General features: G+C 40.0%; 8 protein-coding genes, 2 long non-coding RNA genes and 1 pseudogene across 11 annotated transcripts; 10 read left to right on the forward strand and 1 right to left on the reverse strand.

Annotated features, from left to right (window-relative positions):
- Positions 1-18080: 18080 nt before the first annotated feature.
- On the forward strand, positions 18081-19937 carry LOC309719006 (E3 ubiquitin-protein ligase TRIM35-like). The gene has a single exon (XM_082554725.1). The coding sequence runs from the start codon at positions 18241-18243 to the stop codon at positions 19660-19662; it is 1422 nt and encodes a 473-aa protein (XP_082410851.1). The 5' UTR covers positions 18081-18240; the 3' UTR covers positions 19663-19937.
- A 3917-nt stretch (positions 19938-23854) lies between these two features.
- Positions 23855-25595, forward strand: LOC309719481 (uncharacterized protein). The gene is made up of 4 exons (XM_082555633.1): positions 23855-24517; positions 24818-24871; positions 24969-25316; positions 25427-25595. Exons 1-4 carry the CDS (start codon positions 24502-24504, stop codon positions 25567-25569), a joined length of 561 nt encoding a protein of 186 aa, XP_082411759.1. The 5' UTR covers positions 23855-24501; the 3' UTR covers positions 25570-25595.
- Positions 25596-41221: 15626 nt separating this feature from the next.
- On the reverse strand, positions 41222-45143 carry LOC309718208. The gene is made up of 2 exons (XR_014279920.1): positions 45074-45143; positions 41222-43315 (listed from the first exon to the last, which is right to left on the reverse strand). It is a non-coding gene; the product is annotated as an uncharacterized lncRNA (long non-coding RNA).
- A 10649-nt stretch (positions 45144-55792) lies between these two features.
- On the forward strand, positions 55793-57579 carry LOC309719005 (nuclear factor 7, brain-like). Its single transcript, XM_082554724.1, has one exon. The coding sequence runs from the start codon at positions 55946-55948 to the stop codon at positions 57365-57367; it is 1422 nt and encodes a 473-aa protein (XP_082410850.1). The 5' UTR covers positions 55793-55945; the 3' UTR covers positions 57368-57579.
- A 4139-nt stretch (positions 57580-61718) lies between these two features.
- LOC309719407 lies at positions 61719-114314 on the forward strand. The gene is made up of 3 exons (XR_014280236.1): positions 61719-64198; positions 114073-114163; positions 114240-114314. It is a non-coding gene; the product is annotated as an uncharacterized lncRNA (long non-coding RNA).
- On the forward strand, positions 68211-70415 carry LOC309719406 (nuclear factor 7, ovary-like). Its single transcript, XM_082555520.1, has one exon. The coding sequence runs from the start codon at positions 68228-68230 to the stop codon at positions 69644-69646; it is 1419 nt and encodes a 472-aa protein (XP_082411646.1). The 5' UTR covers positions 68211-68227; the 3' UTR covers positions 69647-70415.
- LOC309719404 (nuclear factor 7, brain-like) lies at positions 76735-78525 on the forward strand. The gene has a single exon (XM_082555518.1). It carries the CDS (start codon positions 76874-76876, stop codon positions 78287-78289), a length of 1416 nt encoding a protein of 471 aa, XP_082411644.1. The 5' UTR covers positions 76735-76873; the 3' UTR covers positions 78290-78525.
- Positions 84601-86446, forward strand: LOC309718564 (nuclear factor 7, brain-like). Its single transcript, XM_082553935.1, has one exon. The coding sequence runs from the start codon at positions 84822-84824 to the stop codon at positions 86241-86243; it is 1422 nt and encodes a 473-aa protein (XP_082410061.1). The 5' UTR covers positions 84601-84821; the 3' UTR covers positions 86244-86446.
- LOC309719405 (nuclear factor 7, brain-like) lies at positions 95978-98084 on the forward strand. The gene has a single exon (XM_082555519.1). It carries the CDS (start codon positions 96153-96155, stop codon positions 97566-97568), a length of 1416 nt encoding a protein of 471 aa, XP_082411645.1. The 5' UTR covers positions 95978-96152; the 3' UTR covers positions 97569-98084.
- On the forward strand, positions 102181-105051 carry LOC309719400 (nuclear factor 7, brain-like). The gene has a single exon (XM_082555514.1). The coding sequence runs from the start codon at positions 102358-102360 to the stop codon at positions 103783-103785; it is 1428 nt and encodes a 475-aa protein (XP_082411640.1). The 5' UTR covers positions 102181-102357; the 3' UTR covers positions 103786-105051.
- A 6259-nt stretch (positions 114315-120573) lies between the features above and the next one.
- Positions 120574-121849, forward strand: LOC309719517 (E3 ubiquitin-protein ligase TRIM35-like; annotated as a pseudogene). Its single transcript has one exon. The product of its transcript is annotated as an E3 ubiquitin-protein ligase TRIM35-like (transcript).
- Positions 121850-144179: the final 22330 nt, after the last annotated feature.

The raw sequence follows: 144179 nt of genomic DNA on the forward strand, positions 1-144179 counted from the left end.
AACAAAGTAGAGCTATTTTTCGGCTACGAGCCGACAGGGACCCCGCCGTATTAGTCAGAGGTCCCTTTACTACAGTTCGGAGCCGCGGACCTTCAGTAATAGTAATAAATCACACAGCAATAGTACATTCACGTTGTTGTAAAAAGCATGATAATATATTAAGTAATCCAAAGTATTCAGAATACGTTACTCTCATTGAGTAACATAACGGAATACGTTACAGAATACATTTTGGGGCATGTATTCTGTATTCTGTAACGGAATACATTTTAAAAGTAACCTTCCCAACACTGCTAATTATTTGCCATTATTGCAGCAAACCAGCCTATGAAATGGATGAAACATCATGACTGGGTTCCAGTGCTACACAAGGGACCTGCTTCAAACATACCACCATGCCAATCAGATTACTTCTTCCAAGTGAGGGTGAAGAGGTGACCCTTCTGGATAAGATGGTGAAGGTTTGCTGCGTTTGGTGAACAGTGTGATAATAAAAGCAGGGAAGAATGAAACCTGCTCCTGTTAAATATTCTTAAGTCTTTTGCTGTATAAATAGCGGTATTTTTTCAAAAGATACAGTGAATAAAGTAATGTTAGTAGTGGGCAATATCATGTAAACACATGATTTTATGTAAACATTTTGTCATTTGTAAACTATACAGGACATGGATTCTACACTGTAACTGATGTGATGTTCTATAAAGTGGTTTTAATAAAAAAAGAGGCAAAAATTAGTTTGTTTCTTTATTCAACTTTTGAACAGTGGGACTCAGTCAGTACATATTCAGTAAATGCAAATTATTTACATGGCAGTGCACTACAGGCATAAATCTAGACCCCTAGATAAAACATTATGGCATTATAGCAGTGACAACTCCTCCACAGTAGCAGGTGGTATTTTTCTTTTTTTAAGGACGGCTCCTTTTACCTTTCAATACGGATGGTCTGTTTATGTTTTGATCAAGAGCCTTTTTTTAGGCAGCTGAAGAGGAGAAGTCTATCTTATGACCAACCTCTGGCTGTATCTTGGTCACATTACCCAGCAAAACCCAGTAAGCAGGTTCATCTGTAACAGTACTCGTGCCACAGATCAACACTGTTCCTTCTACATTAAACAGAAGAGCAGTGACGTGGGTGCAGGTCTCCGCGACTCCGGACATGCAGGTGCAGCGGGCGGCTTCAACCTTCCCTGTGATGCTCACAGTGACCCATGGCTGCAATGCTGGTTCATTCAGTCTTTGAGAGTGCAGGACCTGAAACACACACTGAAGGAAATTGCCGTCCCGGGTTTCCTCCGTGGCGTGAGCGATAAGCAGAGTTCTGTCCTTTCCTTCTAAGATTCCTAATTATTTAAAGTAACACTCAGGTATGCCATTCAGCTGGGTTAGTTACGACGTCGGGAGCAGCTTGGGAGAACAAGGAAACACAGACTGCTTCAGGTTGTCTTCCCAAATCGACTCAAAGGTTTATTAAGTATACAACAGCTTATATAGAGGAAAAAAAGGTTCGTGTGTCAGCTTTCCCAGTTCAAACCAGTACAGACCAAATAAGGAAACGTCTTCCTGCCTTGTGAGCAAAGAAGTATCCTGTGTGTAGTTTATCAGTTCAGCTACAATTTATGATCATCCCAGCAAAATACACTCCTAGACATAAAATACAGAGTTCTTTCATCAGTGAATTCTGAAACAAACCACCTAGCCTTTAACGAGCCTTTTCCAGGAGATAAAGAAAAAGGGAGGATGGGAGTAAGGAAGTGGTCTCATCTCTGTGGTGTTTTCGACCTTGGGGTACCAGCCTGTGAGTCTTACACATTAATTCTTGGGTCACAGAGAAAGAGAAAAACAACTATTAAATGGGCCTTATTGAGTAACTCTTTTCTGTATAATATCACAATAAAACAATATCCTGTAAATGCTACCATGGTATCAAAATATCACAACACACACAAAGTTCATTTAAAGACAAGAACTATGAGCCAAGGCCGACGTAAATGTGTTTTATCTACTTTATCATAAATGTAACAAAGTGTCTAGAAAGTCAGCACACACATGTAATTATGCATTTCTTTATGTATCCATCTATAGAACGCTGCATGTTATAGTGTAAATCTGCCTGTTCTGTCAGAAACCTGCCTGCAGAAAATGAACCTAAAGTATGTAATGCAAGGATGCAATCATTTTCAAAATGGAGAAAGCATAAAGTGACAATTATGAATCACTTAATATGATAAGGAAATTCTGCAGGTCATTGATCAAAGTATAAAATTAAAATAAAATGTATTTTTAGTCACACAAGATACAAATATGGAAGCAAGATGTATAATTAGAATTATTTATAATAAACATTAATAAATCATTGCAATTTCTTTAACCATAGAGAATAACTAAATCCTTCAGGACAATGTCACATCAATGCACTGAACTCACGATGTTATCCACCTAACAGCCTCGACATGTTCTCACTGTCATATCCCCTCATGAATGAATTTATGCTGCACTAATCTGAATGTTTGCAGGGAAATCAAACGCATTTTACTCGCAGTACTCAAGCTGACTTACCTTTGTTTGAATGACGACTTGTAGGCGCTGACTCCACAGATAAGGTACGAAATATATCAGGCTACGTCAATAGCGCTTGGTCTTCAGGGTTTCTACTCCAAGTTCGTATTTCATACAGGTCCACATTTCCAATGCACACTATTTTCTGCTTTTATTTTCATCACCTTTTTTGTGATGAATAGTGAGGGTATAATTCTGAATAATCAGTGACCAGCGCATAAGCCGCTGGTTGTGATTATACATTTTTGAGAGGAAAACTAAAGGGTTGTGATCTGTGAATACTTGAACTGAACTCTGACCTGACTCTGTATAGACTCCAAAATGTTGCAAGGCCCACAACAAGGCAAGGGTCTCCTTTTCAATGGTAGAATACCTGAGCTGATGTTTATCAAACTTCCGAGAGAAGTAACTCACAGGATGGTCAATGCCCTGGGTATCCTCCTGGAGAAGCACCGCTCCAGCCCCAACTGCGCTGGCATCTATTTCCAGTTTGAATGGTAAAGAGAAGTTAGGAGCAGACAAAACAGGGGTGCAACAAAGTAAGCCCTTAAGGCTTTCGAAAGCCTGCTGGCAACTCTCAGACCAAATAAATGGCTTTGAGGGACTGGTTAAGTCAGTGAGGGGGGCAGCAACAGAGAAGAAATTTTTACAAAATCGCCGGTAATATCCTGTCATCCCAAGGAAACGCCGCAGTTCTCTCCTGGTGGTTGGTTGGGGGAACTCCCTAATCGCAGTGACTTTAGCATCTGCAGGGCTCACTTTTCCTAGACCAACTTGCTGGCCAAGGTAGAGGACACTGCCTCTAGCAAAATCACATTTGGCAAGGTTCAAAGTGAGAGATGCATTTTCTAGGCTAATGAAGACTTCTTTCAACGTAGCCATGTGGGTTGACCAGTCATAGATGACATCGTTGTGTATAGCAAAGTATGCTCTGCAGTTAGGGATGTTTCCCAACACTTTATTAACCAGTCTCTGAAAGGTTGCAGGGGCATTGCACATGCCAAAAGGCATAACCGTATACTGCAAGAAGTGGTCAGGAGTGACAAAAGCTGAAATGTCGGATGCTTGCTGTGTCAAAGGCACTTGCCAATACCCTTTTAACATATCGAGTTTAGTGATGTATTTAGCAGGCCCAATTTCATCAATACAGTCATCGATAAGAGGTAAGGGATGTGCATCTGGTACAGTGACAGAGTTCACCTTTCGGAAGTCAGTACAGAATCTTGGGCTTCCATCTGACTTTGTGTCTACGAGACATGGTGAACTCCAAGAGCTGGAGCTCGGCACTGCAAATCCATTCTGGAGAAGATACTCAACTTCCTGTTTTATGATCTCTCTCTTTGCTGGACTAACCCGATAAGCGCGCTGTTTGATTGGTGTAGGGTTAGTCAGTACCACATCATGTTTTATGACAGTGGTTTGAGACGGGATGTCATTGAACAGAGATGGGAATCCCGATATGAGTGTTATGATATCATTGCTCTGCTCAGCAGGAAGGTGGGACAGGTATTGTGGTAATGTTGACAATATCACAGAGTTACCTAGTCGTGCACTTTGAGGCTTAGCACTTCGTAACACCAACCCATCTTCATCTGGAGTAATCCCCACCTTGGTCACAGAAGCCATCGGAGATGCAACCACTTGCTCTTGGACCACAGGTGGCACAGTTGAAGGTTCACAAGAGTTGTACAGCTTCATCATGTTGACATGACACATCCGAGTGGGACGTCTGCGATCCGGGGTCTGAATAATGTAGTTGGTCTTGCTGAGTTTTCTCTCTACAACATAAGGACCAGAGAATTTAACGGAAAGAGAGGAGCCGGGCACCGGAAGGAGAAGGAGCACTCTGTCACCTGGCTGAAACGAACGGTCAACAGCTCGCTGATCAAAGTGTCTCTTCATTTTCGCTTGTGAAGCGGCTAGTACATTCCTGGTTAAGGAATAAGCCTTCTTTAATCTGTCATTTAGTGTTTTGACATACTCTGGAAGGCTTTTGGTGTTGTCAACTGGTTTAGCCAGCCTCTCTTTAAGAACCTTTAAAGGACCCCTCATCTCACGCCCAAATACAAGTTCACTAGGACTAAATCCCAGAGATTCTTGGGTTGCTTCACGACAGGCAAATAAAACAAGCGGAACACTTTCATCCCAGTCCCGTTGAGAACTATAACAGTGTTTCCTCAACATGGACTTCAAGATCTGATGAAACCTCTCTAGCGCCCCCTGGCTTTCAGGATGGTAAGAACTCGAGGTTATGTGTTTAATGCCTAATGTTTTCAGGGCTTGGGCAAATACTCTAGACTTAAAGTTAGTGCCTTGGTCTGTTTGCACAACCTTAGGCAGACCAAAGGTTGAAAAGAATCTCACCAGCGCTTTGACAACAACCTGAGCTGTTATCCTCCGTAGTGGGATTGCCTCCGGAAACCTAGTGGAAACGCACATGACCGTTAACAGAAACTGGTTTCCAGTTTTAGATTTAGGTAGAGGCCCCACACAGTCGACAATCACTTTTTGAAATGGCTCCTCTACTACTGGGACAGGACAGAGAGGAGCTGGTGGGATTACTTGGTTTGGCTTGCCAGTCATTTGGCATACATGGCAAGTACGGCAGTATTGAACAACATCAGATTTCAGTCCTGGCCAGAAGAAATGTTTCAGAATTCTGCTGTATGTCTTGTTAACCCCCAAATGTCCTGACCATGGATGGTCATGTGCTAAGGACAGTACCTGGGTACGATAAGCAGTAGGTACAACCACCTGATAAACTGCAGACCATTCTGCGTCTTCCGAGATCTCACTTGTCCATCTACGCATCAGAAGACCTTCGTCTGAGAAGTAAGCCAGCTTTTTCTTCTTGGCATCCTGTTGACTGAGGGTAGAAGAATGACACTTGGACAGGGTTACATCATTTGTCTGTGCAGTAATGAACTCCTCTCGGGAGACCGGCAAATCCAGGATTGGTTGTATTTTATCAGCAGGTGGAACTGAAGCCCGACCCGTAGATCCAGAGGTGGGTTTGATCAAATCACCAAAGGGATCTGTCCTCATAAAGGAATCGGCCAAGTCAGGACCATACTTTTTTGTCTGGGCCCTCGTAACTACACAAGCCGGAAAAATGGCAGGCCGGTTTTGGGCTGAATCATCCAGGCTCAGCTCGGGTCTGTCTAACACTTAGGTAATGACCTTGCCTCCAGCAAGGTCATTACCTAGGATGAAGTCAATACCTGGTATGGGCAACGCAGAACGAATAGCCACTTTAACAATCCCACTGACCAATGAAGACTGAATGTGAATAGTGTGCAAAGGGGCAGATACAAATCCGAGTTCTACTCCCTGGACAATAACACTGGACTGGCAAAATGACTCCTCAGAAAACGGTAAGACGTTTTCTCTAATGATGGACTGAGAGGCTCCCGTATCTCTCAGTATTTTTACTGGTTGTTGATCTTTTGGATTCCCGACCAGCGAAACCACTCCCTCTAGAATGAATGGTTTGAAACAGGGATCAGGGTGGTTATTGTTCAGTTGAAATGCCCTCTCATTCTCTGTAGCTTTAATCAGTCCCAGCCCTTTTGGTTGCGAGGATAATTGCTGTTTACGCTTTAATGCCAGACAATCTGCAATGAGATGACCCTTCTTGTGGCAATAAAAGCATTCACGCTCACCGAGGGGAGGTGAAGGCAACCTCACTGGTAGGGATGGGTATCGAAAACAGGTTCTTGTTGAGAACCGGTTCCCACTGTTTCAATTCCTTGGAATTGTTTGCCATTTTTGTAAACGATTCCCTTATCGATTCCAGTCGCCCCAAATGACGTCACCACGTTGCGGAGCGTCATTTACCTGGCAGGAAACGCGGCGCGTAAGCGGCTCAAATGCTCAAAAGTTTGGTTATACTTTACGAGAACGGATGACAAAAGGGCAACTTGCAATACTTGCAAAGTAGATACTTCATTTAAGGGAGGAAACACTACGAATATGCAAAAGCATTTGCTCACAAAACACGTGATAACCTTAAATGAATGTCGTGTTTTTAATTCCGCTCCGGACTCGTGAATCTCAACCCAGCAGCAGCGGTAACGTTTGTACGTCCTCTCCCGTTAATGCGGCAGGTAAATAATCAACTAACAGTGCATATTATGTTAGCGCGATCTGACTTGTTACAAAACCTGCCATTACTGTGCATTTAGGTGACCATGAGAGACAGACAGAGTCTGGCTGGCTCAGATGCTGGCAGTTGTCGCTGCAGTCTAGCGGTAGCGTCTCCTTTCAGGCCAGGATAGACAAACGTCACCGAGCAGTGACTAAGTTTGTGGTAAAAGGCTTGAACCCATTTACCACAGCAGATGCCCCAATTTTCGGTAAGTGAATGTGTTTAATTGTAGGCAGGGACATTACTGGATATTCTTGTGTAATTGCTACAATACACAAGAATAATTTATGTTTATGTTATACTTTGTTATTGCTACAGAAGAATATTTATTTTATTATTTTACATTTACAATTTTTTTTCCTGGGGACCCTGTGACACCCCATTGAAGAGCCGTAGGCTGGATCTCTTAAGATGTCACTGTTAGAAATTTAGGAGTAAGATGGCCTTACAAACCTATCTTGTTCAAAGAGAAGATATAAAACAAAGTTCTAAGCTAATCGAACTTAGTGTTCTCCTTTTTTAAAAAGAATCGATAAGAGAATCGATAAAGAATCGAATCGTTAAACAGAATCGAAAATGGGATCGGAATCGTGAAAATCTTATCAATACCCATCCCTACTCACTGGCCTTGCAGCAGAGCAACTGGGCTCAAGCCGTGCTAAGCGCAAGGCTGTGGGCCTATCTGGATGGGAAATAGGGGTAAAGACACTCTTATGTGTTAGCACAAACTCATCGGCCAACACGGCTGCTTTGGACATTGACGTCACCTTCTGTTCATTCAAGAACATTATGAGTCTCTCAGGTAATGAGTTTTTAAAATCCTCCAGTAGCATTAACTCACGCAGAGACTCATAATCATCCCCGACTCCGTTAGCAGCACACCACTTATCAAAAAGAGCCCCTTTTTCATGTGCAAACTCCACGTATGTTTGACTGCTGGACCTCTTGTGGTTCCTGAATTTCTGCCTGTAGGCCTCAGGTACCAGTTCATAGGCACGTACGATTGTTTCCTTCAACACTTCGTATTTCATGCTTTGCTCTAGCGAAAGTGAAGCTACTACCTCCTGAGCTTTGCCCACCAATTTACACTGAAGTAAAATGGGCCACATGTCTCTTGGCCATTTCAGAGCAGTAGCCACCTTTTCAAAAGCGTTGAAGTACGAGTCTACCTCAGTTTCACGAAAGGTAGGTACTAGAGCAATATGTTTGCTAACATTAAAACTTTCCGGGGGGACTTTTGGGCTTTCTTTAGTGGCATCTGTTTTCTGCCCGGATGACACCCTCAGTGCTTCTACTTCAAGCTGCTTTAACCTGATTTCCTTTTCAGCTTCTATTTCAAGCCTACGGACCTCCAGCCGGAGATCATAATCCGCTTTACGCACCCTATCCTTCTCTTGTGCCTCCAACTGTAAACGTAGTAAGCGAACCTTAAGCTTTGCATCACCGCTAGATGTTTGGGATTCTGGTGTGAAAGGCTTAAAGCGAGGCAGAGTTTGGGGAGCCACATCTGAGGTAACTTGGGCACCCGGAGGTGTAGCAAGCAGAGCTTGCTCTTCAGTTCTCTCTGGAGAAACTGGATTAGCAGAGGCTCCAGGGGAAGCTAAAGGGTCATGTGAAGGTGCCTCAGTTGTAGCGGGGCTAATTAAAATACCCAACTCGATTAACCCCTCCAACAAAGCCTGCTTAATATCCTTCTTCACTCCATATTTTGGTACGGAAAGTTTATACTGGGCAGCAATACTTAACAAGTCGTCTTTGCGTCATAAGTCAATTTTGTCGACGCTAGGTTGATTAACAAATTCAAGCAGGTCAAAACTCATCCCCGACTGCAACTGTGAAACGTAGACACCCTAAAAATCACGGCACCTCTTCATTAACATAGGTTGTCCACAGCATAAAGCTATCCCGGACGAGCCCCCACTTGAGTTACGCCCCCCGTGGAGGATGCAAAGGGAGGAAGGAGACAGCAACACCGGACAACCACAATTAACGAAGGAGGAAGACTGCAGAACACTTTAGTATCAGGCAGGATTTATTGGTTGCTTGCCTGCATAGTCAATCTCAACAACAGAAAAGAGGCGGGGGGAGGAAGACTGAGCGGTTGATCCAAATCAAAGAAATTAATAGAACAAAAAGAGGTCGATAGCTTCCGGGGCCTAATCTAACTGAAAGAAAAGGATGCAAAACAAAAGGCCTACCTAGCTACTCGACAAAAGGTCAGTGAAAACATACAAGAGTGGCATCAACCGCATAACCTAGTGTGACTAACAGTGTACATAGTGATGTGTCCTGTGTGTCGAAGCTTCGAATCGTGCGTCGGGTAATCGCAGGGGCGTTTTTCTGAAGCGCGTATCGAGGCTTGCTTTGATTACGTATGCAGTGACGTTCGAGGCCTCGCGGGCAGTCCGTACCACGTGACTGATTCAGGGACTGGTTCATCGGTTCGCGCCAGATTCGAAATAACATGGGCAGGAAAACAGCTGATTCCCCATCACACCGTGTTGTGGAATTGGATTACGTACGTGCTACATAGTTACTTGTGCATTTCTTCTTCGATGGAACCAGCAAGGAAGAGATGTTTTTTTTATTATTTTGTCTCTCCTAATAAAGTATGCACACAGTAATAAATATCACAAATGATAAACACCAAAATATAAATAAACAACACTACACATCCTATAATCTGATTTCTGTCTTTTAGTTTATTAAAAAGTGAAGCACCAAACACTAGTTTGTGTCATTATCCAGATGTACATAAGGTTTACACATCATTATAATCAAAGAGCCCGCTTCACTTGAATTGTCCACTTGATGGCGCAGTAGAGCAAATGAATCATCACAATGCTTCGAACCATGAGTCGACCAATTGGATGGAAAGCTTCAGTTCATCATGAGGCTTCATCTCACCATCACTAAGTGTACAATCTACAACCAGTGTATAGGGTACCCCCAGCTTACCTGTCCAACCTCCCTCCACACCCAATATACAGAAGACTGTTCGCAACTGTTTGTCAAGGCGGAAGCCAGCAGCCACCAGCTGGCCAGGGAGCTGCTCCTTAGTAGTGTTCCTTGGAGTGTGATTGGCCAACTGTGCCCAGGCCAGCCAATAGGCCCCTGCCAATCAACTTCGAACTGGCCAATAGGTGGAGGCCTGACACCTGAAAGATAAATAAAACACAAAAAGCAAAGCCACACCTCTTGGCACGTAACACCTTGTAAACCAAAATATCTGAAAATTTTATGTTTGTGCATCTATAGATGAGAACTCTTGTGTGTTTAAAAAATATTTACACAAGTTACAAATTTTTGGTTCCCAATATTTGTAGTTTTAACAAATAAATTTGATTATAATCACACATTGATTGACAAGGTATAGAGTACATTGAGATCTTCCAGCAGACCGCCTGCAGAGCTGATGGTGCTGGTGGCGACCTTATACTCTACGATGTGCTGCAGGCCTTGCCACATCCCCCCGGGGTCACCAGAAGAGTAGAAGCCACCCAGCTTCTCTCTGTACTGCCTCTTAGCCACTATGATGGCTTTCCTCAGTCCATACTTTGCAGCTTTGTACTCCGTCTCATTGCCTGATCTAAATGCGAAAGAGCGAGTACACAGCATGTGTCTTACCTGACTGTTGATCCAGATCCAACACTGCATATCAAACATATAGTTAAAAGGAGAATCTTAGTTTCTCCATTTGTTCACACAGCCAGGTTAAACCACGTTAGCCAGCATGCCACGGCCACGAATTACAGCCCAGTGCCAGAAAAGTAGCTGTGATTACCTACCTGGCACTGTGCACATCGTCAGCAGCTTTAGAAGGCAGATACTTGATGTGGTGGCAGGCCAAACAGTACATGCAGAGGGAAGCGAGGGCTCGCATTAGGCTGGTGAGTCAGGTCCCCAGGAGAGTCGATCACAGGAAAAATGATAAAATCCAGGTTTTCCAGGGTCAAATAAAAAGATGCGCTCAAAGGCTGAAACAGTAAAATTAAATACTTTAGTGAAAAATTAAAACTGAGCTACACACGGAGAACACACACACGAAGAGCAGCAGCAAAAAGACATACCAGCGTACGCTCACCCAGAAGCAGGATGAGTGAAAACACTAATCTCACTTTGGTCTGATCCTCAATGTGAAACATTACCAGACAGAAATCAAATGTAATCATGGATAAAGTTTACATTCTCACACCTGATCTGCATCTTTATAAACTCTAGCTTTCCAGTTTCTCACATTTTTAAATGTAAATCATTAAATGTTAGAAATGCCTTCACTTAACAGGTAAAACAGAACATTAAGACTGAACCAAGTTCATCTGTAATTATTTTAAATAGCCAAATAAAACATATTTTTCTTGTATTTCCATAAACTCTGGATCTAAATAAATAATTTGTCAGGAGTTATTAAGAAATGTTGAGTTACTATAATTATCAGAGAAAAATGATGAGTGATTAATTAAAACCAATAAAACTTAATTGATTTTTTTTCCAACTGAATCTTTTTTTAAACCCTGCTGCCAAAACATGATATTAGTCAGACTGAGATTTCATTATAAGGTGAACATTTTCTTATGAGGGAAAGTTGCAGTTGCAAAGCTTTATTGTAAAACTTTTTTTTTTAAACTTTCTTAATATTTGGCAAACATATTGTCTATGGCTGATTAATATTTTACTCATCAGCACTAGCAGTGAAGTTTTGTTTATTGTTATAGTTATTTTCCTGAAAATCAGCTCTCAGGCATTTAACCCAGCATTTAGTGTTATTTAATTCAAACACATTGATCACAGAAATTATAATATTGGTGCTTTATTCATACATTATATTTACTCATAAGATGGAGACAAAGGTCATATTTTTGTTTACGGAAAATGTTTTTTAAACATTTTATTTCCAGTTTCTCACATTTTTAAATGTAAATCACAAATGTTAGAAATGACTTCACTTAACAGGTAAAACAGAACATTAAGACTGAACTGAGTTCATCTGTAGTTCAATGCAAGTTTAAACACATTCATCACAGAAATCTCTACCTTTATTGTTGTTGTTAAATTAAATTCATTTCTTAGAATAAAAGAACATTTGATTCTTGGGTTTTTCTTCAATACTCTCGTTGTTCTGAAACTGTTTTCTTGAATCAGTTGTAGCACTGATGTCACTGTAAAACAGATTTATAAGATAATGGACCTGTTCTGGGGTCACAGGAGTGATGGAGCAAAGCACAGTGAAGAAACCTTGAAATAAACGTAGCCATCTTTAATAAAACAGGAACACATAAACACAATCAGTCGATATTAAGTAGGTCACACTTATCCTTACATTTGTTTCCAAATCTCACAGCTAGGTTGTTTCTTTAAACTGTAGTTTTTGATATAAGAATCAGAAACCTTCAGTCTCAGAATTTAGTTCTTTAAAAGACTTTAAGAGAATTAAAGAGCAGTCTGTTCTGTGCCGGACTAATGAAGCCAATTTAGTGTTATGTGCTCATTATTAATCACTCTGACTCATTTCTGTCTTGCATGAGCAATCAAATGTGATCAAAACACTTTTTGGTGTGTTGACCCTTTAATGCAGAGTTCCTGTAGAGAAATCCAGTTTGGCTCAAAACAAGAAAATAACATCACTCAATATTATTAAAGTCTGAATAATCACACTTACATTCAGGTCAGTCTGATCAGCTCAAATCCAGAGTCCTGCTTTGGACAAGCAAATTGTCTCTTTATGATCAAATTAAACCGATGCTTGAAGTGAACTGAGACAGAGTCAGATCTTTGCTGAAAAACACACATTTGGAGGATTTTAATCAGAAAATTGAAGAGACACTAATTTTGTGAGTTAAAATTACTTAAAGATCTGCACGGTCGTTTGATGAATATTTATTAGTTTCATTTGTCTTCTGGTTTTTTGTTGGTGTGATCTGCTCCCGTTCCCTCGCTTCCCTGTGTACAAGTTGGAGGGAGCGTGTGTGTGCTGTGGTATGTTGGTTTTTGTTGCCACACCAGGCCTGGAGAGTCTCCCACCTTTGAGCCAGCCACACCTGGGATTAAAAACTCACCTGTTGCCGATCTGCCTGTCAATGAGCCCTACTTAAGAGAGCAGTGGAGCGGCAGTTGGCGTGGGATTGTTATACTAGGAACACAGTTACTGTAGTTGGCCAGCTCATATGATCGTTGTTTCTGTTATTTCCCATGAACTGGTTTAAGTGTTTTTGTCAGCTGGTGGATAAGACTGCACTCACTGTGATATCTAAGAACAGCCGGCTGGTGTGGCAGGGTGTCCAGCAGCTGACAAACTACAAGTCCAAATCAGGTATGGCTGAAGGTGACCCAGCGTTGGCGGAGGAGCTGAACAACATCTTCACACGCTTTGAGGCCACTGCACCCTATGCCTCAGAGGAACAGCTGCATCATACAGCCCACAGCAGCAGTACCATCATCACTCTGGAGGAGCATGAAGTGAGGCACACCCTGCGGGCTGTTAACCCGAGGAAGGCAGCTGGCCCAGATGGTGTACCAGGACGTGTGCTGAGAGACTGCGCAGACCAGCTTGCCTATATTTTCACCAGGATTTTTAACCAATCCCTTGAACAGTCAAACATCCCACCTTGCCTCAAGACCTCCACCATAATACCCTTGCCCAAGAAATCTCATATCTCTAGCCTAAATGACTATAGACCAGTGGCATTAACCCCGGTTGTGATGAAGTGCTTTGAGAAACTGGTGCGTTACCACATCACAGCAGCCCTACCCAGCAGCCTTGACCCACACCAGTTTGCCTACAGAGCAAATCGATCGACAGAGGACGCCATAGCAACAGCACTCAATGTAGCATTAACACATCTGGAGAGACAAGGAAGCTATGTGCGCATGCTCTTTGTGGATTATAGCTCGGCATTTAACACCATTCTTCCATACAAACTGGACGCCAAGCTAAAAGACCTAGGGCTTCCTCACAGCACCTGTAAGTGGATTAATAGCTTCCTCACCGACCGCAGACAGAGAGTGAGAGTGGGACGTTATACATCTCCAGCCCTAAATCTAAGCACTGGGTCGCCACAGGGCTGTGTGCTTAGTCCACTGCTCTACTCGCTTTATACACACGACTGCACCCCCGCCCACCAGAGCAACGCCATTGTAAAGTTCGCAGATGACACTACTGTGGTGGGGCTCATATCTGGGGGTGATGAGTCTGCCTACAGAGATGAGGTGGAGAGGCTGTCTTCATGGTGCAAGGATAACAACCTTCTCCTAAACACGAAAAAGACTAAAGAACTCATAATTGACTACAGAAGACATAAGACAGAAATCCAACCACTAATCATCAGCGACGACTATGTGGAGAGGGTGGTGGACTTCCGCTTCTTGGGAGTCAGCATAGAGGGAAACCTATCCTGGAGTGTGAATACCTCTGAGCTACTGAAAAAGACACAACAGAGACTGTACTTTTTGAGAGTGCTTAGGAAGAACAACATCACACAGAGACTGATGGTGTCTTTCTATAGAGCCTCCATCGAAAGTATACTAACGTACTGCATAGGCATATGGTACGCTAGCTGCACAGTGGCTCAGAGGAAAGCACTACAGGGGGTAATTAACGCTGCCCAAAGGACAATCGGTTGCCCTCTCCTCAAACTGAAAGACCTACACAGTTCCCGCTGCCTCAAAAGAGCCCATAACATCATAAAGGACACCACACACCCTGGACACTCCATGTTCGAACTGCTGCCTTCAGGTAAACGGTATAGAACAACATACACAAGGACTAACAGACTCAAACACAGTTTCTACCCAATTGCAATATCATGTCTCAATGCTACTAAAAGTAGATGACTTTCATTGCCCCTGCTGTCATTTGTGCCCTTGATGTTGGAATGCTTTCAAACATGTTTTGTTGGATGCCCTAACAGATTGACTGAGTGATTGATTGTCTGAGTGATACATCAACTAGGTCGTATGTTGAGTGTATGTATGGGGCCTGAGGCCTGGATTGCTTGGGTGTATTCATGAGAATACTGTATTTTTTTTTTTTTATATCCTATCTATTATAGTTTTTAAGTATCTATCTTTCGTTGCATTGACCAGAGACATCTTTCAATTTCATTGTACTTGTGACAATGACAATAAAGAATATTCATTCATTCATTCATTCATTCATTCATTCAGTCATATTCATTCATTCATTCATTCATCTCTCATTTCTAGGTCAAATGCGGAAACATGTGGAGGGAGCAGCACACTGTGTACAAAGGCACCAAGGAGGACAAAACATTACCACATATCAAGGAAAGGAATCACAGCCTGGGAAATGGGAACACACTGTGGATTGTTGGCACTGTTTCATAGTGTGGAGATCAGGGAAATATTTTACTGCTACTATTCATAACCACCATCATTACCATTACATTAATTATCATTTAATCAAAGCATTTATTCAATAGATTACACGGAGATCGATGCTGTCTGTGGGCAGTGTTCATCTCCCCACGAGTGTGTTCATTAAAATCATTGTTTGACCGAAGCTCTTCTGGACCATTATTGTTTTGTGCTCACCCTCAATATTTGAACTCGTAACAATAGCTTTTTGTAAATAAACAAACTTTTTCCATTCAGAAAGTTCTACATCTGAGTCCTACTTCAATCAACCCTGACTGTGACAGTGAAGAAGAGTCTCCAGAGGATCAGAGTCCAGCTGGACTATGACAGGGGGGAGGTGTCCTTCTATGACCCTGAAGACATGACTCACATCTACACTCACAGACACACTTTCACTGAGAAGCTCTTCCCATTTTTTGAGGTTGGAAAGGCAGGAGATGCAAAACATCTGATATCAAAATCAGTCAGACTGAGATTTGATTGTAAAGTGATTGCTGTTTGACTTTTAACTCTGTGTATGTCTTCTTTTAGATACATTCTTGTTTCTTTAAACAAGAGTATTCTGAATATTTTCAGAATATTTTTCATGTTGTTAACGTGAATTCTGAGTGTGAACAGTGAGCTGTGATAGGATTAATCGGTAAACTTATATCCCTTCACCAAGAGACTGCACAACTAAGTTATCTTCATTATCCTGATTATCAGCATTTTGATTCAGTCAAATAACAATTTTTAGTATTTTACTTTAAAGATCTCCAAATTCACACCTAATCTGTATGTTTATACAAGATTAGTTGTGAGAATGTGTGAAATATTGAGACAAAAAGCAGCAGCTTCAGAGAGAAATCCAGAAAGGGTGTCCAAAAAGAAACAGATAAACTAATCTGGAGAGAAACAGTAAATATTCTTTTGTTTTTGGCTCTGAGGGCTTCAGCCCAGAGAAACACAGCTGGGAGGTGGAGGTGGGAGACCATCCTGACTGGAATGTGGGTTTAGTTAAAGAGTCAGTTGACAGGAAGGGAGAGCTTTTCCTTTACCAAAATATAGAATTTCATGTTTGCTGCATCGCAGTGGAAAATACTATAATGGTGATAGTAAGACTGTGACAGTGAAGAAGAGTCTCCAGAGGATCAGAGTCCAGCTGGACTATGACAGGGGGGAGGTGTCCTTCTATGACCCTGAAGACATGACTCACATCTACACTCACAGACACACTTTCACTGAGAAACTCTTCCCGTATTTTGAGGTTGGAAAGGCAGGAGATGCAAAACCTCTGATATCAAAATCTGCTAAACTTTAACGTGATTCTTTATCTTAACTGTGTATGTGATGGGCGGCTTTTTATATTCTTGTTTCTTTTAAATACATAGTTTCTGAATATTTCTCATGTTTCTCATGTAAATATTTGATCAGGTCAAAATCTGAATGATTTCTTTGCTTTTCAAAGTTTCTGAGTGTGAACAGCAAACTGTGACACTTATTAACCGACTAAAAGCAAGAGGGGGCAAAGTCCAGGTCTCCAGGGCCGGTGTCCTGCAGGTTTTAGATATCACCATTGATCAACACCTGAATCAAATGATTAGTTCATTACCAGGCCTCGGTATAACTTCAAGACATGCTGAGGAGGTAACTCCAAAATCAGCTGTGTTGGATCAAGGACACATCTAAAACCTGCAAGACAGGAACAGGAACAACATCCAGTTACTGAGCTGCTAGTTTTAGCTCCTGCTGTAGGTTGGATTTATGGACTTGTGATTTTTTTTTCACCAGAATATGACTCATGACATGTGACAGTAAATTCTTCTTTGTTGTCAGTTTCAAGTATTTGTATTGCATTTTCATTCAGTAGACCCTCTACTTGATAACCTACAGAAGATGAACGTTTCATAAACATAACTACAAAGGCACAGTCACACACAAACACTGACACAAGTAATAATTTAGTAATAATATCTTTGTTGTTTAACTGTCTTCATCATCCATCACTGAACATTCAAATACAGCAGAAACACACAACGGTCATTAATGTCATGACATATTAAGTTATATCAACAAGTTTATATCAATTTGTTTTTTCATCAGTATTACTAGTTTCTCATTGTCCACTGTCATATTTTTAATTTTTATTTATTGGTATTTCTCACACTGGCCAGCTCATCACATTTCAGTTCATGACAGACTTGAAAGTTGGAGTCTAAAGGTCTAAAGTTTTAGTCAGGTTTGAGGCCACAGCCCAGGTAGTAAAAGCAGATATTGTGTTTGGTGGTTATTAATTATTATCTAGAACACCATGACAACAGCTGAGCTCTCTAAAAGAAATTTGATTTCTTGAAGGACTGTAAGGTACAAGCTGTAAAGATGTGACATTTGTTGAGTGTAGAAACTTTCCTCAACTGTAACGTGTTCAGAGACATTCAGAGATCCTGTGTCCCTGAACTTGAACTACTTACAGGATGTAGTCAGTTTACAGTAATACAGTCATCTTTGATTGAATCTGGTCAAAGAAAATTAACTTCACTGGTATACATTTAGTTTATAACAAGCATATTTTAATGATGTATTATTTGAAAAAATAAACTTTTGATTTCATGTATTTCAGCTGCATTTTACTCAGAATTATTGCTTCATGTTCATGAGCGTCAAGAATTTTTCTTTGTTTTGAGTGTGAGAGCAGAGGTCTGGCAGGTTGACAATCTAAACCCTGTGATGAATCCAAATTTATGTCTTTAGCTGCAACGACAACTTTAATTAAAACTGCAGATAAAAACTCTGAGAACATGCTGACTTTTCCTACTTGAACTTCTGAAACACCACAGCTTCACCTCCTTTGTGTCATTTTTCTGTTCTTTTTAGGTTTCGTTTTTTTCAATGGAGAAGTCAAGATTTTCTACATTTTTCACTTTGGTGTCGTTTTAAGGAGCACAAACTGAAAACTATCTGAATGACACACACAGCGCCCTCTGATGGACACAAGTGTTATGTGCATATTTCAGTTTAACACGTGATCCATGAAAATGAAAGTAAATTCTGACACTTTTGAACTGAGCTGAGACGCCATTACAGGGAGTCAGATCTCTGCTGAAAAACACACGTTTGGAGGATTTTAATCAGAAAGTTCAAGAGACACTAATTTGGTGAGTTAAAAAAATACTTAAAGATCAAATGGCTGAGAAACTCGGACTTGTTGAAAATTTCCTGAGCTGCCATGTGTGTTCAGAGACTTTCAGAGATCCTGTGTCTCTGAGCTGCAGCCACAGCTTCTGTTCAAGCTGCCTGCAGAAATTCTGGGAACAAACTAAAAACAAAAATTGTCCCATTTGTAAAAGGAAATCTTCGAAGAAATTTCTAATTGTGAACTTTACACTGAAAGAACTTGCTGACTCCTTTTCTGGAAGAAAGAAATCTGGATCATCTGAGACAGAAAAAGGAGAGAAGAAATTAACAGTGGTGTGCAGTAAACATGAGGAAGAGCCTAAACTGTTCTGTGTGGACGAGCAGAGAGCTGTGTGCACCGTGTGTGACTTTTCTCTCCACCACAGTCACAAAGTGGTTCCTGTAGAAGAAGCAGTCAGTGACCTGAAGGAGCAGCTGAAATCTGACTTAAAGTCTCTGCAGGACAAGAGGAACAAATACAAACAAGTGGAGGAAACATACAATGAAGTGATTCAACACTCCAAGAAGCAGCTGTTGTCCACAGAGAGGCAGATCAGAGCAGAGTTCAACAAGCTCCGGCAGTTCCTGAAAGAGGAAGAGGAGTCCAGACTGGCAGCTCTGAGGGAGGAAGAGGAGCAGAAGGGGAGGACTATCAGCAGAGAGATGAAGATGATTGAGGAGCAGATCTCCTCTCTGTCAGACAGCATCTCTGCTGTTGAAGAAGAGCTGCAGAAACACAGCGTGCCATTCCTCAGCAGTTATAAAGACACTCAGAGCAGAGCCAGAGCCCAGAGCTCAGTGTCAGATCCACAGCTGGTCTCAGGAGCACTGATAGATGTGGCCAAACACCTGGGCAACCTGTCCTTCAGAGTGTGGGAGAAGATGAAGGAGAAGGTCCACTTCAGTCCTGTCATTCTGGACCCAAACACTGCAAACTGCTGGCTCTATCTGTCTGATGATCTGACCAGTGTGAGATTTGGAGACACAGAGCAGCAGCTTCCTGATAATCCAGAAAGAAACACTAAGTATCCCACTGTTTTTGGCTCTGAGGGCTTCAGCTCAGGGAAACACAGCTGGGAGGTGGAGGTGGGAGACCATCCTGACTGGAATGTGGGTTTAGTTAAAGAGTCAGTTGACAGGAAGGGAGAGCGTTGTGCTTCAACAGAATATGGAGTCTGGTGTTTAACACATAAAGCTGGAAAATACACTGATGTTGTTGGTCAGACTGTGACAGTGAAGAAGAGTCTCCAGAGGATCAGAGTCCAGCTGGACTATGACAGGGGGGAGGTGTCCTTCTATGACCCTGAAGACATGACTCACATCTACACTCACAGAGACACTTTCACTGAGAAACTCTTCCCATATTTCAGTATTGGAAAGGCAGGAGACGCCAAAACCTCTGATGTCAAAATCTGTCAAACTGAGATTTGATTGTAAAGTGATTCTTTATTTTAACTGTTTTTTCAGTACAGCAGCAGGGTTAATTTTAGGGAAATTATTAATCACACTGTCTAACTTCATTATCAGGTTTTGTTTTATTTTGTTGATCTAGTGGAACTATTAGCAATTCAATGAAACCAAAGCAACTTTTTCATGTGAAAATCTTGTGACCCACTCGAGTTTCTGTAAGAAACTTTTACATTTTTTCTTGTTTCTTTTAAATTAATATTTTCAGAATATTTCTCATGTTGTTCATGTGAATATTTTTGATAGTTTTAAAATCTGAATGATGATGATTTCTTTGCTTTTCAAAGTTGTTGAGTGTGAACAGCAAACTGTGACACTTCTTAAAAGAAGGATTAATGATTAAACATCAGCAAGAGTCAACTTTACAACTACAAGATTTAAATGTCCTGATTATCAGCGTCTTGTTTTCAGTTAAATAACATTTGAAAGTAACACGTCTTCTTTAAAGTTTTCCAAATTCAAAGAAATGACTTCTAAGTTCTGACGCTGTCTCATCAGTGTAACTACACTTGATTGATTTCATTAAAAATGTTCTTTCTTGTGTTGTTTTTAACTTTAATCAGAAGCTGACATCTCTCACAGTTTGAAAGATTTCTGGATCTTCTCATGTTTCATAATTAAGTTTTAATTTGATTTTCAAACTTCACTCTCAGTCTCAGTGTTTCAATGAATCACCTACCTTTGATTTGTACTTCAATGTTATTCTTTAACTGCTCTCTTTGATTATTGAGATCACAAAATGTTTCTGTGAAGTGAAATAAATAAATTCAGTGATTCTGTTGTTGTTGTGTTTGACAGTAAATCAGCTTTTCAGACACAGTCATTAGTTCAGATTCATTTAACATGGAAACTCACTTTGATTGTTGTGTTTACATTTAACTGACTCCTAAGAATAAAAGATTATTTGCTTCTATTAGTTTGTAAATATTCTTGTTGTACTGAAGCTGTTTTATTGAAACAATCAGCAGATTTTATCAAATCAAGAATTGATTTTAAGCAGCTACATTTTAAATCTTTTTTTCACACCAACATTCACATTTAACCCCAGACAGAAATCAAATGTAATCATTGATAAACTTTACATTCTCACAGCTAATCTGTATGTTTACAAACTCAGAAAATAGTTTGAATGAACAAAGCTGCAGAGATTTCAGATGAAGGTGCAGCTTTATAATAGTGATGTTTTATTTGTATATTATATTTACTCACAAGATGGAGACAAAGTTCAGATTTTCTTCTCTAGTAAAAATGTTTACACTGTAAACATTTACACTTATCCCATTTTTAAATGTAAATCATTAAATGTTAGAAATGACTTCACTTAACAGATAAACACTAAGACTGAGCCAAGTTCATCTGTAAATATTTTAAACAAACAAATAAAATGTCTAATCACACTTTCACCTCAGGTCAGTGTCAGTCTGATCAGCTCAAATCCAGAATCCTGCTGCGATAAAGAAAATTGTCTCTTTAGGATCAAATCAAACTGCTGCTGCTGATGTGGTCGCTGTAGTGTCTGTAAGTTTGAGTCTTGTGTGTCATCTGCAACCACCACACATTCAGAGGGGGAGAGAGGGCAGCACAGGCCTCGACCAACACCCACAAAGCTCTCCTGCATTGAAAGAATCTGCGATTGTCCAGTTTCGATGCGAGGCTGTCCCTGGTGGAGATTTTACACCGGGAATTTAAATCTCTGAGAGAATCCCTGGAATTCAGCCAGCAGCAGGTGGAAACGCTTGCCGCTGAAAATGCCACGCTACGGGAGTCGGTTAAATCTCTCACCGATAACGTGACCCAGCTAAACATTGAAAATAAAAAAATAAAAGAGTCCGTTATCGATCTACAAGCCCGTAGCATGAGAGATAATCTTGTGTTTTCTGGTATTCCAGAAACTGCCGGAGAGGACGCAGAGGCAACGGTGAAAAACTTCATTAAAATCCACCTGAAGCTGCCGGAGGACACCGTAAAGAACATCGACTTCGATAGAGTACATCGCTTGGGGGGCGCGCGGTCGTGGACCGGGAGACCACGGCTTATTGTGGCCAAATTCAAACAGAAGGAACAGGTGAAGAGTCGCGGCAGAGAGCTGAAAGGAACGGACTTCAGCGTGAACGACCAGTTCCCCAAAGAGATCCTGGAACGACGCAAGGTCCTGTTCCCAGTTCGACGTAGCTTTATCCAGAAAGGCTCCCGTGCTGTCATCGCTGTGGACCGGCTCTACGTGGACGGACAGCTGTACCGCGACCCCGGCACCACACCGTGGTTATACTGACTGCACTCCAGATAAGAACCCGCTACACTCTTTTCTTATTCATTCACACTTTCTCCTTTAAAATGTGTTTAACCTAGTAATATCAGTAGGATGTCATAGCAGATATAACACCGTCACCCTCCGTCATTGCTTTAATTGGAATGTTTCCGTTTCGTTTCTTTTTTTTTTTGTTGTCGCTCACAGTTCATGTGGTTTCTTTCTTTCTCTTGTCTTTCACTGCTGTGGTCACCTACTTCCCCACTCACCTACAAACAACACCCTCTATTTCTCCATATTTTCACAACACGATCACGCAAACACATCAGCTCAACGGCAGCACATTCACAACAGCCTCACAGCACGCACAGACTTGCAGGACACATAAGCAAGCCACGCTTGTTCATATTAGTGAATATTCACACACATAGTCAGACTTATGGAGTCTCTCACCACACTTCTTTTTCTCTTTCTATTTACAAACAAGGGATGTTTCCATATTCTCTCCACCTGTCTAAACGAAACACCCAGCATACATCATTAAACATACACGCACAATTAAGGGCATGCTGAGGTTTGTCACATGGAATGTAAATGGAGCTGGCACCAGAGGAAAGAGGTTAAAAATATTTAACCAGCTTAAAAAACTACAGGCAGATGTTGTTTTATTACAAGAAACTCACAAACCTGTCACAGGTTTAAATGAACTTAAAACACCTGAGTTTCCTAACGTGTTTGCAGCCGGTTATAATTCTAGACAACGGGGAGTAGCAATTTTAATACATAAAAATGTTAATTTTACAGTACTCGATACAGTTATAGATCCAGAGGGTAGATTTCTAATTATTAAACTATCAATATTGAACAAAAAACTATGTATTGTTAGTATATATGGTCCAAATGTTGATGAACCCTCATTCTTCCACGGTTTTTTTAGTGCACTCTCTGAACACCTTGATTGCACACTCATTAGAGAGTGATATTATACCCCTTTCGTCAAAAAAAGTGACAGGTTACTTCCGGAGCTCATTAATTATTCATGAGCTCCGGAAGTCCGGAAGTAGGAAGTAATTAAATTATCCCCTAATTAAATTATCCTCTAATTAAATTAGCTCCGGAAGTCCGGAAGTAGGAAGTAATTAAATAATAAAAATATGATATTCATAAAAATATGATATTCATAAAAATATGATATTCATAAAAATATGATATTCATAAAAATATAATTGATTATTTAGAAAGTTTCTTATATATCAAAATAGCATTCTTTTATTTCTTTAAGCAATTAAAAAATTTATTTATTTTTTTATGCTCAAAAAACGCCATCTGGTGGTGGGTCAGTGTGTGCGCGCGCCCGCGCGCGCCCGAGGCTGTGTGTCTGGGCGCGCGGGGGCGCGCCCGTGTCTCCGGACCGTGCTCTCTCGGGCTCCGTGCTCATGTGTTTAAAAATGTATTAAACCATATTAAAATTGTTTAGTTAAACTTGTGCTTTTGTAACGTTCAGTATGGCCACAAACACATGCTGCATGCCTTGGGGGAAAACTTTATTTCGATTTATATGCATTTGTAGATTTAGAATAAAACTCATACTCAGAAAAAACAACTCGCGATCCCCGCAGCCCCCTTAACCTAATCCTTAGATACATAAGCAGGGAAATCTCCTTAAAAAACCCTCCGCGATTTCTCCAAAACCCTACAATAACTTGTTAGGGTACCCCCTCTATTCCCAAAACCTTATATTCGATAACAGGGAAAATCCTGAAAAAATCCTTAGTCTTTTTTTCTCAAATTCAGCGCCCCGCGGCTCCCTTCATGCTCAGCCAAACAAAGCCAAAACTCCTTAAAAAACCCTCCGCGATTTCTCCAAAACCCTACAATAACTTGTTAGGGTACCCCTCTATTCCCAAAACCTTATATTCGATAACAGGGAAAATCCTGAAAAAATCCTTAGTCTTTTTTTCTCAAATTCAGCGCCCCGCGGCTCCCTTCATGCTCAGCCAAACAAAGCCAAAACTCCTTTTAAAAATTTCTCCGCGATTTCTCCAAAACCCCTAGAATAACTTGTTAGCTACCCCTCTATTCCCCCAAAAAAAAGCGCTATAATCCAAAAACATTGGGAAAGCTCCTTACTCTTTTTTCTTCAAAAACTTGCCTCTTGCTAGCTACCTCTAAAATTCTACGCAGAGTCTAAGTTCTACCTCGCTCTTAATCGCACCGATCCCGCAACAGCTTCCAGAGCACAATTTTTTCCTGCTTGTTCGCTCCCCGCTCTGGTCCCGAATGCGCTGCTTACCTCATTTGAAAATTCCCCCCTTAGACCAACTCCGCCTCACTGCGCCCCGCTGCCAATCACATAACCCTTGCACCGCTCCCTTCGCACCCCGGTTAGCCAATCCGCTCCAGGCTCGATTACTCGCTCTCCCGCTGATGTTAAGACTATCTTCGAACCCCAGAAGAGATCTGACTTCAGACGTATCAACAACTGGCGCCGCTCAGACTGCTTGCGAGCTCAACAGCCATGAAACCAGGGATCAACAACTACCTTCGCGTGCCCTATGTGCATATCACTCGGTAAGTGTTAATCTTCCTCTCTAACTACATTTTTCGCATTTTCCTTTTTACCATTTCTGTCAATCCTTTCATCTTCAAAAAAGCCATGCAAATAGGCTCTGTAACACTTGGAATACACTTTTTAAAACATATATAAGCTCCCCTCTAACACTCAGAGCTAAAAAGTGCGTTTGTAAGTTAAACTATAGCAGCGATCATGGCCTCATCAGGTACCTCATTTTTTCTCACTCTTGTTCATATAATGTTTATATTTTTACTGTTTTTTCCCGTTTGTAAATACTCGATGTTATTTCTTTTCAGACTCTGAGATAAACCTGCTCAACTCCTCTTTTTTTGAGTATCTCGATCGAATTGGTAGGTTTGGTTCATTCTTGTTCCCCTTCTTAACAGCTAATTGTACAAGAAAAACAAAGCATTAACCCTCTTTTTTCATTTTTATCAAACTTTCTAGATATCTCTGACTTGGACACCTTTATTGGTACGAGTTCCCCGAATTCTTCACCACCAGTGCTTGTGCGATCCACAGGAAAGAATATTCGTCTCTCCACACGGGACAGAGAGTATTTGCTCTCTACGCTAGATCGCCCTGCTTCATCTGGCCCCAGTTCCATTCCCGTCGGAGCTTGTTCTCTCCCGCAACCCTCTGGGAAAAACTTGCGCCTGTCCGCCGGGGACAGGCAAGATTTGCTCTCCGAGCTCACTCCCGATGCTCCGGCCGATCGGAGCCCCAGAAACGCTTCTTATTCTCCGCCATCAGACACAGGAAATGCACCGCGCCTGCCTTTGAGACCCAATCACGGTCAGTCTCTCTAGGTTCTCGCTTTTTTTCTCATTTCTTTTTTAAAATAAAAACTAACCCTTTTCTATTTAACTTTACTAACTGTTTGTATCTTACCCTCAAATTCTCAGGGCGTTTCACAAGGAGGAGTAGCAGGACCCGCAGGATCGCAAGGACAAGGAGGACAACGCGAACACGCACCCGAAGGCAGCTGGCTTCAATCGCTCTTCGCGCGGTATCTCTGTTCGCTGAATTAGTTCAGCTCATCTTATAAAAACTTTGTTTTTGATTTTTTTTTCATTTTGCTTTTCAAACATACTCTCTTTTGTGGTTTTTTTTTTCTTTTAATATATTCCTGTTAAACAATAATAATAAAATAAATGGATAACCAGGAACAAGATATTACAGACCCGTTTCTTGCTTTAGAAACAGCGTTAGCTAGGTTAAATGAAAATATACACCATTCTCAGATTACATATTCACAAAACAGTGAGCAACCTGAGGTGATCAATAATAATGATCCTTTAGAATTGCTTAATTTAGCTCTTGCCCGATTAGCACCCAATGAAAGTGCCTTTCAAAATATTTCTTTGAGTTTGGGATTGGATCATGATGAGATCCAAACAGAGTCAGACGCGGTTCATTCACAAATGAGTCTGACACAAAACATCTCCTCTTCTGATCCGTTTTTAGCAATTAATAGAGCTTTAGAAGCTTTGGCCCAAATACAAAATGAGGTTCAAATACCGCCAGAGTTATTGAGTCAAATAAACAGGCTAAATCAAAATCGTTTCATTGATTCTCAAAGCCAGCATTCGCTAGTCTTTTCCCCAGAAAATGCGTGTCCCAACGAACCGCTCAGCCGCAGCCCCCCGGTACAGCTGTCAACCACTTTCAATGACTCTAATCCTCATCAATCACTCAACTCTCCCGCAGACATTGTCTCTGCGAACGAGCCACTTAACCCAGTAAACCATGATCACTCCTTTCAACAAGGGGGTAATCCAGACCAGAGTTGCGCCAGTAATTCAGCACAACCCTCTATAGTTGTTAGAAATAAATTTAATAACGTTGAAATTAGAGAAATTTTGAATTTTCCTCCTCCAAACGATATACCCGACTATGCGCATTATTATCAAAGCGTAATGTCTAGTGCACGTGAAATATCAAACAGGGTTTTCTCTCACGCACGTCCAGGTGATTATATCCAGTTAGAATTGATAGGCCAGCAGTTACAAAATAATGTTTCAGTGATTTTACGTGATAATCATGATTTATCTGAATTTGAAAATTTATTCTTGAGAGCGGTACAGTCAAACTGGTCAGTAATGTGTGATGGCTCGTTGGAGGTTGTAGCTCAGATTGTTACACCCCCAAATGGCAGTGGGAAAAGATTGCTTAAACACATACTCGACAGCGAAATTGTGAAAAAGAAAACACGGTTTTTATACGTGGTCCATAACCCCTCGAATAAGTTGTGTTTTGCTACAAGTGTTGCCCACCTTCTGCAACCCGATTTTAATGACTATCAAGCACAAACATTAGCTAGAGAAATTCAACAAAAAGCTGGTCTAAATGATCAAACGCCTGTTGGGTTTAATCAAATAATTACATTTGAAAGGTTACTAGGATGTAAAATTATAGTATTTTACCGTAACGAGCATGATCGCACCCTTTGTAAATTTCAGACTAGTACAGTGAATAGCGCAAAAGCCTTGTGTTTATTTTTATTTGACAATCATTACTACGCTATCAAAAATCTTAAAGGATTTTTGGGCACAGCGTATTTGTGTACTCATTGTTACATAGGCTTTAACCATGTGTTATCCCATTTCTGCCCTGCTCGTTGCTCAGTCTGTATGCAGCCTGACTGCAACGATCATTTCCTCTCCCCTATTGTATGTACCGATTGTAATCGCACCTGTAGATCTCGTTATTGTTTTGAGAGCCATAAAAAACTCGTTGAGAGGCGTGAAAGGTCTGCCAGCAACTGTGAGCTCTACAGGAAATGTATCAAGTGCTCAAGGCTATATTACTTAGCAGCATATGAAAAACCTCACAAATGCCAAAAGAGAAAATGCCAAATCTGTCGTCAGGAAATCTCTAGTGATCATCAAACACATCAGTGCTATATGCAGGTTTTACAACGCGAAACAAAACATAATAACAAGTTGATTTTTTATGATTTTGAAACTTTTGTTAACGAACACGGTGAGCACAGCCCTTTTCTGGTGTGTACAAAAAACATCAGATGGTAAATCTTGGAGCTCTCAGGGTGAGCATTGCGTTGAAAACTTTCTTACTCATTTTAGACGCCCCCTCTTCAAGGGCTCAATCTTTATCGCTCATAATGCAAAGGGTTTCGATGCGTACATTATCCTTCGCGGGTTAGTTAGGCGAGGATTAAAACCAAACTTGATAATGCAAGGTTCCAAAGTGATCAGCTTTACAGACCCAGACTTTAATCAACGTTATATAGACTCGTCATGCTTCCTACCTATGCCATTGTCAGCTATCCCGAAAGCGCTGGGATTTTCAGATAGTGTTAAAGGTTTTTTTCCTCATTCTTTCAGCTCCAAACAAAACCTAACTTATGTTGGACCGTACCCTCCCCCTTCCGCATTTAGTCTCGAGCGCATGACATCAAAAGGCAGAGAGGAATTTTACAAATGGTATGATTCAGTCAGCTCTGGCCCCTTCAATTTCATGAAACAGGCGCTGTTATACTGTAAAAATGATGTTGAAATTCTAGCTCGGGGTTGCGCATTGTTTAGAAACGGGTTTATTGAAGAGACAGGAGTAGATCCTTTCAGTCGCAACACGCTTGCAAGCGCTTGTCTTAAAACGTATTTGACAAACTTCATGCCTGCCAATTCTCTGGCCCTGCCCTGTCCTTTAAATTACCATAATCAGGTAAAATCATTTTCCTCATCCTCAATTCAATGGCTCGAATATCTCTCGTTTACGCAAGGTGTTTTTATCAGACATGCGCTCAATCAAGGAGAAAAACAGCTCGGTAGTTATTATGTAGATGGATATTCCGAAAATAATGGTAAAACATACGTGTGGGAATTTTTGGGCTGCTACTTCCATGGGTGTATTAAGTGTTTTTCCAATCAATCCGATGTTAACCCCCTAATAGGTTCCTCTTTTGCAGAGTTAAACAGCGCCACTCAAGACAGGCTCGCTAGATTGAGAGCTGAGCATAATGTCTCTCTTGTTATAATCTGGGAGCATGAGTGGACCGAGTTAAAACGTAGTGATGAGAGTGTAATCAGCTTTCTCAAACGTTATGATCCACCAGAGCCTTTGAACCCCCGCCATGCCCTCTTTGGAGGCCGTACAAGCCCAGCACAACTTCGCTGTAGTGCCGGCCCCCGTGAGAAAATCAACTATGTCGACGTGACCTCCCTGTATCCATATGTAAATAGTACATGTAGTTACCCCTTAGGTCATCCTCAAATAATCTTTCGAAATTTTCAGCACCCTAAAAACTACTTTGGGTTTATCAAAGCTGCCGTTTACCCACCACGACTGCTCTATTTTCCGGTCTTACCATTTAAAACAAAATCAGGAAAACTTCTCTTTACTCTCTGTCGCACTTGTGCTGAAATGAACAACCAACAAGGAGCCTGTAACCATAGTAACGAGGATAGAGCACTGAGAGGGGTGTGGACCACTCCCGAGTTTAACCTCGCATTAGAAAAGGGTTATGAAATAGGTCGAATCACAGAGGTATGGCACTTTGAGAGACAGAGTAACACAATATTCACAGACTATGTACATCATTTCCTGCGCAAAAAACAAGAAGCTTCAGGCTACCCATCAGATGCTGTAACTGAGGAGGCTAAACAGCTTTACATTAAAGACTACCAGGCTAAGCAAGGAATAACTTTAGACCCTGAAAACATAAAACTAAACCCTGCTAAAAGACAAATGGCCAAACTTTGTTTAAACTCTTTTTGGGGAAAATTTGGTCAGAGAAATAATCTCACACAGAGCAAACTGGTGAGTGACCCCGAGGAATTCTTTAACCTCATGTTCTCTCCAAAATACAAAGTGAGCTATTTCTCTTTTGTCAGTGATGATGTGGCTCTTATTCAATGGTGTTATGGTGACCTCTGCACTCCGCTCCCAAATTCCACAGATAACATCTTCATTGCGGCCTTCACTACTTCATATGGGCGTATGAAACTCTACAGTTACTTGGATCAGCTGCAGGAAAGAGCTATTTACTATGACACTGATAGCGTAGTGTATCTCACTAAAGAAAATCAATCTGAACTAGAAACAGGCAGGTATTTAGGCGAGCTAACAAATGAGTTAGACCAGGATGATTTCATTACAGAGTTTGTTGCAGCAGGACCTAAGAGTTATGGTTACATGACCAGAAAAGGTAAAGTTGTTTTGAAAGCAAAAGGAATCACACAAACACATGATGTCTGCGAGAAGGTCAACTTTGAATCTGTAAAGACTCTTGTTGACAATTACATTGATAACTGTGAAGGAGGGTCTACACTTGAGGCCCCTCAGCACAGTATCGTTCGTAATAAATCAGCCTTTTCACTACAAAATTCATCATTTCCCAAAAAATTCCGTGTTGTTTATGACAAGCGTAGATTGCTGCCAGGAGGTCTGACTTTACCCTTTGGTTATTGATTTTTTGTTATTTGTTTTTGTTTGTTTTTTAAAAAAATGTTTCAGCCTGCTTTAATCGAGTTTGACCCCAGACTTCATGTGCCATTTTCCTGTATGGTTGTCGGGCCAAGTGGCTCTGGAAAGACCTTTTTTGTGAAATCTGTATTGGAAAACTGTGTACATGTTTTGAACAAGCTTATTGACAATGTTGTGTGGGTTTATACATCCTTTCAACCTCTGTATTCTGAGCTTCAAGAGAAAAATAAAAACATTAAATTCATCGAGGGCATTCCTGAATCATTTCAAGATGAGACCTTGTTTCCCTCACACCAAAGTCATCTCATTGTACTGGACGATGTTATTTTTCAAGCAGCTAATCATCCGGAAGTGGTCCGGATTTTCACTCAATACAGACACCATAAAAATATGAGTGTGATGATTTTGAGCCAGAACGTGTTTTTGCAAGGTAAACACAGCAGGACGATCAGTCTGAACAGTACTTATATGGTGTTGTTTAAAAACCCTCGTGATAAATTACAAGTTAATACACTAGCTAGACAAATATACCCAGGACGTGTGCAATACTTTTTGGAAAGTTTTGAAGAAGCTACAAGAGAGCCACATGGATATTTATTGATAGATTTAACCCCCACCTGTGCAGAGCAACTAAGACTGAGAACAGGGATACTACCCTCTGAAAAGCTGTGTGTTTTCTTGCCCAGGAAAAAATAATAGAAACAATGTCTGTAAGATTGAGAAGAAACTTAGCTTTACTGAAAACACTATCGAGAAGTTCCCCTAAAATCCGTAAGGTTATTTTACAACAGTGCTCGCCCGATTTTATTCAGTCTGTTTGTGAGATTTGTATGAATCTTTTAAAAGGAAATATTCCAGTCACAGATTGTCAGCATAAGAAGTTGAGACGGTATAGAGAGAAAATCAGACAGATGGCCAGCAGACGAGAGGGTGTTAGGAAGAAAAGAAAATTAATCACTCAAAAGGGGGGTTTTCTGTTACCTTTGCTCACAACGGTTCTACCCATTGTTGCTGACCTGGCAATCGGGGCAATTCGCAAATAAAGATGCAGAAAATGTATCTGATCTCACCTGAGCAGATCAAACGCTTAAATGAAACACATGCAAATGCTTCTCGAGTGAATATCAGAGAGAAGGCGGAGGATGATCTGGATAGTGAAATGAGACAAGTACTGGAGACTCAAGGTCTAGCACCAGATGAGAAAATTAAAAAGTATAATATGCTTTTACAAAGGTATCTGGTGCTTGAGAGACAGAAATCAGATGAAAGCAGACATATAACACTGAGACTGCCCAGAGAGCATAAAGGGGGTGATAGTGAGAGATCCGATGAATATCATCTGGAAGAAAGCGTAGAGGGGGGAAAGACGGGAAGTGTGAATAAGGTTTTACACGATGTTTTAACCCACATAAATCCACGTTCAAAGAGAAACACTGAATATCTAATGCGTAGAATATTAGCATCAAAAGGTCACATCGGCTGGAGTGAGGAGGGTGAATTGATGCATAGAGAAAAGCCCATAGTAGGTAGTCAAATGCTGGACCTGATGAAATTTTTAGCAAGTCCCCGTGCAAGTGTGAAACCCATAGGCTGGAGCTCTCTCGCGAGAATGTTGGCGGATGTAAAAATACCCCTATCAACTATTGGAAACTTATCAGCTAGAAGAGAAATAGCAGCGTTAAAAGGAGAAACAGGAGAATACCACACATCATCTGAGGATGATGTTATTGTTAAGAAAAAGAAGAAGAAGAAGAAAAGCAAGAGCATCACGCCGTCTTGGGTGTATTTCTGATGTAATCAAAAACCAAAAAATAAAACCTTATTGTTTTTAAAAGTTAATTGTTTCTCATGTTTTTATATAACAAAAAAGCACAAATACACCACTTTTTTCCGAAAGAAAACGTTTGATAGTTTTATTGAAATATTTTTAACACAAATGACAATCATTAAAAGCTTTCAGAGAACACGAAGTTTGATTAAAATTGCTAGCCTTACATATTAATACACATCTGATAAATCGTTTTACAAAACACGAGACCATGCTATCATTTTTGATTTGGTCAGAGCTATATAAAGCAAGTACATCCTCATAACTCTTTCCACGCGATTTGTTAGCCAGAAAAAATATGCAGTGTTGACCACATACAGTGGAGATTGTGGCTTGTAGCTGTCTTTGATGAAAAGATACTCGTTTAGCATGCTTTTTCAAAAATGTTACAATACTTTTCGGGTAAAAAGGATAATCTGGTGGGAATCCAAATGAATCGTAAAAACTTGCACCTCCGTCTTGATCTAAAGAAATAGCCAGCCAGTGAGTTCCAGGTTTGTTCCTAGGATCTGTATTTATGATCATATATGTAGGCCTTTTAAACGAGCGTTTGAGTAATGTTAATAATTCATCTTCTGCATATACTCCAAAAAAACTATCGCCCACTAACAGTCTCATAATACTTTCCAATTCGTGATTGTTCATGATTCAATAAAAAAAGTGAAACCTTAGTAATAATCAACCAAAACTTGTCTTTTGGAATTGATCTCGAGAATGGAATCATAACAAGCATAAACGATCAGTGTCGTTGTGTGAGGCAGTGGCACTCTGAAGCGCATTTCAAGTCTCAAGTTCCCATTTATCACAGGTGACAAGGCCTGATTGTCATCTGAAGGATTCATATTGAAAACAAACAATGTATATCCTTGTTCAAACTCCTGTCTGTCAATGCACAAGGACAAATCTTTCAGGTTTCTCCCGGTAGCAGTGTACAGGCTGTAAAACTCTCTTACGGACTGATTTTCAGCAAAATTGGGTTGAAACGCTTTGGCTGGTATTTGCTTACTCTCATGACACAGAGCCAAAAACTCTAGATTGTTGTGTTGGAAATTGAAAGGGCATAAATCATATCGACCTGTAAAAGCCTCATGGTTAACCATGCCTATGACTAGGTAACGGGGAAGTGAGCCCAGAAACAGATTCTCATGATGTGATATCCGCGAGTTCTCGGGTATTGAAAATGTTTTTACATTAATCCGGGAGATGGGATACAATGCATTCGCTTGCATGAGAGCGGACGCATGGCCAACACGGACAGCGGGGGAGACCGTGACTTTCCTTACGAACAATGATGCCCCAACAATATTGAGATGGTAATTGGCATTTTGAGGCGCCATGAGGGTGAAAGCATCGTTGGCTCTTGTGAGTTTAATCCGTAGATCCACATTATTTAATAAGAGTTTTTCGCAGAAAAATATGTCTGAATGTAGCGGACCGATCACATGGAACTCTCGCGAGCGTTCACTGTAAACTGCCCTCCGGACTAAGCCCCTATTCGGCCCGTTATTGACAACATGGGAGTCGTGTGAGCCAGCAGTATCTTTGTAAAACAGACCTGCACTAAATTGAGTTTTCAGAGTTTCTTCTGAGTAATTTAAATATGTTTCAATTATGGCTCTATATGCATGTGTCGAACTCGCTTGTGAAATCAGTCTGTCGCCCAATGTGACGTCACACTGACTGAAGATGGTGTTTAAAGGGTAATTTATAATTCCAACATTAGCGTCTGCTGCAATATCGCTACCATCATGGTTTGTTATTTTCATTCTTAAACTGAGCAGTGTATCATTCAGATCTAAGTAATGCAAGCCATTTCCGGGGACATAAAATTCCAGAGGTCCCCGATCTGTGAGCGCTGTTACTGGTAGAATTTCTGAATAACATTTGTCCTCGATAGACATCTGAGTGAGTGGGGCTGTAAAAATATCTAACTCACTCAAGGTGCATTCGTTTGATCTCTCGTGAAGTAAAGACATTGCTGATTGCTTCTTAGTTGATGTTGTGTTTAGAATATATCAGTCTTGCGTCCTCTCCGTCTCACGGTTTTCCCACTCTGTCTCTTTTTCACCGTTTTCCTGCGCTTTTTAAACCCTCTCAACCTCTGACCAGGGGGTCGCTTCAAGGGTCTGCGCGAAATTAGTGTCAGCCCCGAACCCTCTTGCTGTTCTGGTGTGTTCGACCGAGTTAAATTTGAGAGTGATGAGGTGACAATATCAGAAGCAAAACCTTTGACAGCAGATTTGAGGTGAGGCTTTGCGATGCTCACACCCCTCTTTATGAACGGGGTTACAAATCTAAACAATTTAGAGAAAATAGACGCTATTCCGCGCCCGTAAATTACAGGCGCACCTGAAAATCCGGGCAGACCGTTACCAGCCTGTGTTTGATAATACCCTATAAATCTATTATTATCCATTTTTTTTGTTGTTGTTGTTGTTGTTGTTTTGAGTTATGCAAGATCCTTGACAGGACGGAAATGTAGCTTTACTATCGTTTTACCGTAGGTAAAGTTTACAGGCTCGTTCTGATCGGTTTTGATTTCAATATGGATATTTTCAATTTGTCTTCGTGCAACTGGAATATAGTCTGGTTTGTTAAAAGATAGGGTCACGATATCTCCGTAATTGCCCTCTATTTTCACAGTACGCAGTAGCGGGGAGTAGCTATCACCCACGAGCTGTAAGGATGCTATATCAGAATAACAGAATAGATGATAACAGCCAGCCTTTATATCTGCAGGATATGGTGCAAATTTGCGCTCAAATCGTTGCCATACACCTGCTGGTACACCAAGCATATATGCGAGAGGCGGAAAAAACCTTAGTTGATATATTCCCCCAGCTGTGAATTCAAACTTTTTAACAATGGGATGATATTTTAGATAAATATCACAGCCGATACGCCTCAGGCAGGCCTCAATCTCAGCTCTCAAAGTTTCAGCATGATCATAAAACCCGGCGCGTATTTTGGTTTTAACTACGTTGTCAGGGTCAGCATCACCCTTTCTCCTATATTCAAAATAAGCCTTATCATTCGGGAGATTAAGCCATGTATAGGGATATGAAATTTCAGTGAGAGCAACCTCCCATGACCCATCGAGATTGAGATGCTGGGCGAGATCCACACGGAAACAGCTACTGGTGTTAGTTTTAAATACATTCAAACTTGCATTTGATGGAAGCGTGACGTAAAAACCCTGCGACCTGACAGTCATTGCTAACCCGTTACCAAGGTTACCAAGGTGCGTGTGTGGTCCGAAGTTTGTTATGCGATGGTTTTAAGCTCACTGGCTTTAACCCAGCTATTAAATTTCTCAGGCCAGCTCCTCCATTTGACCAGGAAATAAACCTGTCCCCTCTGTTTACGTTTTGAGAGAATTTTCTCTATGTGATAGAGCTTATCCTTGACAAGAGTGATTTTCTGCAGCTCATGCTCATAAAAACTACCGATAATTTCTTCCCCGTCATAATCTTTGATTTTATAAACGGGAGGATCTCTAGGTATGCATTGGTCAATAGTAAACACTTCGCTTGTGAATGTTTGCTCATACCGCTTATCAAACACACCTCTGAGTTTAGAGAGCCTAACATGATCACCTTTTTTAAATTTCATGGGGTTTTTTCTACAGCGAGAAGAGGTGCCATACAGGTTTTGAAATACTAAGGCTGTGTTGTCTGAATTTACTTGATTCGGGGTCATTTTTATGGAACGATGGTAACTACTGTTATAGCTGTCTAATAAATCTTGTAACACATCGATATATCTACGTGTATTTGCAGCAGTGAAATATCTATACATTTTACTTTTAAGAGTTCTATTAAACCTTTCACAAACTGATGCTTTTAGATCGCTCCCTGTAGCAAAATGATTTATACCATACTTTTTCATTAAAGATTGAAAACTGGAATTAAAAAATTCCTTACCGCTATCTGTTTGGAGTTTTTGTGGGATTTGGCCATGTTTCAGGACAGATTCAAATGCTTTAGTGACTTGAACGCCTGTTTTGTTTTTCAAGATTCTTGCATAAGCTTTTTTAGAGAAAACATCTATAACTGTAAGTAAATATTGATAGCCATCATTATGCTCGGCTAACGCTCTCATATCACAAAGGTCTGCTTGGTATTGATTAAGAGGTCTGGGGACAAACACACGGTTTCTCGGAAAGCGCAGGCGTGCAGCTCGGTGTAAGGTGTAAGCGTCTTGTCCAGAGAGGAATTTCTGTGCTGTTTGCGCGTTAATCTTTGTACCAGTTTCATCCTGTATGCTTTTAATCAATTTTTCCACACCGCAAAAGCTACCAGGGTGAGCTGGGTCATAATATGCACGTTTCAATAGATTCTGCTCTGCCATGTGTGATCTTTCAAGTTATGTTTAACTATGGTTTTATTTCATTATGAGCGGCTAGTTTTATGTCATGTAACGAGTTTGCAAATATATTTTTTATTTGATATAATTAATAACATTATAGTTTGTTTCTTTTCTAGTGAAAAAAATAATTAGTTTGATTTACTGCAACGCTTTTCCAAAAAAGTTTTATTTGATGTAACGGTTTTCCACAAACTATTTAATCTGATGTCATGGAAGCAATAGATTTGAATGGGTGCGAAACAAATAACAAGATTGATTGTTGCAATGCTTTTCCAAAAAAGTTTTATTTCAGGTAATGGTTTTCAACAAACTATTTAATCTGATGTAATGAACAAAACAATAAACATGAACAAGAAAAGTTCTAAAAACTAACAGAGAAAAACATTTAAAAGTAAAAATAAGAAAAATAAAAAACATGTTAAGAAAAATAAATGGTAAAAGGGAGAGAAGAAAAAACGATTACTAGGGGAGCCAAAGGGAGTATTTGTCATATAGTACTTTATCAATTGTGGTCCGGGTAACTTCTGTAACGCTTGACTCAATTTCTAACAGTGCGGTCTCTATATCACTGGCCTCTCGGAGTTCAAAGAGATATGCTTGGGCCACACCTCTGACTTGAGCCGCTGGTGGTGAAAAACCCTCTAACCGCAAAATTTGTAATAATGTGTTGGTGAAATGTCCATTCCATAATCTTCTGCTGAGTTCATCATAGTACTTGAAAAAGTAATATTTTTCCAGTGGGAAAAGACATGAATGTCGTCTTTGTGAGGGATGTGACACCTCACATCCTTGACAGACATCTTGTCTGTGTTTCTGGAGCAAGGAGTTAACGAGGTACTTTACAGTCAATTTTATAAGTTCAAAAACAGCAGTAGGGAGTAGAGTCGCGGCCTCATCGATGTCCGCGGGCGAAGGCTCGTTGTCTTCAGACTCTCGGAAAAGAGCCCGGCACACAGGGTCGCCCAAGGCCCACAGCGATGCACCGGAGATTGCGGTGCTTGAGGGGCTCTGCTCCGGTGATTGCCACCCGAGAGCCGCTAGTTGTGGATGGCTGGGCGAGTTCCAGCCTTGCGGTGATGAGGGCGGGGGTGGAGGCATAGCGGCCGGAGACGCTGAGGCCTGATGCGGGCTCTCGAACAACGGACTGGATGGCGGAGTAGCCAGATCGATTGGCGGAGTGGGTGGCGGTGTAGCCAGGTCGATCGGCGGGCTGGGTGGCGGTGTAGCGAGATCCATTGGCGGGCTGGGTGGTGGTGTAGAAGCAGCTGATGGTCGGAGGGATGATGGAGATAGAGAGCCGAGGGGTCCAAAGCTGTGGTTAGTCATGGTTGTTTTAAGTAGTGGATGAGAGAGCGATTGCGGTTTTTAAGGGCTAGGGGTAGGAGAAGGCGGGGTAAGGGGGGGCCGGAAGTGGGGGTGGGGGTATGTTGACCGTGGCGGGTTATTTCCAACCATCACCAGCTCAGTTGTACTTTTACTCATTTTGAACAGGTTTAATATTGTCGCATTGTTCTCGGCCATCATGTTGAGCCAGTGCTGAGTCGGAATCCGAAGCAATGTGCTGAAAACCCCGGACTGGGAGTTTGTAAGGTCGATCACAAAATCATCTGTGCAAGCTTGCTCGCATGTTTGTCGACTAACTCTACATACCCATCTGCAAAATGGAGTGCTCTTGGTCTCCCACTGGGTGTATGTGACGGTTTTGGTCACCGTGTTTTCATTCCGGAGTCGTTTGTGTTCTTGGGTGAATGGAGGGAACGAGTATTCCTCTTTGAAAACCCGATGCGTCTGTGTTTGCTGGTCTCTGGTTCGCGGTTGCTGAGAGCTGGTTTCCCGCACGCTTCTCTCTATTTCAGGGGTGGTAATGAGTGTAATAACCGCCCAGTCAGAGCTAGTAAAAGCGATTCGCGGTGTTAACGGTCCAAAACTTTCACCGGCTTTGAGCTGATAGAAAAAGATTTCACTCTGTGGTAGGCTGAAGGCATAACCCCAAAACCTGCCATTGTTGAGGCTGAATCTTTGCTCCAAACGGTTGGCCGCTGCTGTTGGCTGCACTCTGCAGAGATGTAGTCTTCTGAGTTCAGACGCCGTGGCGGAAGCTCTGTAGCAGTTTACAGGAGTTTGAGAAAGCACCGTTAGGTCGGTAGGTCTCACGGCCATGCTTCTTTGAGAAAAAAGAGAAAGCTTGCTTGTTTTTTCTGAGAGAGAAAAAAACAGTTAAATTTAAGCTGAAATGTTAGATTATTTATCCTGAATGCCAGTAAGTGAATTAACCTATGGCTGAGAAGGTAAATCGAGCCTGGAGCGGATTGGCTAACCGGGGTGCGAAGGGAGCGGTGCAAGGGTTATGTGATTGGCAGCGGGGCGCAGTGAGGCGGAGTTGGTCTAAGGGGGGAATTTTCAAACGAGGTAAGCAGCGCATTCGGGACCAGAGCGGGGAGCGAACAAGCAGGAAAAAATTGTGCTCTGGAAGCTGTTGCGGGATCGGTGCGATTAAGAGCGAGGTAGAACTTAGACTCTGCGTAGAATTTTAGAGGTAGCTAGCAAGAGGCAAGTTTTTGAAGAAAAAAGAGTAAGGAGCTTTCCCAATGTTTTTGGATTATAGCGCTTTTTTTTGGGGAATAGAGGGGTAGCTAACAAGTTATTCTAGGGGTTTTGGAGAAATCGCGGAGAAATTTTTAAAAGGAGTTTTGGCTTTGTTTGGCTGAGCATGAAGGGAGCCGCGGGGCGCTGAATTTGAGAAAAAAGACTAAGGATTTTTTCAGGATTTCCCCTGTTATCGAATATAAGGTTTTGGGAAATAGAGGGGGTACCCTAACAAGTTATTGTAGGGTTTTGGAGAAATCGCGGAGGGTTTTTTAAGGAGTTTTGGCTTTGTTTGGCTGAGCATGAAGGGAGCCGCGGGGCGCTGAATTTGAGAAAAAAAGACTAAGGATTTTTTCAGGATTTTCCCTGTTATCGAATATAAGGTTTTGGGAATAGAGGGGGTACCCTAACAAGTTATTGTAGGGTTTTGGAGAAATCGCGGAGGGTTTTTTAAGGAGATTTCCCTGCTTATGTATCTAAGGATTAGGTTAAGGGGGCTGCGGGGATCGCGAGTTGTTTTTTCTGAGTATGAGTTTTATTCTAAATCTACAAATGCATATAAATCGAAATAAAGTTTTCCCCCAAGGCATGCAGCATGTGTTTGTGGCCATACTGAACGTTACAAAAGCACAAGTTTAACTAAACAATTTTAATATGGTTTAATACATTTTTAAACACATGAGCACAGAGCCCGAGAGAGCACGGTCCGGAGACACGGGCGCGCCCCCGCGCGCCCAGACACACAGCCTCGGGCGCGCGCGGGCGCGCGCACACACTGACCCACCACCAGATGGCGTTTTTTGAGCATAAAAAAATAAATAAATTTTTTAATTGCTTAAAGAAATAAAAGAATGCTATTTTGATATATAAGAAACTTTCTAAATAATCAATTATATTTTTATGAATATCATATTTTTATGAATATCATATTTTTATGAATATCATATTTTTATGAATATCATATTTTTATTATTTAATTACTTCCTACTTCCGGACTTCCGGAGCTAATTTAATTAGAGGATAATTTAATTAGGGGATAATTTAATTACTTCCTACTTCCGGAGCTCATGAATAATTAATGAGCTCCGGAAGCAACCTGTCACTTTTTTTGACGAAAGGGGTATAATATCACTCTCTCTCATTCTTGGCGGTGACCTCAACCTTGGACTAAATGAAGAAATGGATAGGCTCAACACAACAGGAACTCAGCGTAATTGGCAGTCCACAAATATAATCAAACAGTATATGAACGACTTTGGTCTTTGCGATGCATGGCGCTCTCTTCACCCCACCAGTAAGGAATATACTTTTTTCTCGCATGTTCATCACTCTTACTCTCGTCTGGATTATTTTTTGGTCAGCAGCTCACTGCTGTGTGACATTTCAGACACTGAGATTCATCCTATAGCTGTCAGCGATCATGCTCCTGTATCTTTAACACTAATGCACAAGAATAATACTACGCCAAGTAAAAACTGGAGATTTAATATATCACTACTTAAAGATGAAGACTTTATTAAATACTTTAAAAAGGAATGGACTTCATATTTAGACTTTAATGACACTCCCGGAATATCTGCTTCTGTTCTATGGGAAGCAGGGAAAGCTGTGATGAGAGGTAAAATAATTTCTTTCTCATCACACAAAAAGAAAGAAGAAAACAAAAATATTCAGGAATTAGAAAAAAACATCAAATCACTAGAAGAAGCCTACGCGTCCCACCAAGATCAGGAAACATTGAACAAAATATGCAAAACAAAACTAGAATTAAATGAAACTATTAATAAAAAAACACAATTCCTTATACAAAGACTTCGCTTGCAGAATTTTGAACACAGTAACAAATCAGGTCGATTTCTAGCTAACCAGCTAAAAATAAATAAAGAAAAAACAACTATATGTGCTGCTAAAGATTTATCGGGGAACACAATATATGATCCTGGAAGAATAAACAACATTTTTAGGGATTTCTATGAAACTTTATACTCACCACAAATAAACCCATCTAAAAATGAAATTGATCTGTTTCTTGACAACGTAACTCTTCCAAAATTACTAGACAGTCAAGCAATGGAACTGGATTCGCCACTGACGCCAAGTGAACTCCAGGAAGCCCTGATAAGTATGCCCAATAATAAGGCTCCAGGTCCAGACGGCTTCCCTGCAGAATTCTACAAAGAATTCTGGACAATTTTGGCACCAGTATTCCACAGCATGTTGCAGGAAATCGAGGAAAAGGGCAGACTACCACTGAAGGAAACGGTTTCCAGGGCCTAATCCGTGGATCGACTTCCTCCGAGGCGTGGACGTCTATCAGCAGAGAATGTACCTTCACCTATCAGCAGAGAATGTCCCTTAGTCTGTAACACAGTCAAATATATTCTCAAGTAATATTCAAGCATGCCATTCAGCGTGTTAGTACGAGCTCGGGAGCAGCTTGGGAGAACAAGAAAACAGAGACTGCTTTAGATTGTCTTCCCAAAGTGACTCAACTTTATTCACAAGTACAACAGTTTATATAGAGGGTAAAATTCATGAGACAGCAGATTATCAGTTTAAACCAGTACAGACCAAGATAAGGGAGCGTCTTCCTGCCCTTGGGTGAAGAAGCATCCTTTGTGTAGTTTATTAGTTCAGCTACAATTGTGATTATCTCAGCGACATATTTTCAAGGCACAAAACGAAGAGTTCTTTCATTAGTGAAATCTGAAACAAACCATTTGGCCTTCAACAGGCGTCTAAAAGATTAAGAAACTAATGTAGCTGAGGGAGTGATCTCTGTGGTATTTCAACCTTGTACCAGCCTGTGATTCTCACACATCAATTCTTGGGTCAAAGAGAAAAACACTGAAACAAAGGGGCCTTATTGAATGACAGAGTTTTCCTGCATAATGTCACTATAAAACAATATCCAGTAAATGCTACCATGGTACTAAAATACCTAACAGTTCCCCTCTTTTATTATTTTTTAAAATAATAACTCAAATAGAAAGGAAAAATCACAAATGTAATAACATAATATAAAAAGCAAATCATAAAATGTAATAGTTCACAACCTAATGTTCAATATACACATCAGGAACATCATTGGTAACATCTGGCACATCCTCAGGATCAATTTGTGCTAATTGCAAATACATTGAAGTAGCTGTACTAGTAGCTATATGGGTTATCATTGAAAATGTGGCTTGCAGAAATGTGAACAGGGTTGCACTTTACAATACGAAATAGTAAATAAAAATCCTAAGGTTAATGCAGTAGATATGATTAATAACCTAAATATATAAAAAAGACAGTTCTTTAGTCGTCTCCTGGCCTGGTCCCAGGTTCGAGAGACCCCGTATAAGCGTCGTGTGATGACAATGGGCATTTCATTTTCTCCATTATCAGGATGAAACGAGTCTATCTTTATCAGGTTAGACATTGTGTGGTACTCTAGGCTTTCTGTTCCTGCTGGATGTTCGAGTACCTTGTTGTTGTTCTTTCAGGCGTTGTGTGTTAATCAGTGATTGTGTGTGTGTAGGTGGATTGGATCCGGGCGCTGGCTCGCCTGAGTCGTCATCTGTAGGTGTATTGAATCCGGGCGCTGGCTCGCCGGAGACGTCATCTACTTGATCCGACGCCTTAGGTGGTTTGGTGGGGCTGGTCTTAACCCTGCTGGCATGAATCCACTGAGGTTGTCCGTCTGTTAGGATGCTGGTTCTCGTCACTGCAAGTACAGTCTGGGGGCTGGAACACGCGGCCTCCCCGAGTGCCCTTGGTTTTAGCAACTTTACCAATACCGCATCTCCTGGTTTCCACGGATGGGTTGGATCTATGGAAGGGAGAGGCTGAGAGAGACAAACTTTCTGATAGTTATTATTCAGTTTTTCTACCAGGTTGTGAACATCAGTGGACAATGCAATATACATCACCTTCTACTAGCGGTGCCCCTCTGGAAGCTGACCATGGTGTTGGAAATAGTCTTATTTCAAATGGAAATAATTTGGTTACTGCAGATGGAGTCATAATGTATGAAATGGAAAATCTGGTTGTGGTAAATGCTGATGTTTTACTTTTGGTTTTCCTACATTAGTTCGTGCACATGTTAGACAGGTTGCTAATATGCTTTTACTGCATGTGATGTTTTCTCAATTACAAATCTTGATTTTATTGCCCCTATTACCCCTCTTTGTCCGACATGACTCACACAGTGAAAATGTCGGGCAAGGACTGGCATCAGGGAATATGGGAGGGCAATCAAACCCTTAAGATTTTGTATAAGCCATCTCTGTCATCTAAGGTACAGTCATTATTCTCCCAATAGGTGTAATCACATGCAGAGGCTTGCTCTTGTATACATTTTAAATCAACATTTGTTTCTAAATAGTCTGGGAGTGTAACAAGTGGCAGCTGTAGGGGCACAGATAATACTTCCTGCGGAGGTGGGAGCTGTGATGCAGCTGCAGCCTTGGCTGTCACGTCTGCTAAGGCATTACCTGTTGCTTCGTCTGTGTCAGCTGTACTGTGTCCTTTCGTTTTTACAACTGCAACGGCCGATGGTAGCTGTATAGCCTGAAAAAGTCTTTGAACAAGATCAGAATTAGCAATTTATTTTCCATCAGCAGATCTAAATCCTCTCTGTCTCCACAATGTGCCAAAGTCATGTACGACACCAAATGCATAGCGGCTGTCTGTGTAAATTGTCATACGCTTATCCAAATGGAGCTCACAGGCGCGTATTAAAGCCATGAGCTCTGCTTTTTGTGCTGAGTGAAATGGTAATGAGTGAGCCTCTAGTATGATGTCAGGCACTGTTACCACTGAATAGCCACAAAGAAATGAGTTGTCACTCGGCCTTGAACAGGACCCGTCCACATAAACCGTGGCTGAGTCTGGGATAGGTGTTTGCTCTAAATCTGGACGTGGTGCTGTGGATTCCTGTATACGTGTCATGCAGTCATGATCGTCAAGCCTGTCTGAGCCATCCTGTCGGTCAGAAGAACACAGCATAGGATCAATAAATGTGCTGGCGAATTGGGTGTGCTGCTCGCTTTTATAGTGAGATTTGCATATGTTGTGTAGTTATGTTTGCTAGAATGGTCGTGACCTGGTGATTGGTGTGTAGAATAGTGTCATGTGAGAGTGTGAGCTTCTCGCAGTCCCTTATCATGATAGAGCAAGCTGCTACTGCTCCCAGTCAGGCCGGCATTCCCTGAACAATTCAGTCAGCACCTTTGAGTGGCAGAGGTCAGCGCTCCCTGTAATGCATTGAAAGAGGCAGTCATTTCTGTGGACCACAGTATTCGAGGAGGCTTCTCTTTTTTACAACAGTCACGCAGAATGTGGTCATGAAAAGAACAGTCTGGTATCCACTGTCTGCAATAGTTCACCATGCCCAGGAAGGACAACATTTCCTTCTGTGTAGTGGGCCGAGGGACGGAGGTCACAGCTTTGACCCTGTCTGCAGTCATGGAACGTTTTCCGTGAGACAGTGTGAATCCCAAATATTGAACAGAAGTCTGACAGTACTGCATTTTCTTTGCTGATGCTTTGTGGCCAGTCTTTTGGAGGTGCTGGAGAAGCATGTGTGTAGCAGTTTGACATAGTTTTTCACTCAGAGCACAGAGGAGGAGGTCATCCACGTGTGGATCAGGGTGCAGCCCTGGAGGAGTGAAGCTGTCCAGGGTAGCACAGATCACCATTGAGAAAGCAGCAGGGCTGTCTATCATGCCTTGGGGCAAACGAGTCCAAGTGTACTGCTTATTTCTATGTGTGAATGCAAATAACGGCTGTGTGTCTTCATGCACAGGTACTGAGAAAAAGGAGCGGAGCATAAATCCACCACGGTAAAATGTGTATGCAATGCATGTCAATATGCTGTGAACATCTGAAACGAGAGGTGGCAGAGGAATGTTGACTGCATTAATTTGCCTTAAGTCTTGTATGAAACGCCATACGCCAGGTTTGTTAGGCTTTGGCACAGGATTGACAGGAGTGTGGGCTTTATTACTCCTGTAGTCAATAAATCTCCTATCATGACATCTAGGGCTGCGGCTTTTTCGGCAGAAATGGGATGTTGCTTGACATATACTGGCTTGTTGTGTTTTAATAGGTGTACGTGATAAAGTGTACAGTCAATAAATCCTATATCATTCTCACTTTTTGACCACAATGTCATATTCTGGTATTCAGCTGGCAAGGTAAGTGCAGAAATAGTACAGTCGATAGGGTAGGTTAGATCTATGTGTCGACATATTTCGTAACCTATGTCTGAGTTATGTAACAAAATCACTGTTTGACCTTAGAGAAACAAAAGTGTGGCTCCCAGTCATGGGATTACCTGGTAGTGGCGTCTGTACACGTTTTTTTTGGCACAGTGTGTGACATAGAGTACCGGACAAAAAGGATGTTGAGTTCATTCTCCGCTGAGGCGTCCAGCTGACACAGAGGCTGTTCCTTCTCCATGGTGTCGGTGCATAGGGCAGAGAAAACATAGCTGTTATCAGTGTCAGCAAACATTTCACCCTTTATGTTAAATGAAATATACAAATTCATTTTTGCTCTGGGTGTCTGCGGCTGCTGGAAAACTGAGCCACAATAAAAACACATATCTCTACTTTTATCCTTCCGTCCTCTGAAACTTCCTTGCTGTGCTGGAGCGGGTAATCCTGCATACATTAGTTTCTCACTTTCCTCTGAGCCTTCTACATCAAAATTCAACTTTATCTTAACACTTTTAGCTTTCGTGGTAGTATCTGCACTGGCCTTCAGTTTTACTGACCTGTTTTCTGGCGATAATCGTTCGGGATAGGGCTCCGGAAATAAATTAGAATGCATTGAACTTACAGTCCGTAAGTTGTAAACAAAGTCAGTCACATAAGCACTTCCGCATGTTCTGGATACGTGATCATGGACGTCTTCACCGATTCGCGGACGTAGGTTACACGTAACCGGAAATGGGAGTTGTACTGAGCCGTTATTTGAGACTTTATATTTTATTTTTTTTTTCGGTTTTACAGTTAATTTTGAGTTTTTATCGGACCCGTCTAAGGTCTTTGAATTATTCTGACCCATGGTCAGTGATTTCCAGATGGGTTTAGACGCTTTGAAGGATTTAAGTTAGTTTTTATTTTTGCTGTGGCACACCTGAGGTTACTTGATTTTTTTGCTAGCAATTTTATCTTTTTAGTGAGCAACTTCTCACTTTTTAACGAGCAACTTCTCGTTTTATGACCCCAGGCAACTTCCTGTGTCCTTTCTGCTGGTGAGCAACTTCTTAGTTTATGACAGCAGGCAACTTCCTGTGTCCTTTCTGCTTTTATTTACAAAACAACAGGCAACTTCCTGTGTTTCTATGTGGGCCACTAAAGAAGGCTCCTCAGTGTATCCCACTTGTTACTATGTGGGCCACTGAAGAAGGCCTCGTCAGCGTATCCCGTTTCTATGTGGATCACTGAGAAAGGCATAACACAGTCTTATAAAATAAAAGACGAGTGCCTACCTTCGTCAGGATCCCACTTCTGACACCAAAATTGAAGGAAACGGTTTCCAGGGCCTAATCCGTGGATCGACTTCCTCCGAGGCGTGGACGTCTATCAGCAGAGAATGTACCTTCACCTATCAGCAGAGAATGTCCCTTAGTCTGTAACACAGTCAAATATATTCTCAAGTAATATTCAAGCATGCCATTCAGCGTGTTAGTACGAGCTCGGGAGCAGCTTGGGAGAACAAGAAAACAGAGACTGCTTTAGATTGTCTTCCCAAAGTGACTCAACTTTATTCACAAGTACAACAGTTTATATAGAGGGTAAAATTCATGAGACAGCAGATTATCAGTTTAAACCAGTACAGACCAAGATAAGGGAGCGTCTTCCTGCCCTTGGGTGAAGAAGCATCCTTTGTGTAGTTTATTAGTTCAGCTACAATTGTGATTATCTCAGCGACATATTTTCAAGGCACAAAACGAAGAGTTCTTTCATTAGTGAAATCTGAAACAAACCATTTGGCCTTCAACAGGCGTCTAAAAGATTAAGAAACTAATGTAGCTGAGGGAGTGATCTCTGTGGTATTTCAACCTTGTACCAGCCTGTGATTCTCACACATCAATTCTTGGGTCAAAGAGAAAAACACTGAAACAAAGGGGCCTTATTGAATGACAGAGTTTTCCTGCATAATGTCACTATAAAACAATATCCAGTAAATGCTACCATGGTACTAAAATACCTAACAACCACCAAATATGAATTCTGCCAACATTAGTCTCCTGCTAAAACCAGGCAAAGACCCTTTATTTCCCTCAAGCTATCGTCCAATTTCTCTTTTAAATGTAGACCTTAAAATAATCTGCAAAGCTCTCTCAAAGAGATTAGAGAAAATGACCCCCCTCTTAATTCATCCTGACCAAACTGGTTTCATAAAAGGTCGGCACTCCTCAACAAACACTCGTAGATTACTTAATTTAATAGACTACTCATACGATAAAAACATCGAAGCCATAATATTATCTCTAGATGCAGAAAAAGCATTTGACAGAGTTAATTGGAAATTTTTATTCGCAACTTTACACAAATTTGGTTTTGGAAACTCTTTCATAAACTGGATAAGAATATTATACAATTCCCCAACGGCTCGTATCAGAACAAATGACCAGACATCCTCCAGCTTCTGTCTCCTGAGGGGCACCAGACAGGGATGCCCACTCTCCCCCTCACTTTTTGCAATTTTTATCGAACCTCTAGCAGCAGCATTTAGACAGGCTACAACAATTAAGGGCATAAAATGTAAGAACATAGAACATAAAATCAGTCTCTATGCGGATGATGTGTTGCTTTTTCTGCAAAACACACAAACCAACCTCTCTGAGGTAATTACTTTAATAAACTGGTTTTCAAGAGTTTCAGATTATTCAATTAACTGGCCAAAATCTACAGTTCTCCCCATTAACTGCTCCTTCCATAATTCTTCCTCTGCCCCACTGCAATCCGGAAATATTAAATATTTAGGTATTAATGTCTCTCCTAAGCTTTCAGACTTAACTAAACTAAACCACATCCCACTTCTAAAGAAAGTAGAAGGCGATCTGACTAGATGGAAATCTTTACCCATATCACTCATGGGAAGGGTCGCCACTATAAAAATGATGATCTTGCCAAAAATAAATTACTTATTTTTGATGATCCCTAACAAACCATCACAAGATTGGTTCAGATCTCTGGATTCATATATTTCCAAATTCCTTTGGAAAGATAAACCCCCGCGTATTAGCTTAAAAACGCTAAAAAGAACCAAGGATAGAGGAGGATTAGATCTGCCTAATTTTCACCAATACTTCTTAGCCAACAGGCTTCAGTTCATCTCAGAATGGTTAAAACATACCTTCTTAGTTGAGCCCTGGCTAGATGTTGAACAGGCACTATGCAAGGATCTAGAGATTTCAGACCTACCATTTATTAGCTCAAACATCAAAAGACATGAATGCTTTAAAAGTATCAACATCAGCTTTTCTCTAACAGCATGGTGGGAGTTTCTAAAAATAACGGAGTCTTCATTAATCCCATGCAAACGTACACCTATCTGGAATAACCCTGACATATTACAAAACAATAATATGATTAATTTCCCAGAATGGAGTTGTAAAGGAATTAAATACTTAGAACATATATTAGAGGGAACAGAATTTATTCCATTTGACAGACTAGTTGAACAATATGGGATCAACAAGACAAGGTTTTTAGAATATCAACAAATTAAATCCATAGTAAAAAAGAAATTTAACCTCAGTCAAGTTGAATTACAAACACCACTAAGTGCGGCACATTTTCTTACTCTTAAATCCCCCAAATTATTATCTAAAATATACAGAACACTTTCTAAATTAGATGAATCAATATCCCTTCCTACTGCAAAGTGGGAAGCAGATTTATCAGTCAACCTAGACCAAAACTTCTGGTCTCAGATTTGCTTAAAAACTTTTAAATTAATTAAAAATCCCAGTCTGCAATTAATACAATACAAAATACTTCATAGAGTGCACTATACAGGTCATCGGATGTTCAAGATGGGCTTTACATCTTCCAACAACTGCTCACACTGTCAAGGCAATACACCAGACAATTACATCCACGCTCTTTGGTTCTGTCCACCAGTGCAAAAGTTTTGGCGCGAGATATGTGAAGACTTATCAAAGTGTCTGAAATGTAACATTCCAACCTCCCCCTTAGTGTGTTTGTTGGGCAGCTTAGATAATATCACTTCAGAAAAGAATATAGCCCATATGATCTTCACTGCCCTATGCATAGCCAAGAAAACAGTCCTCATGAACTGGAAAAATAAAAATAATCTTAATTCTAACCAATATAGAAATTATCTATTAGATTACATTAGTCTTGACACAGCCTCTGCCACCACATTAGATCAATTGCTCTGGGCCCCTTTTATCAGCTCCATCACCTAGTGGGGGTGGGGGGTCATAGTTTGGTCCCGCCTTCACTGTTGTGATTGGTGAGGGGGTAGGGACAGGCTTAGGGCGTCGGGGGGTTCCCCGGAGGCATCTTCCTTGGGGGGCTCAACCCGGGGTAGCGGTCACGTCCGGTTGAGGGCTCTGTTGGCTCTCAGGTGACTGTTTCCTCGCAGCTGCGTGCAGCGGGGCTAGGGGAGGGTCTGTGCTGACGGACGTGGGTTACTGACCTGGCAACCTGGCTGCCCCTGGGTGGGTCCGGGATGGGCGTGAGGTTCTGGGGGCGCTCCGTCTCTGGGCTGGGGCCCGGGCCGGGCCTCGGGGGCTTGGGTCCTGGTTGGTGTGTTGCCGGGGTTGTGGGCGGGTGGGTGCATGGGGGCCCGGCCCTGGAGCAGGGTGCCGCCGGTGCGTCGAGCCGCCTGGGGGGCTCTTCAACTGGTGAGGGGGATGGTCACATCTTGCAGGAGCTTTCTTCTCTTCAGGAACTCTCTGCAGGAGGGGGAGATACAGGAGAGGTGGAGGAAGATCTCAGCCTGGGCGTTTACCGTCTTATGTAGTCTGGAAGATGTGTGGTTGGTGGGGTGGGTGCAGTTTTCTCTGTGGTGGGGTTGGGTGGACTGTCCAGGGCTCTGTGGAGCCGGGGGGCGCTACTGCACTGGGCCCCGGTCTGATGGGCCTGGGCCCCCCTTCCCTGGCGGGTCGCGGAGGGTGGGAGTGCCTACTGGGGTCAGCGGGGGAGCTGGCCCCAGGGAGGGGTTACCTGCCCCTCCCTTCCTTCCCTCCCCATCTCCAGCTGCCTCCCTCTTCCCGCTCCTCCACAACCACCCACACATGCAGGGCCTTGGAGTGGGGGTATGTCACCAGGGTGCAGAGGAGGCTACCCCCCCCCTGTCCCCTTCTGGCTGCCTCTGCCTCAATTTTATCCCACAACTTAGACATTCACATCATTTAGAAAAAAAAAAAAAAAGACATTCACATTATTCACACTCTCATTACACATACATATAGGATCTTGGGGGTGGGCACAATCACGGAGTCCAAATCACCATCAGGGTGTATACCTCACCCCTGACGTCGTTGCCCACCTCTCAATTTTAAATACACTTAGTCATTGAGGGTTAGCAGGAGGGACTATGCGCTTACCTGCTGCTCCTTGGCAGGTAGCTCCATGCCCTCCTGGGTTTTAATTGCACCTTAGAACACATATGCATCAACACTACAATGAGCGGGTGGAGGGAGGTTTGGAGTCTTCTCCCACCCCCATTCTCTGTGGCCTGCTGGAGCGGGAGGGCTAGTAGGAGGAGTTGGCCGTCCGACTGCGGTCTGGGGTGTGGGGCCTCCCTGCTGCTGCGGAGTCGGGGTGGTCTGCCTCTCCCCACCGCAGGGAAAAGGGTAACACCACCTGGGTCTGGGTGCAATTCCCCCCTCCAGGGGCAAGGGTACCTAGACCCGGTTTGTAGAGTACGCTTGGGGAGTGTGATTGTGTGTACAGCGTCTCTTTATGTCTGTCTCCACGTTGGTTGAGTGTGGAGTGAGTGCATATGAGAGCATGAGGGTGGGAATGGATGTTTGTGTCTGTGTGTGCCTGTATGTCTGTGTCTATATGTCAGGTTGGGTATCAGACGCCACCTCTCTGGGGACACCTCAGGCCCTCCAAGGTTTGGAGGCCTATCTCCACCCACCACCACTTCCCCTGCCGGTGGCGGACTCCCTCAGGTGTCGGTGTGTTGGTGGTTCTTTGTGTCTGGGGGTGGGCGTCCGGGTACACACCGGCTCACTCCTTGGTGGCCGCTTGTCGGGGCCTGGGGCCTGGGGCTCGCTCGGGCCCCTTTGGAGGTGGGGTGCCCCCGGCCTCTCGGCCTAGGGCTCGGTCACTCAGGCGCAGCTGGGGGCCGGCGGAGCTCACGGGCGCGTCACTGCAACTCCCCCTGACTTCTGCTCCGCGGCTGCTGGGCGAGCCCTCATCTGGGACTCTCCTCAGCTCTTACTGGGACAGTGGCGCGGCTGCCCCTCTGTTGGTCTTCCATGGTCTCTTGTGTTCTGGGGGCCTCTGGATGTCTGGAGTTTTGATCTCCTCCATACCCGCTTCACACCCTGGAGGACGGGGCTGTGGCCCCCCCACACTCCCTAGCAGATCATTACATGGAGAAACCTTTGGAATGCAAGCATGCTGATCCACACAGGTATGCACACATGGGTATTCACAGACGCGGACTAAAGCTTTCTTGGCTGCTGCCTCAAAGCACACTGTGCGCTGTCTATCTTGCGTGCTGCACAATATCGTTTATTACTTAGTAAATACTGATATCTATGACTAGCTAGTTTATTGTGATGGTGCTTTGTTTTCTCTATTATTATGTTGCTCTTTGTTGTTTGCTGTCTCCTCTGTTTGTTTTTTTTTGTTTTTTTTCTCCATACAGGTGACCCAGGAGTTCTTTTTTTTTTTCTCTCTCTTCCCCCCCTTCTCACCGTCTCTTCTCCCCTTTGGTTTTCTTTCTTTCTCTCCCCCTCTCTCTCTCATTCATTCCCCCTGTCCTATTTATAAAAAAAAAAAAAAAAAAAAAAAAAATGACAAAGGATGAACTGAAGCTCTGCCATCACGTAATGTCGCATACTGCTGTCTCTGATGTCATTTAGAAAAAAAAAAAAAAAAAGAAAGAATCTGGCCAAAACTCCACTGGTTAAAATGTCTCTGCTCTCTGGTGTCACTGTAGTGCAGAGGCTTCAGAACTAGAATCCTCTGGTTTAAAGATTTCTTCAACATTAAATAATCCAGTGACAGTTGTCTGTATTTCCACAGCTGCACGCAAACAATAACTGTTAACAATGAATTCAGCAAACTTTATTTTTCAAATTGTAAACAAATACAGTTTAAAACAGCATTTCTGTCGCTGCCACAGAGTAACTCACATTAGGACCCCGTCCTCGTTTGGGCTGTTAAAAGTCAATTTACTCGCGTGAGCAGGATTTCTATCCGAGAGCAGGGAGCTGCCCGCCAGAGCGTGAAACTGTCACAGTGCGTGTAAAGGAGACACTGCTCTGGTCTGTGATCTCTGGTCTCCCACTCAGAGACACAGGTTCCTGAGTGTCTAGGGTTCCTACAGCTATGGGAGGCGCTGAGGACACTCTTCAAGTGAGAGAAAATCGCCTCACACAAATATTTAGAGCCAAATACTGTCAATAATGCAATGTTCTTAAGACTTGTCAGGTAGTCGAGCTTTTTAGTTCAATCAGCTGCATTTCGATGTCTTCTGTGTCCAGCCACTTAAAGAGAGACACATCCAGCTGCTCAATAAAGCTTTCTGACTTGATCAGAAAAGAAAGCATTGGTCCATACACCCGAAAGTCCTGAACATGCATAGTGATTTCTGTCTTGAGTCTTCGGATGTATCCGTGTATTTCCGTGGTGTTGATGCTGCGCTGAGTGGGCAGCACCTGAAGCTTGAAGCGCCTCTGTCAGTGCGCCCCAGGGTGGCTGTGGCTACAATGTAGCTTGCCATCACCAGTGTGTGAATGTGTGTGTGAATGGGTGGATGACTGGATGTGTAAAGCGCTTTGGGGTCCTTAGGGACTAGTAAAGCGCTATACAAATACAGGTCATTTTACCATTTTTACCATTTGAAGTGTTGGAGTGTGGACGTTTCAACATTGCGTGAAAAACTGCCAGCTAGTAACGTCTCTCACCGGTAGGCGAAGTGATTTTTAGCCAATTACAAGTTGAATCTGGTAGTTGGGGTTGTTAGCTAAGATACCGTCATTAAGAAGCGGCACAACTAACATGTCTACTCGAGCTAATTTGCGATGTGCACCGCTGGCCTGGCCGTAGATATTTATTTTTAATGCACGTTTTCAGATTAATTTATTGCGTGTCGTGCCATCAGTGCCAGCTGTGGTTAGAGTGCCCAGGGTTGCCAACCCCTGATCTATTGCTTTCCTCACATCAAGAAGTTGTCAATCAAAATCAATACAGCTCTTCCTGCATCTGGAGCTTGTGAAAGACTGTGTGAGACTCCTGTTCACTGCTGAACAGTTACAGCTTCACAGCAAGAACCTTGAGAGCAAACTGCTCCTGAAGCTCAACCATGACCTTCCTGTGTGAAATAGAGTGACGAAATAGTGCATTTTTAATAAATATGCAGAAATTGATGCACACCCATACAACTTATGGTAAAGTGAGCTACTTTGTATCTGTCACGGCTGCCGAGGCGAGCCGTGTGGAGTTGGAAGAAGGACCCAAGATGCAGGCAGTGGATGAAATGCTAGTGAGGTGTTAGGTTTGTAGCTTGAACCTATTCGCTGGAACGTTAAGACAATATAATTACACTGCTAAGCAAGACACAAATAGGCAAAGTTCTTCATGTTACTCGTGCACGGGAGAGAACCGGACAACCGCTTGACTCCAGTTGGTCTCGTCCGTCCTCCTGTAACACTGCCCTTTTATTGAGGTTACATGAATATGCATAGGTTCATTAACATACGACGTCTACATACAAACAAAGAGTACCTTGCCTGTGTGTGTGTGTGTGTGTGTGTGTGTGTGTGTGTGTGTGTGTGTGTTGCTGATCAAAGGGTTAAACATCCTTGGTCAGGAAGAGGGTAGCCTCCCCCTCACCCTAGATGGTTCATCCTAGATAACACGGTGAGGAAGTCCTGCAGTTCATCTAAACAAAGAGCACTTAGACTAGAACAGACGTAGCTACGTTAATCCTACCATAAAACAATAAGACACGGTATGACCTCTCATGCTCCCAAAGTGCTGTCTAATACACACAAAGTTTGCAGACTATCAAGGATCAAAACCTCTACCAATCTACAACTAATTACAAAACTCTAAGCATATATAAGTAAATATTTCTAAGCATAAATGACAATCAACAATACAAATCTAACATGAGGTTTATTAACAAAGGTGTAGTGGCAAACAAGCAGTGGGGCATGACAAATAACTGAAGACACCTAAACTGGGAGAACTAAAAATAACAGACCTGGGAGCATACGACAAAGGGATGAGAAGCAGAGAGACGCAGACGAGGAACAGGACACCGTGGACCACAGGGTGACACCGTGGACCACAGGGTAACACCGTGGACCACAGGGTAACACAGACTGACACAGGGTAACACAGACTGACACAGGGTAACACAGACAAACCAACAACAGGCAGGAGAACACACAGGGCTTAAATACACACACCAGTAATCAGGGGATGAGAGACAGGAGGGCAACACAGCTGGGAGGAATCAGAGCTGACGGGACAGGGGAAACGTAACCTGAACACACTCACATCAGACAGAGACCTTCACAGCGTCACTGACACAAAGATACAGAAAATCTACACCTCACACCACAATCCCTGTACTCAGTTTAGACATAAGATCCTTATTGTGTCATATTATGTATTGATTTATTGAACACTTCACTCTTTGTATTTTTTCTTTCATTGGCTTCATTTAATGCATTTATAAGAGTTCTACAATGTTTTTTTTTTTTGTCTTTTTAATTATTTTTCAAGAAAGTGGACGTGATTGACAACTTCGAGGCAGTAGTACCTTAAACATGACTTTGACCAGAATCTGATTTGTGACATGTGACTGTAAATTCTTCTGTGTTGTCACAGTTCAGTGTCATATTATGTCATATCAGCAGTTTATATCAGTTTTATTTTTTGATTATTAGCATTTCTGGTCTGTTCACTGTGATTTTTCTCTTTATTTTTCATTATTATTTCTGTGACATCTCTAACACTGGTCAGCTCATCACATTTCAGTTCATGACAAACTTGAAAGTTGGAGTCTAAAGGTCTAAACTCTTATGCAGGTTTGAGGCCACAGCCCAGGTAAAGCAGATATTGTGTTTGGTGGTTATTAATTATTATCTAGAACACCATGACAACAGCTGAGCTCTCTAAAAGAAATTTGATTTCTTGAAGGACTGTAAGGTACAAGCTGTAAAGATGTGACATTTGTTGAGTGTAGAAACTTTCCTCAACTGTAATGTGTTCAGAGACATTCAGAGATCCTGTGTCCCTGAACTCGAACTACTTACAGGATGTAGTCAGTTTACAGTAATACAGTCATCTTTGATTGAATCTGGTCAAAGGAAATTAACTTCACTGGTATACATTTAGTTTATAACAAGCATATTTTAATGATGTATTATTTGAAAAAATTAAACTTTTGATTTCATGTATTTCAGCTGTATTTTACTCAGAATTATTGCTTCATGTTCATGAGGGTCAAGAATTTTTCTTTGTTTTGAGTGTGAGAGCAGAGGTCTGGCAGGTTGACAATCTAAACCCTGTGATGAATCCAAATTTATGTCTTCGGCTGCAACGACAACTTTAGTTCAAACTGCAGATAAAAACTTTGAGAACGAGCTGACTTTTCCTACTTGAACTTCTGAAACACCACAGCTTCACCTTCTTTGTATCATTTTTATGTTCTATTTAGGTTTCGTTTTTTTAAAAGGAGAAGTCAAAATTTTCTAAATTTTTCACTTTGGTGTCGTTTTAAGGAGCACAAACTGAAAACTATCTGAATGACACAGACAGCGCCCTCTGATGGACACAAGTGTTATGTGCGTGTTTCAGTTTAACACGTGATTCATGAAAATGAAAGTAAATTCCGACACTTTTGAACTGAGCTGAGACGCCATTACAGGGAGTCAGATCTCTGCTGAAAAACACACGTTTGGAGGATTTTAATCAGAAAGTTCGAGAGACACTAATTTGGTGAGTTAGAAATACTCAAAGATCAAATGGCTGAGAAACTTAGACTTTTTGAAAATTTCCTGAGCTGCCATGTGTGTTCAGAGACTTTCAGAGATCCTGTGTCTCTGAGCTGCAGCCACAGCTTCTGTTCAAGCTGCCTGCAGAAATTCTGGGAACAAACTAAAAACAAAAACTGTCCCATTTGTAAAAGAAAATCTTCAAAGGATCGTCCATTTGTGAACTTTACACTGAAAGAACTTGCTGATTCAGTTTCTGGAAGAAAGAAATCTGGATCATCTGAAACAGAAAAGGGAGAGAAGAAATTAACAGTGGTGTGCAGTAAACATGAGGAAGAGCCTAAACTGTTCTGTGTGGACGAGCAGAGAGCTGTGTGTCCTGTGTGTGACTTTTCTCTCCACCAGAGTCACAAAGTGGTTCCTGTAGAAGAAGCAGTCAGTGACCTGAAGGAGCAGCTGAAATCTGACTTAAAGTCTCTGCAGGACAAGAGGAACAAATACAAACAAGTGGAGGAAACATACAATGAAATGAGTGAACACATGAAGAAGCAGCTGTTGTCCACAAAGAGGCAGATCAGAGCAGAGTTCAACAAGCTCCAGCAGTTCCTGAAAGAGGAAGAGGAGTCCAGACTGGCAGCTCTGAGGGAGGAAGAGGAGCAGAAGGGGAGGACTATCAGCAGAGAGATGAAGATGATTGAGGAGCAGATCTCCTCTCTGTCAGACAGCATCTCTGCTGTTGAAGAAGAGCTGCAGAAACACAGCGTGCCATTCCTCAGCAGTTATAAAGACACTCAGAGCAGAGCCAGAGCCCAGAGCTCAGTGTCAGATCCACAGCTGGTCTCAGGAGCACTGATAGATGTGGCCAAACACCTGGGCAACCTGTCCTTCAGAGTGTGGGAGAAGATGAAGGAGAAGGTCCACTTCAGTCCTGTCATTCTGGACCCAAACACTGCACACCCCCGTCTCTATCTGTCTGATGATCTGACCAGTGTGAGACGTGGAGACACATGGCACCAGTTTCCTGATAATCCAGAGAGAAACAAAGAGTATGGCAATATCTTTGGCTCTGAGGGTTTCAGCTCAGGGAAACACAGCTGGGAGGTGGAGGTGGGAGACCATCCACGCTGGAATGTGGGTTTAGTTAAAGAATCAGTTGACAGAAAGGGAGAGCGTTTTCCTTCACCAAAATATGGAATCTGGTGTTTATTGCATCGCAGTGGAGAATACACTAATGGTGCTGGTCAGACTGTGACAGTGAAGAAGAGTCTCCAGAGGATCAGAGTCCAGCTGGACTATGACAGGGGGGAGGTGTCCTTCTATGACCCTGAAGACATGACTCATATCTACACTCACAGAGACACTTTCACTGAGAAACTCTTCCCATATTTCAGTGTTGGAAAGGCAGGAGACGCCAAAACCTCTGATATCAAAATCTGTCAAACTGAGATTTGATTGTAAAGCGAGTCTTTATTCCAACTGTGTGGGGTTGGGTTTTTTTGCTTGTTTTTTGTTTGTTTCTTCAGTCCAGCAGCAGCTTAACTTTAGGGAAATTATTAATCACACTGTCTAACTTCATTATCAGGTTTTATTTCATTTTGTTGATTTAATGGAACTATTAGCAATTCAGTGAAACCAAAGCAACTTTTTCATGTAAAAAATTTGGGACCCACTCAAGTTTCTGTAAGAAACTTTTACATTTTTTTCTTGTTTCTTTTAAATTAATATTTTGAGAATATTTCTCACGTTGTTCTTATAAATATTTTTAAGAGTTTTAAAATCTGAATGATGATTTCTTTGCTTTTCAAAGTTGTTGAGTATGAGCAGGGAACTGTGACACTTCTTGAAAGAACTTTAAATTATAAAACATCAGCAAGTACCAACTTTACAACTACAACATCTTAATTATCCTGATTAGCTGCATCTTGTTTTTAGTTAAATAACATTTTAAAGTAACATGTCTACTTTAAAGTTTTCCTAATTCAAAGAAATGACTTCTAAGTTCTGAATCTGTCTCATCAGTGTAACTACGCTTGATCGATTGGATTAAAAATGTTCTTTCTTGTGTCATTTTTAACTTCAATCAGCAACAGATGCTTCTCGCAGTTTGGAAGATTTTTGGATCTTCTGATGTTTTATAATCAGCTTTTAAATTTGATTTTTAAACTTCACTCTCAGTCTCAATGTTTCAGTAAATGAAAATAAATCCTACCTTTGATTTTTATTTCAATGTTATTCTTTAACTGGGTTCTTTGATTTTTGAGAATCACAAAATGTTTCTATGAAAGTGAAATAGATCAAATTTGGTGATTCTGTTGTTGTTGTGTTTGACTGAAAATCAGCTTTTCACACACATTCAGTCATCAGTTCAGATTTATTTAACATGGAAACTCACTTTCATTGTTCGTTTCACATTTACTGACTCCTTAGAATAAAAGATTATTTGCTTCTGTTGGTTTGTAAATATACTTGTTGTGCTGAAGCTGTTATATTGAAAGTTTTTATTTTTATTTTCAGACCTGCATTCACATTTAACCTCAGCTCTCATAAACTGCATATCAGAGAAGACTTGTGTAGTTTGTTTTGATGGAGTAACTGATCCTCGCTATGGTCTGATCCTCAGTGTGAAACATTACAAGGCAGAAATCAAATGCAAATGTTGATAAAGTTTACATTCTCACACCTGTATGTTTATAAACTCTAACATATGTTGTTTAAGAGTAAAAATAAAATTCAGACGTATCCTACAGAAATATTTACACACCGACAGAGCTGAAAATAGTTTGTAATAGAAGAGTCTCCAGAGGATCAGAGTCCAGCTGGACTATGACAGGGGGGAGGTGTCCTTCTATCACCCTGAAGACATGACTCACATCTACACTCACAGAGACACTTTCACTGAGAAACTCTTCCCATATTTTAATATTGGAAAGGCAGGAGACGCCAAAACCTCTGATATCAAAATCTGTCAGACTGAGATTTGATTGTAAAGTGATTCTTTATTTTAACTGTTTTTTCAGTACAGCAACAGGGTTAATTTTAGGGAAATTATTAATCAAACTAACTTCATTATGAGTTTATTTTATTTTATTTATTAAATGGAACTATTAGCAATTCAATGAAACCAAAGGAACTTTTTCATGTGAAAATCTGACCCACTCGAGTTTGTGTAAGAAATTTTTGCTTTTAATATTCTTGTTTCTTCTAAATTAATATTTTCACAATATTTCTCATGTTGTTTATGTAAATATTTTATTAATTTTAAAATCTAAATGATGATTTCTTTGCTTTTCAAAGTTGTTGAGTATGAACAGTAAACTGTGACACTTCTTTAAAGAAGGATTAATGATTAAACTTGTGTCACATCAGCAAGAGTCAACTTTAAAACTACAAGATCTAAATTATCCTGAATATCAGCATCTTGTTTTCAGTTAAATAACATTTTATAGTAACATGTCTACTTTACAGTTTTCCAAATTCAAAGAAATGACTTCTAAGTTCTGAAACTGTCTCATCAGCAGGTTAAAAATGTTTAAACAGATAAAATTACAATATATTTACTTCAGCAGCATCTTCATTTCAGCCGTTTCAGTTGATTATTGAAAATCACTAAATGTCTCTGTGAAGTGAAATCAATCAAATTCATTGATTCTGTTGTTGTTGTGTTTGACTGTAAATCAGCTTTCAGACACATTCAGTCATTGGTTCAGATTTATTTAACATGAAACTTCACTTTGATTGTTGTGTAAACATTTACTGACTCTTTAGAATAAATGATCATTTACTTCTGTTGGTTTGTAAATACAAACATTCACATGTAACCTCAGCTCTCTTAAACTGCATATCAGAGAAGACTTGTGCAGTTTGCTTTGATGGAGTCACTGATTCTCACTTTGGTCTGATCCTCACAGAAATCAAATGCAAATGTTGCTAAAGTTTACATTCTCACACCTGTATGTTTATAAACTCTAACATATGTTGTTTAAGAGTAAAAATAAAATTCAGACGTATCCTACAGAAATATTTACACACCGACAGCTGAAAATAGTTTGTATGAACAAAGCTGCAGAGATGTCAGCTGAAGGTCAGATTTTATAATATTTCTTTAAAAACATTTAACGCCTAAACAGGACTGCAAAACTAATTTTCCTGACATGCTGCCATGTATGTTGTTGTGAGACTTTCGGAGATCCTGTGTCTCTGAGATGCCATCATAGCTTCTGTTTAAGCTGCCTGTGAAGATTCAGGGAAGAAGCTAAAAACAAATTCTGCCCCACTAGCAGCAGGCAGCCATCTCTGATAGTTTGATCTTCTGATGTTTTATAATAAGGCTTTAATTTTATTTTTTACACTTCACTCTGAGTTTCAGTGTTTCAATGAATCAAAAGTTATTATAACTATAAATTTTATTTTTAGCTAACATGTTAGAATATTGATCACAGAACTGTTCAGCATGTTGCCTCTGTAACGTGAAACAAAAATCAATTTAGGTGATTTTGTGTTGTTGTGGTCCACACTGCACAGAGACAAGCATAAAACACGAGTAGTTTATGGAACAACTTTAGTATTTGACAGGAGAAGTTCACCTTTTGTTCCACCATTCCTGCCTACTGCACACAGTACATGACAAACAAAACTTATTAGAGCAACTTAGAGGTTTCTGTTTGCCTCATCCGGTGTCACAGAGATCCACTAGCAGACACATTTGAAAGGAATAGAAAATAGGATAAATAAATAAAAACAGTAAGACCAGGGTAAATGACACAGAGGCTTCAATAAGAAGCCAAAACAGTAAGATTAAGTGCTGTAACTGGCTATTTATTAAAAACATTACTAAAACTGTATGAAAAATGGGAAAAACATGAGAAGACATATCTGACAACTGCAGGAAGCCAACCAACCCCACTAAACAAACATGTAAACAAATTCTATCACCAGACAAAGTGAGTGAATTCCCAGCATGCCAATAGAATCAAAACATTTCAGAGAATAAAACTATGAATCACTAAGTAAAACAATATATCAGTACAGAAACAATAAAACATTACAATATCTAAAACAACTAATAATAAGTCCAACATTTTGTTGGTCACTTCAAACTACATGAGGAACCCAGCACAGTCAAAGGAAATGGCTACAGGTAGTTTTCACCTATTTATCCACTTGTGCTCAACTTGGTTATTCTTCTGTCTGGAGTGGCTTTGCTACAATCTGGCCCATGACGTCCCAGGCACTATGAAACACTGGGAGGGAGTATGACTTGATTTATGCAGGGGACAGTGGATCTGAATTGGTGATTTTCTGTTTTCCTTTAATAACATTGTCTACCCTGCTAGGCCTTTCCCAGCATGTTGTGAGGTGATTCCAAAATTCCAAAAATTAAAAAATTAAATCTGAAACTGAGATTTCTCTTTAATGTTCAGAAAAAATGTTGTTGCTTAATAATGATCTCATCCTGCCAATGGACAGCACAACCTTCATGCACACTACTTATAATTTCACCAAACACTGACTCCGGATGTACTGCAATAAAACCTGATCATGTGGACGAAACTGTGAACAGTTTTGTTCCTGCAAAAACCACAAGATGGAGACAAAGTTGATATTTTCTCAACAGAATCAGAATCAGAATTGCGTTTATTGAACAAGTATATGCTCAAACACATACAAGGAATTTGTTTCCGGTAGATGGTGTCTCTACCGGATCACAATAATATGTAAATGACTCAATACACACACACATCTATTGCAGTCTAGCAGTGTGAAGCAGTGTGAGACTTAGGAGGGAGATGGTGAGGGGAAAGAACATGTTACTGTGTCGGGTGGTCCTGGTCTGCAGGCTTCTGTACCGTCTACAAGAGGGCAGCAGGTCAAAAAGTCTGTGTCCAGGGTGTGAGGGGTCTGTGATGATTTTCCCTGCGTGTTTCCTGGTTCTTGAGAGGTGCAGGTCCTGGGTGGAGGGCAGGGGGCGCCGATGATCTTTTCAGCTGCCCGTACAGTCCGCTGCAGTCTGCTCCTCTCCTGCTTAGTGGCTGCACCATACCAGACTGTGATGGAAGAGTACAGGACAGACTCAATGACTGCAGTGTAGAACTGGATCAGCAGCTCATGTAGAAGACTGTACTTCCCCACTTGTCTCAGGAAGTACATCCTTTGCTGGGTCTTTTTAAGATCTTGGTCTCCCACTTCACCTCCTGGGAGATGGTGGTACCCAGGAACTTGACAAACAGTATTATAACACAATTTAGTTTCACATTTTCATATGTAATATGATTTGCTTCAGTAACCTTAGTTCACAAGTAAAACAAAAAAATCAAGACTATAGTTTCAGAAAATATTGCAGATACATTCATTAAAACCTTGTACTGTGTCTGAATATGGTAGCGTGGTGGCAAGAAGCAAGAAAGTCCTGAGTTCGAATCCACAAACTGACTTTCTGTTTGCCTGGGTTTCCACCAACTACTCCAACAGTTAACTGATGATTTTCAAATTGCCCGTGGGTGTGAATGTGGGTGAAAACGGTCGTCTGTCTCCTTGTGTTGGCCCTGGGGCAGACTAGACTGTCTCGATATGACAGCTGGGATAGGCATTTTGTAACAATATGTCTGTTTCTGACTTTTAAATCATCTTGATTAAAACATGACTGCTCTTTTTTTTTTTTTTTTTTTTTTAGCATTTTACACTTTCTCTTTTGGTTCAGTCTTGATTTGGATTTGATCAAAAATGTAAAAAGATTTCTTTATTTTTTATGCATGTTGATGTTGTTGTTAAGGTCATGCTGGGAAAGTGTTTCCTGTGGCAGTTGCTGAAAAACAAAAATGTTGTAAAACTGGTTTAGTATCTGTCAGTTGAAATCCTCCTCAGCAGACTAAAACAACTCAGATTTCTCCTTCTTTCTGTCATGTTTATACTTTATTTAAGTAAAAGCAAATCCTGAGAGCTCAACATATAATTTTCTTCTTTCATTTTCTTTCTGTATGGAAACAAAACTGCCAAGATCTTCTAAGACTATATTACGACAACACCATCTGCTGGTTGACTTGCTTTTAACAGTCATGAATGAAAACATTTCCACACTGTCAAACAGACTTTAAATTCCACTGCAAGGTGTGAGATCTCCTGCTGAAAAATACAACTACGAAAAATAGACAATTCAACAGGAAGTGCCTAAACTTTTCTGTGTGTCCTGTGTGTGAGTTTTCTCTCCACCAGAGTCACAAAGTGGTTCCTGTAGAAGCAGTCATGACCTGAAGGAGCAGCTGAAATCTGATTTTAAATTCCACTGCAAAGTGTGAGATCTCCTGCTGAAAAATATAACTACGAAGAACTGTCCTGTTGTTGGTTGGATTCTGAAAATAACTGTTAAGATTTTTACACATTTTTTTTACATGCTATGTTAAAATTCACAAAAAAAGATTGTTACTACTGCAATAACATATTTCTTTGTTTCATTTTTAACACATCCTTTCTAAGAGTGTACTAGCATCAGCCTAGTGAAAAGACTAATCGAGTACACATTCTTGTAATGCAGTAATCTCTCCAGAATAATAAAAAAACATGTTTTTGAATGTTTTTTATTAATCCTAAATTAGTGCAGTGTTTCATAAATTCATTTATATGATGAATATGAAATTATTATCAATGGCCTAACACAGTTATATGTGACTCTGTGCATTTACTGTGCAACCTAACATTGATACTGTGGTTTCTTAGACATGTTAGTCAGTGCATTGTAGCATTATCTCGGCACTTATCTGTTTACACTGACTCTATTGGTAACAGTACTGTCTTCAGTGCACTGCTGTTTCTTTAAATGAATGATCAAAATATTTGTTAAATGAGTTTTGTGAGCAGACACCTGCTAGACTTCACATCACTAGAGAGAATCTGTAAGTGAAATCTACTGAACAAAACTTGGAGGAGAACCCATTTCTCTTTAATAAACTTCTGTCCAGCTGAATCTTGTTTCACGTGTTCTCCAAACACTCTGCCTTTTCTTTCAACACATTTTCAGTTCCTTTAACTTCTCGTGTGTTAAGCTCTTCAAAGCATTACAGTTGTTTCCTATAAATATGTTTGTCTTTAATTTCCTAGCAGTTACTGCACAGGTGCATTTATCTAAAAAACAGTAATTGTATGTTAATATTTTTTAACAGGGAGTGGTGCTTGATGACACAATTCATCATTGCTGAGTCACCAACCTGATTGGATTCCTCCATCCAAATGACTGCATCCAAACTCAGAAAATAGTTTGTATGAACAAAGCTGCAGAGATTTCAGATGAAGGTGCAGCTTTATAATAGTGATGTTTTATTTGTATATTATATTTACACACAAGATGGAGACAAAGTTCATATAATACATACATTTCTTAATGAAACTTTCATACAAATAATGTGTTCGTCTTTCAGCTCAACACGTGACTCCAACTTATATTGGTGTTTTATTCGTATATTATTTTTACTCACAACATGGACACAAAGTTTGTATTTTCATTTACGGAAAAATGTTTAAACATTTTATTTCCACTTTCTTACATTTTTAAATGTAAATCGTTAAATGTTAGGAATGACTTACCAGGTAAAAAAGAGCATTAAGACTGATCCGAGTTCATCTGTAAATATTTTAAATAGACAAATAAAACATCTTTTTCTTGTATTTCCATAAACAGTGGGTCTAAATAAATAATTTGTCAGGAGTTATTAAGAAATGTTGAGTTACTATAATTATCAGAGAAAGATGAGTGATTAACTAAAAGTCAGTAAAACTTCATTTATTCTTTTTACCAAGTGAATCTTTTTTTACCCTGCAGACATGCAAAAACCTGTGATATCAAGTCAGACTGAGATTTCATTATAAAGTCAACATTTTCTTATGAGGGAAAAGTTACAGTGGCAAAGCTTTATCGTAAACATTTGGTTGTTTTTTAAACTTTCTTCTTGTTAGCAAACATATTGTCTATGGTTGATTAATATTTTACTCATCAGCACCTGCAGTGATTTTATTGTTTGTTTTTCCTGAAAATCCTCTTTCAGACATTTAACCAAGCATGTAGTTTTATTTAATTCAAACTAGTGATGTCAAATGATTAAAATTTGTAATCAGATTAATCACAGGATTGCTGTGGATTAATTTTGATTAATCACAATTAAATATCATTCATTTTTTGTCATGGTCCTTGTGCCTGTCCTTAATAGGCGATATTAATAGGTCTGCAATTTGTTGCAATCCACTTGGCAATTGTGTCAGTCAAATTGTCCAAGGTAGGTTCACTGAGTCCCGATGCTTCGTGAGTGGTTTGTTGCAAGCTGGGCGACAAAGTGCTAGCAGCATCCCCGACTAACGTATGCTTCGCGTTAATGTGATATTTTGAGCTGGAAGTGCTTTGGTGAAAACAATTCTTTCCTGCACAAAGCGCATAATACTTTATGTTGCTCGACTGTTCAGTCTTGTTGTTTTTATACTCAGATTTCCCATTGAGAGGGCCAATGTGCTGTTTGTCATCTTGCATATTGAGTTGGTTGGTTCAGCTGCCCGTCACCAGATCAACTGCTCATTTGATTCTACTTGGACAAACTGCCCGAAATGTGTTGACAGAGACATTCCAGGGATTTTGAGTCATTCTGCTCTTCAGATGGGTTAACTGCGTTAAAAATGTTAATCAGATTAATCATGATGATGGATTAATCTGCATTAATGAGTTAATTTAGACAGCCCTAGTTCAAATACATTCATCACAGAAGTTTCTACTTTTATTGTTGTTTTTACATTTAATTGATTCCTTAGAAGAAAAGAACATTTGATTCTGATGGTTTTTAAATACTCCTGTTGTGCTGACACTGTTTTCTTGAACCAGTTGTAGCACTGATGTCGCTGTAAAATAGATATATAAGCTACTGGACTAGTTCTAGGTTCTGAGGAGTGATGGAGCAAAGCACAGTGAAGAGACCAGAGCCAGAAACGTTTCAAATGAAAAGCAGCCATCTTTAATAAAACAGAAAAACATCAACATGATCAGTTGATGTTAAGTAGCTCACACTTATCCTTACATTTGTTCTAAACCCCACAGCTAGGTTGTTTCTTTAAGATTTAGTTTTTTATTTAAGAATCAGAAATCTTCAGTTTCATAATTTACTTCTTTAAGAGACTTTAAGAGAATTCAAGATCAGTCTGTTCTGTGCAGGACTAATAAAGCTAATTTAGTGTTATAAGCTCATTTAACTTGTGCTCATTATTAATCATCCTGACTAGTTTCTCTCTTGCACGAGCAATCAAATCTTATCAAAACCCTTTTTGGTGCGTTGACCCTTTAACACAAAGTTCCTGTAGAGAAATAAAAATAAATTTACTCCCGTGAGCAGGATGTCTCTCCGAGCACAGAGAGCTACCTGCGAGAGCGTGAAACTGTCAGAGCGCGTGTAAAGCAGACACTGCTCTACAAAAAGGTCAAAACCACACAAAAGTTCAATTCATTTTTTATATAGTGTCAAATCACAAAAACGGTCACCTCAAGGAAGTTTTTGGGAGTCCCTACAACTCTAACCAAGTATAACACCATAGTTATTGTCTTAATTCACATGTCATGGTCTGAATAAAGCCTGTGTTTTGTGTGGATAGTTATGCTACAATCATGGCCAATAATCGGTATACCCTACACACGTTGCTCCACGTTTGGTGAAAGTAATGAGTTTAGGATTGTAAAAAAAGAAAACTGAATATTTTATTAATTCGGTTTATACAACCTGATTGGATCCCTCCATCCTGATGACTGCTGCTGTGGATAATGGACCCAAACCATCCTCTGCATCTCCTACTGGACCTGCAGATAAACACTTCCTTCAACAACTGTTTCAGCTTCACTGACACAAAGATACAGAAAATCTACACCTCACACCACAATCCCTGTACTCAGTTTAGACATAAGATCCTTATTGTGTCATATTATGTATTGATTTATTGAACACTTCACTCTTTGTATTTTTTCTTTCATTGGCTTCATTTAATGTATTTATAAGAGCTCTATAATGTTGTTGTTGTTTTTTGTCTTTTTAATTATTTTTCAAGAAAGTGGATGTGATTAACAACTTCGAGGCAGTAGGACCTTAAACATGACTTTGACCAGAATCTGATTTGTGACATGTGACTGTAAATTCTTCTGTGTTGTCACAGTTCAATGTCATATTATGTCATATCAACAGTTTATATCAGTTTTATTTTTTGATTATTAGCATTTCTGGTCTGTTCGCTGTGATTTTTCTCTTTATTTTTCATTATAATTTCGGTGACATCTCTAACACTGGTCAGCTCATCACATTTCAGTTCATGACAAACTTGAAAGTTGGAGTCTAAAGGTCTAAACTCTTACGCAGGTTTGAGGCCACAGACCAGGTAGTAAAAGCAGATATCGTGTTTGGTGGTTATTAATTAACTAGAACACCATTACAACAGGTGAATTCTCTAAAAGAACTTTGCTTTCTGAAGGACTGTAAGGTTCAAGCTGTAAAGATGTGACATTTGATGAGTGTAGAAACTTTCCTGAACTGTAACGTGTTCAGAGACATTCAGAGATCCTGTGTCCCTGAACTCGAACTACTTACAGGATGTAGTCAGTTTACAGTAATAAAGTAATCTTTGATTTAATCTGGTCAAAGGAAATTAACTTCACTGGTATACATTTATTTTATAACAAGCATATTTTAATGATGTATTATTTGAAAAAATAAACTTTTGACTTCATGTATTTCAGCTGCATTTTACTCAGAATTATACCCTCATGTTCATGAGGGTCAAGAATTTTTCTTTGTTTTGAGTGTGAGAGCAGAGGTCTGGCAGGTTGACAAACTAAACCTTGTGATGAATCCAAATTTATGTCTTTGGTTGCAACGACAACTTTAGTTCAAACTGCAGATAAAAACTCTGAGAACATGCTGACTTTTCCTACTTGAACTTCTGAAACACCACAGCTTCACCTTCTTTGTGTCATTTTTATGTTCTATTTAGGTTTCGGTTTTTTTTTAAAGGAGAAGTCAAAATTTTCTAAATTTTTCACTTTTGTGTCGTTTTAAGGAGCACAAACTGAAAACTATCTGAATGACTCTGACAGCGCCCTCTGATGGACACAAGTGTTATGTGCGTGTTTCAGTTTAACACGTGATCGTGATTCATGAAAATGAAAGTAAATTCCGACACTTTTGAACTGAGCTGAGACGCCATTACAGGGAGTCAGATCTCTGCTGAAAAACACACGTTTGGAGGATTTTAATCAGAAACTTCAAGAGACACTAATTTGGTGAGTTAAAAATACTTAAAGATCAAATGGCTGAGAGAGCTCTTCTTGAAAATTTCCTGAGCTGCCATGTGTGTTCAGAGACTTTCAGAGATCCTGTGTCTCTGAGCTGTAACCACAGCTTCTGTTCAAGCTGCCTGCAGAAATTCTGGGAACAAACTAAAAACAAAAACTGTCCCATTTGTAAAAGAAAATCTTCAAAGGAATTTCTAATTGTGAACTTTTCACTGAAAGAACTTGCTGATTCAGTTGCTGGGAGACAGAAATCTGGATCATCTGAGACAGAAAAGAGAGAGAAGAAATTAACAGTGGTGTGCAGTAAACATGAGGAAGAGCCTAAACTGTTCTGTGTGGACGAGCAGAGAGCTGTGTGCACCGTGTGTGAGTTTTCTCTCCACCAGAGTCACAAAGTGGTTCCTGTAGAAGAAGCAGTCAGTGACCTGAAGGAGCAGCTGAAATCTGACTTAAAGTCTCTGCAGGACAAGAGGAACAAATACAAACAAGTGGAGGAAACATACAATGAAGTGATTCAACACTCCAAGAAGCAGCTGTTGTCCACAGAGAGGCAGATCAGAGCAGAGTTCAACAAGCTCCAGCAGTTCCTGAAAGAGGAAGAGGAGTCCAGACTGGCAGCTCTGAGGGAGGAAGAGGAGCAGAAGGGGAGGACTATCAGCAGAGAGATGAAGATGATTGAGGAGCAGATCTCCTCTCTGTCAGACAGCATCTGTGCTGTTGAAGAAGAGCTGCAGAAACACAGCGTGCCATTCCTCAGCAGTTATAAAGACACTCAGAGCAGAGCCAGAGCCCAGAGCTCAGTGTCAGATCCACAGCTGGTCTCAGGAGCACTGATAGATGTGGCCAAACACCTGGGCAACCTGTCCTTCAGAGTGTGGGAGAAGATGAAGGAGAAGGTCCACTTCAGTCCTGTCATTCTGGACCCAAACACTGCACACTGCTGTCTCTATCTGTCTGATGATCTGACCAGTGTGAGGAATGGAGACACATGGCAGAAGCTTCCTGATAATCCAGAGAGAAACACTTATGGTGTCACTGTTTTTGGCTCTGAGGGCTTCAGCTCAGGGAAACACAGCTGGGAGGTGGAGGTGGGAGACCATCCTGTCTGGATTGTGGGTTTAGTTAAAGAGTCAGTTGACAGGAAGGGAGAGTGTTTTGTTTCACCAAAATATGGAATCTGGTGTTTATGGCATAAAAGTGGAAAATACACTAATGGTGTTGGTCAGACTGTGACAGTGAAGAAGAGTCTCCAGAGGATCAGAGTCCAGCTGGACTATGACAGGGGGGAGGTGTCCTTCTATCACCCTGAAGACATGACTCACATCTGCACTCACAGAGACACTTTCACTGAGAAACTCTTCCCATTTTTTGATATTGGAAAGGCAGGAGACGCCAAAACCTCTGATATCAAAATCTGTCAGACTGAGATTTGATTGTAAAGTGATTCTTTATTTTAACTGTTTTTTCAGTACAGCAGCAGGGTTAATTTTAGGTTAATTATTAATCACACTGTCTAACTTCATTATCAGGTTTTATTTCATTTTGTTGTTCTAGTGGAACTATTAGCAATTCAGTGAAACCAAAGCAACTTTTTCATGTGAAAATCTTGTGACCCACTCGAGTTTCTGTAAGAAACTTTTACATTTTTTTCTTGTTTCTTTTAAATTAATATTTTCAGAATATTTCTCATGTTGTTCATGTAAATATTTTTGATAGTTTTAAAATCTGAATGATGATTTCTTTGCTTTTCAAAGTTGTTGAGTGTGAACAGCAAACTGTGACACTTCTTAAAAGAAGGATTCATGATTAAACATCAGCAAGAGTCAACTTTACAACTACAAGATTTAAATGTCCTGATTATCAGCATCTTGTTTTCAGTTAAATAACATTTGAAAGTAACACGTCTTCTTTAAAGTTTTCCAAATTCAAAGAAATGACTTCTAAGTTGTGACGCTGTCTCATCAGTGTAACTACACTTGATTGATTTCATTAAAAATGTTCTTTCTTGTGTTGTTTTTAACCTTAATCAGAAGCTGACATCTCTCACAGTTTGAAAGATTTCTGGATCTTCTCATGTTTCATAATTAAGTTTTAATTTGATTTTCAAACTTCACTCTCAGTCTCAGTGTTTCAATGAATCACCTACCTTTGATTTGTACTTCAATGTTATTCTTTAACTGCTCTCTTTGATTATTGAGATCACAAAATGTTTCTGTGAAGTGAAATAAATAAATTCAGTGATTCTGTTGTTGTTGTGTTTGACAGTAAATCAGCTTTTCAGACACAGTCATTAGTTCAGATTCATTTAACTTGGAAACTCACTTTGATTGTTGTGTTTACATTTAACTGACTCCTTAGAATAAAATATTATTTGCTTCTATTAGTTTGTAAATATTCTTGTTGTGCTGAAGCTGTTTTATTGAAACAATCAGCAGATTTTATCAAATCAAGAATTTATTTTAAGCAGCTACATTTTAAATCTTTTTTTCAGACCAATATTCACATTTAACCCCAGACAGAAATCAAATGTGATCATTGATAAACTTTACATTCTCACAGCTAATCTGTATGTTTACAAACTCAGAAAATAGTTTGAATGAACAAAGCTGCAGAGATTTCAGATGAAGGTGCAGCTTTATAATAGTGATGTTTTATTTGTATATTATATTTACGCACAAGATGGAGACAAAGTTCATATTTTGTTCTCTAGTAAAAATGTTTACACTGTAAACATTTACACTTATCCCATTTTTAAATGTAAATCATTAAATGTTAGAAATGACTTCACTTAACAGATAAACAGAACACTAAGACTGAGCCAAGTTCATCTGTAAACATTTTAAATAAACAAATAAAATGTCTAATCACACTTTCACCTCAGGTCAGTGTCAGTCTGATCAGCTCAAATCCAGAATCCTGCTGCGATAAAGCAAATTGTCTCTTTAGGATCAAATCAAACTGCTGCTGCTGATGTGGTCGCTGTAGTGTCTGTAAGTTTGAGTCTTGTGTGTCATCTGCAACCACCACACATTCAGAGGTGGAGAGAGGGCAGTACAGGCCTCGACCAACACCCACAAAGCTCTCCTGCGGGGAAAGAATCTGGCCAAAACTCCACTGATTAAAATGTCTCTGCTCTCTGGTGTCACTGTAGTGCAGAGGCTTCAGAACTAGAATCCTCTGGTTTAAAGATTTCTTCAACATTAAATAATCCAGTGACAGTTGTCTGTATTTCCACCGCTGCACACAAACAATAACTGTTAACAATGAATTCAGCAAACTTTATTTTTCAAATTGTAAACAAACACAGTTTAAAACAGCATTTCTGTCGCTGCCACAGAGTAACTCACATTAGGACCCCGTCCTCGTTTGGGCTGTTAAAAGTCAATTTACTCGCGTGAGCAGGATTTCTCTCCGAACGCAGGGAGCTGCCCGCCAGAGCGTGAAACTGTCACAGTGCATGTAAAGGAGACACTGCTCTACAAAAAGTGTGATTTTTATCCTGGTGGGAGCAAAACAGCTAAAGTAAGAGGGAAATTCATAACAATTTTTTAAATGCGACATGTAGTTTTGATCTTCTTTTGCTGCTGGTTCAGTGAATTTTGGTCTTAGAGTGACGAAACCTGCAGCCTCAGAATCTGTGAGGTGTCGGCTTTCAGCTCCTGACAGCATGTCCACGTACGTGACATCGGATGAAAGATCCACACTTTGTGTTTAAATCCATTCACCTGCTGTTATTTCCTGTTTTAGCTGTTTGCTGTGTTGAAATAGTTTTGTGAGCTTTAAGTTGAGATTTACACCTTAAGATCACACGCAGAAACACAGAGAGAGTCAGAAGCAGGTCCAACCAGCTGGGCAGCTGCCCTTTTGTAATGATCCCTGGCAAGTGATTGACCTACTGTGCACAGATCAGCCAATAGACACATACCAATTAACTTTAAATGGGCCAATAGATACAGGCCTTACACTTGAAAGACAAGAGAAACAGAGGAATAACAGTGCCACTTGTCGTGGCATGTAACAATTATACCTCAGACTGCATGTTTGAGGTATAATTTTAATCTCCAAAAAATGTATGAATTTAATACAAATATGTGGGGATAGAAACAAAGCATCAATCCTATCATGGTAGACTTGATCCCATAGCAATACCAGAGTTGGTATCGATACTATCAATACTTGGATCGATCTGCCCACCTCTACTGATTGCATTGTTCTTCAATACGTAAGATACACTTCACATTCTTGGTCTCATTTTTTTTTTTGCTATATTAAGATAAAGTAAAACATGAGTTGTCAAAATGTTTTCCTTTTTTGTTTTTGTTTTGAGGGCATCTACTCACACAAATAATATGAGTATCTGAACGACAGCCTAGCAGCGCCATCTGGTGAAGACAAATAACATATTGTAGATATCAAGTAGAGGTGGAAAAAAGGCCGGAGAGAACCCACACAAACATGAAAAGTCCACACAGAAAGGCCCAGGTGATGGAGATGAACTTGGGGCCTTCTTGCTGTGAGGCAACACTGCTTTTGGACACCTGCTTTTTAGGTGGTCAGACACACTGAAACACTGGGGAGTCTGAGGCTATCATGTGAGTAATCTGTTGGTTTCTGGCTCACTATTTCTGTCGTGTATGTCTTTTTATTGTCTTTTAACAAGAGAGTGGAGAGCAGGAGGCAGAAGCTTCAGACAAGAGGAGGCTGCAGCTGAAATTGTGGGAATCATCACTATAACATCATAGTTTGTGAATGAGCTCTCCAAAACCACTTTCAATCCTGCCTTATGTAAAAGTTCAGGTTTGCTCAACGTATGAAGTGATGTTATTCATTTAGACACAAGTCACTGTTACATTAAGATTCTTCATGAGTTCATTGACACGTTCTCATAAACCCGATTAAGAAATGAGCAACATCATGCATTTCTATTTGCAGAATTTGTCAGTACATGAAGTGGTGCATGATGCTTCTCATTTGATTTTGTTAGCTTGGCAGCTATATTTTGATAGTTAATTTCATAATTACAACAGGCAAACTTTAAAGTGAGTCATATAAACTACAGTCTGCAGAGAGCTGTCACTGCCATTTGCTGTTAACTCATCCTTGATCCTGCTTCTACTTCCTGTGTAATACGTTTCCAAAAGACACAAACTAACCCTCATATTTTTTTGTTAAATCTCAGACTATAATTATTACGGTCACCTGTCACAGATTGTCTTCATCATGATAAACATGTTAAAATTAATTACAAATACATTACATACAAATTTTATGTACCATATTTTTCAGATTATAAGGCGCACTGTCGATGAACAGGTCTGTTTTCATACGTAAGGTGCACCAAGCGAAACAAAGCAGTCACATCAAACTTTACTCAACTCATTCTTCTTGCTTCCTCCACTTCCGTACCATCGATTCATTAATGTTGAAATTTCTCACAGCTGCTCTATTCCCATGATGTTGCAGTATATTAATGTCCAACCTCGTATTGTGGATGGATTATCTCAGTTGTTCTCCTGACTGAAGTTCGGTCCGTTTACAGCATCCTGCCATGTGATTGCATTTGTCCCAAACCATCGGGAACCCTCACATTAACTTTTATCAAGTGGAAAAAATTTAACGTTCATCCTCCAGCTTCACTGTTTATGTTACACTTTAAATAATTTGAAATTAGTCAAATTTAGAAACTTGTATTTATCTAAAATTTGACAATGGTTGTATGACAAAAGTTTTTTGTCTAATATTTTCAATGCTCTTTTGTAGCATACTTCGATTGGCCCAATAGCAACAAGACTGGTAAAGGACCAACTTGTAACACAGTATTCAATATGAGCCAGTAACATAGAGTGCAGGAATGTAATCACTGCTTTTTCCGATGTGCGGATATGTCTAAAGTTCTGTAGATTAACATTTACAGTTCTCACTACTTTTTAAACGTGTTTTTTTAAAGGGTAATTTTGAGTCTAGCAGCACTCCCAAATACTTAAATCCTCAACATCAAAGCTGATGGGTGTTAAGGTTCAAAAATTGAGGAAGGAGAGTACAAACCACCATGGTCCAGAAGCTCTTGGTCAAACAATGATTTTAATGAATACACACGTGTGGGAAGAACAGGAATTGGTCTTCAACTTACTAAAAGCACAAACAATTATTTTATACCATCAGGGTTTGAATTACTGACGCCCCTTCATGCGTCACAGACAGGATATATACATACGTCAAATCAACACCACAATGACTTTTAACACAGTTCAAAAGAACATCGTCTTCTATTTTCATGGCTGGCACTTCCTGTCTACCTTTCAGTTCTTGTCTTGTTCCTCTTTCTTGCCGAGACAACAAGGAACGGTTCCTCTTTTACCGAGACAATTTTGCAGTTACAGCCAGACATGACTAACCTCTCCTCTAAATAAATCTAACTAAAAGTGTGTGTGTGTTGACCTCACTCAGCCTCTATGTCACCTCTTCACCTACTAACTGTCTGTGTCTCGTCCTCAAATGCTCTTTCTCAATTCACCTGTTGCACTTCTGACCTTTCACCAGGACAGAGGCTCACTGAGACTATGTGTATGTCTTCTACTAAATAAATGTTTTAACCAAGAACCTCTACTAAAAGTTTAATATAAAAATGACCTGATATAAGTGTTTTGTAAGCATGTACGCAGTTTTAACCTTCTATAGCTCCAAGTCACTTACACAATAGATTGTCCGGACATCACGCCGAACAAAGCTTACAACCTCCAATTAATTGACCGAGCTCCAACTCTTTAATAAGCACAGATATGCATTGTGTATAAAATAGTTATAACTGCACCTGAAATACAAGGTTAACATAATAACTGTATGCATAACATCTTAAGGCCTTCTTAAAGCTATCTGTTACATTGTTAAAGCAATGATCAATTTGAATAACCTAGTACTTCAAATGGCCTCGTCTGGCCTGCTGCTCAAAATAACTTTCACTTCTGCAAACTCTGCAACTTCCTGTCAGCCTGCAACTTAATCTTTCTGAAAGACACACACTGTTTAAACCTCTGAATGCAATATAAACTACAGATTATATTATTAATGCAATGGTGATGATGATAATTATTTAACAATAGCAGTAAAATAATTTCCCTGCTCCACATGGGCTGCATCATCAGCAGATTAAGCTTCTGTAAAAAATTACCGTATAAGTCTCCTAATGCTAATTCAAATTACACAGTTTACGTACACCCCACTACACAAGGTAACCAGTACTAGCATCGGCCTATTTAATCAAGTATTTATTGCTGCACTTTAGTGATCTCTCCATTAATTAAACAATTGTGGTTTTGAATATGTTTTTATGAATCATAAACTAATGCACTGTTTCATACATTCATTTATATGAAGAATATTAAAATATCATCATTGGCCTAACACTGTTATATGTGACTTTGTGCATTTATTGTGCAGCCTAACAACAACAGCCTAACTCTGGTTTCTCACACAAACTCTGTCTGACTTCATCAGTCACAGAAAAGTCTTAAGAGCTCTGCTGCTTCTTTAAGTGAATGATCAAAATACCTTTTAATATAATTTGTGACTAGACACCTGCTAGATCTCACACCATTAGAGAAACCCTGTACGTGAAATTGGCTGCTTTAACACAGTAATGTCACAACTTCTGGAATAACTAAAGTATTTGTTGTCCTGTCATGGATTCATTTAATGCATTTATAAAAGCTCTATGGTGTTCTGTTTCATAAAAAAGTGGATGTGATTGACAACTTCAAGGCAGTAGTACCTTAAACATGACTTTGACCAGAATCTGATTTGTGATGTGACTGAATTCTTCTGTGTTGTCACAGTTTAATGTCATATCAACAAGTTTATATCAGTTTGTTTATTTTTTCATTATCAGCATTTCTGGTTTCTCAGTGTCCACTGTGAATCTTCACTTTATTTTCTATTTATTATTTTGGTGACATCACCATCTCATCACATTTCAGTTCATGACAAACTTGAAAGTTGGAGTCTGCAGGTCTAAAATCTTATGCAGGTTTGAGGTCACAGCGCAGGTAGTAAAAGCAGATATTGTGTTTGGTGGTTATTAATGTATAAATGTATTCACTGGTACACATTTAGTTTGTAACAAATATATTTTAATGATGTATTATTTGAGAAAATAAACTTTTGATTTTATATATTTCAGCTGCATTTTATTCTAAATTATTTCTTCATGTTCATGAGGGTCAAGAATTTTTCTTTGTTTTGAGTATGACAGCAGAGGTCTGACAGGTTGACAATCTAAACCCTGTGATGAACTTCTGAAACACCACAGCTTCACCTTCTTTGTGTCATTTTTTTCATCTGGTTAGCTTCCTTTTTTTTTTTTTTTTTTTTAAATGGAGAAGTCAGGATTTTCTACATTTTTGCTTCAGTGTCATTTTAAGGAGCGCAAACTGAAAACTATCTGAATGACACAGACAGCGCCCTCTGACTGACATAAATGTTATCTGCGTGTTTCAGTTTAACACGTGATCCATGAAAATGAAAGTAAATTCAGACACTTCTGAACTGAGCTGAGACGCCATTACAGGGAGTCAGATCTCTGCTGAAAAACACACGTTTGGAGGATTTTAATCAGAAAGTTCAAGAGACACTAATTTGGTGAGTTAAAAATACTTGAAGATCAAATGGCTGAGAAACTTTTTGAAAATTTCCTGAGCTGCCATGTGTGTTCAGAGACTTTCAGAGATCCTGTGTCTCTGAGCTGCAACCACAGCTTCTGTTCAAGCTGCCTGCAGAAATTCTGGGAACAAACTAAAAACAAAAACTGTCCCATTTGTAAAAGAAAATCTTCAAAAGATTTTTATCTTGTGAACTTTACACTGAAAGAACTTGCTGATTCATTTTCTGGAAGAAAGAAATCTGGATCATCTGAGACAGAAAAAGGAGAGAAGAAATTAACAGTGGTGTGCAGTAAACATGAGGAAGTGCCTAAACTGTTCTGTGTGGACGAGCAGAGAGCTGTGTGTCCTGTGTGTGACTTTTCTCTCCACCAGAGTCACAAAGTGGTTCCTGTAGAAGAAGCAGTCAGTGACCTGAAGGAGCAGCTGAAATCTGACTTAAAGTCTCTGCAGGACAAGAGGAACAAATACAAACAAGTGGAGGAAACATACAATGAAGTGAGGGAACACATGAAGAAGCAGCTGTTGTCCACAGAGAGGCAGATCAGAGCAGAGTTCAACAAGCTCCAGCAGTTCCTGAAAGAGGAAGAGGAGTCCAGACTGGCAGCTCTGAGGGAGGAAGAGGAGCAGAAGGGGAGGACTATCAGCAGAGAGATGAAGATGATTGAGGAGCAGATCTCCTCTCTGTCAGACAGCATCTCTGCTGTTGAAGAAGAGCTGCAGAAACACAGCGTGCCATTCCTCAGCAGTTATAAAGACACTCAGAGCAGAGCCAGAGCCCAGAGCTCAGTGTCAGATCCACAGCTGGTCTCAGGAGCACTGATAGATGTGGCCAAACACCTGGGCAACCTGTCCTTCAGAGTGTGGGAGAAGATGAAGGAGAAGGTCCACTTCAGTCCTGTCATTCTGGACCCAAACACTGCATACTGCTGGCTCTATCTGTCTGATGATCTGACCAGTGTGAGGAATGGAGACACAAATCAGAAGCTTCCTGATAATCCAGAGAGAAACACTTATAGTGCCACTGTTTTTGGCTCTGAGGGCTTCAGCTCAGGGAAACACAGCTGGGAGGTGGAGGTGGGAGACCATCCTGGCTGGAATGTGGGTTTAGTTAAAGAGTCAGTTGACAGGAAGGGAGAGCGTTCTGCTTCACCAACATGTGGAATCTGGTGTTTAATGCATCGCAGTGGAAAATACACTAATGGTGCTGGTCAGACTGTGAGAGTGAAGAAGAGTCTCCAGAAGATCGGAGTCCAGCTGGACTATGACAGGAGGGAGGTGTCCTTCTATGACCCTGAAGACATGACTCACATCTACACTTACAGAGACACTTTCACTGAGAAACTCTTCCCATATTTCAGTATTGGAAATGCAGGAGACGCCAAAACCTCTGAAATCAAAATCTGTCAGACTGAGATTTGATTGTAAAGTGATTCTTTATTTTAACTGTTTTTTCAGTACAGCAACAGGGTTAATTTTAGGGAAATTATTAATCACACTGTCTAACTTCATTATCAGGTTTTATTTCATTTTGTTGTTCTAGTGGAACTATTAGCAATTCAATGAAACCAAAGCAACTTTTTCATGTGAAAATCTTGTGACCCACTCGAGTTTCTGTAAGAAACTTTTACATTTTTTTCTTGTTTCTTTTAAATTAATATTTTCAGAATATTTCTCATGTTGTTCATGTAAATATTTTTGATAGTTTTAAAATCTGAATGATGATTTCTTTGCTTTTCAAAGTTGTTGAGTGTGAACAGCAAACTGTGACACTTCTTAAAAGAAGGATTCATGATTAAACATCAGCAAGAGTCAACTTTACAACTACAAGATTTAAATGTCCTGATTATCAGCATCTTGTTTTCAGTTAAATAACATTTGAAAGTAACACGTCTTATTTAAAGTTTTCCAAATTCAAAGAAATGACTTCTAAGTTGTGACACTGTCTCATCAGTGTAACTACACTTGATTGATTTCATTAAAAATGTTATTTCTTGTGTTGTTTTTAACCTTAATCAGAAGCTGACATCTCTCACAGTTTGAAAGATTTCTGGATCTTCTCATGTTTCATAATTAAGTTTTAATTTGATTTTCAAACTTCACTCTCAGTCTCAGTGTTTCAATGAATCACCTACCTTTGATTTGTACTTCAATGTTATTCTTTAACTGCTCTCTTTGATTATTGAGATCACAAAATGTTTCTGTGAAGTGAAATAAATAAATTCAGTGATTCTGTTGTTGTTGTGTTTGACAGTAAATCAGCTTTTCAGACACAGTCATTAGTTCAGATTCATTTAACATGGAAACTCACTTTGATTGTTGTGTTTACATTTAACTGACTCCTTAGAATAAAATATTATTTGCTTCTATTAGTTTGTAAATATTCTTGTTGTGCTGAAGCTGTTTTATTGAAACAATCAGCAGATTTTATAAAATCAAGAATTTATTTTAAGCAGCTACATTTTAAATCTTTTTTTCAGACCAACATTCACATTTAACTCCAGACAGAAATCAAATGTGATCATTGATAAACTTTACATTCTCACAGCTAATCTGTATGTTTACAAACTCAGAAAATAGTTTGAATGAACAAAGCTGCAGAGATTTCAGATGAAGGTGCAGCTTTATAATAGTGATGTTTTATTTGTATATTATATTTACGCACAAGATGGAGACAAAGTTCAGATTTTGTTCTCTAGTAAAAATGTTTACACTGTAAACATTTACACTTATCCCATTTTTAAATGTAAATCATTAAATGTTAGAAATGACTTCACTTAACAGATAAACAGAACACTAAGACTGAGCCAAGTTCATCTGTAAATATTTTAAATAAACAAATAAAATGTCTAATCACGCTTTCACCTCAGGTCAGTGTCAGTCTGATCAGCTCAAATCCAGAATCCTGCTGCGATAAAGAAAATTGTCTCTTTAGGATCAAATCAAACTGATGCTGCTGATGTGGTCGCTGTAGTGTCTGTAAGTTTGATTCTTGTGTGTCATCTGCAACCACCACACATTCAGAGGGGGAGAGAGGGCAGTACAGGCCTCGACCAACACCCACAAAGCTCTCCTGCAGGGAAAGAATCTGGCCAAAACTCCACTGGTTAAAATGTCTCTGCTCTCTGGTGTCACTGTAGTGCAGAGGCTTCAGAACTAGAATCCTCTGGTTTAAGGATTTCTTCAACATTAAATAATCCAGTGACAGTTGTCTGTATTTCCACCGCTGCACACAAACAATAACTGTTAACAATGAATTCAGCAAACTTTATTTTTCAAATTGTAAACAAATACAGTTTAAAACAGCATTTCTGTCGCTGCCACAGAGTAACTCACATTAGGACCCCGTCCTCGTTTGGGCTGTTAAAAGTCAATTTACTCGCGTGAGCAGGATTTCTCTCCGAACGCAGGGAGGTGTCCGTCAGAGCGTGAAACTATGACAGTTTCACGCTGCTCTACAGGAGACACTGGAGACACTGCTCTACAAAAAGTGTGATTTTTATCCTGGTGGGAGAAAAACAGCTAAAGTAAGAGGGAAATTCATAACAATTTTTTAAATGTGAAATGTAGTTTTGATCTTCTTTTGCTGCTGGTTCAGTGAATTTTGGTCTGAGAGTGACGAAACTTGCAGCTGCAGAATCTGTGAGGTGTCGGCTTTCAGCTCCTGACAGCATGTCCACGTACGTGACATCGGATGAAAGATCCACACTTTGTGTTTAAATCCATTCACCTGCTGTTATTTCCTGTTTTAGCTGTTTGCTGTGTTGAAATAGTTTTGTGAGCTTTAAGTTGAGATTTACGCTTTAAGATCACACACAGAGAGAGTCAGAAGCAGGTCCAACCAGCTGGGCAGCTGCCCTTTTGTAATGATCCCTGGCAAGTGATTGACCTACTGTGCACAGATCAGCCAATAGACACATACCAATTAACTTTAAATGGGCCAATAGATACAGGCCTTACACTTGAAAGACAAGAGAAACAGAGGAATAACAGTGCCACTTGTCGTGGCATGTAACAATTATACCTCAGACTGCATGTTTGAGGTATAATTTTAATCTCCAAAAAATGCATGAATTTAATACAAATATGTGGGGATAGAAACAAAGCATCAATCCTATCATGGTAGACTTGATCCCATAGCAATACCGGAGTTGGTATCGATACTATCAATACTTGGATCGATCTGCCAACCTCTACTGATTGCATTGTTCTTCAATACGTAAGATACACTTCACATTCTTGGTCTCATTTTTTTTTTTGCTATATTAAGATAAAGTAAAACATGAGTTGTCAAAATGTTTTACTTGTTTTCCTTTTTTGTTTTTGTTTTGAGGGCAACTACTCACACAAATAATATCGTATCTGAACGACAGCCTAGCTGCGCCATCTGGTAAAGACAAATAACATATTGTAGATATCAAGTGGAGGTGGAAAAAAGGCCGGAGAGAACCCACACAAACATGACAAGTCCACACAGAAAGGCCCAGGTGATGGAGATGAACTTGGGGCCTTCTTGCTGTGAGGCAACACTGCTTTTGGACACCTGCTTTTTAGGTGGTCAGACACACTGAAACACTGAGGAGTCTGAGGCTATCATGTGAGTAATCTGTTGGTTTCTGGCTCACTATTTCTGTCGTGTATGTCTTCTTATTGTCTTTTAACAAGAGAGTGGAGAGCAGGAGGCAGAAGCTTCAGACAAGAGGAGGCTGCAGCTGAAATTGTGGGAATCATCACTATAACATCATAGTTTGTGAATGAGCTCTCCAAAACCACTTTCAATCCTGCCTTATGTAAAAGTTCAGGTTTGCTCAACGTATAAAGTGATGTTATTCATTTAGACACAGGTCACTGTTACATTAAGGTTCTTCATGAGTTCATTCACACGTTCTGAATAAACCCGATTAAGAAATGAGCAACATCATGCATTTCTATTTGCAGAATTTGTCAGTACATGAAGTGGTGCATGATGCTTCTCATTTGATTTTGTTAGCTTGGCAGCTATATTTTGATAGTTAATTTCATAATTACAACAGGCAAACTTTAAAGTGAGTCATATAAACTACAGTCTGCAGAGAGCTGTCACTGCCATTTGCTGTTAACTCATCCTTGATCCTGCTTCTACTTCCTGTGTAATACGTTTCCAAAAGACACAAACTAACCCTCATATTTTTTTGTTAAATCTCAGACTATAATTATTACGGTCACCTGTCACAGATTGTCTTCATCATGATAAACATGTTAAAATTAATTACAAATACATTACATACAAATTTTATGTACCATATTTTTCAGATTATAAGGCGCACTGTCGATGAACGGGTCTGTTTTCATACATAAGGTGCACCAAGCGAAACAAAACAGTCACATCAAACTTTACTCAACTCATTCTTCTTGCTTCCTCCACTTCCGTACCTGTCACCGGCTGCGATGGCAGACCGTGGAGTGACAGTGAAAGCAGGGCCCAAACGCGAGACTCTAAGTGAAGGACAGTGGATTTATTTACAGGAGGTGAAAAACACACAACTATATACAAAATCCCAGCACTATGGTCCCGTGGTGATTCTCCCTGAATCCCACACAGTGCAGATGTCCGTGAGAAGTGAAAGGTGGCGACTCCAAAAAACTCCAATTCCCACACCGTGACTTTAGAGGCGTACTCCGCTCCCGATTCCTGGTAACACAAAAGGCAGAGGGTTAGCAGGGGATCTGTTTCCTCGGAGGTTACGTAAAAGCTCACGGCAGTACTGACGAGTTCTGACTCAAGGATCCAGCGTCGGCCTCAGTTCAGCTGCAGTCCTAAATGCCGTTCCTTGACGAGCGTAATCTGCTGCAGCTGGCAGAGGACGACGAGCGGCAGGTGTGGCTGTCTCTCGAGTAGACCACGTCCGGGTTCGCAGTCTCCTCAGCGAACCCACACCTCCGGAAGCTCACACAGAGACACATGGAGAGACGGAGAGCAAACCAATACAACACACGGAAAACATAAACATACACTGAAAATGCCTGAGCCCTGGGTCCCTAGCCCCAGGCCATGACAGTACCATTGATTAATTAATGTTGAAATTTCTTGCAGCTGCTCTATTCCCATGTTGTTGCAGTATATTAATGACTAACCTCATATTGTGGATGGATTATCTCAGTTGTTCTCCTGACTGAAGTTCGGTCCGTTTACAGCATCCTGCCATGTGATTGCATTTGTCCCAAACCATCGGGAACCCTCACATTAACTTTTATCAAGTGGAAAAAATTTAACGTTCATCCTCCAGCTTCACTGTTTATGTTACACTTTAAATAATTTGAAATTAGTAAAATTTAGAAACTTGTATTTATCTAAAATTTGACAATGGTTGTATGACAAAAGTTTTTTGTCTAATATTTTCAATGCTCTTTTGTAGCATACTTCGATTGGCCCAATAGCAACAAGACTGGTAAAGGACCAACTTGTAATACAGTATTCAATATGAGCCAGTATCACAGAGTGCAGGAATGTAATCACTGCTTTTTCTGATGTGCGGATATGTCTAAAGTTCCGTATATTAACATTTACAGTTCTCACTACTTTTTAAACGTGTTTTTTTAAAGGGTAATTTTGAGTCTAGCAGTATTCCCAAATACTTAAATCCTCAACATTAATTAGTTTTTGTGCACCCAAGAAAACTTTTACTGCAGCCACGGTAGTTTTAGGTTTACTAAAAAACATTGATACAGTCTTTTTAACATTAAGGCACAGCCATGAGTCATTCAGTCATTTTGTAAATCATGTAATGCCAATGAAAGCTGATGGGCTGCATCATCATCAGTTTAAGCTTGTGTAAAAACTACCGTTTAAGTCTCCTAATGCTAATTCAAATTAACACAGTTTACTTACACCCCACTACACAAGGTAACCAGTACTAGCATCAGCCTATTTAATCAAGTATTTATTGCTGCACTTTAGTGATCTCTACAGAATTAAAATAATTGTGGTTTTGAATATGTTTTTATGAATCATAAGCTAATGCACTGTTTCATACATTCATTTATATGAAGAATATTAAAATATCATCATTGGCCAAACACTGTTATATGTGACTTTGTGCATTTATTGTACAGCCTAACAACAACAGCCTAACTCTGGTTTCTCACACAAACTCTGTCTGACTTCATCAGTCACAGAAAAGTCTTAAGAGCGCTGTTGCTTCTTTAAGTGAATGATCAAAATACTTGTTAAATGTATTTTGTGACTAGACACCTGCCAGATCTCACACCATTAGAGAAACCCTGTACGTGAAATTGGCTGCTTTAACACAGTAATGTCACAACTTCTGGAATAAATAAAGTATTTGTTGTCTTGTCATGGATTCATTTAATGCATTTATAAAAGATCTACTTTGTTCTGTTTCATAAAAAAGTGGATGTGATTGACAACTTCAAGGCAGTAGTACCTTAAACATGACTTTGACCAGAATCTGATTTGTGACATGTGCCTGTAAATTCTTCTGTGTTGTCACAGTTCAATGTCATATCAACAAGTTTATATCAGTTTGTTTATGTTTCATTATCAGCATTTCTGGTTTCTCAGTGTCCACTGTGATTCTTCCTACTTGAACTTCTGAAACACCACAGCTTCATCGTCTTTGTGTCATTTTTATGTTCTATTTAGGTTTCGTTTTTTTAAAAAGGAAAAGTCAGGATTTTCTACATTTTTCACTTTGGTGTCGTTTTAAGGAGCACAAACTGAAAACTATCTGAATGACACAGACAGCGCCCTCTGATGGACACAAGGCTTATGTGCGTGTTTCAGTTTAACACGTGATCGTGATTCGTGAAAATGAAAGTAAATTCCGACACTTTTGAACTGAGCTGAGACGCCATTACAGGGAGTCAGATCTCTGCTAAAACACACGTTTGGAGGATTTTAATCAGAAAGCTCAAGAGACACTAATTTGGTGAGTTAAAATTACTTAAAGATCAAATGGCTGACAAACTCGGACTTGTTGAAAATTTCCTGAGCTGCCATGTGTGTTCAGAGACTTTCAGAGATCCTGTGTCTCTGAGCTGCGGCCACAGCTTCTGTTCAAGCTGCCTGCAGAAATTCTGGGAACAAACTAAAAACAAAAACTGTCCCATTTGTAAAAGAAAATCTTCAAAGGATTGTCCACTTGTGAACTTTTCACTGAAAGAACTTGCTGATTCATTTGCTGGGAGACAGAAATCTGGATCATCTGAGACAGAAAAGGGAGAGAAGAAATTAATGGTGGTGTGCAGTAAACATGAGGAAGAGCCTAAACTGTTCTGTGTGGACGAGCAGAGAGCTGTGTGTCCTGTGTGTGAGTTTTCTCTCCACCACAGTCACAAAGTGGTTCCTGTAGAAGAAGCAGTCAGTGACCTGAAGGAGCAGCTGAAATCTGACTTAAAGTCTCTGCAGGACAAGAGGAACAAATACAAACAAGTGGAGAAAACATACAATGAAGTGATTCAACACTCCAAGAAGCAGCTGTTGTCCACAGAGAGGCAGATCAGAGCAGAGTTCAACAAGCTCCAGCAGTTCCTGAGAGAGGAAGAGGAGTCCAGACTGGCAGCTCTGAGGGAGGAAGAGGAGCAGAAGGGGAGGACTATCAGCAGAGAGATGAAGATGATTGAGGAGCAGATCTCCTCTCTGTCAGACAGCATCTGTGCTGTTGAAGAAGAGCTGCAGAAACACAGCGTGCCATTCCTCAGCAGTTATAAAGACACTCAGAGCAGAGCCAGAGCCCAGAGCTCAGTGTCAGATCCACAGCTGGTCTCAGGAGCACTGATAGATGTGGCCATACACCTGGGCAACCTGTCCTTCAGAGTGTGGGAGAAGATGAAGGAGAAGGTCCACTTCAGTCCTGTCATTCTGGACCCAAACACTGCAAACCGCTGTCTCTATCTGTCTGATGATCTGACCAGTGTGAGACTTGGAGACACAAAGCAGCAGCTTCCTGATAATCCAGAGAGAAACATTAAGTATAATGATGTTTTTGGCTCTGAGGGCTTCAGCTCAGGGAAACACAGCTGGGAGGTGGAGGTGGGAGACCATCCTGCCTGGAATGTGGGTTTAGTTAAAGAGTCAGTTGACAGGAAGGGAGAGTGTTTTTCTTCACCAAAAGATGGAAACTGGTGTTTAAATCATCGCAGTGGAAAATACACTAATGGTGTTGGTCAGACTGTGACAGTGAAGAAGAGTCTCCAGAGGATCAGAGTCCAGCTGGACTATGACAGGGGGGAGGTGTCCTTCTATCACCCTGAAGACATGACTCACATCTACACTCACAGAGACACTTTCACTGAGAAACTCTTCCCATATTTCAGTGTTGGAAAGGCAGGAGACGCCAAAACCTCTGATGTCAAAATCTGTCAAACTGAGATTTGATTGTAAAGTGATTCTTTATTTTAACTGTTTTTTCAGTACAGCAACAGGGTTAATTTTAGGGAAATTATTAATCACACTGTCTAACTTCATTATCAGGTTTTATTTCATTTTGTTGTTCTAGTGGAACTATTAGCAATTCAATGAAACCAAAGCAACTTTTTCATGTGAAAATCTTGTGACCCACTCGAGTTTCTGTAAAAAACTTTTACAGTTTTTTTTCTTGTTTCTTTTAAATTAATATTTTCAGAATATTTCTCATGTTGTTCATGTAAATATTTTTGATAGTTTTAAAATCTGAATGATGATTTCTTTGCTTTTCAAAGTTGTTGAGTGTGAACAGCAAACTGTGACACTTCTTAAAAGAAGGATTCATGATTAAACATCAGCAAGAGTCAACTTTACAACTACAAGATTTAAATGTCCTGATTATCAGCATCTTGTTTTCAGTTAAATAACATTTGAAAGTAACACGTCTACTTTAAAGTTTTCCAAATTCAAAGAAATGACTTCTAAGTTGTGACGCTGTCTCATCAGTGTAACTACACTTGATTGATTTCATTAAAAATGTTCTTTCTTGTGTTGTTTTTAACCTTAATCAGAAGCTGACATCTCTCACAGTTTGAAAGATTTCTGGATCTTCTCATGTTTCATAATTAGGTTTTAATTTGATTTTCAAACTTCACTCTCAGTCTCAGTGTTTCAATGAATCACCTACCTTTGATTTGTACTTCAATGTTATTCTTTAACTGCTCTCTTTGATTATTGAGATCACAAAATGTTTCTGTGAAGTGAAATAAATAAATTCAGTGATTCTGTTGTTGTTGTGTTTGACAGTAAATCAGCTTTTCAGACACAGTCATTAGTTCAGATTCATTTAACATGGAAACTCACTTTGATTGTTGTGTTTACATTTAACTGACTCCTTAGAATAAAATATTATTTGCTTCTATTAGTTTGTAAATATTCTTGTTGTACTGAAGCTGTTTTATTGAAACAATCAGCAGATTTTACAAAATCAAGAATTTATTTTAAGCAGCTACATTTTAAAAAAAATTTTCAGACCAACACTCACATTTAACCCCAGACAGAAATCAAATGTGATCATTGATAAATTTTACATTCTCACAGCTAATCTGTATGTTTACAAACTCAGAAAATAGTTTGAATGAACAAAGCTGCAGAGATTTCAGATGAAGGTGCAGCTTTATAATAGTGATGTTTTATTTGTATATTATATTTACGCACAAGATGGAGACAAAGTTCATATTTTCTTCTCTAGTAAAAATGTTTACACTGTAAACATTTACACTTATCCTATTTTTAAATGTAAATCATTAAATGTTAGAAATGACTTCACTTAACAGATAAACAGAACACTAAGACTGAGCCAAGTTCATCTGTAAATATTTTAAATAAACAAATAAAATGTCTAATCTCACTTTCACCTCAGGTCAGTGTCAGTCTGATCAGCTCAAATCCAGGATCCTGCTGCGATAAAGAAAATTGTCTCTTTAGGATCAAATCAAACTGATGCTGCTGATGTGGTCGCCCTCTGGAGGGGGAGGGGGGGCTTTTGCCATCTTGCTGTGCCGTGATTGCAGCCATTCCCCAACTCACTGTGAATCGTACTCATGGCCATCAGTGGTCTTTGATCATGACAATTTGCATATTAATGATCAAGGAACTGACGTCCCAGCCCATTGTTCATTCAGTGGGCTGTGAGGTCAGTTATTGTACAAAGGTACTGTTTATAAGGTTGGGGAAACTTACAGTCAGCTGAGACTGAAGAAGTCACTTAGATGAGTGACAGAACGTTTCTCCCACTGATAACGCTACATCCAGATGAACAGAATCAACCTTTTGGGATCTCAGGTGGTAGTCAGTTTAACTGCTAATCTGTTAGCAGAGAACTAATCGCCCTACTAATTATCTCACTCACATACTATACACATGTAGCTTCTTCCTTTAACTATAAACATCACAGCAGTTATTCTAACATTTTGCTGAAGTATAACAAGGCACAGCACTAAAATGAATGTGAATCAATACGAACTCACCAGAGCAGTTTGGTTAATGCTGAATGTCTGAACTCAGCTCTGCTTCAAAGTTAGTGATTTGTCACTCTAACAACACATTAGACTCATTAGTTTCAATCATGTACATTTTTATCAACTTATCTAGCATGACTCATTTCATCATACCGGCACACAGAGGACACCTGGTTTCTATCACAGCTGGGATTTCATTCTGCTGTGACGGGCCATCGTAGTCTAATCACAAAATAGCATAACTGAATTCTTATATCAATAAATCATGTTTAGTTCCATCTATCTCTCCTTATTGAAATATCTGCATTAACGCTTAAGTAAACAAAAACTTTGCAGCTGTTTATGAGCCCTCTGACAGAGAAGAGAAGTTTGTATAGAGAAAGTTGCAGAGATGTCAGATGAGTGTCAAAATGTATAATATTTGATTGTTTTTTAACACATTTGGTCACTCAACAAAATTTAAAAACACATCTAAAAACAGAAAATACTAAAACATTCCCAAAAGGAAAAATCTCAGCAAAGTCTTCACAGAACAGAAATTTTGAAACTTTTTGCATCTTTGTTCACTGAGTCGTCTTTAGTCACAGACACAATCCTGCTGACACGTTGGCAGAAAATGTTTCCTGTTGTTGTTGCAACTGAAAAAATAAATCTTGTAAAACTGGTTTAGTGACAATCAGCTGATTGCTAGCGCTGTGTGAGCCTGCAGATTTTTATATTGACCTGATACAGAGTAAATACAGGGCCAGTACCAATACTTGTAACCTATATAGGCAACTTATGTTGGGGAGAGCAGTGTGTCATGACTTAACAGAGGGCATTTTCCAATGAAAGTATAACTTAGATTGAAAGTAAAATTACTTAAACATAAATTAATTCACATAAATGTGATCCCACTTTAGTGGGTATCACACACTCCCTGACAAAAATAAAATGGTTCCCGACATTCACAAAATCATGACATTTAAAACTTTTTTTACAAACTCTCTCAAAACTTATCATAACTGATTTTATCAGTCCAAGAATTACTTTAAACAATAGGGGTGATGGGTATGCAGATGGGGTTAGTGATGCGTGATACTGGTATGGTGAGTATGGTATTGGGGTGCAGTACATTGGTGAATGTGACATACACGCAGGCGGCACAATTGCCAATGGTGGGCATGGAAATACAGTGCATGATGGTATGGTTGTGACAAGTAACTGTGGTGCTGTGCGTTTCCCCAACTAGATTAACTGCTGCATGTGACTGCACTGAGGGTTCACCCAATGATTCATAAGTCAGAAACTGTTGTGGCTTTCTGTGACAGGTAGACCTTGTAATGTCTATATAAGTGTGTCCCAGTGGTTGAATCTGTAAGTTAGACTGTAAATGAGTTTAAAGCTCATCCTCACCAGGCCCTGTGGGTTCAGATAGATTGTCACTATCCACTTGCATTTCTTTTATCTCCTCTCTCAGAGAAAATGGCACAGGTGAACATTCTGTCCCAGTTTCATTTCCATATGCAAGGTTGAATAGCTTTAAATAGCATCATAATACCCATATGTATGGCATATTCTTTGGGTGTAGCTGGAACGAAGTCATAAGTTTGCTGTACTGCGCTGCTGCTCCAGAGGGAGAGATAGTACTTCCAGGTTAGTTTTGTTCACCTCCTCATGTATGTGTATATATGTGTTCTACTGGTGTGCAATACTGCACATTTTGGTATGGATGTGATACCAAGTAAATACAGGCCAGTATCGCAGATACCGATACAGAGACTTTCTAATAAATAAGGTGGATGCGTCATTGAATTGTTAAATCTCTGTAACCGAGGACAAGGTATGAGTAAAGAAAGGGCAAAGAAACAAATTGATCATTTATTTATTACATTAGTTAGACATACAAATTCCCAGTTATTTCCAGACAGGACTTACAATACATCCTGCTGATATCCCAGCTGCACATGAGACTTACCACACAAACTGTGCGAAAATAACAACACTGCAACCCGTCACACCCCGTTTAGCAACACTGCAATCGTGGCACACACTGCAAACAATTCAGGTCTCAGCACAGCTGGGAATCAGTGCTATGCATGGCCTGCGATCTGGGAGATAAAGGGAAGTGGCACAAACAATTAGACCAAAAACAAAAAGGGAGGTTAGTCCGCCCTTACACAACTTACTCTCAATCAATAACTGCCTTTACGGCTGGACGGACTAACCAAAACAAAACACAAACAACATTATCGATTAAAATATTACCCAATAAAATATCAATTTTATGAAACCATTCAAAATCATGAAGCTAAAACAAACACTCAATATACCTACAATATTGATCAGTTTCCCTGCGCGCAGTCGATCTAGGGCTTGATCAATTCTTCTATTAAAATTCGTGGTCACACTAAAAAAGTCCAATGACACATTAAAAATAGGCACAAACAATAGCAAATGATCCAAACAAAAATGGCAAAAGTCTCTTACCGACAGTATACCCACTCACACCCGAGTGAATTAATTACCTCTGGTTTTTTCCACAGAAGAGCGCTGACTTCACCCCACACACCCACTACCTTTTCACAGCACTAAAATGAATGTGCATCAATACAAACTCACCAGATCAGTTTGGTTAATGCTGAATGTCTGAACTCAGCTCTGCTTCAAAGTTAGTGAATTCTCACTCTAACAACACATTAGACTCATTAGTTTCAATCATGTATATTTACAAACGTATCTAGCATGACTCATTTCATCTGTTGCAACTGAAAAAATAAATCTTGTAAAACTGGTTTAGTGGCAATCAGCTGATTGCTAGTGCTGTGTGAGACTGCAGATTTTTATATTGATTTAATACCAAGTAAATACAGGGTCAGTACCGATACTTTTAAACTATGTAGGCAGCTTATGTTGGGGAGAGCAGTGTGTCATGACTTAACAGATGGCCCATCATCAGTTTGCAAATTGTGACCACTAACTCACTCTGATTTTTGCTAACACAACAAAACACACCTTCCAGCTTTTCAAGTATTTTGAAACTGGGTTTTTGGAGACCTGGAATGTAAATGTTCCTGTCTCTAAAGGTCTTTGGGTCAACTGCTGTTGTTTGACATTTTTCATTGTGGAGGTTTGAGGTCCTATTTTAATTTCCAAAAAATGTACTAATTTAATACAAAAACGTGGGATAGAAACAAAGCATCGATCCGATCGTATCAATCCCATACCAATACCAGAGTCGGTGTCGATATGATCAATATTTAGATAGATCTGCCCACCTCTACTGATTGCAGTGTTCCTCAATAAGTAATATACCAAACACTTCACATTCTTGGTCTCATTTTAATGCTATATTAAGATAAACTCACAATATTTTACTTGTTTTCCTTTTTCGTTTTTATATTGAGGGCAACTACTTACAGAGAAAGAGAACCCACACAAACATGAAAAGTCCACACAGAAAGACAGAAAGCCAGGTGGTGGAGACAAACTCAGGGCCTTCTTGCTGTGACGCAACACTGCTAACCACCACTCAACCGTGCTGCCTGTTGACTATAATGAATGAAACTTAAACTAAATTTCTACACTGTTGAGCTGAGACACATTGATTGTGTCAGATTTGTGCTGAATAACACACATTTGGAGAATTTGTTATGTTTTTTAAATCCATTGATTGTCCAACATTTAACTGTTTGCTATATCTTTACATAAAAGAAGGTTGTGGTCAGGAACATTTGTTAATCCTCACTAAATACAGACTCTCACTCATGTATACTATTAATATTAATATGATAAGAGGGACTTCACCATGAATGACAGCACAGGGGAAGAGAACAATATTTGTTTTTGTACTATTAAAGGTACTTTTACTATTGTTTTAATAGTAAAAGTTAATTGAATGGATACCTGCTTTTTAGGTGGTCAGATACACTCTCTATGGAAACTGAGGAGTCTGAGGCTATCATGTGGGTAATCTGTTGGTGTCTGGCTCACTAACTTTGTCATGTCTGTCTTTTTATTGTCTTTTAACATGAGAGTGGAGAGCAGGAGGCAGCAGCTCCAGAGAAAGCAGGAGGTGCAGCCTCAGAGAGGAGGAGGCTGCAGCTGCAATTGTCATGGCTGTGTGCAGGCAGGAAAAGGACCCAAACCCAGACTCCAAAACACAGAAGAAAAACTCAAAACACTCAGCTTTATTGCTGGCAACAACAAAACAGAGACCTGAACCTAAACCAGGACCACTATGGACAGAAAACACAGTGAGTATGAGGGTACTACACCATTACAAATGGAATCAAGGATAAAGTTTACATCCTCACACCTGATCTGCATCTTTATAAACTCTTATGTTGCTTAACAGTAAATGTAATAATCACATTGACAGAGCAGAGCTGGAAATAGTTTGTATGAACAAAGCTGCAGAAATATCAAATGAAGGTTCAACTTTTATTTTATTCGTATATTATTTTTACTCACAACATGGACACAAAGTTTGTATTTTCATTTATGGAAACGTTTTTTAAACATTTTATTTCCACTTTCTCACATTTTTAAATGAAAATTAAAAGACTGAGCCAAGTTCATCTGTAAATATTTTAAATAGACAAATAAAACATCTTTTCCTTGTATTTCCATAAACAGTGGGTCTAAATAAATAATTTGTCAGGAGTTATTAAGAAATGTTGAGTTACTATAATTATCAGAGAAAGATGAGTGATTAACTAAAAGTCAGTAAAACTTAATTTATTCATTTTACCAAGCGAATCTTTTTTTACCCTGCAGACATGCAAAAACCTGTGATATCAAGTCAGACTGAGATTTCATTATAAAGTCAACATTTTCTTATGGGGGAAAAGTTACAGTGGCAAAGCTTTATCGTAAACATTTGGTTGTTTTTTAAACTTTCTTCTTATTAGCAAACATATTGTCTATGGTTGATTAATATTTTACTCATCAGCACCTGCAGTGATTTTATTGTTTGTTTGTTTGTTTTTCCTGAAAATCATCTTTCAGACATTTAACCCAGCATGTAGTTTTATTTATTTCAAACTAGTGATGTCAAACGATTAAATGTTGTAATCAGATTAATCACAGGATTGCTGTGGATTAATTTTGATTAATCACGATTAAATATCATTCATTTTTTGGCATGGTCCTTGTGCCTGCCCGGCCAGCCCAGTATGGATGGTATGGATGTGATACATTTTGTGCTCATTATTAATCACCCTGACTAGTTTCTGTCTTGCACGAGCAATCAAATCTTATCAAAACCCTTTTTTGGTGCATTGACCCTTTAACACAAAGTTCCTGTAGAGAAATAAAAATAAATTTACTCGCGTGAGCAGGATGTCTCTCCGAGCACAGAGAGCTACCTGCGAGAGCGTGAAACTGTCACAGCGTGTGTAAAGCAGACACTGCTCTACAAAAAGGTCAAAACCACACAAAAGTGACATCAACACATAACCCAGTGTTTTTAACAATTGTAGCTCTGGTGTCCAGCCTGCCACCACAAACACTCTGTTCACACTAGGGCAGGGTATCGATTTCTATTTCTATAACTGATTCGATGTCAATTCACGAGGTCAACCATCAGAAATATTATAATTATGATCATTTATCAGTACATTTATCCATATTTTTATATCTGTGTATTAAAACAAAGCTGACACTTGCGAGACTTTATCAAAGGTGTAACTGAGGATAAAACACAGAAAAATATGAAGGAGATTTTCCTGGCCTGGCTTTCTACAGCACACAACACTCTTAAAATATTCTGCAGTTGAACAAAAACACAAGAACACCATGAATCAAAATATGAACATTACCTGATGTTGCTGAAGTGAAGCAGAGCAAAGTTACAGAGGTTTTATTAGAGACACAGCTAAGATTTTTGTAATTTGGCATAATTTGTAAGAGTTTATATTTCTTCAGTATTGAACAGCAGAAATGAAACTTTCTTGTCAGAGGCCAATTTTGAAAAAACAAAAGCACTGAACACAACTGTAGACTGGTGTGTAATAAACAAGCGAATAATGCAGAAAACAGATTTTTCATGGGAAACTGGTCTCTGAGTTACTGAGAGAATTCAGTTCAATTCATTTTTTTATATAGTGTCAGATCACAAAAACGGTCACCTCAAGGAAGTTTTTGGGAGTCCCTACAACTCTAACCAAGTATAACACCATAGTTATTGTCTTAATTCACATGTCATGGTCTGAATGAAGCTCGTGTTTTGTGTGGATAGTTATGCTACAATCATGGCCAATAATCGGTATACCATCCTCACGTTGCTCCACGTTATGTAAAATATTTTATTTGGTGAAAGTAACGAGGTTATGATTGTAACAACAAAAAAAACACCAAAATAAAAAATGAATATTTCATAAATTTGCTTTATACAACCTGATTGGATCCCTCCATCCTGATGACTGCTGCTGTGGATAATGGACCCAAACCATCCTCTGCATCTCCTACTGGACCTGCAGATAAACACTTCCTTCAACAACTGTTTCAGCTTCACTGACACAAAGATACAGAAAATCTACACCTCACACCACAATCCCTGTACTCAGTTTAGACATAAGATCCTTATTGTGTCATATTATGTATTGATTTATTGAACACTTCACTCTTTGTATTTTTTCTTTCATTGGCTTCATTTAATGCATTTATAAGAGCTCTACAGTGTTGTTGTTGTTTTTTGTCTTTTTAATTATTTTTCAAGAAAGTGGACGTGATTGACAACTTCGAGGCAGTAGGACCTTAAACATGACTTTGACCAGAATCTGATTTGTGACATGTGACAGTAAATTCTTCTGTGTTGTCACAGTTCAGTGTCATATTGTGTCATATCAACAGTTTATATCAGTTTTGTTTATTTTTGCATTATTAGCATTTCTGGTCTGTTCGCTGTGATTTTTCTCTTTATTTTTCATTATTATTTCAGTGACATCTCTAACACTGGTCAGCTCATCACATTTCAGTTCATGACAAACTTGAAAGTTGGAGTCTAAAGGTCTAAACTCTTATGCAGGTTTGAGGCCACAGCCCAGGTAGTAAAAGCAGATATTGTGTTTGGTGGTTATTAATTAACTAGAACACCATGACAACATGTGAGTTCTCTAAAACAACTTTGCTTTCTTGAAGGACTGTAAGGTTCAAGCTGTAAAGATGTGACATTTGATGAGTGTAGAAACTTTCCTGAACTGTAACGTGTTCAGAGACATTCAGAGATCCTGTTTCCCTGAACTCGAACTGCTTACAGGATGTAGTCAGTTTACAGTAATACAGTCATCTTTGATTTAATCTGGTCAAAGGAAATTAACTTCACTGGTATACATTTAGTTTATAACAAGCATAGTTTAATGATGTATTATTTGAAAAAATAAACTTTTGATTTTATGTATTTCAGCTGCATTTTACTCAGAATTATTGCTTCATGTTCATGAGGGTCAAGAATTTTTCTTTGTTTTGAGTGTGAGAGCAGAGGTCTGGCAGGTTGACAATCTAAACCCTGTGATGAACTTCTGAAACACCACAGCTTCACCTTATTTGTGTCATTTTTATGTTCTATTTAGGTTTCGTTTTTTTTAAAAGGAGAAGTCAAGATTTTCTTCATTTTTCACTTTGGTGTCGTTTTAAGGAGCACAAACTGAAAACTATCTGAATGACTCTGACAGCGCCCTCTGACTGACACAAGTGTTATGTGCGTGTTTCAGTTTAACACGTGATTCATGAAAATGAAAGTAAATTCCGACACTTTTGAACTGAGCTGAGACGCCATTACAGGGAGTCAGATCTCTGCTGCAAAACACACGTTTGGAGGATTTTTATCAGAAAGTTCAAGAGACACTAATTTGGTGAGTTAATAATACTTTAAGATCAAATGGCTGAGAAAGTCAGACTTTTGGAAAATTACCTGAGCTGCCATGTGTGTTCAGAGACTTTCAGAGATCCTGTGTCTCTGAGCTGCAGCCACAGCTTCTGTTCAAGCTGCCTGCAGAAATTCTGGGAACAAACTAAAAACAAAAACTGTCCCATTTGTAAAAGAAAATCTTCAAAGGATGATCCAATTGTCAACTTTACACTGAAAGAACTTGCTGATTCAGTTGCTGGGAGACAGAAATCTGGATCATCTGAGACAGAAAAGAGAGAGAAGAAATTAACAGTGGTGTGCAGTAAACATGAGGAAGTGCCTAAACTGTTCTGTGTGGACGAGCAGAGAGCTGTGTGCACCGTGTGTGACTTTTCTCTCCACCACAGTCACAAAGTGGTTCCTGTAGAAGAAGCAGTCAGTGACCTGAAGGAGCAGCTGAAATCTGACTTAAAGTCTCTGCAGGACAAGAGGAACAAATACAAACAAGTGGAGGAAACTTACAATGGAGTGATTCAACACTCCAAGAAGCAGCTGTTGTCTACAGAGAGGCAGATCAGAGCAGAGTTCAACAAGCTCCAGCAGTTCCTGAAAGAGGAAGAGGAGTCCAGACTGGCAGCTCTGAGGGAGGAAGAGGAGCAGAAGGGGAGGACTATCAGCAGAGAGATGAAGATGATTGAGGAGCAGATCTCCTCTCTGTCAGACAGCATCTCTGCTGTTGAGGAAGAGCTGCAGAAACACAGCGTGCCATTCCTCAGCAGTTATAAAGACACTCAGAGCAGAGCCCAGAGCTCAGTGTCATATCCACAGCTGGTCTCAGGAGCACTGATAGATGTGGCCAAACACCTGGGCAACCTGTCCTTCAGAGTGTGGGAGAAGATGAAGGAGAAGGTCCACTTCAGTCCTGTCATTCTGGACCCAAACACTGCAAACCGCTGTCTCTATCTGTCTGATGATCTGACCAGTGTGAGACGTGGAGACACATGGCAGAAGCTTCCTGATAATCCAGAGAGAAACACTAATTATACCAATGTTTTTGGCTCTGAGGGCTTCAGCTCAGGGAAACACAGCTGGGAGGTGGAGGTGGGAGACCATCCTGACTGGCTTGTGGGTTTAGCTAAAGAGTCAGTTGACAGGAAGGGAGAGCGTTGTGCTTCACCAAAATATGGAAACTGGTGTTTACTGTACCGCAGTGGAAAATACTATAATGGTGATGGTCAGACTGTGACAGTGAAGAAGAGTCTCCAGAGGATCAGAGTCCAGCTGGACTATGACAGGGGGGAGGTGTCCTTCTATCACCCTGAAGACATGACTCACATCTACACTCACAGAGACACTTTCACTGAGAAACTCTTCCCATTTTTCAGTATTGGAAAGGCAGGAGACGCCAAAACCTCTGATATCAAAATCTGTCAGACTGAGATTTGATTGTAAAGTGATTCTTTATTTTAACTGTTTTTTCAGTACAGCAACAGGGTTAATTTTGGGGAAATTATTAATCACACTGTCTAACTTCATTATCAGGTTTTATTTCATTTTGTTGATCTAGTGGAACTATTAGCAATTCAATGAAACTAAAGCAACTTTTTCATGTGAAAATCTTGTGACCCACTCGAGTTTCTGTAAGAAACTTTTACATTTTTTTCTTGTTTCTTTTAAATTAATATTTTCAGAATATTTCTCATGTTGTTCATGTAAATATTTTTGATAGTTTTAAAATCTGAATGATGATGATTTCTTTGCTTTTCAAAGTTGTTGAGTGTGAACAGCAAACTGTGACACTTCTTAAAAGAAGGATTCATGATTAAACATCAGCAAGAATCAACTTTACAACTACAAGATTTAAATGTCCTGATTATCAGCATCTTGTTTTCAGTTAAATAACATTTGAAAGTAACACGTCTTCTTTAAAGTTTTCCAAATTCAAAGAAATGACTTCTAAGTTCTGACGCTGTCTCATCAGTGTATCTACATTTCATTAAAAATGTTCTTTCTTGTGTTGTTTTTAACCTTAATCAGAAGCTGACATCTCTCACAGTTTGAAAGATTTCTGGATCTTCTCATGTTTCATAATTAGGTTTTAATTTGATTTTCAAACTTCACTCTCAGCCTCAGTGTTTCAGTGAATCACCTACCTTTGATTTGTACTTCAATGTTATTCTTTAACTGCTCTCTTTGATTATTGAGATCACAAAATGTTTCTGTGAAGTGAAATAAATAAATTCAGTGATTCTGTTGTTGTTGTGTTTGACAGTAATTCAGCTTTTCAGACACAGTCATTAGTTCAGATTCATTTAACACGGAAACTCACTTTGATTGTTGTGTTTACATTTAACTGACTCCTTAGAATAAAATATTATTTGCTTCTATTAGTTTGTAAATATTCTTGTTGTGCTGAAGCTGTTTTATTGAAACAATCAGCAGATTTTATCAAATCAAGAATTGATTTTAAGCAGCTACATTTTAAATCTTTTTTTCAGACCAACACTCACATTTAACTCCAGACAGAAATCAAATGTGATCATTGATAAACTTTACATTCTCACAGCTAATCTGTATGTTTACAAACTCAGAAAATAGTTTGAATGAACAAAGCTGCAGAGATTTCAGATGAAGGTGCAGCTTTATAATAGTGATGTTTTATTTGTATATTATATTTACGCACAAGATGGAGACAAAGTTCATATTTTGTTCTCTAGTAAAAATGTTTACACTGTAAACATTTACACTTATCCCATTTTTAAATGTAAATCATTAAATGTTAGAAATGACTTCACTTAACAGATAAACAGAACACTAAGACTGAGCCAAGTTCATCTGTAAATATTTTAAACAAACAAATAAAATGTCTAATCACGCTTTCACCTCAGGTCAGTGTCAGTCTGATCAGCTCAAATCCAGAATCCTGCTGCGATAAAGCAAATTGTCTCTTTAGGATCAAATCAAACTGCTGCTGCTGATGTGGTCGCTGTAGTGTCTGTAAGTTTGAGTCTTGTGTGTCATCTGCAACCACCACACATTCAGAGGGGGAGAGAGGGCAGTACAGGCCTCGACCAACACCCACAAAGCTCTCCTGTGGGGAAAGAATCTGGCCAAAACTCCACTGGTTAAAATGTCTCTGCTCTCTGGTGTCACTGTAGTGCAGAGGCTTCAGAACTAGAATCCTCTGGTTTAAAGATTTCTTCAGCATTAAATAATCCAGTGACAGTTGTCTGTATTTCCACAGCTGCACGCAAACAATAACTGTTAACAATGAATTCAGCAAACTTTATTTTTCAAATTGTAAACAAATACAGTTTAAAACAGCATTTCTGTCGCTGCCACAGAGTAACTCACATTAGGACCCCGTCCTCGTTTGGGCTGTTAAAAGTCAATTTACTCGCGTGAGCAGGATTTCTATCCGAGAGCAGGGAGCTGCCCGCCAGAGCGTGAAACTGTCACAGCGCGTGTAAAGGAGACACTGCTCTGGTCTGTGATCTCTGGTCTCCCACTCAGAGACACAGGTTCCTGAGTGTCTAGCGTTCCCACAGCTATGGGAGGCGCTGAGAACACTCTTCGTGTGAGAGAAAATCTCCTCACGCAAATATGTAGAGCCAAATACTGTCAATAATGCAATGTTCTTAAGACTTGTCAGGTAGTCGAGCTTTTCAGTTCAATCAGCTGCATTTCGATGTCTTCTGTGTCCAGCCAGTTTAAGAGAGACACATCCAGCTGCTCATTAAAGCTTTCTGACTTGATCAGAAAAGAAAACATTGGTCCATACACCCGAAAGTCCTGAACATGCACAGTGATTTCTGTCTTGAGTCTTTGGATGTATCCGTGTATTTCCGTGGTGTTGATGCTGCGCTGAGTGGGCAGCACCTGAAGCATGAAGCGCCTCTGTCAGTGCGCCCCAGGGCAGCTGTGGCTACAATGTAGCTGCCATCACCAGTGTGTGAATGTGTGTGTGAATGGGTGGATGACTGGATGTGTAAAGCGCTTTGGGGTCCTTAGGGACTAGTAAAGCGCTATAAAAATACAGGCCATTTTACCATTTTTACCATTTGAAGTGTTGGAGTGTGGACGTTTCAACATTGCTTGAAAAACTGCCAGCTAGTAACGTCTCTCACCGGTAGGCGAAGTGATTTTTAGCCAATTACAAGTTGAATCATGTAGTTGGGGTTGTTAGCTAAGATACTGTCATTAAGAAGCGGCACAACTAACATGTCTACTCGAGCTAATTTGCGATGTGCACCGCTGGCCTGGCCGTAGATATTTATTTTTAATGCACGTTTTCAGATTAAGTCATTGCGTGTCGTGCCATCAGTGCCAGCTGTGGTTAGAGTGCCCAGGGTTGCCAACACCTCATCTATTGCTTTCCTCACATCAAGAAGCTGTCAATCAAAATCAATACAGCTCTTCCTGCATCTGGAGCTTGTGAAAGACTGTGTGAGACTCCTGTTCACTGCTGAACAGTTACAGCTTCACAGCAAGAACCTTGAGAGCAAACTGCTCCTGAAGCTCAACCATGACCTTCCTGTGTGAAATACAGTGAAGAAATAGTGCATTTTTGATAAATATGCAGAAATTGATGCACACCCACACAACTTATGGTAAAGTGAGCTACCTTGTATGTACATATGTTGAAGTTGCCTCGTTCTAATGTTTTTTTCTGAGGCTGCTGTGCCATTTGGAGTAAAAGTGAATATAATGTATACAGCACATCTTGTCACTGGAAATGGTTTGTACTGTTCATATATTTATATTATTTATTGTAGTTATTGGTTAAAAAGCTTTATGTTGTGAAAAACTGAAATCTGGAAATTCTGGATCTTGTGCCTTATTTTGTTAATGTTTTTACATATTCTATTTGAAAATACTAACATTTGTATATTCATTTATTTATTTATTTTTGTTTGTTTGTATGATAGCATTTTTTTAAGGTGAAAAATAAATAAGACATTACAACCAGTTACTCAGTACTTGATTAGTCTTTTTTACCAACTACTTTACTCTTGCTTGATTAATTTTTTGGACGACTACTTTTCAATTTTACTTCTCTGTAGACTGGTGCGAAATAAACAAGCGAATAATGCAGAAGACAGATTTTTCATGGGAAACTGGTCTCTGAGTTACTGAGAGAGAGAATTCAGTTCAATTCATTTTTTATATAGTGTCAAATCACAAAAACGGTCACCTCAAGGAAGTTTTTGGGAGTCCCTACAACTCTAACCAAGTATAACACCATAGTTATTGTCTTAATTCACATGTCATGGTCTGAATAAAGCCTGTGTTTTGTGTGGATAGTTATGCTACAATCATGGCCAATAATCGGTATACCATACACACGTTGCTCCACGTTACGTAAAATATTTTATTTGCTGAAAGTAACGAGGTTAGGATTGTTTAAAAAAAAAAAAACGGAATATTTCATTAATTCGGTTTATACAACCTGATTGGATCCCTCCATCCTGATGCCTGCTGCTGTGGATAATGGACCCAAACCATCCTCTGCATCTCCTACTGGACCTGCATGTAAACACTTCCTTCTTTCCTGAACTGTAACGTGTTCAGAGACATTCAGAGATTCTGTGTCCCTGAACTCGAACTACTTACAGGATGTAGTCAGTTTACAGTAATACAGTCATCTTTGATTGAATCTGATCAAAGGAAATTAACTTCACTGGTATACATTTAGTTTATAACAAGCATATTTTAATGATGTATTATTTCAAAAGAATAAACTTTTGATTTCATGTATTTCAGCTGCATTTTATTCAGAATTATTGCTTCATGTTCATGAGGGTCAAGATTTTTTCTTTGTTTTGAGTGTGAGAGCAGAGGTCTGGCAGGTTGACAATCTAAACCCTGTGATGAACTTCTGAAACACCACAGCTTCACCTCCTTTGTGTCATTTTTATGTTCTATTTAGGTTTCGTTTTTTAAAAGGAGAAGTCAAGATTTTCTTCATTTTTCACTTTGGTGTCGTTTTAAGGAGCACAAACTGAAAACTATCTGAATGACACATACAGCGCCCTCTGATGGACACAAGTGTTATGTGCGTGTTTCAGTTTAACACGTGATCCATGAAAATGAAAGTAAATTCCGACACTTTTGAACTGAGCTGAGACGCCATTACAGGGAGTCAGATCTCTGCTGAAAAACACACGTTTGGAGGATTTTTATCAGGAAGTTCAAGAGACACTAATTTGGTGAGTTAAAAATACTTAAAGATCAAATGGCTGACAAACTCGGACTTGTTGAAAATTTTCTGAGCTGCCATGTGTGTTCAGAGACTTTCAGAGATCCTGTGTCTCTGAGCTGCAACCACAGCTTCTGTTCAAGCTGCCTGCAGAAATTCTGGGAACAAACTACAAACAAAAACTGTCCCATTTGTAAAAGAAAATCTTCAAAGGATCATCCTAATGTCAACTTTGCGCTGAAAGAACTTGCTGATTCATTTGCTGGGAGACAGAAATCTGGATCATCTGAGACAGAAAAGAGAGAGAAGAAATTAACAGTGGTGTGCAGTAAACATGAGGAAGAGCCTAAACTGTTCTGTGTGGACGAGCAGAGAGCTGTGTGTCCTGTGTGTGAGTTTTCTCTCCACCACAGTCACAAAGTGGTTCCTGTAGAAGAAGCAGTCAGTGACCTGAAGGAGCAGCTGAAATCTGACTTAAAGTCTCTGCAGGACAAGAGGAACAAATACAAACAAGTGGAGAAAACATACAATGAAGTGATTCAACACTCCAAGAAGCAGCTGTTGTCCACAGAGAGGCAGATCAGAGCAGAGTTCAACAAGCTCCAGCAGTTCCTGAAAGAGGAAGAGGAGTCCAGACTGGCAGCTCTGAGGGAGGAAGAGCAGCAGAAGGGGAGGACTATCAGCAGAGAGATGAAGATGATTGAGGAGCAGATCTCCTCTCTGTCAGACAGCATCTGTGCTGTTGAAGAAGAGCTGCAGAAACACAGCGTGCCATTCCTCAGCAGTTATAAAGACACTCAGAGCAGAGCCAGAGCCCAGAGCTCAGTGTCAGATCCACAGCTGGTCTCAGGAGCACTGATAGATGTGGCCAAACACCTGGGCAACCTGTCCTTCAGAGTGTGGGAGAAGATGAAGGAGAAGGTCCACTTCAGTCCTGTCATTCTGGACCCAAACACTGCAAACTGCTGTCTCTATCTGTCTGATGATCTGACCAGTGCGAGGAATGGAGACACAAAGCAGCAGCTTCCTGATAATCCAGAGAGAAACACTAAGTATGCCAATGTTTTTGGCTCTGAGGGCATCAGCTCAGGGAAACACAGCTGGGAGGTGGAGGTGGGAGACCATCCTGACTGGAATGTGGGTTTAGTTAAAGAGTCAGTTGACAGGAAGGGAGAGTGTTCTGCTTCACCAAAATATGGAATCTGGTGTTTAAATCATGGCAGTGGAAAATACTATGATGTTGTTGGTCAGACTGTGACAGTGAAGAAGAGTCTCCAGAGGATCAGAGTCCAGCTGGACTATGACAGGGGGGAGGTGTCCTTCTATGACCCTGAAGACATGACTCACATCTACACTCACAGACACACTTTCACTGAGAAACTCTTCCCATATTTCAGTGTTTGGAAGGCAGGAGACGCCAAAACCTCTGATGTCAAAATCTGTGAGATTGAGATTTTATTGTAAAGTGATTCTTTATTTTAACTGTTTTGATTTTTTTTTTCAGTCCAGCAGCTTAATTTTAGGGACATTATTCATCAAACTTTCTAACTTAATTATCAGGTTTTATTTATTTTTTGTTGATTTAGTGGAACTATTAGCAGTTCAATTAACCGAAAGCAACTTTTTTTATGTGAAAATCTTGTGACCCACTCGAGTTTTTGTAAGAAAAGTTTACTTTTTATATTTCTTTTAAATTCATGTTTTCAATATTATTCATATTGTTCATGTCAATATTTTCGATAATTTTTAAATCTGAATGATGATGATATAGTTCCTTTTCAAAGTTGTTGAGTGTGAACAGTAAACTGTGACACTTCTTAAAAGAAAAAAGGATTAATGATTAAACTTGTGTCACACCAGCAAGAGTCAACTTTAAAACTACTGGATCCTAATTATCCTGATTATCACCATCTTGTTTTCAGTTAAACAACCTTTTTAAAGTAACACGTCTACTTAAAAAAAAAAAAATCAAAGAATTGACTTCTAAGTTCAAAAACTGTCTCATCAGTGTAACTACACTTGATTTGATTAAAAATATTTTTTCTTGTGTTATTTTTAACTTCAATCAGCAGCAGGCGTCTCTCACAGTTTGAAAGATTTCTGAATCTTCTGATCCTCTTTTATAATCAGGTTTTTGATTTTTAAACTTCGCTCTCAGTCTCAGTGTTTCAGTGAATGAAAATAGGTCCTACCTTTGATTTTTACCTCAATGTTATTCTTTATTTGGTCTCTTTGATTATTGAGAATCACAAAATGTCTGTGTGACGTGAAATAAATCAAATTCAGTGATTCTGTTGTTGTGTTTGACTGAAAATCAGCTTTTCAGACACATTCAGTCGTTAGTTAAGATTTATTTAACATAGAAACTCACTTTCATTGTTCTTTTTATATTTAACCGACTCCTTAGAATAAGAAATTATTTGCGTCTATTGGTTTTTAAATATTCTTGTTGTGCTGAAGCTGTTTTATTGAAACAATCATAATCAGATTTTATTTTCAGACCAACATTCACATTTAAGCTCAGCTCTCTTGAACTGCATATCAGAGAAGACTTGTGCAGTTTGTTTTGATGGAGTCACTGATTCTCACTTTGGTCTGATCCTCAGTGTGAAACATTACCAGACAGAAATCAAATGTAATCATGGATAAAGTTTATATTCTCACACCTGATCTGCATCTTTATAAACTCTAACTTGTGTTATTTAACAGTACATTTAATATTCACACTGACAGAGCAGAGCTGAAAATAGTTTGTATGAAAACATATTGATGCATCCTGATGGTCTTTCCCTTTTCACGTAAAGTGTCGCTGGTTTCAGTCATTATGCAAATGTACTGTTTATAAGATTGGGGAAACCTGCAGTCAGCTGAGACTGAACATGTCACTTGGAAACGCTTCGTCCAGATGAACAGAATCAACTCTTGAAGTTGTATGAACAAAGCTGCAGAGATGTCAGATCAAGGTCCAACTTTATAATATTGGTGTTTTATTCATATATTATATTTACTCTTAAGATGGAGACAAAGTTTATATCATCAAAGGTTTTTTAAACATTTTATTTCCAGTTTCTCACATTTTAAACTGTAAATCATAAATGTTAGAAATAACTTCACTTAACAGGTAAAACAGAACATTAAGACTGAGCCGAGTTCATCTGTAGTTCAATGCGAGTTTAAACACATTCATCACAGAAATTTCTAGCTTTATAGTTGTTTTTACATTTAATTGATTCCTTAAAATAAAAGAACATTTGCTTCTGGTGCTTTTTAAATTTCCTGTTGTGCTGAAACTGTTTTCTTGAAGCATTTGTAGCACTGACGTCACTGTAAACAGATATATACGATACTGGACTAGTTCTAGGTTCACAAGAGTGATGGAGCAAAGCACAGTGAAGAGACCAGAGCCAGAAACCTTGAAATGAAAAGCCGCCATCTTTAATAAAACACAAACACAATCAGTTGATGTGTAGTACATCACACGTATCCTTCCATCTGTTCCAAATCCAACACCTCGGTTGTTTCTTTAACCTCCTAAGACACGAACTCTTCCACGGCATGCATTTTTAATTTCTCTTTGATATTTGGGCATATTGGGGCCTGATGAATGTAAAAACAAAGAATTACCAGATTTTTTTTTTTTACCTTATTTTTTTTTAAGAAAAATAAGAGCCACATATGAGGATATTCGTTTAAATTTCTGATAGAACAGTAGCAGTATAATGTCCTCGTAAGTGGATATCAGGCCCTTGTAGAGCAGAATTGAGTATTTTGGTCTAAATAACCCAAAATGTGATGTCCACATATGTGGACGCCAGGTCCTAGAAGGTTAAACTTTAGTTTTTGATTAAAGAATCAGAAACCTTCAGTTTCAGAATTTACTTCTTTAAGAGACGTTAAGAGAATTCTGTTCTGTGAAAAGCAAATAAAGCCAATTTAGTGTTATGAGCTTATTAAACTTGTGCTCATTATTAATCACTATGATTAGTTTCTGTCTTGTATGAGCAATCAAATGTGATCAAAACCCATTTTTGGTGTGTTGAGCCTTTAATGCAAAGTTCCTGTAAAGAAATCCAGTTTGGCTCAAAACAAAAAAAAATAACATCACTCAATGTCATTAAAGTCTGAATAATCACACTTTCAGTTCAGGTCAGTCTGATCAGTTCAAATTCAGAATTCTGCTGTGATAAAGCAAATAGTCTATTTAGGATCAAATCTGGCCCAAACTCTACTGATTAGTTTTCACAGTTTGTCTTTGGGAAATAAATCCTTCGCATTTTCCGAGTAAACACAATTATATCTCTGATGCTTTACATTCATGTCTCTGCTCTCTGATGTTGCTGTTTTATTTATCAGAAGCTAATGTGCTCTTATGGAGGAAGAGGGAAGGGTTACGCTAAAGGAGCATTCCCACAAATCACTTCAATATGAACTTAGTCTAGTTCTAACAGGAGTTTTTACACACATGTTATAAATTTCAACATGAATTTTAACTATCGCTTTCACTATGAGGACATTTATTTTTCTGTTGTAGTATAATATTTGTGGCCTGGGTTGCACAATCATAATTAGATTAGATAAATTTATTTGAAGAAACTCCGTTTTAAATCATCGTTGTTAAATTTCCATTTTAAATGTAACCTCTGTTCTGATGAACCGCATATTACAGAAGACTATATGCTTTGATGGAGTAGAGAACAAATCTCAGCAAAGTCTTTACAAAATGGGAATTTTAAATCTTTTTGCATGTTTGTTCAGTCGTCTTTAGTCACAGACACAATCCTGCTGACATGTTGGCAGAAAATGTTTCCTGTTTAAGCTGAAAGAAAAAAAACCCACAACATTCACATTCTGATGTCATTTTTACGCTATATTAAAATAAAGTAAAGCATGAGAGGTCAGTATTTTATACTTGTTTTCCTTTTATTTTTATTCCTGTGTTGAGGGCAAGTGCCCAGGCAGAATATTTAAGTATCCAAATGACAGCCCAGCAGCGCCATCTGCTGGAGAGAAATAACATATTGTAGATATTGCAGTCTATTTACACCTGCAGGCCAGTGGCCACTCTTTTAATGATGAGGATGTACATGTCCTGGACAGGGAGGAACGCTGGTTTGAGCACGGAGTCAAGGAGGGCATTTACGTGAAAAGGGAAAGACTGTCTCTAAATCAAGGAGGGGGCCTTTAGCCATCTTGCTGTGCCGTGATTGCAGCCATTCCCCAACTCACTGTGAATGGTACTCATGGCCATCAGTGGTCTTTGATCATGACAATTTGCATATTAATGATCAAGGAACTGACATCCCAGCCCATTGTTCATTCAGTGGGCTGTGAGGTCAGTTATTGTGCAAAGGTACTGTTTATAAGGTTGGGGAAACTTACAGTCAGCTGAGACTGAAGAAGTCACTTAGATGAGTGACAAAACGTTTCTCCCACTGATAACGCTACATCCAGATGAACAGAATCAACCTTTTGGGATCTCAGGTGGTAGTCAGTTTAACTGCTAATCTGTTAGCAGAGAACTAATCGCCCTACTAATTATCTCACTCACATACTATACACATGTAGCTTCTTCCTTTGACTATAAACATCACAGCAGTTGTTCTAACACTTTGCTGAAGTATAACAAGGCACAGCACTAAAATGAATGTGAATCAATACGAACTCACCAGAGCAGTTTGGTTAATGCTGAATGTCTGAACTCAGCTCTGCTTCAAAGTTAGTGACTTCTCACTCTAACAACACATTAGACTCATTAGTTTCAATCATGTACATTTTTATCAACTTATCTAGCATGACTCATTTCATCATACCGGCACACAGAGGACACCTGGTTTCTATCACAGCTGGGATTTCATTCTGCTGTGACGGGCCATCATAGTCTAATCACAAAATAGCATAACTGAATTCTTATATCAGTAAATCATGTTTAGTTCCATCTATCTCTCCTTATTGAAATATCTGCATTAACGCTTAAGTAAACAAAAACTTTGCAGCTGTTTATGAGCCCTCTGACAGAGAAGGAAAGTTTGTATAGAGAAAGTTGCAGAGATGTCAGATGAGTGTCAAAATGTATAATATTTGATTGTTTTTTAACACATTTGGTCACTCAACAAAATTTAAAAACACATCTAAAAACAGAAAATACTAAAACATTCCCAAAAGGAAAAATCTCAGCAAAGTCTTCACAGAACAGAAATTTTGAAACTTTTTGCATCTTTGTTCACTGAGTCGTCTTTAGTCACAGACACAATCCTGCTGACACGTTGGCAGAAAATGTTTCCTGTTGTTGTTGCAACTGAAAAAATAAATCTTGTAAAACTGGTTTAGTGACAATCAGCTGATTGCTAGCGCTGTGTGAGCCTGCAGATTTTTATATTGACCTGATACAGAGTAAATACAGGGCCAGTACCAATACTTGTAACCTATATAGGCAACTTATGTTGGGGAGAGCAGTGTGTCATGACTTAACAGAGGGCATTTTCCAATGAAAGTATAACTTAGATTGAAAGTAAAATTACTTAAACATAAATTAATTCACATAAATGTGATCACACTTTAGTGGGTATCACACACTCCCTGACAAAAATAAAATGGTTCCCGACATTCACAAAATCATGACATTTAAAACTTTTTTTTCAAACTCTCTCAAAACTTATCATAACTGATTTTATCAGTCCAAGAATTACTTTAAACAATAGGGGTGATGTGTATGCAGATGGGGTCAGTGATGCGTGATACTGGTATGGTGAGTATGGTATTGGGGTGCAGTACATTGGTGAATGTGACATACACGCAGGCGGCACAATTGCCAATGGTGGGCATGGAAATACAGTGCATGATGGTATGGTTGTGACAAGTAACTGTGGTGCTGTGCGTTTCCCCAACTAGATTAAGTGCTGCATGTGACTGCACTGAGGGTTCACCCAATGATTCATAAGTCAGAAACTGTTGTGGCTTTCTGTGACAGGTAGACCTTGTAATGTCTATATAAGTGTGTCCCAGTGGTTGAATCTGTAAGTTAGACTGCAAATGAGTTTAAAGCTCATCCTCACCAGGCCCTGTGGGTTCAGATAGATTGTCACTATCCACTTGCATTTCTTTTATCTCCTCTCTCAGAGAAAATGGCACAGGTGAACATTCTGTCCCAGTTTCATTTCCATATGCAAGGTTGAATAGCTTTAAATAGCATCATAATACCCATATGTATGGCATATTCTTTGGGTGTAGCTGGAACGAAGTCATAAGTTTGCTGTACTGCGCTGCTGCTCCAGAGGGAGAGATAGTACTTCCAGGTTAGTTTTGTTCACCTCCTCATGTATGTGTATATATGTGTTCTACTGGTGTGCAATACTGCACATTTTGGTATGGATGTGATACCAAGTAAATACAGGCCAGTATCGCAGATACCGATACAGAGACTTTTTAATAAATAAGGTGGATGCGTCATTGAATTGTTAAATCTCTGTAACCGAGGACAAGGTATGAGTAAACGGGGCAAAGAAACAAATTGATCATTTATTTATCACATTAGTTAGACATACAAATTCCCAGTTATTTCCAGACAGGACTTGCAATACATCCTGCTGATATCCCAGCTGCACATGAGACTTACCACACAAACTGTGCGAAAATAACAACACTGCAACCCGTCACACCCCGTTTAGCAACACTGCAATCGTGGCACACACTGCAAACAATTCAGGTCTCAGCACAGCTGGGAATCAGTGCTATGCATGGCCTGCGATCTGGGAGATAAAGGGAAGTGGCACAAACAATTAAACAAAAAACAAAAAGGGAAGTTAGTCCGCCCTTACACAACTTACTCTCAATCAATAACTGCCTTTACGGCTGGACGGACTAACCAAAACAAAATTACAAATCAATCAAAAGAACGAAAAAAGGACAGCAGAGACAGCACAGCTGAAAAACACAAACAACATTATCGATTAAAATATTACCCAATAAAATATCAATTTTATGAAACCATTCAAAATCATGAAGCTAAAACAAACACTCAATATACCTACAATATTGATCAGTTTCCCTGCGCGCAGTCGATCTAGGGCTTGATCAATTCTTCTATTAAAATTCGTGGTCACACTAAAAAAGTCCAATGACACATTAAAAATAGGCACATACAATAGCAAATGATCCAAACAAAAATGGCAAAAGTCTCTTACCGACAGTATACCCACTCACACCCGAGTGAATTAATTGCCTCTGGTTTTTTCCACAGAAGAGCGCTGACTTCACCCCACACACCCACTACCTTTTCACAGCACTAAAATGAATGTGCATCAATACAAACTCACCAGATCAGTTTGGTTAATGCTGAATGTCTGAACTCAGCTCTGCTTCAAAGTTAGTGAATTCTCACTCTAACAACACATTAGACTCATTAGTTTCAATCATGTATATTTACAAACGTATCTAGCATGACTCATTTCATCTGTTGCAACTGAAAAAATTAATCTTGTAAAACTGGTTTAGTGGCAATCAGCTGATTGCTAGTGCTGTGTGAGACTGCAGATTTTTATATTGATTTAATACCAAGTAAATACAGGGTCAGTACCGATACTTTTAACCTATGTAGGCAGCTTATTTTGGGGAGAGCAGTGTGTCATGACTTAACAGATGGCCCATCATCAGTTTGCAAATTGTGACCACTAACTCACTCTGATTTTTGCTAACACAACAAAACACACCTTCCAGCTTTTCAAGTATTTTGAAACTGGGTTTTTGGAGACCTGGAATGTAAATGTTCCTGTCTCTAAAGGTCTTTGGGTCAACTTCTGTTGTTTGACATTTTTCATTGTGGAGGTTTGAGGTCCTATTTTAATTTCCAAAAAATGTACTAATTTAATACAAAAACGTGGGATAGAAACAAATCATCGATCCGATCATGGCCGTATCAATCCCATACCAATACCAGAGTCGGTGTCGATATGATCAATATTTAGATAGATCTGCCCACCTCTACTGATTGCAGTGTTCCTCAATAAGTAATATACCAAACACTTCACATTCTTGGTCTCATTTTAATGCTATATTAAGATAAACTCACAATATTTTACTTGTTTTCCTTTTTCGTTTTTATATTGAGGGCAACTACTTACAGAGAAAGAGAACCCACACAAACATGAAAAGTCCACACAGAAAGACAGAAAGCCAGGTGGTGGAGACAAACTCAGGGCCTTCTTGCTGTGACGCAACACTGCTAACCACCACTCATCCGTGCTGCCTGTTGACTATAATGAATGAAACTTAAACTAAATTTCTACACTGTTGAGCTGAGACACATTGATTGTGTCAGATTTGTGCTGAAAAACACACATTTGGAGAATTTGTTATGTTTTTTAAATCCATTGATTGTCCAACATTTAACTGTTTGCTATATCTTTACATAAAAGAAGGTTGTGGTCAGGAACATTTGTTAATCCTCACTAAATACAGACTCTCACTCATGTATACTATTAATATTAATATGATAAGAGGGACTTCACCATGAATGACAGCACAGGGGAAGAGAACAATATTTGTTTTTGTACTATTAAAGGTACTTTTACTATTGTTTTAATAGTAAAAGTTAATTGAATGGATACCTGCTTTTTAGGTGGTCAGATACACTCTGTATGGAAACTGAGGAGTCTGAGGCTATCATGTGGGTAATCTGTTGGTGTCTGGCTCACTAACTTTGTCATGTCTGTCTTTTTATTGTCTTTTAACATGAGAGTGGAGAGCAGGAGGCTGCAGCTCCAGAGAAAGCAGGAGGTGCAGCCTCAGAGAGGAGGAGGCTGCAGCTGCAATTGTCATGGCTGTGTGCAGGCAGGAAAAGGACCCAAACCCAGACTCCAAAACACAGAAGAAAAACTCAAAACACTCAGCTTTATTGCTGGCAACAACAAAACAGAGACCTGAACCTAAACCAGGACCACTATGGACAGAAAACACAGTGAGTATGAGGGTACTACACCATTACAAATGGAATCAAGGATAAAGTTTACATTCTCACACCTGATCTGCATCTTTATAAACTCTTATGTTGCTTAACAGTAAATGTAAGATTCACACTGACAGAGCAGAGCTGGAAATAGTTTGTATGAACAAAGCTGCAGAAATATCAAATGAAGGTTCAACTTTTATTTTATTCGTATATTATTTTTACTCACAACATGGACACAAAGTTTGTATTTTCATTTATGGAAACGTTTTTTAAACATTTTATTTCCACTTTCTCACATTTTTAAATGTAAATCATTAAATGTTAGGAATGACTTAACAGGTAAAAAAGAGCATTAAGACTGAGCCAAGTTCATCTGTAAATATTTTTAAATAGACAAATAAAACATCTTTTTCTTGTATTTCCATAAACAGTGGGTCTAAATAAATAATTTGTCAGGATCCCAGAATCCTTCACTGTGCACATTAACGCTGTGGATAAAAACATCAAGTTCACCAGGGAAGACACAAAGGACAACTGTTTGCCTTTCCTGGACTGCGCTGTGCACATTGAAGAGAACGGCAACCTCAACATCGAAGTTTACCGGAAGCCCACACACACGGACCAGTACCTCCTCTTTGACTCCCATCACCCTTTGGAACACAAACTTGGAGTAATTAGGACCCTACACCACCGGGCAGAACATGTTCCCTCTAAGCCTGAAGGAAAAATGAAGGAACACACACACATGTGAAGGAACACACACACATGTAAAGGAAGCACTCAAAATGTGCGGCTATCCTAAATGGGCGTTCTTAAAGTCAGCAAAGATGCATAGAAAAGAAGACCAGACACCAGCGAGGGAGGATAAGCAGGACAGACGCAACAACATTGTCATCCCCTATGTAGCCAGTGTATCAGAAAAACTCAGGAGAGTTTTCTCCAAGCATGACATCCCAGTGCATTTCAGACCCAGCAACACGCTCAGACAAAAACTGGTTCACCCGAAAGATAAAACTCCAAAACACAAACTTAACAATGTGGTGTTTGCTGTACAGTGCAGCGAGGAATGCTCAGACCTCTACATTGGAGAGACCAAACAGCCACTTCACAAGCGCATGACACAACACAGAAGAGCCACCTCCACAAGGCAAGACTCAGCAGTCCATCTGCATCTTAAGGATAAAGGTCACTCTTTCGAGGATGCCAATGTTCACATTTTGGACAGAGAGGACAGATGGTTTGAAAGAGGAGTGAAAGAAGCCATCTATGTCCACTGTGAGCGACCATCTTTGAACAGAGGCGGGGGTTTACGACACCAACTGTCTGCCATCTATAATCCAGTTTTGAGATCCCTTCCCAGACGCCTTAACGCCCACTCACATCCTGGGCCATCTGATCTCAGGAATTCGCATGATAAGGTGGGGCCAGGTTTCACAATGAACTCACCCGAAACTCTGGCTGATTGGAGCCCACACCCAGTTTCACACCTTGGCTCAGGCAATTAGAGGATCATCAGGGGGTCCTTTTGTCCCTCTGTGGGGGGATACTCCCACTAGGTTTATATCTGGGACTCTCCACCATTTGACCTTAGAACTGAAGAAGCTTCTCGGATGAGAGGTGAAACGTCTTCAAGCAACTTAAAGAAGTCCAGATGCTTTTCTTTGCAAGCTCCTTTGACCACGATTAAATATCATTCATCTTTTGTCATGGTCCTTGTGCCTGCCTGGCCAGCCCAGTGGCCCAAGTATTTTTGTTTTATTTTTGTCTCTCTCTCTCTGCTCTCCCGCCCTTGGCCCACGCACCTGCAGCTGATTATCGATGATTCCTCACAACTGTTTGCTGACTCTTCATAAGGCAGGGGCGCTGAGCTACTCCTCGCTGGAATATTGAGTAACTCTAGTTAGTATTGACTGGCTCTGTAGAAAGCAATCATTTCCTGTGCGTGCCTACGAGTAACTTTCGTGTTTGTGTGTAGATTTCCCAGAGCTGTGACCCGGGACCCCTGAGTGTGAGTGGAGCTGTTCAGCGTGGAGTTGTGTGTGCGAGGAGCGTGAAGAGTGGAGCGTGTGTGAGGACCTTGTGTTTCCCTACCCTGTGGACCCTTTTCCCCCGCATGTATATAGAGCACCCGGTGTGGTTAATAAAGCTCAGTTAAACTGTGTTTCTCAGTCTGTGACCGAGTCCGTTCCATTCATCCTGACATTTTTAGTCTGTATTAATCGCATTTCATTTTGTATGAGCAAACAGACTCAAGAAAAAAGGGAATACATATGCACTTAGCATGCTTATTGAACATCTTGAACATTCATGTTAACAAATAACTCGAAACATTTATCCACATCAATGTGGCCCTGTTACTAAGACTAACTTGTTGACAATGTCCGAGAGGAGAGCTGACCGCTTCTTATTTACAGTGTTGCCTGCAACTGAGAACAGTCTACAGTTGTGATTTCTCCTTCAATTTCCCACTCATGTGCCACTGTTAACAAATGTTCAGCACATTCCTCTGCGAAGTGACGCTCCTCTGTCTTCATTATTCTCAATGCAAACGACTTTAATTCCTATGCAGCAGTAAGTAGATATGCAGTAACACCAAGATAGTTCCTGTTACTCACAGAAGTCCAGTAGTCACCTGTCAGGGCGACATGTTTGATAAATGGTAAATGGTAAATGGCCTGTATTTATATAGCGCTTTTACTAGTCCCTAAGGACCCCAAAGCGCTTTACATATCCAGTCATCCACCCATTCACGCACACATTCACACACTGGTGATGGCAAGCTACATTGTAGCCACAGCCACCCTGGGGCGCACTGACAGAGGCGAGGCTGCCGGACACTGGCGCCACCGGGCCCTCTGACCACCACCAGTAGGCAACGGGTGAAGTGTCTTGCCCAAGGACACAACGACCGAGACTGTCCAAGCCAGGGCTCGAACCGCCAACCTTCCGATTGCAAGGCGAACTCCCAACTCTTGAGCCACGATCGCCCAGGCTACAGCTAAGCCCTCGTGCTTTTTTTTCCTTTTCAGTTTCATAGAGCCCATGAATCTTTGACATTATTGTTGGAGCCTTGTTCGAAGCAACTTGCAAAACCTTTGTAAAGCCCATGTCCTCAACGATATTAATAGGTCTGCAATTTGTTGCAATCCACTTGGCAATTGTGTCAGTCAATTTGTCCAAGGTAGGTTCACTGAGTCCCGATGCTTCGTGAGTGGTTTGTTGCAAGCTGGGCGACAAAGTGCTAGCAGCATCCCCAACTAACGTATGCTTCGCTTTAATGTGATATTTTGAGCTGGAAGTGCTTTGGAGAAAACAAAATTCTTTCCTGCACAAAGCGCATAATACTTTATGTCGCTCGACTGTTCAGTCTTGTTGTTTTTATACTCAGATTTCCCATTGAGAGGGCCAACGTGCTGTTTGTCATCTTGCATATTGAGTTGGTTGGTTCAGCTGCCCGTCACCAGATCAACTGCTCATTTGATTCTAGTTGGACAAACTCCCCGAAATGTGTTGACAGAGACATTCCAGGGATTTTGAGTCATTCTGCTCTTCAGATGGGTTAACTGCATTAAAAATGTTAATCAGATTAATCATGATGCTGGATTAATCTGCATTAATGAATTAATTTAGACAGCCCTAGTTCAAATGCATTCATCACAGAAGTTTCTACTTTTATTGTTGTTTTTACATTTAATTGATTCCTTAGAAGAAAAGAACATTTGATTCTGATGGTTTTTAAATACACCTGTTGTGCTGACACTGTTTTCTTGAACCAGTTGTAGCACTGATGTTGCTGTAAAATAGATATATAAGCTACTGGACTAGTTCATGGTTCAGAGGAGTGATGGAGGAAAGCACAGTGAAGAGACCAGAGCCAGAAACGTTTCAAATGAAAAGCAGCCATCTTTAATAAAAACAGAAAAACATCAACATGATCAGTTGATGTTAAGTAGCTCACACTTATCCTTACATTTGTTCTAAACCCCACAGCTAGGTTGTTTCTTTAAGATTTAGTTTTTTATTTAAGATTCAGAAATCTTCAGTTTCATAATTTACTTCTTTAAGAGACTTTAAGAGAATTCAAGATCAGTCTGTTCTGTGCAGGACTAATAAAGCTAATTTAGTGTTATAAGCTCATTTAACTTGTGCTCATTATTAATCATCCTGATTAGTTTCTCTCTTGCACGAGCAATCAAATCTTATCAAAACCCTTTTTGGTGCGTTGACCCTTTAACACAAAGTTCCTGTAGAGAAATAAAAATAAATTTACTCGCGTGAGCAGGATTTCTCTCCGAGCACAGAGAGCTACCTGCGAGAGCGTGAAACTGTCACAGCGCGTGTAAAGCAGACACTGCTCTACAAAAAGGTCAAAACCACACAAAAGTTCAATTCATTTTTTATATAGTGTCAAATCACAAAAACGGTCACCTCAAGTAAGTTTTTGGGAGTCCCTACAACTCTAACCAAGTATAACACCATAGTTATTGTCTTAATTCACATGTCATGGTCTGAATAAAGCCTGTGTTTTGTGTGGATAGTTATGCTACAATCATGGCCAATAATCGGTATACCATACACACGTTGCTCCACGTTTGGTGAAAGTAATGAGGTTAGGATTGTAAAAAAACTGAATATTTCATTCATTCGGTTTATACAACCTGATTGGATCCCTCCATCCTGATGACTGCTGCTGTGGGTAATGGACCCAAACCATCCTCTGCATCTCCTACTGGACCTGCAGATAAACACTTCCTTCAACAACTGTTTCAGCTTCACTGACACAAAGATACAGAAAATCTACACCTCACACCACAATCCCTGTACTTAGTTTGGACATAAGATCCTTATTGTGTCATATTACGTATTGATTTATTGAACACTTCACTCTTTGTATTTTTTCTTTCATTGGCTTCATTTAATGCATTTATAAGAGCTCTACAATGTTGTTGTTGTTTTTTTTGTCTTTTTAATTATTTTTCAAGAAAGTGGACGTGATTGACAACTTCGAGGCAGTAGGACCTTAAACATGACTTTGACCAGAATCTGATTTGTGACATGTGACAGTAAATTCTTCTGTGTTGTCACAGTTCAGTGTCATATTATGTCATATCAACAGTTTATATCAGTTTAATTTTTTGATTATTAGCATTTCTGGTCTGTTCGCTGTGATTTTTCTCTTTATTTTTCATTATTATTTCGGTGACATCTCTAACACTGGTCAGCTCATCACATTTCAGTTCATGACAAACTTGAAAGTTGGAGTCTAAAGGTCTAAACTCTTATGCAGGTTTGAGGCCACAGCCCAGGTAGTAAAAGCAGATATCGTGTTTGGTGGTTATTAATTAACTAGAACACCATTACAACAGGTGAATTATCTAAAAGAACTTTGCTTTCTTGAAGGACTGTAAGGTACAAGCTGTAAAGATGTGACATTTGATGAGTGTAGAAACTTTGCTGAACTGTAACGTGTTCAGAGACATTCAGAGATCCTGTGTCCCTGAACTTGAACTACTTACAGGATGTAGTCAGTTTACAGTAATACAGTAATCTTTGATTGAATCTGGTCAAAGGAAATTAACTTCACTGGTATACATTTAGTTTATAACAACCATATTTTAATGATGTATTATTTGAAAAAATTAACTTTTGACTTCATGTATTTCAGCTGCATTTTAGAATTATACTCTCATGTTCATGAGGGTCAAGAATTTTTCTTTGTTTTGAGTGTGAGAGCAGAGGTCTGGCAGGTTGACAAACTAAACCCTGTGATGAACTTCTGAAACACCACAGCTTCACCTTCTTTGTCTCATTTTTATGTTCTATTTAGGTTTCGTTTTTTTTAAGATAAGATAAGATAAGATAAGATAACCTTTATTAGTCCCACACGTGGGAAATTTGTTTTGTCACAGCAGGAAGTGGACAGTGCAAAAGTTATGAAGCAAAAATTAGGATACAATAAGAATAAATACAGTACACAACTGTACAGAATAGAATAAAATAAAATACTATATACAGTAGAATAAAATAAAATAAATATACAATAAGATAAAAATAGAATACAAATACAAATGCTATATACAACTGAGTAAAAATACAACGATGACAGAAAGGATTATTGCACTTAGTGTTATTGCACATGTGTGGATGTGTGTGTTTGTTCAGTTAAAGTCTTTATTATGGAGATAGCAGAAGCCACGACAGAGTCATAGAAGGTCTTCAGGAGTGGGCCCTCCACTCCAAATGACCTGAGTCTCCGCAGCAGGTACAGCCTGCTCTGCCCTTTCCTGTAGAGGGCGTCTGAGTTATGAGTCCAGTCCAGTCTATTGTTCAGATGAACATCAAGGTATCTGTAGCTGTCCACAGCCTCAATGTCCATACCTTGGATGTTCAGTGGTTGCAGTGGAGAATGCTTGTGCCTGCGGAAGTCTACCACCAGTTCCTTGGTTTTACTGGCGTTGATCTGGAGGTAGTTCAGCTGGCACCAGTCCACAAAGTCTTGGGTCAGACCTCTGTACTCCTTGTCGTCCCCATCAGTGATGAGGCCGACTATTGCAGAGTCATCAGAGAACTTCTGCAGGAAGCACTGGGTGGAATTGTGGGAGAAGTCTGCAGTGTAGATGGTGAAGAGGAACGGAGCCAGAACCGTTCCCTGTGGGGCCCCCGTACTGCAGATGACCCTGTCCGACACACAGCCCTGAGTCCTCACATACTGTGGTCGGTCGGTGAGGTAGTCCAGGATCCAGGTAGTGAGGTGATGGTCCACTCCAGAGTTCACCAGCTTGTCCTTCAGAACCGAGGGAAGAATGGTGTTGAAGGCACTGGAGAAATCAAAGAACATGATTCTCACAGTGCTTCCAGCGGTCTCCAGGTGAGCAAGGGAACGATGTAGGAGGTGAATGACGGCATCATCCGCTCCAATGCCAGGCTGGTAGGCAAACTGAAGTGGGTCCAGTGATGAGCTTATTAGGCGCCGAAGCTGAGCCAGGACCAACCGCTCCAGGGTCTTCATCAGGTGGGATGTCAGAGCCACTGGCCTGTAGCTGTTGAGGTCCTTGGGGCGTGAAGTCTTTGGCACTGGTACAACACAGGAGGTTTTCCAGAGCTGTGGGACTCTTCCCAACCTCAGGCTCAGGTTGAAGAGGTGCTCCATCACCCCACACAGTTGGTCCGCGCAGGACCTGACGACCCTCGAGCTGATGCCATCTGGACCCGCTGCCTTCTTGCCATTAATCCTCCTCAGTTCCCTCCTAACCTGGGTGGTTGAGAGAGACAGGCTGGAGCTTTGTGTTGAGTGTGTATTGGATGCTGTAGTTGGGGGTGGGGGGGAGTGAGCAGGGTGAATAGAGGAGGTGTGAAGAGTCAGAGGTGGAACAGCAGCAGTGGGGGTGGGTGAGTCTGCAGCCGATGTTGCAGACTGCCTCATGGCTGAATCAAATCTGTTGAAGAAATGATTCAGTTCATTTGCCCACCTCACATCCCTCCCAGGCAGAGAGTTCTGCTGTTTGTGGCCCGAGATGGTTCTGAGGCCTCTCCAGACTTCACCAACGTTGTTTTGTTGAAGCTGGTTCTCCATCTTCTGCCTGTAGCTGTCCTTCCCATTCCTTATCAGTCCCCTCAGCTCTCTCTGCACCCTTTTCAACTCCTCTTTGTCTCTGGATTTGAAGGCCCTCCTCTTCTGCTTGAGGACGGTTTTAATTTCTGGGGTAATCCAAGGTTTGTTGTTGGAGAAACACCGTACAGTCCTGGTAGGTACGGTGTTATCCACACAGAAATTTATATAGTCAGTAATGCATGTCACCAGGCTGTCGATGTCCTCTCCGTGGTCATCACAAATCACCTCCCACACAGTCGACTCAAAACAATCCTTAAGAGCCTCCTCGCTCTCCTCCGACCATCTCTGTACTGTGCGGGTGGCTGGTGGCTCCCTGCGCACTAAGGGCTCATACACAGGGACAAGGTGCACCAGGTTGTGATCAGATCTGCCTAGGGGAGGGAGAGGTGATGAACTGTATGCCTCTTCTGCATTGGCATACAGTAAGTCCAGTGTTTTATTGACTCTGGTTGGGCAGGTCACATACTGGGTGAAGGTGGGCAGTGTGGAGTCCAGTGAGGCATGATTGAAGTCCCCTGATATTATGAGAAGGGCTCTCGGAGATTGTGTTTGCAGTCTGCTGACCACAGAGTGGAGAGAGTCACAGGCTGCATCCGCATTGGCCGAGGGGGGGACATACGCTGTTTCTACATTTTTCACTTTGGTGTCGTTTTAAGGAGCACAAACTGAAAACTATCTGAATGACACAGACAGCGCCCTCTGACGGACACAAGTGTTATGTGCGTGTTTCAGTTTAACACGTGATCGTGATTCATGAAAATGAAAGTAAATTCCGACACTTTTGAACTGAGCTGAGACGCCATTACAGGGAGTCAGATCTCTGCTGAAAAACACACATTTGGAGGATTTTAATCAGAAAGTTCAAGAGACACTAATTTGGTGAGTTAATAATACTTAAAGATCAAATGGCTGAGAGAGCTCTTTTTGAAAATTTCGTGAGCTGCCATGTGTGTTCAGAGACTTTCAGAGATCCTGTGTCTCTGAGCTGCAGCCACAGCTTCTGTTCAAGCTGCCTGCAGAAATTCTGGGAACAAACTAAACAAACTAAAAACAAAAACTGTCCCATTTGTAAAAGAAAATCTTCAAAGGATCATCCAGGTGTGAACTTTACACTGAAAGAACTTGCTGATTCAGTTGCTGGGAGACAGAAATCTGGATCATCTGAGACAGAAAAGGGAGAGAAGAAATTAACAGTGGTGTGCAGTTAACATGAGGAAGTGCCTAAACTGTTCTGTGTGGACGAGCAGAGAGCTGTGTGTCCTGTGTGTGACTTTTCTCTCCACCTGAGTCACAAAGTGGTTCCTGTAGAAGAAGCAGTCAGTGACCTGAAGGAGCAGCTGAAATCTGACTTAAAGTCTCTGCAGGACAAGAGGAACAAATACAAACAAGTGGAGGAAACATACAATGAAGTGATTCAACACTCCAAGAAGCAGCTGTTGTCCACAGAGAGGCAGATCAGAGCAGAGTTCAACAAGCTCCAGCAGTTCCTGAAAGAGGAAGAGGAGTCCAGACTGGCAGCTCTGAGGGAGGAAGAGGAGCAGAAGGGGAAGACTATCAGCAGAGAGATGAAGATGATTGAGGAGCAGATCTCCTCTCTGTCAGACAGCATCTCTGCTGTTGAAGAAGAGCTGCAGAAACACAGCGTGCCATTCCTCAGCAGTTATAAAGACACTCAGAGCAGAGCCAGAGCCCAGAGCTCAGTGTCAGATCCACAGCTGGTCTCAGGAGCACTGATAGATGTGGCCAAACACCTGGGCAACCTGTCCTTCAGAGTGTGGGAGAAGATGAAGGAGAAGGTCCACTTCAGTCCTGTCATTCTGGACCCAAACACTGCAAACCGCTGGCTCTATCTGTCTGATGATCTGACCAGTGTGAGGAATGGAGACACAAAGCAGCAGCTTCCTGATAATCCAGAGAGAAAGGCAGGAGATGTCAAAACTTCTGATATCAAAATCTGTCAGACTGAGATTTGATTGTAAAGTGATTCTTTATTTTAACTGTTTTTTGTTTGTTTGTTTAATTTTTCAGTCCAGCAGCAGGAGGCTTAATTTTAGGGAAATTATTAATCAAACTGTCTAACTTCATTATCTGGTTTTATTTTATTATGTTGATCTAACTATTAGCAATTCAATGAAACCAAAGAACCTTTTCATGTGAAAGTCTTATTACCCACTCGAGTTTGTATAAGAAACTTTTGCTTTTTATATTCTTATTTTTTTTTAATTTATATTTTCAGAATATTTCTCACGTTGTTCATGTAAAAATTTTGATAATTGTAAAATCTTTGCTTTTCAAAGTTGTTGAGTGTGAACATTACACTGTGACACTTCTTAAAAGAAGGATTAATGCTTAAACTTGTGTCATTTCAGCAAGAGCCAACTGTACAAGATCTAAGTTTTCCTGATTATCAGCATCTTGTTTTCAGTTAAATAACATTTAGAGTAACACGTCTACTTTAAAGTTTTAAAAATTCAAAGAAATTCAATTCAATTTTTTCAATTAAATTTTATTTATATAGCGCCAAATCACAACAGCAGTCGCCTCAAGGCGCTTTATATTGTACAGTATATCTTATAATAATTGATACACAGAAAAAGCCAACAATCATATGACCCCTATGAGCAAGCACTTTGGCGACAGTGGGAAGGAAAAACTCCCTTTTAACAGGAAAAAACCTCCAGCAGAACCAGGCTCAGGGAGGGGCGGAGCCATCTGCTGCGACCGGTTGGGGTGAGAGAAGGAAGACAGGATAAAGACATGCAGTGGAAGAGAGACAGAGATTAATAACAAGTATGATTCAATGCAAAGAGGTCTATTAACACATAGTGAGTGAGAAAGGTGACTGGAAAGGAAAAACTCAATGCATCATGGGAGTCCCCCGGCAGCCTACGTCTATTGCAGCATAACTAAGGGAGGATTCAGGGTCACCTGGTCCAGCCCTAACTATATGCTTTATCAAAAAGGAAAGTTTTAAGCCTAATCTTGAAAGTAGAGATAGTGTCTGTCTCCTGAATCCAAACTGGAAGCTGGTTCCACAGAAGAGGGGCCTGAAAACTGAAGGCTCTGCCTCCCATTCTACTTTTAAATACTCTAGGAACAACAAGTAGGCCTGCAGAGCGAGAGCGAAGTGCTCTAATAGGGTGATATGGTACTACAAGGTCATTAAGATAAGATGGGGCCTGATTATTTAAGACCTTGTATGTGAGGAGCAGGATTTTGAATTCAATTCTGGATTTAACAGGAAGCCAATGAAGGGAAGCCAATACAGGAGAAATATGCTCTCTCTTTCTAGTCCCTGTCAGGACTCTTGCTGCAACATTTTGGATTAACTGAAAGCTTTTCAGGGAGATTTTAGGACATCCTGATAATAATGAATTGCAGTAGTCCAGCCTGGAAGTAATAAATGCATGAACTAGTTTTTCAGCGTCACTCTGAGACAGGATATTTCTAATTTTAGAGATGTTGCACAAATGGAAGAAAGAAGTCTTACATATTTATTTAATATGTGCGTTGAAGGACATATCCTGGTCAAAAATGACTCCAAGGTTCTTCACATTGTTACTGGAGGCCAAGGTAATGTCATCCAGAGTAAGAATCTGGTTAGATACCATATTTCTAAGATTTTCAGGGCCGAGTACAATAACCTCAGTTCTATCTGAATTAAGAAGCAGAAAGTTAATGGCCATCCAGGTCTTTATGTCTTTAAGACATTCTGACAGTGGACTCATCTCTGTGCTTGTCCTGTTAGACCTCAGTGCAGCGTTCGATACTGTTGACCATAATATCGTATTAGAGCGATTAGAACATGCTGTAGGTATTACATGTACTGCACTGCAGTGGTTTGTATCACATCTATCTAATAGACTCCAATTTGTGCATGTAAATGGAGAGTCCTCTTCACACACTAAGGTCAATTACGGTGTTCCACAGGGTTCAGTGCTAGGACCAATTCTGTTTACATAATACATGCTTCCCTTAGGCAGTATCATTAGAAGACATAGCATACATTTTCACTGCTATGCTGATGACACCCAGCTCTATCTGTCCATGAAGCCAGATAACACACAACAATTAGTTAAACTGCAGGAGGCCATAAAAAGATCATTTGTAACCTTCACTAAAGCTGTTTCTGTGCTGTGATGAGCTCTGAAACCTGACTGAAACTCTTCAAATAAACCATTCCTCTGCAGATGATCTGTTAGCTGTTTGACAACTGCTCTTTCAAGGATTGTTGATATGAAAGGAAGGTTGGAGATTGGCCTATAATTAGCTAAGACTGCTGTGTCTAGAGATGACTTTTTAAGTAAAGGTTTAACTACAGCCAGCTTGAAGGCCTGTGGTACATAGCCGATTATTAGAGATAGGTTGATCATATTTAGGATCGAAGAATTAATTAATGGCAGGACTTCTTTGAGCAGTTTTGTAGGAATGGGGTCTAAAAGACGTATTGATGGTTTGGAGGAAGTAATTATTGAAGTTAACTCAGAAAGATCAATTGGAGAAAAAGAGTCTAAATGAATATCAATGGTACTAAGAGTAGCTGTAGATAATATTACATCTGTGGGATGATTAATGGTAATTTTTTCTCTAATGATTAAAGTTTTATTTGTGAAGAAGTTCATGAAGTCATTACTAGTTAGCGTTAAAGGGATGGTTGGCTCAATAGAGCTCTGACTTTTTGTCATCCTGGCTACAGTGCTGAAAAGAAACCTGGGGTTGTTCTTATTTTCTTCAATCAGTGATGAGTATTAAGATGTTCTGGCTTTGCGGAGGGCTTTCTTATAAAGCAGCAAACTATTTCTCCAGGCTAAATGATGATCTTCTAAATTAGTGAGACACCATTTCCTCTCCAGCTTACAAGTTATCTGCTTTAGGCTACATGTTTGAGAATTATACCACAGAGTCGGGTACTTCTGATTTGAGGGCTTAGTTTTCACAGGAGCTACAGTATCCAGAGTTGTACGTAATGAGGAGGTAAAATTATTAACAAGATAATCGACATCTGTTGGAGTAGCGTTCAGGTAGCTGCTCTGCTCTATGAGCATTGAAGATGATAACAGTGGGTGGATTATATTCTTAAACTTAGTTTCAGCACTTTCAGAAAGACATCTACTGTGATAAAGTCTACTCTCCACCGCTGTGTAATCAATTATCGTAAATGTAAATGTTATCAGGAAACGATCAGACAGGAGAGGGTTTTCAGGAAACACTGTTAAATGTTCAGTTTCTATGCCATATGTTAAAACAAGGTCTAGAGTGTGATTAAAGTGGTGGGTGGGTTCTTTTACATTTTGAGAGAAGCCAATTGATTCTAATAACAGATTAAATGCCATGTTGAGGGTGTCATTTTTAGCATCTATATGGATGTTAAAATCACCCACAATAATTATTTTATCTGAGCTGAGAACTAAATCAGATAAAAAGTCTGAGAAATCGGACAGAAACTCTGTGTAAGGCCCAGGTGGACGATAGATAACAAGTAAGACTGGTTTCTGAGTTTTACAGTTGGGGTGGACAAGGCTAAGCATCAGGCTTTCAAATGAATTAAAAGTCTGTCTAGGTCTTTCGTTGATTAATAGGCTGGTGAAACACCCAATAATTCCAAGGTCCATTGACAATGTGTCCTAAATTTTAATATGATCATTTAGATCAGATCTCTAATCCCTAAACCTAACCAAGGAAGGAAAAAATGGCAGATTATCTTGGGTAAAAGACTGAAAGTTGAGGCACACAAAGATGTGTCCTGCTGGTAAAGTTTCTGGGCTGCCTTTCCTCATAGCAGCCATCCCTCAAGATTTGTGGGAAGTGGAAGATAAATGTGGTACCTCTGTAACTGCTGCTGCAATGCCAGAGCAACTATTCAATTACCCCACTGTGCTTTTAATTACACTCAACAAAAATATAAACGCAACACCTTTGTTACTGCTCCCATTCCCCATGGGATGGACGTAGAGACCTAAAATTCATTCCAGATACACAATATAACCATCCCTCCCAAACAGTGGTCACAAATCAGTCCAAATGTGTGGTAGTGGGCACATCTGCCATATTGAGATAATCCATCCCACCTCACAGGTGTGCCACATCAGGATGCTGATCTGACATCATGAGTAGTGCACAGGTGTACCTCAGACTGCCCACAACAAAAGGCCACCCTGGAATGTGCAGTTTTGTCTCACAGCAAAATGCCACAGATGCCACAAGCAATGAGGGAGCGTGCAATTGGCATGCTGACAGCAGGAATGTCAACCAGATCTGTCGCCCGTGCATTGAATGTTCATTTCTCAACCATAAGCCGTCTCCACAGGCGTTTCAGAGAATATGGCAGCACATCCAACCGGCCTCACAACCGCAGACCTCGTGTAACCACACCAGCCCAGGACCTCCACATCCAGCAGGTTCACCTCCAAGATCGTCTGAGACCAGCCACTCAGACAGCTGCTGGAACAATTGGTTTGCACAACCAAACAATTTCTGCACAAACTGTCAGAAACCGTCTCAGGGACGCTCAACTGCATGCCCGTCGTCCTCATCGGGGTCTTGACCTGACTCCAGCTCGTCGCCGTAACAGACTTGTGTGGGCAAATGCTCACATTCGATGGCGTCTGGCACGTTGGAGAGGTGTGCGCTTCACGGATGAATCATGGTTCACATTGTTCAGGGCAGATGGCAGCTGAGAATGTCCCAGTTCTTGCATGGCTAGCATCCTCACCGGACATGTCACCCATTGAGCATGTTCGGGATGTGCTTGACCGGCGTATACGACAGCGTGTACCAGTTCCCACGAATATCCAACAACCTCGCACAGCCATTGAAGTGGAGTGGACCAACATTCCACAGGCCACAATTGACAATCTGATAGACTCCATGCGACGATGTGTTGCACTGCATGAGGCAAATGGTGGTCACACCAGATACTGACCGGTTCTGGGTCCCCAGACCCCCAATAGCGCAAAAAACTGCACATTCCAGGGTGGCCTTTTGTTGTGGGCAGTCTGAGGTACACCTGTGCACTACTCATGATGTCAGATCAGCATCCTGATGTGGCACACCTGTGAGGTGGGATGGATTATCTCAATATGGCAGATGTGCCCACTACCACACATTTGGACTGATTTGTGACCACTGTTTGGGAGGGATGGTTATATTGTGTATCTGGAATGAATTTTAGGTCTCTACGTCCATCCCATGGGGAATGGGAGCAGTAACAAAGGTGTTGCGTTTATATTTTTGTTGAGCGTATATTGGGTTTCCTTATGTCCTCTCCTGCAGTGGCTTCCTGCAGGATGCAGGAAATTAAGACAGAGGTTTCTGGAGAAACTGGAAAACTGTTCATTTTGAAATGAAGGAAGAAATTACACCAGTTAACTTATGAACAGGTTGACGTGTTGACTGGAAACCTTTTCCGGGTGACAACCTCATGCTGGTCAACAACAGCAGTGTGATTGTAAAGTCTAGTATATATACACTCCTGTATTTTTAAAGTGTAACAGTGCATTAGTGTTATCTGTAATATTTGAACTGAAAAGAAATCACACATAGTTTTGGTGGGGAAAAAAAACACTGTATTCAATTTCTGATGTAGTTAAATATGAAAAACAATAACTTCTTAAATATACAAAAAACTATAAAAGTAGAAAAAGTTGACAAGATTGTAAATAAACATCAATAATGACTAAAAAATATCAACAACATATGAGAATAAAAATAATAATGAAATGCAAAGAGGTGTATAAACACATTGGGAGTGAAGAAGAAACACCCAGAGCATCATGGGAGTCCCCCAGCAGCCTACACTTATTGCAGCATAACTAAGGGAGGATTCAGGGTCACCTAATCCAGCCCTAACTATATGCTTAGCAAAAAGGAAAGTTTGAAGCCTAATCTTAAAAGTAGAGATAGTGTCTGATAGGTTCGTAGCATAAACCTATTCGCTGGAACGTTCAAGACAATTCTACTACACAGCAAAGCAAGACACGATTAGGCAAAGTTCTTTATGATTCTCGTATACGAGGAAGACCAACTGGACAAAAGCCGTTCCTTTGCTTGACCTCAGTTGTTCTTGTCCGCTCCCTCGTAACACTGCTCTTTTATTGAGGTTACATGAATATACATAGGTTCATTAACATATGACGTCTTACATAGGTATACATACAAACAAAGAGTACCTTGTCTGTGCGTTGTGTAAGTGTGTGTGTGTGTGTGTGTGTGGTCAGAATGTGACCACATAAACGACTTCTGGTCTGGAAGTCCAGCAGTTCATCTAAACAAAAGGCACTTATACTTAAACAGATATACGTATGTTTGCTATACCATATATCAGAAGAGAAGATACGACCTTGCTCATGATCCCAAGAGGTGTGTGATCTATGCCAGAACACTCTGGAGAGGAGTGAACGCACCCCCCTCTTCAGGCTACACAGAGTTGTTACAGACTTCCTAGGATGAGACATTCTTTCAATCTATAAATGATTATATACTTCTAAGCATAAATGACAATCCAACAATATAAATCTAACAGTGTCTGTCTCCCGAATCCAAATGTCTTTATGACACAATAGTTTTCCTCATGAGATGAAGCAGGACTGTTTCTCTTCTGGAGTCAGAAGTTTTTCTTTCAGCTCATTCATTTCTTTATCATGTTTTTTCTGCATTTCTTCCAGTTCTTTCCTGGCAGTGTCTCCATCCAGCCTCTCAAATTTATGTTTCAACTCTTTCATTTCTTTTTCCTGTTTCATCTGCAGCTCATCCATTATTTCTCTCTTGTTAATTTCATTTTCTTTCAGGATATTTTGTTTGAATTCCTCCAGCTGTTGGTCGTATTTGTTGTGTAATTCATCTAATTTTTTCTTCTGTCGTTCTAACTGTTTGTCTAAAAGTTTTTGTTTCAAATTAGTCATTTTGTGTTCATGTTTGATGGTCAGCTTTTTCCTTTCTGTTTCCCGATCTTCTTTGTTTTGGGTCTTCAAGCCTTCCATTTCTTGTTTTTGCTTTTTCTGTAGTTTGCCAATTTCTTTCTTCTCTTCTTCATTGTTATCATCTGAAAGCTCTTTTTTAATCCTCTCTTCCTCCTTTCTGTGTGATTCCTGCATCTTTTTAAATTTTTTCTTGTTTTCTGTTTCCTGAGTCAGAAGCATCAGGATTAAGTCGGCCATTTCTGATTTATGTTTATCCTGCAGTTCATCCATTTCTTTCTTCAGGCTATTTTCTTTGTGGTCTGACAGATTCTTTAATCTTTCATATTCCTCCTTCTCCTGCATGTCTTTCTCATGTTGTTCTTTCAGATCCATCACATCCTTTATGAGTTTTTCTAGCTCAGCTTCATTTTTCTTTCTGAATTCATTGAACTCTTCAGCTGTTCTTCTGGCCTCTTCTTTAAACTTCCCCATATCTTCATACATGTTCTCAATTTGTTTCTGATAGTTCTCCTCTAACTCTTTCAGCCTCTCTTCCTGTTCTCTTTTTATTCTTTCCTCTGTTTCCTCTCTCTCACGTTCCAACTTTTTTTTTTCTTGATCATATTTTTCTTTGAGCTTCCTGACTTTCTGTTTTTTCTCTTCATCTTCTTGTTTTCGTTTTTCCTCCAATTCTTTTCTTTCCTTCTCCCAAGTCTTTTGCTGCTCTCTTATTCTTTCTCTGTAATCTTCACACTCTTTGTCAATTATTTCCTTTAAATCTGACTCTGATCTTAGTCTTTCTTCAAGCTCTTTAACTTTTTTTTCCCATTCTTGTCTTTGAAGTTCTTCCTTTTCTCTGTTCTTTCTGTCTACTTCTTCTCTAAGCTTTTGTTCATTCTTTCTCTCTTCAGACTGAATGCGGATGTTGTCCTGAAGTTCTTGAAGCTGTTTCTCTCTCAGCTCTCTTTCGTGATCGATTTCTGCTTTCTGTTCTTCCATTCTTTTTTTCATCAATTGGATTTTCTCCTCATACGTACTTTCAAGCTCTTCCTTCTGTCTCTTCATTTCTTCTTCTTTCTCTTTCAGGATCCTCTGCATTTCTTTCTGTATCGCAGCTTCAGCTTCTTGAAGCATCTCATTGGTGAAGCAGCTTCCACCACTGTACTTCACCATGGTGTCAATCTTTGTTATCAGCTCACTGACTTGTGTGCGGTTTTGTTTCTCATGGTTATTGAACACATGGTATCTTCCTCCACAGTCAGAGAGCAGCTTCTTGAAGGAATTATCACTTATTTTAATGTACTCATCAAGGGTCTGATCATCATTTTGCAGATTGTCTCCTCTGGTGAAAAGAACAATGGTGAACTTTTCCGAATTCTTCCCAAAGAATTTCTTGATCAGTTCTACTGTTTCTTTCTCCTCTTTTGTGAATCTGCCGATCTGTATCACCAACAGGAAGACATGTGGTCCTGGAGCCAGAAGACTGACACATTTTACCAACTCCTCACTGACCTCTTCATTTGACAGAGTTGTGTCAAACAGACCAGGAGTATCGACAACAACAACAGGACGACCGTCCACTTCACTCTCTGCTTTCTGACAGTATGTAGTTACTGACTGTTGGGCTGATGCAGCTTTAAACTCTTTCCTTCCTAGAATGGTGTTTCCTGAAGAACTCTTTCCACAGCCAGTGTGTCCTATCAGGACAATCCTGAGAGGCTCTGTGTTCATGATCTCATCATCACCTATAAAAGAAACATGTAGAATTAGATAATGTTAATATTTATTTGATAAAAATTACACACTGTGGAAGAACACTATATACAGTGGCTTGCAAAAGTATTCGGCCCCCTTGAACTTTCCCACATTTTGTCACATTACAGCCACAAACATGAATCAATTTTATTGGAATTCCACGTGAAAGACCAATACAAAGTCGCGTACACGTGGGAAGTGGAACGAAAATCACACATGATTCTAAACATTTTTTACAAATAAATAAAAAGTGGGGTGTGCGTAATTATTCAGCCCCCTTTGGTCTGAGTGCAGTCAGTTGACCATAGACATTGCCTGATGAGTGCTAATGACTAAATAGAGTGCACCTGTGTGTAATCTAATGTCAGTACAAATACAGCTGCTCTGTGACGGCCTCAGAGGTTGTCTAAGAGAATATTGGGAGCAACAACACCATGAAGTCCAAAGTACACACCAGACAGGTCAGGGATAAAGTTATTGAGAAATTTAAAGCAGGCTTAGGCTACAAAAAGATTTCCCAAGCCTTGAACATCTCACAGAGCACTGTTCAAGCGATAATTCAGAAATGGAAGGAGTATGGCACAACTGTAAACCTACCAAGACAAGGCCGTCCACCTAAACTCACAGGCCGTTTTCTGTTAACAATGTTAACAACAACATTGTTAACAGAAAACCATAAGAAGTCCCATTTGCAGTTTGCCACAAGCCATGTGGGGACACAGCAAACATGTGGAAGAAGGTGCTCTGGTCAGATGAGACCAAAATGGAACTTTTTGGCCAAAATGCAAAACGCTATGTGTGGCGGAAAACTAACACTGCACATCGCTCTGAACACACCATCCCCACTGTCAAATATGGTGGTGGCAGCATCATGCTCCGGGGGTGCTTCTCTTCAGCAGGGACAGGGAAGCTGGTCAGAGTTGATGGGAAGATGGATGGAGCCAAATACAGGGCAATCTTGGAAGAAAACCTCTTGGAGTCTGCAAAAGACTTGAGACTGGGGCGGAGGTTCACCTTCCAGCAGGACAACAACCCTAAACATAAAGCCAGGGCAACAATGGAACGGTTTAAAACAAAACATATCCATGTGTTAGAATGGCCCAGTCAAAGTCCAGGTCTAAATCCAATCGAGAATCTGGCAAGATCTGAAAACTGCTGTTCACAAACACTGTCCATCTAATCTGACTGAAAGAAGAATGGGCAAGGATTTCAGTCTCTAAATGTGCAAAGCTGGTAGAGACATACCCTAAAAGACTGGCAGCTGTAATTGCAGAAAAAAGGTGGTTCTACAAAGTATTGACTCAGGGGGCTGAATAATTACGCACACCCCACTTTGCAGTTATTTATTTGTAAAAAATGTTTGGAATCATGTATGATTTTGTTTCACTTCTCAAGTGTACATCACTTTGCATTGGTCTTTCAGGTGGAATTCCAATAGAATTGATTCATGTTTGTGGCTGTAATGTGACAAAATGTGGAAAAGAATACTTTTGCAAGCCACTGTATTAGTCAAACCCAAATGGCATCACAGATGTGCTTACCAGTTACTGTGAGCTTTGTCTCCATCTCATGAAGCTGTTTCTGTAGAGAAATAATTTTTGTCTGCTGAATTGACATCTGATCCATTTTGCCATGTATCAATGTGTCTTTTGTGAAGCAGAAATGTTTTTCCTTGTCTATTCTCATTTTGTTCACAGTATCTAACAGTTTTGGGATCTGCTGTTTGTTCTTGATGTTGAGAACAACAGATCTTCCTCCACAGCTCTCACAGAGCTCCTGGATGTCATTGTTTTCCTTTAGAAAGTTAAGAACAGCTGGATCTATAGGATCTGAGTCCACAGTGAACAGAATCGTGGTAAAATCATTGACTCGAGAGCTGAATGTGTTCTGGATGGTCTCTAACTCTCCCTTGTCTTCATCAGTGAGGGGAGCCACAGGTAGGACCAGGATGAAGGCATGGACACCCTCAGGATCACAGAGGGAGATACACCTGAGTGATTCCTCCATCACTGCCTCCTGAGGTTTTTCATACAAGGCAGGCAGCTCCACCAGGGAAACCCAACGTCCACACACCTCTCCCTGATGTTTAACACACTCTGATGAGTTGGAGACTGAATGAAGCTCTGTCTGACCTAAAATGGCCTTGGCTGCTGAAGTCCTCTCTGCTCCTCTCCTCCCACACAGAACCAGGTTTAAAGGGGGTTTGGATTTGTTAAACACTGTCACATGATCAGCATCATCATTTAATTTGAGATATCTCCCCCTGCTGTTACTCACTATCTTTTCCACTTTTTGCATCAACTCTTGCTGATCATGTTTTGAAAGATCTTTTCTATCAAGACTGACTGTGTGCTGCTGTTTCCTGCAGTCTTGGATGAGTTTTTCCACTGAGTTATTCTCTATCTCCTCCTTATGTGTAACGATGACCATCAAGTGTTTAAAGGAATCTTCTCCAAACAAACTCAGTATGACTTTCAGAGTCTTTCTGTTCTCCTCAGTCAAATCAGAAGGTTTCACTAACATTAGCAGAACATTTGGTCCAGGAGGACAGAGACTCACACAGAGCTTCACCTCTCTTTGAATGTTCTCCACAGACAGACTGAACAAGTTTGGAGTATTCACTACTGTTATTTTTTTTCCTCTCCACTCTCCACATGAGGCCACACATTGTGATGAATGATCTTGCCTTTTCCAAACTTGTTGCCCAGTGATGAAGTTACCAAGTTTTGTCTTCTTGTCCTCACTTTTGCCCAACAGCACAATCCTGATATCAGACACTGATAGAACAGAAAAAGGATTCATTATCAGAAACATGAACAAAGCTGAATTTATAATATCAGAGAATATTTTCATTTTATCAGTTTTCACTTTGTGGGGACTGTTTGAATAAATCCTGGAGAAATTTCCACATGTTTTTTTGCAAATTAATACTTACTGCAAGACTGAGGGTTTTCAATATAGATTTGTTTGGGAAGACCCTATAAATAGGGCCATTTTAATTTTTATGTATTATGTGTTTTATTTTTTTCTGTTTTGTTTTATTCTATTGCTCTTAACTTATTTACTTTACAGCACTTTTTCTGTGCTGGCTGTGGTTTATAAATAAAGTTGGATTGGAAAACATAAAATTAATATGTAGAGTATTGTTGTACCCCAAACAAACAAACAAACACACACACACACACACACACACACACACACACACACACACACACACACACACATATCTGCCTACCTTTAACAGTAGAAGTCAGTGGGTAGCTCACATGTTCTCCATTGTTCTCCTTCACAATTTGACCCAAACGTGTTAGCAGCTCTTGAAGTTCAAGGCTGCTTTGCAACAAGTATCTGTATCTACATTTTTTAATCATGTCTCTTAAATATGAGCTTTTGATCAAACCTGAGCTCTCCTCTCTGGGTTTTAATATCAGTATCAGTGAATGATCAAATGATTGCTCACTAAAAGTTTTGAGGACTTTAACGAGACTCTCTTTGTATTCCTCTGTAACGTTTTCAGACTGCAGAACCAGCAGGAACACATGAGGTCCTGGATCAGAGAGTCTTGCACACTCTTGTGTAAACTCTGTCACTTTGTCCATAGTGGGAAACTGCAGCTCTGGAGTGTTGATGACAGTGATTTCTTTGTCTTCTATTTGTTCAGAGAGCCTCAAGAAGGAGTTACACACTGCACTGAAACCAGTTGCTCCCAGTATAAGGTTCCCCACTGAACACATTTCAGAACTGTTATTCCCCAGCAGGACAACCCTCAGCTCAGACACTGGAATACAAGAAAAAAGACCAAATGTCCAGTAAGTGCATAATAACTCAGGAGAATAAATATAAATTAGATATTGCAAACTGTTTTTTCATTTGTAGTATTGATTGTGCCCTTTATTAGTCAATACACAAAGACAACAAGACAATCACATTTATTAACAAACAGCACATTCATCATAAATTTCTGGAGTGACAGCGAGATACTTATACATGTCAAGATCCCCAGAGCAGTACAGACATAGTTCAGCTAAACTTACTGTCAGGAGGCAGGATTCCATAGCTGCTGCTCCGCTTCAGAGGGTGTATATCTGTGACATTTAAGATAATTAAAAAATTATATATTAGCATATTTAGAAAACAGGAAATACTTTGTATCAATAGGTAACTTCACATCTGAGCAGACAAGTATCACATGTGGAGTTCCCCAAGGTTCCATCTTGGGACCCCTTCTGTTTAACATTTACATGCTCCCACTGGCACAGATTATAAAGAACAACAAAATAAACTATCACAGCTATGCAGATGACACACAAATGTATATCACAATGTCACCAGGAGACCAAGGCCCTGTGCAGGCTCTTGGTAAATGCATTGAGGAAATGAATGACTGGTTGTGCCACAATTTTCGCCAGCTAAACAAAAACAAAACTGAAGTAATAGTCTTTGGTGCCAAAGAAAAACGATTACAGGTCACCAGAGAACTTCAATCTATACACCTAAAAACCACAAACCAGGCGAGAAATTTGGGTGTAGTGATGGATGCAGACCTAAACTTAGAAAAACACATTAAGACAATAACAAAATCAGCTTACTATCACCTCAAGAAAATTTCATGGATAAAAGATCTGATGTCTCAACAGGGCCTGGAAAAACTAGTCCATGCATTCATCTTTAGCAGGCTTGATTACTGTAACAGCATCTTTACAGGTCTACCTAAAAAAATGAGTCAGACAACTACAGCTCATTCAGAACTCTGCTGCTCGAGTCCTCACTAAGACCAAAAAAGTGGACCACATCAGTCCAGCTCTGAGGTCTTTACACTGGCTGCCTGTCCGTCAGAGGATAGACTTTAAAGTTCTGATGCTGGTCTATAAAGCTCTGAATGGTTTAGGACCAAAATACATCAGTGACCTCCTGACCCAGTATGAACCTTCCAGATCCCTCAGGTCATCTGGATCCAGTCTTTTATCAGTTCCCAGAGTCAGAACCAGACACGGAGAAGCTGCATTCAGCTTTTATGCTCCTTATATCTGGAACAAACTCCCAGAAAGCCTCAGATCAGCTGAAACACTCAGTTTATTTAAATCCAGGTTGAAGACTCACCTATTCTCAGCTGCATTTGAATAAAGCACCAAATCCACACTTTAAAGCTTAAATTTCAAAACTAACATTTTAACTACTGATTTTATCTACTGTTCTAATTTTATCTATTGCTTTTTTTAATCAATTTTAAATCATGCTTTTTATTTGTTTGTTTTTTTAATGTCTCTGTAAAGCACTTTGAATCACCTTGTTGTTGAATTGTGCTATATAAATAAACTTGCCTTGCCTTGCCTAGTGTAAGAAATTGTACAAACAACTGTTATGACACATGGTCTTAATTTTGTGTATTGTGTTTACTCCTCCACATCTGTGGGTAGTGATGGGCAAAGCTAGGTTTTGTGAAACACTGAAACATTTGAAGCAACTGTGCTGAAATGTATCAAGATTTTAAAACAATTTGAAATGCATCTCCATAGTGACACCTACTGGCAACTTTTGCTATTGTCACATTTCTGTGAAACAATCATTCAGATAAACCCTGCCCAACTCTAAACAAGTTTTCTTTTTAAAGAGGCCAGACTCTCAATTATGACTAATGCATGTTTTGGAAAAATCTGCATACAAACAAGGAGATAAAAAAATGCTCTGACTGTTAAAGACAACAACGTGTGACTGTAATGAACAATGTGCTTCAAAAAAATACTATTTTCTCCCTCTGAGACATATGAGAGACTGTTTCACTTGCTTAGTAATTTATTGCAGTGCACACAAGTCAATTCATAAAATATACTGAGCAAACACTGCTGTATTTTCAGCTGTTTGGTACGGTGGCTGGGAAGTGCAAAGCACATTTACAACATCAACGACAAAATAACATTTCCGAAAACACTTTTACATTAAAAAAAAAAACAAATAAAAAAAATTGACAACAAAATAACATTTCAGAAAACACTTTAACAAGTCCGCAACAAATTAACAAGTGGTTCTTGATGGAAAGGGATTGTCTGAAATACCGGAAGTGACTCAACAATTGGCTTACTCCATATTTGTAGTACAGAAAAGTGATTTGTAGTCAGCTAAACGAGGGCTTTTCAGAGAAGTAGTGTTCAGTTAATGTTTGAAGAGATTTTACAAAAGAGTATGGGTGAGATAATGATGTTCAGATTTTTAAATGTCACGGGGATTTTCTCAAGAAAATATCCAGGCCTTAAAACCGTCATGGTCCACACTCCAGCCCAGCAGGTTGTGGTTAAGCGCCTTTGAATTAGCGGCAGAAGAAGCAGCAGCTAAACGCGGGATGTCAACAAACGTCTAGAAACTAACTCCTCACAGCGCTTTGCTACATTTATTGCCCTGACGGTGCTCGCTGCACTACATAGATAAATGGAAAATGTTTTGCCCGTTTTGTGGCGTTAGCTTCAGCCTCTTCACTTGTTTTTGTGCATTTGTTGCGGACTTGTTAAAGTGTTTTCTTAAATGTTATTTTGTTGTCATTTTTTGTTTATTTGTTTTTCTATGTAAAAGTGTTTTCGGAAATGTTATTTTGTTGTTGATGTTGTAAATGTGATTTGCACTTCCCAGCCACCGTAGTTTGGTGCTAAGTCAGCTTTATTTTATACAAGTTACCTCTCCAGCCTGGCGGCACTCAAAGAGTTGCATGACTGAAGCTTTCAAGGGGTTTCTTTAGGATTTTTCAAAACACTGGTAACCAAAGCTACAGCTGCTGTGATGTTGGGTTTTCTTTTCAGTTAATTAAAAAAATAAAGATTTAAATAAATTAGTCTAAATATGCTTTCCTTTTAAATGATTAAAAGATGATTTTTATTAAGTTATTATATGCTAATTTTGAACATGTAATGCTTCAAATGTTGCTCAGTGGAGGATGAAGAAACTCTCCTTAACTTTATGTGTAATGTATACTGCTGTGGATGCCGTGTCACATGTAAATGACCTCATTAATATTTGGTAAATTGGTTCATGAATGGTTATTATTTTGTTGCAGCTTGGACCCAGCTGATGCTTTTATTTTGAAAGTTATATAGCGACGAGGTGCCGTAAATCAAGTGGCGTAAACCATACAATAGAAGCGCGAGTTTTTAATGCACAGAGAGAAGGTGTGCTCAATGTTTAAGGGACAGGAATGTGAAAAATGGCTATTAAGGTGCAATTCTAAGTTGCAAACGGTTCCTTAGCACTTGGTTGATAAGGGAACAAGGTTGGTATCAAAGTTTGTCTTGTAAATATGTACTTTGTTATTTTACAGAACATATAGCTGCTGACCGCTACTAAGGGTAAAGGTTAAGTTTTCACCCACTAGAGGGTGGTCACGCACCTCGTCATGTTTAGGCAGCGAGTTTCGCTGTTATATGTTATATAAGGTAAAGACAATTCATTTGTGATTTATGAATAATGAAGAGGTTAAAGGTAACATACTGTTTGAGTTACTAATGGTCCTTTATTCTGTATATGTTGTAGCTCTTACAGTGTGTTCACATACACAGCTGTTTAATAAAAGGATCATCAGTTTCCACCCGGAGATGCTTCGTGACATGATGTTGGAGTCTGAGGCTCAGGTTTTAATACACTGAATTTGCTGCATGCCTTTGTTGTGGTTCAGATTTTTACAACAGATGTGTTAATAGGAATAAAAAACAGTAGTCATGAGAATTGTTAACAAATAGGTCACCTGTATTAATTCATGTGTTTTGTCTTGCATTTTTATTTAGGCAGGTGGTAAGCTATCTATTGAAAATGAAGCACACCAAAATTTTAATTAGCCATGGTCCGGAGGGCCAGCTCTGTTCTAGGATGCCCTCTGGACCCAGTGGAGGTAGTGAGTGACAGGAGAATGGTGGCTAAGCTGTTGGTAGTGGACAATACACTACCAACATTCAAACAATATGTGGACTGTCCCACCAGGGGAGAGAAAATTTTAGACTTACTGTATGCTAACGTCAAGGATGCATACAGCTCCTCCTCCCTCCCCCCACTTGGTAGGTCAGATCATAACCTGATTCACCTCACCCCCCGCTATGTGCCAATTGTGAGGAGGGAACCTGTGACCACCAGGACTGTGAGGAGGTGGTCAGAGGAGGCCTTAGCAGAACTACAGGGCTGTTTCGAGGTGACCGACTGGGAAACACTCTGTGAGCCTCACGCCGAGAACATCAATGGGCTTACTGAGTGTATCACAGGCTACATAACTTTCTGCACCGACTCCATTGTTCCAGCTCAGACTGTTCATTGTTACCCAAATAACAAGCCGTGGGTGACTAAGGACATCAAAGCCCTCCTCAACAACAAGAAGAGGGCTTTCAGAGGGGGCAACAAAGAGGAGGTGAGGAAGATCCAGGTGTTACTAAAGGACAAGATCAGAGAGGCTAAGGACAATTACAGGAGGAAGCTGGAGTGGAAACTCCAGCAGAACAGCATGAGAGAGGTGTGGAGGGGCATGAAGACCATCACTGGATTCAGGCCAACCAACAGCAGGGGAGCTGAGGGAGGTGAGAATAGAGCCAATGAGTTGAATCTGTTTTTCAATAGATTCGACACCACAGTGTCTGCTCCCACCCCCACAACCTCACCTGTAGTCAGCCTGGAATCCAGAGCCACACCACTGTGCCAGCCTCTCTCTTCACATGGCGCTGTTGCCTCCTGTGAGATTCCTGACACCCCTCCCCCACCCATCACCTTCACTCAATACCAGGTTGAGATGCAAATGAGGAGACTTCACTCAGGCAAGTCTGCTGGACCAGACGGAGTGAGTCCCCTCGTCCTCAAGACCTGTGCCCCCCAGCTGTGTGGAGTCTTTCATAAACTGTTTATGCTGAGTCTGAGTCTGCAGAGGGTCCCAGTGATGTGGAAGACATCATGCCTCGTCCCTGTACCAAAGACGCCACGTCCCAGTGGCCCCCAGGATTACAGGCCCGTGGCACTGACCTCCCACATCATGAAGACCCTGGAAAGGCTCATCCTGGACCAGCTGCGACCCATAGTAAGACCACATCTGGATCCCCTTCAGTTCGCTTATCAGCCTCGTCTCGGAACTGAGGATGCCATCATCTACCTGCTTAATCGTGTCTACACCCATCTGGACCAGCCGGCGAGCACTGTGAGGGTCATGTTTTTTGACTTTTCCAGTGCTTTCAACACCATCAGGCCAACCCTCCTGGGTGATAAGTTAGCAGCGATGCAGGTGGATGCTTCTCTGGTGTCCTGGATTGTTGATTACCTGACAGGAAGACCACAATATGTACGTCTCCCACAGTGTGTGTCTGACAAGGTGATCAGCAACACAGGGGCACCACAGGGGACTGTCCTCTCCCCCTTCCTCTTCACCCTCTACACCACAGACTTCAGCCACTGCACAGAGACCTGCCATCTTCAGAAGTTTTCTGATGACTCTGCGGTGGTTGGATGCATCAGCAGGGATGATGAGACAGAGTACCGGGCTGTGATCGACTCCTTTGTCACGTGGTGTGAGCAGAATCATCTGCAGCTCAACGTGGCAAAGACCAAGGAACTGATCGTGGACTTCAGGAAGACCAGGAAACACTTGACCCCTGTTTCAATCCAGGGGGTCAGTGTTGACATTGTGGAGGACTATAAATACCTTGGAGTACACATTGACAATAAACTGGACTGGGCTAAAAACACCACAGCACTTTACAGGAAGGGCCAGAGTCGACTCTATTTTTTGAGGCGACTGAGGTCCTTCAACATCTGCCAGAGGCGGATGCTGTCCAAGATAAAGACAATGTTGGATAACACCTCCCACCCACTCCATGACATGCTGGTCAGTCACAGGAGCTCGTTCAGTGAGAGACTGAGATTACCGAAAAGCACCACTGAACGACACAGGAAATCTTTCCTGCCTGTGGCCATCTCCCTGTACAACGCATCCACTTAACACACTGTTTACTGCAACAACTACACATGTTTCTTTTCCAACTATTTATTTATGAGTGACTTATGTATGTATGTATGTATATATATGTATATATTATACTATTCTTAGTTAGTGTATTGTCTGTCTTGTCTTAATGTTGGTTTAAAATGGAGCACTGTAACAAAAAATAATTTCCCCCAGGGATCAATAAAGTATTCTGATTCTGATTCTGATCCCTCTTGGACAACATCTCCCACCCCATGCAGGAGACTCTGACAGCACTGAGCAGCTCCTTCAGTCGCAGGCTGCAGCACCCACGGTGTGGGACAGAGAGATTTCGCAGGACTTTCCTCCCTACGGCTGTCAGACTTCACAACATGGTCTCTGCAGAGGACCACACATGTGCAGACAGACACACACACACATCCCATACACAATTCTAACTCTCGCCCTGTCTCCTGGATGTGCAATGGCACCAAGTGCAATTTTTCCTATGTAACTAAGTATTTTATACTATTTGTACAGTATTTTATTATATGTGTATGGTACATATTCTATTGTATATAGAATTCTTTCTATTTTGTATAGCATGTTATTCTCATTTATACAGTTTTATAAGGCAATACTTGGATTGCTACCTTCTTATATATGTTCCCTGTTTGCAATAAAAAATGCTGGTCAGTATTCTCTTCGTCAGCAAGGTTACTTGTTGCTTTCTGTTCCATTTGACCAAACTAAATTTGGTAAAAGAGCTTTTGTCCATTTAGCACCCTTGGCTTGGAACAAGCTGTAGAACAACTGGAAAATTACTGAATTCATTTCATTAAGTGCTTTTAAATCTAAACTAATATTACTTGAGGCCAAGTCCATAACATGCAAATGTTTCAATTAGATTTAATGTCATTTTAACTGAATTTTATTTTCATTTTATTGCATTTTATTTTTTGTTTTTCATTTTTTTTTGCATGTGTCTTGTTGCCGCATGTGTTTTAATTGAGTAATTTTTGTAACTGTGAGACACTTGCTGCTGCCTATCTTGGCCAGGTCTCCCTTGAAAAAGAGGTTTTAATGGGATCTTCCTGGTAAAATAAAGGTTAAAGAAATTTTTTAAAAAATGTGTTTATCTTATTCTATTATATTGTTTTTATCTTATTTTCTCTAATTTTTTACTGCTCTTATATTTCAGCCGTGACCAAAAATTTCCCATGTGTAGGTCTAATAAAGGTTTATCTTATCTGTCATATGATGTGGGTGTTTCAACACCCGATCCGAGCGTTTTTGAAAATCTTCACTTCTGAGGTTGGACACGGTACTGAAATGATTTGGGTTTCTTCTTGGATTTCATGACGGTCAGTAAGCTAGTTGTGGCTCCTTTCTAGAATGTAGTTTTGGCTGTGTCCACCCTAAGGTTTTTACCTTCAAAAGAAAATAAACTATTCTGTTTTTGAAACTGCAAATCCCGCTGTTGGGTTGGTCGTTCCTTGGGAGCAGGTGAGTAATTTTTGTGTTGTGCCTTGGTTTCCCCTAGGCTGGAGCATAACACAATACAACACTAAAAGAAAAAACACATTTTCTTCATTTTGCAGGTAACACTGCTTACGTTTTTCTCTTTTGATTGGACTCACAGTTTGAAAATAATATATAACACATCATCAGTCCTTTTTGTGGTGCAATTTTACTCTGGGATACAAAGTTATTTGAACATTATAATGAGCAGTACTCAAACTGAACTCACCGGCTATTGAAGTCGCCATAATTCACTCTGTCACAGACCACAGAAACTGGACACCAACCTCTTCAACAACCTCCAAGAAGAAAAAAAGAATAGATAAGATAGAAAATGTATCTCTTATACTTGCACACAGTTTATATTAGGATTAATATGAGGTGAGTGAAAGTGGCATTGTTCTTGGTCTAAATGGTTGATCTACTGGGATTTTCCCCACACAACAATCTCTGGGGTTTTGAGAGAATGGTGTGAAAAACAGAAATTATCTAGTGAGCAGCAATTTTCTGTGTGTACCTTGTTAATGTCTCAAGTAAAAGTAGAATGGGCGTACTACTTAGAGCCGAAAGGAAGGCAACAGTAACTCAATCAACCACTCATTACAAACAAGGGATGCATCTCTGAAAACAACAACACAACTGACCTCGAAGCAGATCCTCTACAGGAACAGAAGACCACACTGGGAGCTACAACTGTCAGCTGAGAAGATGAAAACTGATGCTACATCTTGCATGGACACACAGCAAAATTGCACAGAATATTCAAAAAACGCTGAACTTGATTGGCCGCATCAGATTTCCCCTTCACTTCAAGTACATCCCAAGGATGCTCTGCTGCACTGACATCTGGTGAATGGAGGTCACTGGAGTGTTTTTCAATCTTCTGTTGCTGTAGCCTATCTGCTTCCAGATCAGATGTGTTCTACTTTTAGAGATGCTCTTCTTCATAACTTGTTGGTAACAAGTGGTTGAGTGAATTATTTTTCCCTTCGTCTAGCCATTGTCCCCTGAAATCAAAAATGTATTTTCACCCAGAGAACTGCTGCTCCCTGGATATTTTCTCATTTCAGACCATTCTTTATAAACCTTGGAGATGATGAAATACTCACACCAGGCGTCTGACATAAACAGCCATGCCACATTCAGTCATCTTTCTTCCTGACCCTGATGCTCGGTTTGAACTTCAGCAGGCTGTGCTGACCATGTCTACATGCCTGATTAGATATTTAGATTACTGTGACGAGCATGGGAACAGGCATACCTAATAAAGTGGTTGCTGAATGTATGCAATTTGTTGCAAATTTGTAGTATAATATCTATTTTTGCAAATTTGTATTATAATATCTATTTTTGGTTTTCCTGAAGTATATAAAAATTGGTGTATCTTAAAAATAAAACTATGAAGACACTCAAAATAAAACCTATTTTGTGAAATTTTTTTGTATTTACAGTTTTGAGGGATAAATCTCTTAAATTTCTCTAACTAGAAAAATATGTAAAAAAATAAAATGATTTTAAATTTTTTTGTAGTTTATTGCACTTTTTTGTAATTTATGTAATTGCTATGGACTTATTGCATACATCTTATTAAAATATGGCACTACAGCATGTAAAAACAAAGATAAGCTCTGGCGGAATTTGCTCTATGATAGGTCTCAAAGTGATAAATAAAAGCATGCTTATATATAAACATATATAAATAAATAAACAGTTTTTTTAACATTAGTAATTCTTTTTGTGCATGATTTTATATTGTTGTTGATAATGAATTTAATAAAGCAACAAAACAACCTGAAGAGCCGGTTGGGAGCCAAAAGAGACGGCTCGTTTTAGTGAGCTGAGCTGAAAGAGCTGGTTCTCTAAAAAGAGCCGGAATTCCCATCACTATAACCAAATAATTAAGCTCCAAATGTTCAAAAATTAAAGCCTCTAATATCCACCAAATGCTGACTCCAAAAGTGAGTCAAAGGCTACGTTTGTCTTAATGCTCAATTCTGATTTTTTTTATCAAATCCGATTTTTTTGTCTGCTTGTTCACACTACATATAAAATGTGACAGCAAGCGTGCTCTAGTGTGAACCCTCAAAGCGGCCCGCATACGCAAAAGAAGACGTCACACACAACGCGCTCTGTTTAGACCCAGACCAAACAGTATTTGTTTTGGTAGCTCTCGTGACTTTAATAGCAACGCCATAAACGACACTGGGTCAGCTCTGT

This window comes from Aulonocara stuartgranti, assembly GCF_965226115.1.
Source record: "Aulonocara stuartgranti genome assembly, chromosome: 12".
Classification (NCBI taxonomy): Eukaryota; Metazoa; Chordata; class Actinopteri; order Cichliformes; family Cichlidae; genus Aulonocara; species Aulonocara stuartgranti.

Excerpts from the sequence above, each read along its gene's own strand:
- LOC309719006 (XM_082554725.1), top strand. The coding sequence starts at position 18,241 with ATGGCTGAGAAACTCGGACTTGTTGAAAATTTCCTGAGCTGCCATGTG.
- LOC309719481 (XM_082555633.1), top strand. Across the intron at positions 24,872-24,968 it reads TGAGTATCTCGATCGAATTG|ATATCTCTGACTTGGACACC; the intron begins GTAGGTTTGGTT and ends CAAACTTTCTAG. Across the intron at positions 25,317-25,426 it reads GCCTTTGAGACCCAATCACG|GGCGTTTCACAAGGAGGAGT; the intron begins GTCAGTCTCTCT and ends TCAAATTCTCAG.
- LOC309719005 (XM_082554724.1), top strand. The coding sequence starts at position 55,946 with ATGGCTGAGAAACTTAGACTTTTTGAAAATTTCCTGAGCTGCCATGTG.
- LOC309719406 (XM_082555520.1), top strand. The coding sequence starts at position 68,228 with ATGGCTGAGAGAGCTCTTCTTGAAAATTTCCTGAGCTGCCATGTGTGT.
- LOC309719404 (XM_082555518.1), top strand. The coding sequence starts at position 76,874 with ATGGCTGAGAAACTTTTTGAAAATTTCCTGAGCTGCCATGTGTGTTCA.
- LOC309718564 (XM_082553935.1), top strand. The coding sequence starts at position 84,822 with ATGGCTGACAAACTCGGACTTGTTGAAAATTTCCTGAGCTGCCATGTG.
- LOC309719405 (XM_082555519.1), top strand. The coding sequence starts at position 96,153 with ATGGCTGAGAAAGTCAGACTTTTGGAAAATTACCTGAGCTGCCATGTG.
- LOC309719400 (XM_082555514.1), top strand. The coding sequence starts at position 102,358 with ATGGCTGACAAACTCGGACTTGTTGAAAATTTTCTGAGCTGCCATGTG.